We start from the raw sequence: 121,446 nt of genomic DNA on the forward strand, positions 1-121,446 counted from the left end.
TCAACGTACTAATCCTTTTCTAGCAATAGGATAATCTGCTGTACTGAAACTATTTTATAAACTTGAAATACTCCAATTCCAAATAACATTTCGTATTGTTAGTGTATGTGAAGGTAGCTATTAACAATGGCACAATGAGTCATAGTTCAAACCAACTAAATGTATATTCTGGTAACTATGACTGTGGCATCCCAGGTATTTGAGTTGGTGGTTGCTTCCAGACACAATTCTCTGAAATCCTATATGATGGAATCTAGGTATCTGTCTGTTTTTTTTGTGTCTTACCTCCTCCCCCCCCCCCCTCTTCCCTCTCCCTTTTAAATTGAAATAAGTACAGTTCTGTTGTGAACATATGACAGAAATTTCCTGTTCATGGAACTAGTTGGAAATCACATTCTGAGCTTGTCTAAAGATTGGGGTAAAAATGTAAGTCCATTTATCTTGATAGATACTTCCTAACAATGTCCTGAAAAAATTATTCATTTAGCACATAATTAATGGTATCATGTTACACTGTCATAATTATTTAATGATTATTCTGTTCAAGAGGTAGTTGCATTCTGTTCTGTGTGCTCATTTGCCTTTATTTATTGAAATGCTTATATTCAATTGAGTTCATTGTTGTAGTCCTGCTATGTGTAATTGATTTGTTCAGCCTTATACAAAATTTTGTGTCTACTATTATTCAGATATGCTGTAATAAGTAAAAAGTAAACGTGTTTGTGTGTGTTTGTGTGTGTGTGTGTGTGTGTGTGTGTGTGAGTAAAGATGATAGAGAAAACATTGAATTAATATTTAAAGAATGCAGTGGTGAGTGTTTTATGAGCAGCAGTGAAAATGTATCACAAGATGGACAAGTTCTCCATGCCAATATTGCCTACACCCTTGCGAAAAAATTTTTGCCACCTTATTTTAGAAATTTAATGGGATTCAGCTTAGATCTTACTGTATTCCTTTGCCATAAATATAGTTTATAGTGTAGACAGGCAGCATACAGCCTTTTCTTTGCTGTTTCCACCAGCAGCTAGCATTAAGGATTTTGTGCGTAGTTGAATGTGGTTAGGGTGATCATGCAGTTGTCTCCGTATATAAAAGTGAAATGTGGTAAGATTATAGTTAATGTCACTGGTATTCCAGTAACAAACACAGTTGTTGGAAAACTAAGAATACATGTTGAAACATTTACCTGTGTCATTTAATTTTAAAGACATTCACTTCCAGTGGAAAGTTTGAATGTTGGTGCAATACATTGTTTTTCAAAATATTCATTCACCAGGGTCTAGCAATAAATTTGAAGGCTTTGCAAAATACAGTTATGCAAGTAGTCTATTCACAGATGACTAATAATATTTAGAGTATTATTAATCACTTTGCTTTGAAAAATCGTGACGATCAAATGCAGTCACTGTTGCACATATGCCCCTGAGGCTCTGTTCTGAAGTTTCGTGTCTGATGGTACCCCATTAGTTGTGTCTTGCTCCACGTCAGTCACTTGTTTGTTTCGCATAAGATACACATGAAGAACATATGACTTTTAGTATGTTCAGTGCATAAAATTTTATTTGCTTACACAACAGGAGAGAGTTACCAGCTCCTTTAGAGCACCAAAATCCATTATTTCCTCATATAGTCACTGTAAAATCTGTGTGTTCAGTAAACAATTTATAGGAGTGAAAATTTAAGTTTTGATGCAAAATTCACTTTAAACATGCTAATCAGATGGAAACAGGGCTCTATCATGATGGGCTGTCTAATGTAACAATCTGTCTGTGTGGCATATCAGTTTCTCTGTAGTGTGGCGTAAAAGTGGTTCCTCCTGATTCACACACATTTTAATACAGGTAGGGCCATGCAAAAATTGTTACCCATATCTGGAAAAGTACCAGTCATGTCAAACAATGTACTGCTACTGCCTACAAATAACGTCCACTCTTTTTCAAGTACACAGACATGCCAAGTTCCATAATGCTATAAAAGTGACTTCACTAAGACATGCTTATGACCTTATGTCACTATCATACATATTCCTATGGAAAATTGTAAAAATCATTGCATCTTATTGCTGGGCCCTGACATCTTTCATGATTTCATCTAATCTGTGTTCATCATCTACATCTTGGATATCCTGCAGATCACACTTAAATGCCTGCCAGAGGGTTCACTGAACCACCTTCACAGTAATTCTTTATTGTTCCAATCTCGTGCATTGCTCAGAACAAATGAACACTTATATCTTTCCCTTTGAGCTCTGATTTCGCTTATTTTATTATGATGATTTTTCTCCCTATTTAGGTTGGCGTCAACAAAATACTTTCGCATTTGGAGGAGAAAGTTGGTGACTGAAATTTTGTGCGAAGATTTCGCTGCAGCCAAAAATGTCTTTGTTTTAATGTTGTCGGCCAGAAATCTTGTATCATATCAATGACACTCTCTCCCCTATTTCTCAATAATACAAAATGTGCTGCTCTCCAGAAATAGGGAAGCTTTTTTTTACTTGTGTTCCATTCTTTTCAACTTTTTGATACCAGTGTGCAACCTTCCATTGTGGTACAGTTAAACATACTTCATTTTGAAACTCACTGTGATACTCTCAGGTAAAAAAATATTGTACAGTTAATAATCAGGTGTTAGATGCAAAAATGTTGAAGCAAACCCAACATTATGACTATTGAGTCCCTAGACTTTGTGATACACATATAAAATTCTTGTTTCTCTCCGTAAAGATGAACATTACAGAGAATACAGGAGGGATTAATAAAAACAAAAATTATCTCGCATTTTAATTAAAAACACTTAATTTAAAAGAATTCAGCATGTATACATTTCCACTATGTTAAGATTGTATGAATGTGACACTGATTTGCTCTACTAATTGTCTGAATATCTGCATGTGTAATATGTTTTTAAAATGTATGTTCTTGTGCACTCACGCACAATTGTAAGTTTAGGAAATTGTTGAATAAATTATTTTTTAAAACTTGCCTGTCATTAAATTCACATTTGTCAGAATATGTATTACATTGGAAGTTAACCTGCTATCACAATAATTTAAGCTAGTGGATTTGCCACAGCTGTTACTGGAGTGCTGTGTGAGAAAACTAAAGCTCTCTGAGAAAGGATCAAATTGGAATTAACCATCTACTACTTGTTGATTCCTTGTTCAAGATGGTTCACAAATATAGCAGTTACAAAAAGAACGGTCATTAATGTGAAATTGTCTAATAAATTAATAGAAAATATCTGTGGTTTGGTGGGTGTCAGACAATAAATCGAAAAGTCTAGGGTTTCAACGCCAGTCACTATTTTCTTCCTCCCTACACTTGGTTCTTTCACGTTAGCAATGATTTGCTAATGCAAAAAATTTTTGTTCCATTGTCATTTGGAGTACACATTAAATTGTAGATCATCCTCTAAATGGCCTGGTAAGTCAGTTGAAAGGTCAAAGGAGGACAATGGAATATCAATGTACTAACGTGATAGAACCAACCCAGCATTGTCTTTGCAAAAGCTTTTGCCTGACTTCAGCATGCCGTATTGATACCCCTCTATCAAAATGGAAGTGGTAAAATCATTTCTGTTTACTGCCCCATTTCATTCTTCCCAAAAATCATTGAGAATCTAGCTTGTGTAGAATATTGTAGCACATCTTGGATGTTGCCTCACAATTTAGCTTTCAATAGAAGTCAGAAAAATAGTTTCCAAATAGATTTTGCCTATTTGTAGTTTACAAATAAATTTCGCCTACTTGTCTAAGGTTCAAAGGGGGGACCAATATTGTGGTCGAAGCTTTCAGTGAGCTCGAGACATTGAGAAATCCCTTAAAAACCTGATTTGTTGGATGCTAAGGTTGAAGTTTATAGTAAGCTGGATGAAAAGTAAGAAAAATGATTTCTGTAATTAACAGCGAAGAGATCATATAGCTGTTAGTGTAGCAGTAGGAGATCAGTGGCCCACTGCCACAAAAAAGGCAAATATGTTGTTCTTTAAAAAGTCTCTGACAGAAAAGTGGGGAATTTGCTGCCTCATTCTGCCTTACTCACCAAAATTTTTGGCATGTGAACATATTCACATAGCATTGTAAATCCTTTTACCCATTCTCTCTTTCTCTCTCTCTCTCTCTGCAGCTAAGCTTTCATACTCAGCATCTCACTGCCACTGTTTCTCTCCCACTGATTTACAATATATCCCACTGCCACACTCACTCACACTGTCTCCTTGTCTTTCTTCCCACCACCCCAGTCTGCATCATACCTTGGGAGCTTAAAAATTCTGGGGGTCCAACTTATTTTTGCCCCTTTATCCACGTGTTAAAATTTCAGTCCAAAATGCACCCTCTCATATACGTAAGTGTTAAAAGTTCACTGTTCTGGGAGAGTGCAGACATGCCCACACACCAAGCCGATGTATGGTCTCCCCTCAGTTGTATTTTTCATTTCCACTGTCGCTCCTCTCTTTTGCTCCCACAGCTTATATATAAAGAAAGATGAGACTTACCAAACAAAAGCGCTGGCAGGTCGATAGACACACAAAATTCTAGCTTTCGCAACCAACGGTTGCCTCGTCAGGAAAGAGGGAAAGACGAAAGGATTTGGGTTTTAAGGGAGAGGGTAAGGAGTCATTCCAATCCCGGCCGTCCCATTGTAGCTGGTTATCAAGCCCCCACAGAACGCATCTCTGCCTACGTAGATCAACACCTTCAACCCATTACATGCAGTCTCCCATCCTTCATCAAAGACACCAACCACTTTCTCGAACGCCTGGAATCCCTACCCAGTCTGTTACCCCCGGAAACCATCCTTGTAACCATTGATGCCACTTCCTTATACACAAATATTCCGCATGTCCTGGGCCTCGCTGCGATGGAGCACTTCCTTTCACACCGATCACCTGCCGCCCTACCTAAAACCTCTTTCCTCATTACCTTAGCCAGCTTCATCCTGACCCACAACGTGATTTCCCTAAATCACTCCAGGCAAATGCTGGGATGGTTCCTCTGAAAGGGCACGGCCAACTTCCTTCCCAATCCTTCCCTAATCTGATGAGACCGATGACCACGCTGTCGGGTCTCCTTCCCCAAACCAACCAACCAACCTGACCCACAACTTCTTCACTTTTGAAGGCCAGACATACCAACAATTAAAGGGAACAGCCATGGGTACCAGGATGGCCCCCTCGTACGCCAACCTATTCATGGGTCGCTTAGAGGAAGCCTTCTTGGTTACCCAGGCCTGCCAACCCAAAGTTTGGTACAGATTTATTGATGACATTTTCATGATCTGGACTCACAGTGAAGAAGAACTCCAGAATTTCCTCTCCAACCTCAACTCCTTTGGTTCCATCAGATTCACCTGGTCCTACTCTAAATCCCATGCCACTTTCCTTGACGTTGACCTCCACCTGTCCAATGGCCAGTTTCACACGTCCGTCCACATCAAACCCACCAACAAGCAACAGTACCTCCATTATGACAGCTGCCACCCATTCCACATCAAACGGTCCCTTCCCTACAGCCTAGGTCTTCTTGGCAAACGAATCTGCTCCAGTCCGGAATCCTTGAACCAATACACCAACAACCTGAAAACAGCTTTTGCATCCCGTAACTACCCTCCTGACCTGGTACAGAAGCAAATAACCAGAGCCACTTCCTCATCTCCTCAAACCCGGAACCTTCCACAGAAGAACCCCAAAGTGCCCCACTTGCGACAGGATACTTTCCGGGACTGGATCAGATTCTGAATGTGGCTCTCCAGCAGGGATACGACTTCCTCAAATCCTGCCCTGAAATGAGATCCATCCTTCATGAAATCCTCCCCACTCCACCAAGAGTGTCTTTCCGCCGTCCACCTAACCTTCGTAACCTCTTAGTTCATCCCTATGAAATCCCCAAACCACCTTCCCTACCCTCTGGCTCCTACCCCTGTAACCGCCCCCGGTGTAAAACCTGTCCCATGCACCCTCCCACCACCACCTATTCCAGTCCTGTAACCAGGATGGTGTACACGATCAAAGGCAGAGCCACGTGTGAAAGCACCCACGTGATTTACCAACTGACCTGCCTACACTGTGAAGCGTTCTATGTGGGAATGACCAGCAACAAACTGTCCATTCGCATGAATGGTCACAGGCAGACAGTGTTTGTTGGTAATGAGGATCACCCTGTGGCTAAACATGCCTTGGTGCACGGCCAGCACATCTTGGCACAGTGTTACACCGTCCGGGTTACCTGGATACTTCCCACTAACACCAACCTGTCAGAACTCCGGAGATGGGAACTTGCCCTTCAGCATATCCTCTCTTCTCGGTATCCGCCAGGCCTCAATCTCCGCTAATTTCAATTTGCCGCCACTCATACCTCACCTGTCTTTCATCTTTGCCTCTGTACTTCCGCCCCGACTGACATCTCTGCCCAAACTCTTTGCCTTTACAAATGTCTGCTTGTGTCTGTGTATATGCGGATGGATATGTGTGTGTGTGCGAGTGTATACCTGTCCTTTTTTCCCCCTAAGGTAAGTCTTTCCGCTCCCGGGACTGGAATGACTCCTTACCCTCTCCCTTAAAACCCACATCCTTTCGTCTTTCCCTCTCCTTTCCTCTTTCCTGATGAGGCAACAGTTTGTTGCGAAAGCTTGAATTTTGTGTGTATGTTTGTGTTCGTTTATGTGTCTGTCGACCTGCCAGCACTTTCATTTGGTAAGTCACATCATCTTTGTTTTTAGGTATATAATCTGCTATAGCAAGGTGTGCTGCTTAAATAAAACAAATTCTACAGGCCAGTGAAGTTTTAGCAGTTTATTTATATACTTTAAATTATTTATGTATTTTGACACATATAAACAACAAATAAGTATGCATAATATAAGGGTAACGCAAAATTGTTTGCATTACATTTTTATGTGTACTTTGCTCATCGATTGCAATTCATCGAAGATGCCTGGATTACAATTCGTTTCTTAAGAGTTAAAATATTATTAGAAATATTTTACTGCAGTAAATCCAGTTTTACATAATTTCTGGCAGACATCTTAAGTTCTTTAAGCATGTTAAGCCCAATTTTTTGTCACGGCAGTACCATTTTTGACACATTTGTACAGCCATGAAGTGACCCTTACATACTGACAGCTCGTCAAAGTTTTAATGGTGATAAATGCTGACTAAAAACATTTTGGTGACATTAGAACCCTTGCCATATGTTGCATGATGTCAGTTAAAACTACATTTATGCCTCTGACGATATTATGTGCATAAATATGATAACTTTGAACCTCAGTAACAGATAATGATACCCAAAAAAGTTTCTAAGTGCCCACAGATCATTATCTTAAAAACATTTGGTAATAATTGTGACAATCTGCCATAAACATAAGTTAAAGATGTGGACATCCCCACATTTGGTACTTTCATAAAAATCATGGTTTTTCAGGATTTTCTCAGGAACTGCCCAGGAACAAACAGTGCTTTTATAAATCGCCTAAGGTCCTTCCTAAACCACACTAATGCAAAAGAACCAACCAATTTGCTGCGGCTAGGGTATGTTTGTAATGTTTAAATTTTGACGTTGTGCTGTAGGATAGCTGCAGTATGCCTGTTCTTCTGATAGGTATACAAATATTCACTAGGCCAAGGGTTATCTAGAAAAACTTGGCCCCTTATCTCTGTGATCAATACAACCATAGATATGAACTGCTGAAATATCACATTTTCATGTGCATCTTTTTGGAGTGTATTGGTACCAAGCACTGTTGTGCACAGAACGATAAATAACAATAGATTAACTAAAGTAATAGCACTGTTCTTGCCAATTTTACTGCAGTAAACTTAGTAAATGATAGTCATAACATAATCATTGTGGGAAAAAAAAAAATTACGTAGTAGTGTGCTTTTCCAGATACATCTGCAGTCCTGGCACACATTGAAATCTCTGCACCACAGCATGATGATGCTACAAGAGTCAAAACAAAATGGTACAGCTCATTGATGAAGTGGCGTATTTTGCAGTATTTTATTTTCTGCATCTGAAGGAGAACAATACCAGAACAATATGTGGTAACTTAGCAGAAATGTATGGTGTCAATGCACCATCATATGACAGTGTTGGAGTAAGAGGCAGAAGGCATAAAATGGAAATGAATATGGTACAAATCCAAGAACATTGGTCTAGTTTTGATCAGTGGAAATGAATACATACCAGAGAATTGAGGAGTGAGAATGGAGGTCAGTTCTTAAGAACAAAAACTCCTTGGAACTGGTGCTGTTTGTGTCACATTTGTACTGTCTATCCATATTAGTGAGTGGAAGTGGGGGATAGTAGTTCTATTTTTTCAGTTTTGTATAGGAGTTAATTTTTATTGTTTCTGTTAATCTTACTTTCTTGAACATAACAACAAAAAAAAGGCACTTCAGTTTCACAGAACCGTTTCAGTCTCCACAGACTTCCAAGGTTCCATGGGCACAGATGAAGAAATGGTGCCTTAGACTATTGCTTCCTGCCCATAAAACAGAAAGCACCAAAGAAATAAAAAAAAAAATATTTATTCTACAGAAAGAGACCTCAGGATTCCTACATGTATTTGCCAAGACATTTACTCCACAAAACTGAGAGTAAATTTAGTATGAACTGCGAAATTAACATTCATAATATTTGAAGTAAAAATAATTTTCATACAGACTGTGCTTTCCTATTCAAGATTCAGAAGAGAGTTTTATGCTGTGATCCAAAAGCCTTTCACATCGCCAGCAGAAACTGGAAATTTTTCACATATTCTAAAGTAAAGTAAGGGAAAAGAAAGGATTAGCTTATTAACAGCTCATATAATTTACCACAAAACTTTGACTCAAGCTCGCAAAATTCCAGTTAACTGGCTACAACTTAAGAACTATATACACTTCATAGTGTTCTATTTACAGTTACCTAAAATACTTAGTTTGGAGCATTAGATACGAAAACAACTGCTGAGTAGTGTAAGAGGAAAAGCAGTGCCTCCCTCCCTCAAGTGGTTTCTTTTCTCCTAAAATATAAATCTACAGATAAAATATTTGTTTCTCCCCCCCCCCTTCTCCTACATAAGTTCACAGATAAAATAGTCACCCCCCCCCCCCCCAAATCCCTATTAACACACTGGTCAATTTTCGGTGCTGTAAATGGTGTAGAACCGTACCAGGCAGCCATGTGACACTCCAGCACTGATCTACATCTACGGGACTACTCTGCTGTTCACAATAGAGTGCCTGGCAGGGGGTTCAATGAACCACCCTCAAGCTGTCTCTCTACCATTGCACTCTCGGGCGCGTGGGAAAAACGAGCACTTAAATTATTCTGTGCGAGCCATGATTTCTCTTATGATATCATGATGATCATTCCTCCCTATGTACGTGGATGCCAACAGAATGTTTTTGCAATCGTAGGAGAAAATTGGTGATTGAAATTTCATGAAAAGATCCCATTGCAACGAAAAATGCCTTTGTTTTAATGATAGCCACTCCAATTCATGTATCATGTCTGTGGCACTATTTCCCCTACTTCACGATAATACAAAGCGAGCTGACCTCCTTTGTACTACTTCGATTTCATCCATCAGTCCCATCTGATGCAGATCCCACACCACACTGCAATACTCCAGAATAGGGCGGACAAGTGTGGTGTAAGCAGTCTCTTTAGCAGACCTGTTGTACCTTCTAAGTGTTCTGCCAATAAATCGCAATCTTTGGTTGGCTCTACCCACAACATTATATATGTAATCATTCCAATTTAGGATATTTGTAATTGTAATCCTTAAGTATTTAGTTCAGATTTGTGCGACTTACCGCGTAATCGAAATTTAGCAGATTTCTTTTAGTACTCACGGGAATAACTTCACACTTTCCTTTATTCAGAGTCAATTCTACATCTACGTGATTACTCTGCTTTTCACAGTAAAGTGCCTGTCAGAGGGTTCAATGAACCACTTTTCGCACCATACAGATATCTTATCTAAATCATTTTGCAATTCATTTTGGTCATCTGATGACTACAAAATGGTAAATCACAGCATCATCTGCAAACAAGCTAAGATGACTACTGAGATTGTCTCCTATGTCGTTAATATAGATCAGAGACAATAGAGGACCTGTAAAACTTCCTTGCGGAAAGCCAGATATTATTTCTGCTTTACTCAATGACTTTTCATCTATTACTACGAACTGTGACCTTTCTGACAGGAAATCATGAATCCAGTCGCACAACTGAGACGGTATTCCATAGGCACACAGTTTGGTTAGAAGACGCTTGTAAAGGAACAGTGTTGAAAGCCTTCTGGAAATATAAAAATATGGAATCAATTTGACGTCCCCCATCAATATCACTCATTACTTCATGAGTGTAAAGGGCTAGTTGTGTTTCGCAAGAACAATATTTTCTGAATATGTGCTGACTATGTGTCAATAAATCGTTCTTTTCGAGGTGCTTCATAATGCTAGAATACAATATATGTTCCAAAACCCTTCTGCAAATCGACGTTAGTGATATGGGCCTGTAATTCAACGGATTACTCCTACTTCCCTTTTTGGGTATTGGTGTGACTTGAGCAATTTTCCAGTCTTTAGGTACGGATCTTTCTGAGTGAGCAGTCGTATATAACTGCTAAATATGGAGATATTGTATCAGCATACTCTGAGAGGAACCTGACTGGTATACAATCTGGACCGGAAGCCCTGCTTTTATTAAGTGATTTTATTAAGCTGCTTTGTGGCACCGAGGATATCTATTTCTATGTTTCTCACCTTCACAGTTGTTCTTGATTGGAATTCAGGAATATTTATTTAGTCTTCTTTGGTGAAGGAGTTTCAGAAAATCGTGTTCAATAACTCTGCTTTAGTGGCACTGTCATCAGTGTAGTCATAACAGTCAAGAGGTGTGTGGGTGCAAGTCGTTTGTACGGAATCGGCGCAATCACATGGGCTGGCATGGCAGAATGGAGCTACTGTATTTTGACATGCTCACAGCAAAACTGTGCTTGTGGCTGTTCAGCTTGGTGTATTAACACGACTTGTCAAACATGTCCACAGGGAATGGTTTATCACTTGGGTCCACATAACAATGTGAAAGAACAGAAGTCATACAAAGATCATATCTGACAGGAACTGTACACTAGTGCCATGCCTTCAGTGACAACTGGTTTCAAACCCAACAAGTAATTGATGCTGTCACTAAAAGCAGGTCCATCTCAACCAGTTAAAAAAAAAATTTAAAAAAGCTATTTCTCTCAGCTGCACAAAGTTGCAAATCTTCAATGGGTCAAACATGTTGATTCAAAATTCTATTAAAAGTCTACTAATGAAAAAATTTATTATTAATCGAGGCATAACAGCATGCTATCAGCTCGCTAGGTGCCCAGTAGACAAACATACACTGACCTCACTGACTGTTTCATGAACTTCTATTCTACTGGGTTCTTCCACAATATCCTTAGTACTGTTGATCACAAAGTAACATTACAAAAACACACATATTATAGTGTTAACACTGCTTTTGTGAGATGTAAAGTCTTCTTTGCATAACAGTGAGAATTACTGCAACAGGTTTTACTACTGCAACAAAACTGTTCACAGAATGGAAGATCATGAAATATTGTGTTCCACCGGAGTACTACTTGAAACTTCTGTTTCATTCTTGCTGAAGAATACATACAATCTCAGGTCAATTAGACCTAGACAAAGGTTGTAATGAAATTCATTTGCAGTTGTCTTAGGGGACAATTGTTTGAGTGCAATGCAACTACAGTTAATAAAGAGTCGCAGACAGGCACAACAAAAATACTTCTGCACATATGAGCTTTTGGCCAAAAGACTTTCCTCTGAAATGAAAAACACAAAAACATTCCTGCAAGCACAATTACACACACGACCACCGTCTCTGGCTACTGAGACCAGACTGCAAGCAGGTGCGCCTGATGGGAGGCAATCGGTGGGTGGTGGGGCTGAGGAGGAGGCTGGGGCAAGGAGAGGGAGGACAGCAGAGTAGGGGTTGGGGAGGGTGTGGTGCTGCTTGTGGAAGCATGCAGTGATGTGGTGGGGACAGGGTAGGGCTGCTAGGTGCAGTCGGGAGGATTGGGTGTGTGGGGAGCAGAAAAAGATAATTAAAATACTAGTGGGTGCATTGGTGAAATAGAAGGCTGTGTAGTGCTGGAATGGGAGCAGGGAAGGAGAGGAACCATGGAAGGCTGAAGCCAGAAGGGTTACAGGAAAGATACATTGTAGGGAGATTTCCCACCCATGTAACTCAGAAAAGCTGGTGTTGGTAAGAGGGATCCAGATTGCACAGGCTGTCAAGCAGTCACTGACATAAATCACATTGTGTTAAGCAGCTTGTTTAGCAGCTAGGTGATCCAACTGGCTCTTTGCCACAATTTGTTGGGCGCCATTCACGGCAACAGATAACTTGTTGGTTGCAGCTTAATTTAAGATCACACAACCGCTTTTACAGATAGTAATCCTGATCTTGATGGGATAGGAGATGCAAGGCCTGCCCCTCTCCCCAATAGGAGAAGGTGATGGTGGGAGAATTTATGGGACAGGTCTTGCATCCAGGTTAATTGCAGGGATATGAGTCACCAGGAAAGCAGTTGTGCCCTGAAATGAGGAATCGTTTTCATTATCCTCCCCACTCCTTCCACAGTGGTACTCTGTTGCCCCCAAATATATGCTATATCCTTGTTCATCCCCACCCCCAACCTTTGCCTCATGTCGCCTATCTTGCAACAGACCTACATGCAAGACCTTTCTCATACATCCTCCCATCACCACCTACTTCTTTATGGTCACAGGCATCACCTATACCATCAGACACTGGGCTACCTGGTAAAGCAGTCATGTGATCTATAAACTAAACTGCAAACACTGTGCTGCTTCCTATGAGGACAAACAACCAACAAGCTGTCTGTTGGCATAAATGAGAACAGAAAAACTGAGGCCAAGAGACATGTGAACCACCTTGTTTCTGAAAATGCTGCCCTACATGCCTTTCGCTTCATTGACTGCCAGTACCATCTGGATCCTAACTACCAAAATCAGCTTTTACAAGATGTGCAGCTGGGAACTCTCTCAGCAATATATCATATGTTCCCACAACTCCACTGGCCTCAAACTTTGCTAGTCCCTGACCTTCAACTGCATGTTCTCTTCCCTTCTCCCATTCCAGCCTTACACAGCCTTCTATTCCACCAATGCACCGACAAGTCTCCCCCCCCCCTCTTCTACTTCTCTCATTTCTGTTCCCTCTCCCCCTTCCAACTGCACCTAGCAGCCCTATCCTGCTCCCACCATGTTGCTGCAGGCTTCCTCAAACAGCACTACACCCCCCCCCCCCCCCCCCGCCTCCTCCTCGTCAACATGTCAACATCTGCACAGGCTGCTTCTCCAGTCAGGTGCAGTTGCCTCAGCAGCCAGAGACAGTGGTAGTGTACTTGGGTGAATGTGTGTGTCTGTGTGATTTAGAAGAAAGTCTTTTGGCCGAAAGTCAAACGTATAGCAGTCTTTTTGTTGTGTCCGCCTCTGACTCAATGTCTTCTCTACATGGCAAAGAGGCAACCTATCCTTTCATAATGTTATCATCATTCCATTCTGACTTTTCCATTGTCTGAACATGACAAAGTACTTATTCTACAATAAGAAGCTGTCAATGCACTATTCTCTTCCCAACTTGTCAGTTCTGTATTTACATTTCCACACATTGACTTCTTGCCATTTGTGACTAATAATGAATTTTGCACATATTTCTACACTTTAATGTTGCAATACACATGACTGATCATCACAGTAGCTTTGTCTACATCTACATCTACATTTATACTCCGCAAGCCACCCAACGGTGTGTGGCGGAGGGCACTTTACGTGCCATTGTCATTACCTCCCTTTCCTGTTCCAGTCGCGTACGGTTCGCGGGAAGAACGACTGTCTGAAAGCCTCTGTGCGCGCTCTAATCTCTCTAATTTTACATTCGTGATCTCCTCGGGAGGTATAAGTAGGGGGAAGCAATATATTCGATACCTCATCCAGAAACGCACCCTCTCGAAACCTGGCGAGCAAGCTACACCGCGATGCAGAGCGCCTCTCTTGCAGAGTCCGCCACTTGAGTTTGTTAAACATCTCCGTAACGCTATCACGGTTACCAAATAACCCTGTGACAAAACGCGCCGCTCTTCTTTGAATCTTCTCTATCTCCTCCGTCAACCCGATCTGGTACGGATCCCACACTGATGAGCAATACTCAAGTATAGGTCGAACGAGTGTTTTGTAAGCCACCTCCTTTGTTGATGGACTACATTTTCTAAGGACTCTCCCAATGAATCTCAACCTGGTACCCGCCTTACCAACAATTAATTTTATATGATCATTCCACTTCAAATCGTTCCGCACGCATACTCCCAGATATTTTACAGAAGTAACTGCTACCAGTGTTTGTTCCGCTATCATATAATCATACAATAAAGGATCCTTCTTTCTATGTATTCGCAATACATTACATTTGTCTATGTTAAGGGTCAGTTGCCACTCCCTGCACCAAGTGCCTATCCACTGCAGATCTTCCTGCATTTTGCTACAATTTTCTAACGCTGCAACTTCTCTGTATACTACAGCATCATCCGCGAAAAGCCGCATGGAACTTCCGACACTATCTACTAGGTCATTTATATATATTGTGAAAAGCAATGGTCCCATAACACTCCCCTGTGGCACACCAGAGGTTACTTTAACGTCTGTAGACGTCTCTCCGTTGATAACAACATGCTGTGTTCTGTTTGCTAAAAACTCTTCAATCCAGCCACACAGCTGGTCTGATATTCCGTAGGCTCTTACTTTGTTTATCAGGCGACAGTGCGGAACTGTATCGAACGCCTTCCGGAAGTCAAGAAAAATAGCATCTACCTGGGAGCCTGTATCTAATATTTTCTGGGTCTCATGAACAAATAAAGCGAGTTGGGTCTCACACGATCGCTGTTTCCGGAATCCATGTTGATTCCTACATAGTAGATTCTGAGTTTCCAAAAACGACATGATATTCGAGCAAAAAACATGTTCTAAAATTCTACAACAGATCGACGTCAGAGATATAGGTCTATAGTTTTGCGCATCTGCTCGACGACCCTTCTTGAAGACTGGGACTACCTGTGCTCTTTTCCAATCATTTGGAACCTTCCGTTCCTCTAGAGACTTGCGGTACTTGTATTCCAGTCCAAATCTTAGAAAGAAATCCACCTGACTGGTACAAAAGTAACAGGTCTCATTATCTGAGACACAAAATGACCGAAAATGTATCCTATGAGCCAATATTCACACAAATTTGGTTTCTGAGACATGGAGTTGCACGTAGATCAGTGGCCTCAAAACAGTGCACAAAATAGATCGAAACAATAAAATTCTTTTGGGTGTGCAGCCACATCATGATATGATAAGCCTAATGATGTGTTGGCTACTACTGCTGGCAGCCTTCGTCAGAGTGACTGCACAGTACCCGAAATGGCAACAGTTTAATCATGTAAACAACAAGAATTTTACTGCAATGGCCTCTGGCCACAAAAGCCTATATCTGAAGTTGAACCTCCTTACAACTTGTTGAATTTCACTTCACAAGCAATCATATACGCTGAATTACCACAGCTGGTAAATAGTAACTGGCAGACTATTGATTTTTGAAAAGCAAGGAAGGCATTTATGTCCACAGAATGCAATATTCATTGACCATTATTTACAAGCATAAACATACAAAGTAGGCATTAAGATTCTTGTGACACAATCGACATTAACATAAAAATGCATACTGGTAGTTAATGCAGCACATTAGTGGCTTGTTCCAAATTGTTGAATGTTTTCCTGCTGAAGCTGAAGGAAGACAAGTAGGTCTGTTTTAAATTTTTATGATTACAAATGTAGGTGACTCGAAGGCTAAAACAGCCAAGTCTTATTTGAGCAATGCAACATTTATTCAAGTATACACTTTATTTACACATTATTGCCACAGAGCAATAAGATAAGATTTAGTAATAACGAACCACTCAAACAATAAAAAGATAAAATCTGATTCAGGTACTTAACAGGCCATTACATGCAGGCCAAACACACTGAATGGACATTATTAAATTAATGAACAAAAAGGAGTTCAAAGAAATAGTGTTTTTAAACAAACAATGTGTTTAACAACTAAACAGATTCTGGAGTTGACCTTATCTGGTAAGTCATGATAGAGGTTTATCACATTTTTAATACTGCTTTCAATTCCATTACTGAGCCTTTTACAAAATGAAACTGGCAAAGACAAAAGTACACACAAACACTAATTTCTTAAAATTAATAAAAGGAAAAGTGAATCACACTGAAAATGGAATTTTATTGATTTAAACAGAAAATGCCTTGCCTAGAATGTCCCTCAGAATCTATTTCCAATTCAGTATTGTGAGCTGTAAACATGACAGGTTGATGCTTACTATGTGTCAATGATATTTTACAAGATGGAAATCATGTATAGTAACAGAAGAGCATATTTTTTACATAATAATGATAAGACGGAAAAGACAAAAAATGACTCCGAAGCATAAATAATAAAAAATAGGAAGTAACTGCGAAGCAAATAACAGCACAAACTTATACAACTATTAGTACAACATGTATGCACTTACGAGTACTCAGTGTTACAGAAAGTCTAAGGAACAAAAGAACACATGAGAAGTAGACAGTTTAAACTGACAGGCACTGAACTGCTTGGACTGGAAGTTAAAATGATCTGTATGAACACGTGGTTTATTCTTTTTTCAGAAGCATTGTCTTTAAAAATTCTCTGTTTAGAATATTTCAGTCTTTAAAAGAGGAATTTTTTATACGTATCGATTATAAAATCAGCAGCGTTCAAATATGCTATAAAGACCTGTCAAACATGTTAAGTTATTTATAACATTTTTTGAACATAGCTCTTCTGGTGGATAAAAATCTTCTCGCATATTTCGATAAAGAACATGCTGTATTGTCCACTTTAGTTGAGCACTTTTGGAATCATCCTGCAAAACAAGATAATGTATCTATTAAATTTGAAACACAATTAACAACACATACATTACTAATGTTACTTACTGTCAAAAAAATTCAAAACATTCATACAATATGGATTTTCGTGGTATCAATGCATGGAACAGTACATTAATGTTTTTAGTAAAACACAGTTTGCTCTTTGTTCAGGATAAGTTGTAGTAGTCATGACCATTACCCTTATAGTTTCCCACAAAGTAATTTCTGCTTGGAAAACATACTTCTCCATCTGCTCTGGCTTTCCCACCCTTCTCTGTCACTACTCTCCATGCCTTTTAGCCACTTGTCCCTTGGTCTCCTGCCCCTCATCTTCATTTTGTGCATCTTTCTATGCATCATTATCTAATCCATTTTCTTCAAATGACCATATCATATTTTTCCCCCCTTAATCTTCTCCTGTAGCAGTTCCTCATGTTTTACCTCCTCATCACTTTCATTTCTCATTTTTTCAATTTTTGTTACACCTATTCGGCTTCTCAAAAACATTTCTCTGGCTCACACCTTACTCTTTCCCCATTCCTTTCTGCAGCACACAACAGAAACAGCACACAGATGGTGTACATGATAGCTGTTTACAACGTATCACAGAGGTACACCTCTGTGATATGTTGTAAACAACTGTATTGTAGAGAAGTTGAGATGAACAAGCTGGTAGAGTAAACTTGTGGTCTGTTATGCCATGAAACAACTTAAAATTGAATCCTCACCTGCGCAGAGGTTCAGCATAAGTTCTGCCTTACATGCTGCTAACTCCATTACAAATAGCAAGGCAAACAGAGAATTCCCAGTAATCACACAAACAGCAAGTTATCATCTCTTGTGGTGAACAAGCTACTACACATCTCTGTTATGTTCTGGTAGCTCTAGTCATGTAGTGTTCATTTAGAGTTCACCTTAGCAGTTACAGACTGTGTGTAAAAAGACAGCAGCATCAAAATGAATTGGTCCAAATTCAATGAATTAGCAAACACACATTTGTGCTTCAGTCTTGCACATGCAGCCAGGTGGCATTATGCCAGGTGGTTTTCTCGGTGAGTTTTAGCTAGTCATGTTTTCTTTTATACTGTTGGTCATATACTTTGAGAAATAGGTTCTCTGCAAGTAAACAAACACCTGAGGTGTTGGTTCAAAACACTGCTTTTGACATTTAAGATGAAAATACCTTTAATGATATTATTTTAGGTTCATCAAGATGGTGCGGTGCACTGTCAAGTTCGAAATGAGGACATGATCTCTTCTCTCCCCCCCCCCCCCCCCCCCCCCCCCCCCCCCCCCCGAGTTGAAGAAAACAGTAATGCTAGTACCAGAAAAGTCACCAGTCAGCTTAGTATCTCACACACAACAGTGTGGAAAGTTTGAAATGAAAATCGATACAACAAAATTTCAAAAACTTGACTCATGTGATTACCCAGTACATTTTGTGTTTAGCCACTGTTTTGCCTCATTACTATTACAGGCTGATGAAGTGACATTTAATAATATGGCAGTTTTAATTCCAAAAACAATATCTTCTGGGCTTTTGAAAACACTTAAGCTTCATATAAATGCGGATGACGAGAAAAATTTAAAGTCAAATATGGCAGACATTGCCAGGTAGAACTTGATAGGGCCATTACCAGAACTGTGTGATGAAGCTCATTTCAAGTGTACCAAAACATTTTGCTACAGCAAGACAGTGCTGCATCAGATGGTGTCATCTCACAATAAATTATCTAAATGAAGCTCAGATGAAATATTGAATAGGGAATTTGCTCCATTTTACTGGTCTGCAAGATCACTGGACCTAAATCCGCTTGACTTCTTTTCTTCTGGGTTTCCATGAAGATAAACAAGATCTACTTACTACTGCTGAATTAGTTATTCAATTTTAAAAAGGTGTTTTTGCCTGCATGCTTGAGGTGATGACACTACGATGCAATGCATATATTCAAACAGATGGACCTAACTTTGAACAGCTTTGTAAAACTGTACTTGTTATTCTAAACACTGACATATTTGTCATTGTTTTTCTTTTTTGTAATCCACAAGAAAAAAATATGTTTAACTGTTTTATGTATTGGTGTTTGTGTGCAAAATGTGTGTTTTTATTTTCTTAATTAGATGTGTAGTTGATGAGATGAACAGATGTCAGACTTTACAAAATTCCAGTTTTGTGAACTTTAGCAAATTTAATCCTTCCCCTGAGGGTAATGAAAAAAAAATCCTTTCATAAATGATACGCAAAAATTACTTACATTTACAATTTGATCTAAGCTTAATCCTTACAAGCACAATAATTTCATAGTAAAAAGGCCAAAGAAATCAAAGTATTTACCTGTTAATTTTACAATATTAAAATTCACAAATTCTGGGTAAACTTTAAACAAGTGTGTATATTACAATTTGTAAGTGCAAGAACAAAGTGTCTTTATTATTCAAGGGCAATTTAAGTGAGAAAAAGAAATGAGCTTCGAACTGTTAAGTCTGACTGATCTGGCAGGATAAGAGGGCAAGAGGAATTCAACATCTCATGGCATGCATGCACTGCAGCTTAGGTGGTTTTTGCAGGCCAAGTTGACTTCCACTTTGATAGACAAGAAGGTCTTCTATCAAACTGTCTATTTCCCCTAACCACGTGTGGTACATTATAAACAGTTATCATTTACACCCTGTAAAATACATGTTATATTGCCTTCTTACTTTTCAAGGGGGACTTTTTGTTCCATATCATTCCTCTCACAACACTCAAAGCTGTCAGTTTGCCTCACACATTCTCTTAGCTCTGTCATTCCTTCCATGTTCCTGTATTATGCTCCGGAAACTTGGAGCTTCCCTCCATTTTCTGCTGCTGTTTTCGAAAGATCTATCCTTTTCCCCTTGTTGTGACCACCAGCTCCCACTTCTTTGCATTAAATTTTAAGCCATACTCTTTCACAACTTCTTCTCAAACACACAATTGCTTCCGTGTTTCCTCTTTGTTGTACCAATACACCCTAAAATCATTAGCAAATTGTCATCATCCTGTCTCCTGTTGCTCTTACCATTTGTGTCTTTATATCGTCTTTCACCACTGCAAAAAGTAACAAAGATAGCGCATTTCCTTGTTTCACACCATTTCTCTGAGTCACAGTACTCATAAAGTTGTTCTTTCATCCAATTGTGACACAATTTACATTTCCCTGGTACAATTCTTTTATCCTTGGTACAGTCTGTTTCTCTAACTCTTTCTTTTTTAGTGTCTCTTGAATTCTATGGCTCTTTCATACTCGTGTAGCTGTCTCACTACATATTTGAAATCTACTGTGGACATTCCTGGCCTGAAGCCATACAGTTCTCTCAGCTGCTTTTCCACTGTTCACCACATTTGTCTCTCCAGAAACTTCTTATAAATTTTTGCACAGTGCACAGTTGGACACAAGGGTAAAGCTGCTATATCTTTACCATTTCCCCTCTTGAAAGACAACTACAATTATTCCTTTCTTCCAGCCTTCAGGAGTTCTCTTTTCCTTCCATGCAGCTCTCTTAACTACACGACCACTGTGATCCCAATTCTTCTGCTGTTCTGATCATTTCCACACCAGTTCATGTAACCCTAGTGCCTTTCTTCCTTTCATTTTCTTCAGTGCCTCCTGCACTTCTACAAGCATTATATCTTTTTTTCATTTTCACTTCACCTCCTTCCACCTATATAACTATCTTCCTCCACTGCTCTGTTTGTCTCCTGCAAATCCTAAAATATGTCCTCCACAGCTCTTTAAGGTCCTCGTCCCCCCTATACCTCATTCCCATATTTAACAATCATTTTTACCTTCTCTGCCACTCCTCTTCCCCTATTTCTATGATTCCTTTCCATCATCGTGGTCCAGTTTTATATCCAGAAAAAGTATAGTTCTTTTCGCAAAACAGAGAAAAATAGCGTATACTGAGCATTCTACCTTAACGGGAACACAATTACTGTGTTGTAAACAATATTCTTTTTTTATATTTTTCCAGGTGAATATCACACAAATGCTATCACAAACGGCTTTGATTTTCAAGAAAATCATTATCAGTTTATCTGTTAGAAGGGAGGGAAAGCAGGGAATACTAAAATGCAACAAAACTAAATTACAAACACACACCAACTTTTAAAAAAGCTGTCATTAATATTATGCAGTAAAAACTTATGAGAAATACATACCACAGTAGGGTTTATGTTAAACTACTCCCACCTACATAGAAAGTAAGGTCAATATTATAGGAAGGTGGATTCATAAGTCAGGTAAATTCCAGCAACATATCAGGAAATTTTGTTACATGGCACAGCTACAGGTTGGCATATCAACAATGTTAGGAAAAGGATAGAGTGCCACTCCCCATAAAGATGACACATTGAGCTGCTGACAGGCACAATGAAAAGACTACTTTTAGCTTCAGCCAAACACAAAAACAAACGCGCACACACACACACACACACACACACACACACACACACACACAAAGCAAGCACACATTACACACACACATGATCACCATCTCTGGCAGCTTGGACTTAGGTCATGCAGTATCCACCAGACAGATCGCGGGAGCCGCACATCGGCACGGCGTGTCACGGACGGTAGTTCGTCACGGGCGGTAGTTGCCGCAAGTAGAGTCCCGTCCACCAGAGGGCACGCGAGAATTCGGACGCGACCTCTGCCGGCGTAACAACAATAACAACTCAGGCAGCACGGGCCGTGCCCAGTCAGTTAACATCGGGCCTACCTAGGACGCAGTCCCGGTCTATGCTAAGTGAAGTGCTACGTAAACGTGAACAGTGTTACTACACAATTGGTGACGAGTAGGGTCGTTCTTTCGCGTGTTGCGTCGTTGTTCCAGTTTCGCAGCTTCTCCACGGCATGGAGGATTTAGTGTGGGTTTTGGTTGAGCAGCAGACGGAGCTCATGGCCACCATGAAGCAAGTGTTTCCGGCGTTGCTCTCCACGCAGTCTGCTCCAACGCCGTTCCCTCCTCCCTTTCCCCCGTATGACGAGACGGCGGAGAATTGGGACGCATATGAACATCGCCTTCGGCAGCATTTCCAGGCATTTCATGTTGCCGATGCGGAGGTATGTCGTGCTCTCTTCTTGTCTTGGATATCTCCCTCGCTGTATCACGTTTTGCGGCAGCTAGCTCCGTTGCAGGAACCCTCGTCCTTGTCTTTTGACGCATTGTGTTCATTGTTGTCTTCATATTATCGCCGCCGTGCGCATGTTGTGGCAGCTAGGGTCGAGTTCTATCAATACAAGAAACAGCCCCATCAGCCTTACCGGTTGTGGGCCGCTACCCTGCACGGTCTTAGTCGCAAGTGTCATTTTGTCACGGAGCAGTCGCGAGAGTCATATGCCCACATTATGGTACGCGACGTCATTGTTCATTCTGCCCCTGATAGGGAGGTCCGGCAATGGGCCCTGCAGTTAGAAGACCCTTCCCTTGAGGAAGTCCTGTCCATTGCTCAATTGTATGAAGTCTCTCACGCCGCAGGTCAACAGCTGGAAGCGTGGTGCGACGTCGCGGCGGTTCAGGCTGGCGCGTCCGCGTCCACTGTGTCTGGGGCGAACGACGTGGAGCGGTACAATCCGGCCATTACGGCCGCTCCCGCACGGCGCGTAAACAGAATTCCGGCCGCCGGCCCCTGTTGCCGTCCTGTGCGTCGTGCTATATACATCACGATCGGCCAGAGTGCCCCTAGCGTTGGGCTGTTTGTCGCAAATGTAATAAAAAAGGTCACATTGCTAAAGTTTGCCGCTCAGCCTCCAAAGAATCGAAGAAAGCAGGTACAGAGGACATGGACGTTGACATTCAGGAAGTTTCATCGGGCCAGGCTCCTGACGCATTGGCACGCATACCCTTTATTGAGGTGTCGGTTCGGTCGCGCCGGTTACAACTGCAAGTAGATACAGGCGCGGCAGTTTCGTTGTTGAATGCACAAACTTATTCCGACCTTGGATCGCCCCCGTTGGCGCCAGTTTACCGGCGTCTACGTGGTTATGGTAAACAGTTCATTCCCCTACTGGTTCAATTCATTACCGACGTGACTTACAAATCAATCACTCGGCCTCTTACTTTTATTGTTGTCAGTGATGCGAGCTCTGCTAACCTTTTTGGCCTGGATGCCTTTCAAGCTTTCAGTTTTTCTATCGCTGACACCATACAGTTGGTCTCCGAAGACGTTCCCTATCACTCATTGGAATCTTTGATCTCAGACTTTCCAGATATCTTCGAGGAGGGCCTGGGGCGTGTTTCAGATTTTGAAGCTCACTTAACGTTGAAGGCGTCGGCTCGTCCGCGTTATCTACGCGCGAGGCAGATCCCCTTGGCTCTCCGCCCACAGGTAAAGGAAGAGCTAGACCGGCTGACGGCCCTAGGGCTCGTTCTTCCCTTTTCTTCTAGTGAGTGGGCTTCACCCCTCATTATTGTAAGGAAGCCCTCGGGAAAATTACGTCTTTGTGGCGATTTCGAGGCCACCATTAATTCCCAATTGGTGGTGGACACCTATCCTTTGCCTCGTGCTGATGAATTGTTCTCTGCCGTGGCGGGAGGCCAATATTTTTCGAAAATCGATCTTTCGGAGGCTTATCATCAGATACCACTTGATGAGGACTCCAAACGTCTGGCGGTCGTCAACACCCCATTTGGCCTTTACCAATACCAGCAGTTGGCCTTTGGAATATCCAGAGCCCCGGCGATATTCCAGCGTTATCTTGAGCACATCACGTCGACAATCCCTCATTGTATTAATTACCTGGATGACATAATTGTCACAGGCCGCAGCACGAAGGAACACTTGCACAACCTTCGCACCCTCTTTCTCAAATTCAGGTCTGTGGGCTTGCGTTGCAACCTGCATAAGTCAAACTTCTTCCAACCGTCCATTGAGTATGTGGGCTACACCATCTCTCGGCACAGCATCCAGCCACTAGGAAGTTTGGTCCAAGGTATCGTTGACCTTCCTCGGCCCGCTTCACTGAAAGAGTTACAAGCTTTTTTAGGCAACATAGCCTATTACCACCGGTTCATTCCCAGGGCTTCCACCATAGCCCACCCCCTGTACTGCCTTCTGTGCAAGGGTGTTCCTTTTGATTGGTCGCCTGCATGCGAGCGTGCGTTGATCTCGTTGAAGGGCCTCCACACGTCAGCGCCTTGTTTGGCTACTTTTGACACCCATAAGCCGTTGGTCCTGGCTACAGATGCTTCTCAGTATGGGGTGGGGGCGGTCCTGACCCATCGCAACGCAGACAGTTCCGAGCAACCACTGGCGTTTGCATCTAAAACTCTTAGTCCTATGCAAGCCCATTACTCCCAGGTGGAAAAAGAGGCTTTGGCCACTGTCTACGCTGTTACCAAGTTTCACCCTTTCTTGTATGGCATGAAGTTTCAGTTAATCACTGACCATAAGCCGTTAATACCGTTATTTGGCCCCGCCTCTCAGATTCCGGATAGGGCGGCCCACAGACTACAGGGCTGGGCCTTGTTCCTCTCTAAGTACCATTATGACATTCATTTTCGCCCTACCGGACAGCATGCCAACGCCGACGCTCTTTCCCTTCTTCCGGTGGGCCTGGATCCTAAGTTCGATCGAGAGGAGATTATGTGTTTTCATTTGGATCTGGCGTCCCGCCAAGTGGTTGATGGCTTCCCGATCACTAGTTCTCGAGTCGCCAGGGACACGGCAGCTGACCTGGTTCTCCGGCAAGTAGTTCGCCTCATTCAGCAGGGGTGGTCATCCCGCCCTCCAGGCCGGGCTTCGGACCCTCTTCGTAATTATTTTATTCTACGAGACCGCCTCTCAGTCTTGGAAGGAGTTCTCCTTCTGGCTACCAATGATACAGCTCCTCGCATGGTTGTGCCTGCAAGTTTACGAAGGGAGGTCCTCACGTTATTACATGCAGGGCACTGGGGTGTTTCCCGTACTAAAACCTTGGCTCGCAGACATGTGTACTGGCCCGGTATTGACAGAGAAATTGAGCACTTGGTGACCGCCTGTCCCCAGTGTGCGAGCCAACAGGCATCTCCCAGGGCAGCGTTCTCTTCATGGCCGCCGGCAACCCATGCATGGGAACGTGTTCACATCGATTCTGCGGGCCCGTTTCTCAATCGCTTTTGGCTCATTGTCATTGATGCTAATTCCCGATTCCCATATGTGGTTCGGTGCTCGTCAACCACTTCAGAAGTTGCAATCCAGGCACTAGCCAAAATCTTTTCTGTGGAAGGTCTGCCAATCACCCTGGTCTCGGACAATGGACCGCAGTTTATTTCGCAGACCTTCCAGGATTTTTGTAGGCACTTCGGTATTCGGCACGTTTGCTCTCCCCCCTTCCATCCACAATCGAATGGGGAAGCCGAGCGCATGGTGCACACATTTAAGACGCAGATGAAAAAGTATGTGCACGAATTTCCTGCGGAGGAAGCATTGACGTTTTTCCTGTCAGCATACCGGACCACACCAATAGGAGAACGCAGCCCCGCAGAGCTCCTCCATGGGCGCCGACCTAAGACTCTGCTGCATCGCCATCGTTCGAGATGCCCCAGCGAGATGCCCCAGCGAGAGCCGGCCCCCCTCGCAGGCCCGGTTTCTCAGGAGGCTGGTTCACCTGTGGTCGTCCCTTCCCCATCGTCTCTGCCATGGGGTCTTGCCCCTCCCGAGGTGGAACAGGATCTGGAGTTCGACGGTTTGTCGCCCGTTCTGTCCCGGGCTCTGGTGGTGGGATGACGGGGGCCTCTTCATGTGGGTCACTTCCAGCCGTATTCGAAGGTTCTGGCTCGAGGGTTGGCCGATCCCCTCGAGTCCGGCCTTCCAATGGATGTGGAAGTCATCGCTCCTGCCCAACGCTCCACCTTCCGACGCAGTGGATCACAGTGGCTTCACCCCCCGAAGGAGGAGGAGTGCAGAAGCCACCAGACAGATCACGGGAGGCGCACATCGGCACGGCGCATCACGGACGGTAGTTGCCGCAAGTAGAGTCCCGTCCACCAGAGGGCACGCGAGAATTCGGATGCGACCTCTGCCGGCATAACAACAACAACAACAACAACTCAGGCAGCACGGGCCGTGCCCAGTCAGTTAACATCAGGCCTGCCTAGGACGCAGTTCCGGTCTATGCTAAATGAAGTGCTACGTAAACGTGAACAATGTTACTACAGGTCACTGTCACATTCAAGGGGAATCTGGAGTGGTGCAGGGAAGGGGGAGGGATAGCAAGGTATGGATGGGATGGGGGAGACAAGATTGCTCTCTAGCTAAGCTTGTAAGGACCTGCCAGGCAGTGTCAAAAGGCTGTGGGGCAGAAAGAGGGGAGCTGTAGAGGGGTGGTTCTGGGAAGTGGGGAGGGGTGGGCGGTACACGAGGAGCACAGAAGGAGACAAGCAGTGAAGGGGAAAGACATGTGGGTGCATTGGCAAAGGGTGGCACACAGTGAGGGTGAGGGGACATGAATAGCAATGAGATGATAGGACGGAAGAGGCGGAAACTGGTGGGTGGAAGGTGCATGGACCGTAGGTTGAGGTGGGCACAGTTTTGAGAGTGGAGAACGTGTTGTGGGATAACTCCCATCTTCGAAGTTCAGAAAAGCTGATGGAAAATAGGAGGATCCAAATAGCCAGGGTTGTGAAGAAGCCATTGAAATCAAGTATGTTATGTTCAGTTTTAAGCTGTACCACAGGGTGGTCTGTTATGCTCTTGGCCACAGTTTGGCTTTGCCAGACAGTGTTGTTCTCTCTCTCTCTCTCTGACCCCCCCCTCCCCGCCCCCTTGCCTCCCCAATCCTGCTATTCCTCCCCCTTCCCTGCCCCACTCCAGATGCCCTTTCAACGTGACAGTGACCCAAGTCCAAGCTGCCAGAGATGGTGGCCATGAGTGCGTGAGGTGTGTGTGTGTGTGTGTGTGTGTGTGTGTGTGTGTGTGTAGGAGGAGGCTATGGCCAAAAGCTAAATATGTAACAGTGTTTCCATTGCGCCTGTCTGCAACTCAGTGTGTTATATTTATGGTAGGTAGTAAGGTATCCTTTTCTTAATATTCTTGTAACTATTTTGTAGAAGCTTTTACATATATGAAATATGCAGCTGTTTGTCACCAGGTATCTTAACAGATTGATATAAAAATACTAAGATGCACTTAAAATCACCTTTGTCTATTCAAAAAAACGAATACTGCAGAACACAAACAAACAGAGTTGATGGATCTTCATGGAATCTCTGCATTAAAATTGAAGACTGAATGTTACAGATATATGGATTTAAATGCATTCAAATGAGCACTGCAGGTTATAGATTTTCTGGAAGTCAGATTGAGGTTTCTTTTAGAGGAAATAAATGACTAAATTCATGGTATTATGATATGTTACAGTCTTGTTCAAGTTTTTAAAATTGGTGAAAAGGCATCTCATAAGAATGGTTACATAATGTTCTGGATACCATTCTTCGTCTAAGGAAGCTAGGTGCATGATGTCAATGTCTGCTGACATCACACCAAAAGTGCACGAATACGGCCATTTTAAAATCATGCTTAGAAATCCTGATGCGCAAGATGGAGGATTTGTCATTATGGAATTGAAATGTAGATCCACCTTTATATTACTAAGACAAAACTGCAGAGATAATAATGGGCCGAACAGGTTAAAGGTGCACTGAAGAAAGAGAGATGATGATTACCTTTTGAGATTTCAAGGGATGATTTTAATTAGCAATTTTGAAAATTATACAAAATACCTTACTATTATTATGCATTGACATTGTACTGTTCACATAATGTAGTGAAATACAAGTGGTCAAGACTCCTGTGCAAAAGACTCCTCTTGTCCAAGAAGACGTGTGTGCTCGCAAGGAGGTTTTGTGATGAGAAGACTGCATTGCTGAGTTTATTTCTAAGCTTTTGACTGTGCACATTTCTTTGATAATGTGCAATGGTGTACCCTTAGAGAACGAGAAGCAAAGAATAGAAAGGTTAAGGTGTGATTCCCATGCAACTGCTGAGAAGACTCAAGTCTGCCAACCTGAGACATACAATCACAGCTAAATATTTTGAGCCGTGCGGTCAATTTCCAATGATGCAAGTTTCAGTTGCTCTCTGAATGTCACGGCTGTGCATTTCCTCAAAAATGACAAAAAGGCTGTGCAACGGCAGCCTCTGAAACATGAATAAGTAAGCATAAAGAAACAGGGCAATAAAGTGATGATGTAGTGTTGTAATGGACAATGAGTGTGGCTTCTCACTATCATATTTTGAGACTAATTGGCCATAGTCGCAGTTACCAGATTCACAAATTAAGTGAAGTGTTGATGCAGTGTGCCCTTTAATGACATCCTGTCACTGTGAAGAACTTCAGTTACCATATCCACTAACATATCCACTGTTCTCATATATCATTGGGCTACTTTCCACTAATTAATCACTAACCTAATGTCTAACGCAAAAGTGCATGGAGACAAATGTAGGCATCACTCCTAATGTTTTCAATTATGCTGTTGCCTATGGTAAAATATGTATTTAGATGAAGAAATCTACAAATACTGTTCAATGCCAGGCAACACCATCAAACCTTTCAATCAATCAAATTATATAAGTAACTTGTTTGTTTCAGTCAAACAATGGGAGAATCCAGGCTGGAATAATGACAATATTACGAAGAGGATGATTACTACTCATCATATAGTGGAGATGCTGAGTCACAGATAGGCACAATAAAAAGACTGTAGAACAAGTAAATTTTTGGTTCAAAAGGCCTTCATGGGACACTGCCCCCCCCCCCCCCCCCACACACACACACACAGCCCCCCCCCCCCCTGGCTGTTTGTTTTTTGGTTTTCCATCCTACATGCTTTTTATGATATATTGATTACCTTCTTTCTGAAAATATCACAACAATTTTTTTCCTACTTTTACTCTCTGGGCAAGTTTCAGAATAAGTAAACCTTTTGAGATAACCATTTCCTCACATATATGTCCAGCAATTTTTCCACCTTCCTTTAAATTTTCAGGTCTGTTAAATTTACTATCTTTACCCCTTTGTTCTTCATTTGTATTGCCCAATTCTGACATGGAAATACACAAACATTCTGGTGCTTAGTAACCAGAGAAATGTACATATCTTCGTCATTTGCATTTTGTATATCACAAAGCTATGTATTTCCATTGTGAGACAAGTGTTGAAAACATGCAGTAAAATATTTCTCACTATTTTCATGGTGCCTCTTAAAACTCTTACTTGCTACAGCTAATGAATATGAAGAAAAAATGAATATTCCTGGTAGCATTTCAGCAATGGACAGTATATACGTTAAAAGATTTTGTTATAGAAAATGCAGTTCTCAGTTTTTCATCTTAGAACTGTTTTTGTTGTTACTAACTGCAAATTTGTAATGGCAGATATTAGTTTATATGGAAAAGTGCGTGAAAGTGGCACAACATGAAAATCAGATATCAGCAAGTTAGTTAAAAGTAGACAGTTTTATCTCCCCCATGGAATGTGGGAAAAGATATAGCGTAACTGTAGAAGATAAGATTGCAAACAACAGAAAAAGCTCTTCTCAGTTACAGGCTCTCATAAGTACGGAGTGTTTCTGGAAACTCCTTGCACTCCTTAAATCAATTTTTCAAATACTTTCACACTTAAAGCTTTTGGCCAATGGCCTTTGTCAACAACAACACACACACACACACACACACACACACACACACACACACACACACATTGCTGACAAAGGCCACTGGCCGAAAGCTTTAAGTGTGAAAATCTTTTTGTTGTGCCTATCTGCAGCTTCTCCGCTATATGGTGAGTAGCAACTTTCCTTCTCATAATATTGTTACATTCCATCCTGGATTTTCTATTGTTTTATTTTCAAAGATTTTATACATCAAGTGCTGTTAAATGGAAGAAGTGACAGGCTGTTTAAAAATAGTGGGTATTGCCTTCTTAACCTGGTCAGGGATGTTTAAATTAAAGAAAAACGATCATTTTTGCTGTTTTGGACTTTAAAAAAAAAAACATCAAAATAAAATTTGACTCTTAAATGGTTGGACTTTAAAAAAACCATCAAAATAAAATTTGACTCTTAAATGGTTCTGCTGTAATAGAATATTTTGCCGATTATTTTAGTGGTACAACTGGCTAGGAACCATGGCAAGTAAAACAAGTAACCAAAAATGACTAACATGGATTCAAACAAAATATGTTTACTCTTTTGTTGTGTGCTGTAATTACATTACTCCAAAAATATCTATTTAGAGTTGCAAAAGTGCCGAAGAATGAGGCAAAATGTAAATAAAATGTCCTCGAACGCACCCGGCTGTTATGACAGAACTGCTGAACCAGGCAGTCTAGCTGCACTTCTATACCCACCTCCATGAAATCCTGCTGTCCTATATATTCACTACAGACAAAATTTCACCCTTTTTGAGTATAATAAATTAACTCCAAAAATTCAGTACACTGGAGAAGTAATTTGTAAAACAGACACAAAGGATACAAGAACCAGAAAGGTCAGTATACCAACTCTGCAAAGACACTAACAACTACTCAATGACAATAAACAAAAAAGTAGCACAAAAATCCAAGGCACCTATTCAACTGAATGCACAATGATATAGTAGTCAAAAATGAACAAATGGAGAAATAATGTGTGTGTGTGTGTGTGTGTGTGTGTGTGTGTGAGAGAGAGAGAGAGAGAGAGAGAGATGTCAAGAAATAATCAGTAGATTTACAAACTCCTTTTAACATGTTTCAGCCTTGTATCAATGGTGTACATTTAATCAGTCCAAAGAAAAATGTAATTAGTGCTGTGACCACATGTAGCTGGGTATTAGTGCACTTGTCAGGAGAGAAACTGGTGAAGCCACAAGGGGGAAGGACTGTCTGTAAAAGAGAACCCAATACCCAGTGGTAGTCAAGTTAAACGTGGCTGACCAATGGCGGACAAGACACAAACTAAGACAAGCCCAAACAATCTCTGCAACAATGACTTGCAAAGTGAGGCCATCAAAACAACATTAGCAGGAATTGAACAGAGAGAGAGAGAGAGAGAGAGAGAGAGAGAGAGATCCGAAATGGGGCCCAAGAGAAGAACCAAGAGCAAAGGAGATTGTTATCAAATAATTCCATTGTACAGCAATGACAGTAACTGACAATATCAGATGCATGTAAAGAATGAACTGGCCATTTGCTGGGTGGCAGTATTTATCCCAGTTGCAAGGAACACTATTAGCTGGCACATTCAAGTGGCGAGACGAGTGGTGCACTCGCTGTGTGAGTGCAGTGCAGTGGCAATACAGTGCCCTCTAATGGCCATCTAGGTGCATTTCCTCTACCTGACATTCAACTTCTGCAGAGCCTGACACCAGATCCCTCCCCCCAGAAACAGACATGTAAGGGCGGGAACACCCAGGGTAGGAATGATGGTATGGACGAAGATCCGGGCCTTACGAGCGCAGGCTGCAGGAAGGCAGGGTGTCTGACGGCATCCATCGGGATATCACTGGCAATGGGAATGCCACAAAGTTCCCCTGATCCACTTGATACAGAAGGTAATGCTAGTGCAACAGTGGAGAGTCCTAGGAAGCCACCAGAGACGCCAGCCACAGTGCTACACTGTCATCAGGAAGAAGTGGAGGAGATTGTGGAAGATGCAATGCTTGCATTCAAGGTCAGGGCAGATTGTGGTGGCAGCATCAAGCCCTTCTGTGTTTGGATCAAAGTAAAACACCACCTGTGGGTCTCCTATACTATTTCTGGCATCCAAACCACAGTACTCCCATAGGAGCGGGATCATGCAGCCGTGGCAGACAGGTAATTCTGGGAGGGACAGGAGTGGGGCTCTGAAGAGGGTGGTGTCTGAAGATGAAGCAGGGTCCAACAGTTGCCAGGTGTGAGGGAGCTTGGCAGGTCTATGACTGTTAATTGGTGTGATTCGATAAGTGCTCAAAAACAGGGCAGAATGACGTAGTGGCATAGGATTAAACAGCTTTTTGTATAAGCTGCTCAAAAGTTTGAATGAGATGTTCCGCTTCACCACCTGAGGAAGGATGAAACTGAGGGCTGCTAATATGTTTAGTAGGTCATTGGCCTCACAGAATTCTTTGAAAGAGGATTCTCTGAATTGTGGTCCATTGTTGGAGAGCAGCATGCAAGTCAACCCATCAGTGTCTGAACCTGGGCATCATTGTGGTGGACAGAATACGGATAACATATGCGTACTTTCAGTAAGCATCCACGATGAACAACCACATTGATCTCAAAAACAGGCTTGAAAAATCAAGAATGGTGCAATCCCAGGGTGGATAGGGGGTAGGCAAGAAGAGGGGGGGGTGAGAGATTGTGGGGTGCTGCCTGGTGTCAGGCACATGCTGTGCAGCCTCAGACCATCCTTTTGATGTCACCACTGATCCCCAGTCAGTACACATGTCAGTGAGCTAACTCTTCATGCAAGACGCCCCCTCCCCCCCAATGTTCCCAGTGCAGCAAGCTCAACACCTGCTGGCTCAATCTCTGGAATGACTGCCCAATGTGTGTCAATCTCACAGCCCAAAAGAATGGCACCATCTACAACTGAGAGCCTACGAGAAATATTCTTCTGGCAGGCGAGGTAAGTTGGCCAGCCATGGGTCACTTAGCAGAAGGCTTGCTGCAAGGTGGAAGCAACACAAATGACTGTAATTGGGAAACCACCGAACATATGTTGACACTTCATATCAATGTGGAAGCAGAAGATATGTCGGTAGTCAAAATCAGAGACCAGGCCAGCGGGTAGATGCGAACACTTCAGCATTGGAATGCTGTGCAGTGGGCTTATACGGAATGGTATAATTGTATGCACTCAGGAATAATGCCCAGCACTGGAGGCACTGGGCTGTCTGCTCCTGGAGGCTCGAACGTGGCATGAATAATGCCACCAACTGTTTGTCATCCGTAATTAAGAGAGAATGTAACAGTATTATGAAAAGGAAAGTTGCTACTCACCATGTAGCGGAGATGCTGAGTCGCAGATAGGTACAACAAAAAGACTGTCACAAATAAGCTTTCAGCCAACTAGGCCTTCGTCATAAATACATAAAAAAACATGCACGCACGCACGCACGACTGCAGTCTCTGGCAACTGAAGCCACACTGCGAGCAGCAGCACCAGGGTGTGATGGGAGTAAGGACGAGGCTGGGGTTGGGACGGGTAGGGATAGTAGTGTAGGGGTGAAGGACAGTAAAGTGCAGCTGGGGAACATTCAAGGATGAGGTGGAGAGAGGGTAGAGTAGCTATGTGCAGTTGGGAGGTTAGATGGAGGGCATGGGAGAGGTGGGGGGGGGGGGGGGGGGAGTTAGTGGAAAAAGAGAGAAGTAGAGAAACTGGATGTGATGTTAGAATGAGGGCTGTGTAGTGCTGGATTGGGAACAGGGAAGGGGCTGGAAGGGTGAGGACAATGACTAGAAAAGGTTGAGATCAGAAGGGTTACAGGAATGTAGGATATATAGCAGGGAAAGTTCCTGCCTGTGCAATTCAGAAAAGCTGGTGTCGGTGGGAAGGATCTAAATGGCACAGGCTGTGAAGCAGTCATTGAAATGAAGGATGTCGTGGTGGACAGCACGCTCCGCAACAGTGTGGTCCACTTGTTTCTTGGCAACAGTTTGTCAGTGGCCATTCATGTAGACAGACAGAATGCAGCAAAGTGGTTGCAGCTTAGCTTGCAGATCACATGACTTATTTCACAGGTAGCCCAGTCTCTGATTGAATTGGTGATGTTTGTGACCAGACTGGCAGAGGTGGTGGTGGGAAGATGTATGGGACAGGTCTTGCATCTAGGTATATTAAAGGGCTATGAGCCATGAGGTAAGGGTTGGAAGCAGGGGTTGTGTAGGCATGGAGGAATATGTTGTGTAGGTTTGGTGGATGAGGGAAGACCCCTGTGGCAGAGGTGGGAAGGATAGTGGGTAGGAAATTTCCCATTTCAGGGCATGACAAGAGGTAGTAATTCAGTTGCCACAGTCCTGTGTGGTACTGAGTTATGAGGGGAATGCTCCTCTGTGGCCGAATGGTGAGACTTTGGTAGATGGTGGGAGACTGGAAAGATACACCACAGGAGACCTTTTTTGTTCAAGATTGGGAAGATAATTACCGTCTGTGAGGACTTCAGTGAGTCCCTCAGTATGTTTCAAGAGCGACCGCTCATCACTACAGATGTAACAATCATGGGTGGCTAGGCTGTATGGAAGGGACTTCTTGGTATTGAAAGGGCGGCAGCTGTCGAAGTGGAGGTATTGCTGGTGGTTAGTAGGTTTGATATGGACAGAGGTACTGATGTATCCATCTTCTGGAGGAATGTGGATAGGGGGTCCTCATCCTCGATCCAGATCACAAAGATATCATCAGTGAATCTGAACCATATGAGGGATTTAGGATTATGAGTGTCTAGGAAGGATTCCTGTAGATGGCCCATTAATAGGTTGGCATAGGATGGTGCCATGTGGGTGCCAATAGCCATACCCCAGATTTGTTTGTAGGTTATTCCTTCAAAGGAGAGGTAATTGTGGGTGAAGGTATAGTTGGTAATGGTGAGTACGAAGGAGGTTGTTGGTTTGGAATCTGTTGGGTCTTGGAAATGAGGGATGTTAGCTTAAAGGGAGGTGGCATCATTAGTGATGAGCAAGGAACCATGTGGTAAAGGGTCAGGAACTGTGGAGAGTTGTTGGAGGAAATAGTTGGTATTTTCTATATAGGTAGGTAGGTAGGTAGGTAGGTTCCAGGTAATAGGCTGAAGGTATTGGTCTATGAGAGCAGAGATTCTCTCAGTGGAGGCACGGTAACCAGCCACAACGGGGTGTCCTGGGTGGTTGGGTTTATGGACTTTAGGAAGCATGTAGAAGGTATGAGTGTGGGGAGTGGTAGGGGTAAGCAGAGAGATGGATTCTGGGGAGAGGTTCTGGGATGGGCCTAAGGATTTGAGGAGTGACTGGATATACTGCTGATTTCTGGAATGGGGTCATTGTGGCAAGGTTCATAGGTGGATGTATCTGACAGCTGGTGGTGTCCTTCTGCCAGGTAATCTGTGAGGTTCACAACAACAGTGGTAGAACCTTTGTCTGTAGGTAGGATTATAAGGTTGGAATCAGTTTTTAGGTGGTGGACTGAAGTTCTTTCTGTGGATGTAAGGTTAGTTTGCATGTTAGGGGATTTGAGGAGTGATGGTGAGGCAAGGTTCGGGGTTAAGAAATACTGGAAAGTTAACAGGGGGTGATTTGGGGGCAGTGGGGGTGGATCATGGTTGGATGGAGGAGTGAACTGAGTTAGGCAGGGTTCAACATTGGTCTTTGATTGAGTCTGGTTGGCAGGGTTGGTGGTGGAAAAGTGTTCCCACTGTAGGTGCTGGGAGAAGGAGAGCAGGTCTTTAACAAGTCTTGCATAATTGAATTTGTGAGTGGTGCAAAACGTGAGGCATTTGGAAAGGACTGATATTTCTGTGGGGCTAAGGCTTCTGGAGGAAAGGTTCATGACTGTGTTTCGGGTCTGTTTAGGTCCTGGATTCCATGTGTTGGTGGGAGGGAGTTTTGGAGGGTTGGGTACATGTACTAGGTCAGTGAGACAGGGTTTGTCAACTATGAGGGGACGTGGGGGAGATTTAGAGGTTGTTGTAAGGGTGGTACACAGGCAGAAGTAGGAAGTGAGCAAGGTGGAAAGTTTTTTTGAGATGGCCACCCACAATTACATTGCCTTTTGAAGGCATTACCTACAAACAAATCTGGGGTATGGCTATGGGTACCTGCGTGGTACCATCCTATGGCATCGTACTCATGGGCTATCTAGAGGAATCCTTCCTAAACACCCATAATCCTAAACCCCTCATCTGGTTCAAATTCACTGATGACATCTTTGCAATCTGCACAGAGGGTGAGAACATCCTATCCACATTCCTCCAGAACCTCAACAGCTTCTCCCCCAATGCCTCTCCTGGTCCTACTCAACCCAACAAGCCACCTTTCTAGATGTTGACCTGCACCTCAAAGATGGATACATCAGTGTCTCTATCCATATCAGACTAACTAACCACCAGCAATACGTCCACTTCGACAGCTACCAACCGTTCCATATCAAGAAGTACCTTCCATACAGCCCAGCCATCTGTGATTGTCGCATCTGCAGTGACGAGCAGTCCCTCTCAAAGTATACCAAGGGTCTCTCTGAAGCCTTCACAGACCGTAATTATCTTTCCAATCTTGTACAAAAACACATTTTCTGTGCCTTATCTTTCCAGTCTCCCGTCAACTGAATTACATTCTCCGCCAGGGTTTTGACTACCTCTAGTCATGCCCTGAAACAAAAAATGTCCTGCCCACTATCCTTCCCACCTCTCCCACAGTGGTATTCCACTGTCCACCGAACCTACACAATATACTCGTCCATCCCTGCAGAACCCCTGCTCCCAACCCTTATCTCATGGCTCACATCCCTGTAATAGACCTAGATGTAAGACTTGTCCCCCATATCCTTCCAGCACAACACATGCTACTCCAGTCACAAACTTCGCCCATCACATCAAAGGTTGGGCTACCTGTGAATCAGTCATGTGACAACTAACAAGCTGTCAGTTCCCATGAATGGCCACTGAGAAACTGAGGCCAAGAAACAAGTGGTTCACTCTGTGGGTGAGCATGCTGCCCATCATGACATCCTTAATTTCAATGACTGCTTCACAGCCTGTGCCATATGGACCCTTTCCACCAACACCAGCTTTTCTGAATTGCACAGATGGGAACTTTCCCTACAGTATATGCTACATTTCTGTAACCCTCCTGGCCTCAACCTTCGTTAGACTTTGCCCTCACCCATCCAGCCCCTTCCCTGTTCCCATTCCAGCACTACACAGACCTCACTCCACCATCACATCCAGTCATTTTACTTCCATATTCTCTCCTTTTCTTCTACATCCCCCCCCCCCCTCCACCACCACTCCCCTGGCCTCCGTCTAACCTCCAGACTGCAAGTAGCTACCCTATCCTCTCTTCACCTCATCTCTGCATGCTCCTCAGCAGCACTTCACTGTCCCCCACCCCTACACTACTATCCCTCCCTCTTCCCACCCCCAGCCTCCTCCTTACACCCACCCAGTCGTCACTCCCATCATACCCTGGTGCTGCTGCTCGCAGTGTGGCCAGACTGCAGTCAAGTGTGCACCAGTTGCATGCGTGTGTGTGTGTGTGTGGGGGGGTCTATTTTCAATGAAGGCCTTGCTGGTTGAAAGCTTATTTGTGACAGCTTTTTGTTGTTCCTATTGCAACTCGGCATCTCTGCTATATGGTAAGTAGCAACTTTCCTTTTTATAAGATTGTTACATTCCATCCTCGATTTTCCATTGTTTGATTTTTGTAATTATGAGAGAACTTCATCTCAAAAAGGTAGACATGAAATGTTTTAACAGCAATCACTTTCACCAATGCCTCCTTTTCAATATGAAAATTGTTTTGCTATGCAGAGGCCAATGTCTTTGATGCATATGCATGTCCTGATGCCACAGGTGAATGTGTCGGCTGCCACAACCAACTGCCAACCAGGAGAGAATGGCATGAAGCAAGGAGAGGATTTCAGCATGGTCTTCAATTCTGAAAAGCCTGGTCACTGGCAAGAGCCCAGTTGTAAGGCAAATACTTTGTATGCAGCTGATTGAGGGATCATGCAGCGTGGGCCCTGGAGGATAGTAATTTAGAATAATAATTGATTTTACTCAAAAACATCCGTAATTCAGGTAAGTTCATTGGGTGGGGAAAGGAATCTATTGTAGCAACATTCCGATCAGTGGGCATGATTCCCTCTTTAGTGAGCCCCAAATACTCCACTTCTGGCTGAAAAATCCATTATTCTACAAACATCAGTGCAAGCCAGCTTCCCACTGGGTCATAAAAAGGATGCTGAGGTTTTACAAATGCTCCTGGCAGGAGGGTCCTGTAACAATTGGATGCAAGCCGAAATATACTGCATCTTCAGAAAACTGCAGGGACAGAGGTGAGGCAAATGGGAGCCACATGTACTTATACAATCCAAAAGGTGTATTATTAATGATGATGATGACGATCTGGAATTCCTCATTAAGGGTAACTGATGTCAGCACTGGTGACACTGATCTTTGAGTAGTAGTTCTTCAAACAATTTTGTGATGAGGTCTTCTGGACAGGGAACAGGATAAGTTTCCATCTGCAATTTGGCATTTATTGTAGTCCTGAAATCGTCACACAATCAGACAGAACCGTTGGACTTCCTGATGATGACTGGTGGAGTGGCATATGTGCTAGATTTCACTAACTATAAAATCAGCAGCCTGGAGATGATCTGGCGTCTGCTTTACAGCAGCACATACGGTAACAAAAATTGGTCTGGCACAGTAAAAACAAAAGGTGGTGTCTGGCCAAAGGGTGACGTGCACCTGAAAGTCTGAGGCACACCCAAATCCAGCTGAAATATAGATGAAGATCCTGTGTATAGATCATCCACTTCCTGGAAAGGGATTATGGTTGATTAGACCTTGACTTCATCAGAAATAGAAAACCCAAACAATGTAAGGCATCAAGGACAAAAATGTTTGTAGCAGACAGGTGGTTGGCAACAAATGATGTAATGAGCCACGTAACGCATTTGCGTGCTGCAGAGATCAAGAACTGCTCATGTAGATAAATACAACTGTCCCCTTAGGCCACCAAATGTCATAAGGGTGGTATTAATGTGAGCCCAGCTGTGAATTCAGTGCCTGATTTATCACAGAAATGGCGGTGCCAGTGTCCACCTGGAAACAGACATCCTGGTGATAAAAGTGGAATGTGAGAAATAATTTCTGGCATGAAAGGATCACCCAGAGGGACTACCAACTGCAGTGTATGTACAGTGTACTGGTGAACTCGTGGTGTGGGATGGAGGTGAGTTGCAGTGCTTCAACACACTGATAGGAGATGCCCCTCTTTGCTTCAGTGTGTTCAGGACCCCCAGTGATCTGGGCAGTTTGTTTGGGAGTGAGAGGTAAAACACTGCAGGCATGAAGGGGTAGCTCACATGACTATTGACAAGGGGCAACAGCAGACTTGCACACCATAGAGACTTCACAAATGCTGAATCACAACAGTGCTATAACATGGGGGTCGTCCAACACACGCAGTGCGAGGGTGGAATGTGTGGTGGTGCATTAACTGCTGCATCTTTTGGCCTCACCATGAATTGTTCATTACCAGCCTGCACAATTTTGAACAAGTGTGCAATGAGCAAGATGTCTTCAAATAATGGGTAATCCAGTTTCAATGCAACTGTGAGGACCCCCAAGTCAGGTGCCACCAGACCACTTTACAAATCAAGAAATCGGTGTACAAAGCCTTCCAGCCTTTACTGGCACAAGTGGTATCGCATTTGCAGCTGAGACCTTGCTAGACAGTGATCCAGGAGTAGTACGATTAAACAGGCTGTTTACAGTACTGGCGAAACTCTATCCTGGAAGCAACCTCATATTATCTCTAGCAACAATAATTAGTCAACAGAATACGTATATCCTGAAAGAAGAAAGCGATGGAGTCAGGCAGAGGTGCCAATTTTTGGACAGAAGAAAAGTCTGAGATGCTGTCCATGACAGAAATAACAATCACTACAATGAATCATCCGTGACTTGAAACATTGTGAAATGTTGTTTAAGCCACGCCCCGTAGCATCACTGAAAGGTGGAAATGAGATACGGGGGTTCTAAGGCCTGGAGCAAAGTGGTGTCATGAGGCTGGAGTTAGTCCACCTGAAACTGAAGTGACTTTTGTAACAAATCTATCTGCAGTTGCTGCTGCTGTTGCTCCAGTAGGCAAACCAGTTTAGTGTCCATGCAAACAAACACTTTCCTTTTTCCTTGTCAACAACGCTGTATATGCGTTTAGACAGATATCAATGTACACAATGGAACCCAGGAGAGAAACAGGTGAAGCCGCAAAGTGAAATGGCCACATGCAGAAGAGAACACAATACCGAGCAGTAGTCAAGCTAAACACAACTGACCGTGACAACAGACAAGATAGAGACTAACACAAGCTAAAACAACCTATGCCACAATGTGGTACAAAGAGAGACCTTCGCCCCAACAATGTCAACAGGCCAAGAACAAAGAGAGACCCAATCCAAAGGTGACCGGAAAGGAGAACCAAGTCCCAAGCAAGGTTGTTATTGAACAGTCAGCAGCACAGCGATTATAGTACCTGGCAATATCAGAAGCTAGTACAGAACAGACTGATTGTGTGGCTGTACTTATATCAGCTGCAAGGAACGCTATTTATTGACATGTTAAAGTAGTGAGACGGATGGCATGCACTCAATGTGATCAAAGTGCTGCAGTGATACTATACCCTCCAACAGCCATCTACGTCCACTTCCTGTGGTGGGCATTTAACTTTCACAGAGCTAAATACCAGAATTAGCAGTTAAATAGTAATGCAGTTATTATACTTACTCGAAATGGATGGAACTGGTTCCCTGTTGCTAAATAAAAGTCAGATGCATAGAAGTCAGCCAGCTCTCGGGCTATGGTGTGGAGACACGACTTCTCTTCTGTCCAAACAACAGCAGTGGCAAGTTGGACAAAAAACTTTGGTATGTACCCAATGTTAGGCTTTAGCTCTCCTGAAAAAAATTAAGTTTTTGATAGCTCTAATACAGCTGATTTTTTAAAAATAGGGTTTGTGGCATTTATAATGAGAATCTTCTCACACATGAGTCACTTAGCCTACAAGAAAATTTTTGATTAAGGATACTTCGAATAAGAAACAATATTTGTGAAGAAACAATATAAAGGAAGGGAAAAATTTAGGATATTTTACATAAGTTTGGAGGTAGGAAAGGTAGAGGCACAAAGAGGCAGTTCTTGCACTGTGCTTAATAACAAAAGCAAATCCTCAGAAAAATCGCAACACCATATGATCTGATGACCTAAAACAAGTGTTTGACGATGTCAAATGGTGCAAAATGTTCAAAATTGTCATAAAATCAAATGTAACATACAGGGAAAGATGGATAATACACAATATGTACAAGAGCAAAGTGGGAGCAATAAGAATGGAACACCACAAATTATGTTTTTGGATTAAAAAGGATGTACATCAAAGATGTAGTATTCCTCCCATACCGTTCAACCTGTACATCTAAGTAGCAATGCTGAAAATAAAAGAAAGGTTCAGGAGTAGAATTAAAATTGAAGGCAAAAGGATGTCAGTAATATGATACACTAATGACACTGCTATCCTCAGTGAAAGTGAGAAAGAATTACAGGAGTTGTTGAGTGGAATGGAACGGAAAGGAAAGTATAGTGAACCCAGAATATGGACAGATTAAATAAACAAGGATCAGCACATTTTGTAATGGGATTGTTTGGTCAGCAGAAAAGCATTACGGAGGTGTTCCAACAAACTCTAGTGGCAGATGCTGCATTTGAGATGATGTTCATCACAGAGAGTTTAGTGTTGAAATTTCAAGAGCTTACATTCCAAGAACAGTCAACAACATACTTCTTCCTCTCACATACATCTTGCAAAATGATTAAGATTAGAAAATTAGAGAAATTTGTCATCAGAGCTTCAGCATCAATCATTTCTCACATGCACCAATTGTGAATGGGAAAGGAATTGGGGGGGCAGGGGGGGGGGGGCTAATTGTACCAAAAATACCCTCTGCCAGACACTGCAAGGTGGACTGTGAAGCATAGATGCAGATTTACTGTAAATGAAGAGCAGACCAACACAGGCAGAGAGGATATTCTCACTAAAAGAAGTCTTCTAGTAACAAACACGGGCCCTGAAGAAATTTCTGGGAATGTACAGTATGGAAAATATTCACGGAGTGTGGGGAAACCACAAAGAAAGAGAGTCGAATTGTTTGAGGTGTGCTGATAGAGCTAAGCTGGAGATTAAGTGCACTGATACATAAGAAATCAGGAGCTCCTTCACAGAAACAGCAAGGAACAAAATATGCAGAAAACACTGACCAGTAAGTAAAATGAATATGATGATAGGACATGTGTTAAATAACTAGAGAATAGCTTCTACCATATGAAAAGAAGCCATAACGGGGAAAAAACTTTAAGGGAAGACAGAGATTCCAATACATCCAACAAATAATTGACGAAATTGGATGTAAGTGCTACTCTGAGAAGAATGATACAAACAAATAAACAAGTGAAACAGAAAATGGTAAGCAACACCAGGAAGAGAAGCAAACTCTATCCATGTGAGTGTCTATAAGTGTTTTTTTAGGCAGGTGGACAGAGGTACGGAGGGGAAACAGGGTGGGAAGATGGGGGAGACCCATTTCAGTTCAAGTAGGTATTCAGAGATATTTCACAGGAACTCAGAGCTCAACTCTTATCACATACTTCCCACAACTATGTTAATTCAGTCATTACTTTATTTCAAAATGAAAATCATTACCCTACATATTTTACTTGCATCTTTTCCATTTATTTGATTCTTTATATTTGTGTTTCTGTTTTTTAGTGAAGCATCACTTTAGTTGCCTCCTGCACAACAGTAGGAATATTTTCTTCACTGTAGTGTCTGTCTTTCCTTCTATACTAGCGATAGGCACACCATGGATGGTACTATATTACAGTATGGTAATATAAACTGTTCATAACAAGCTTTGCACTGTCTGTATATTTGCCAACACCTGTGGACTTTGATTCAATGGAAGCAAGATATGAAACAATAAGCCTCATGAAACCAAAAACAATTTTATTCTGAAATAAACCCAAAAGAATAACCAAAATAAAATTTGTCTGTTCGAAACTAGATGTCTGCAAAATCGAAATCTGCTGCTGGGTAACATTCAATACTAGATTGCTTCAAACTATGCATTGTAATGTACGTGGATGTTCCTTGGCATGCTGCTCACAAGATGACTGAGACGTTGCTGTCCAAGCTTGACCAAGTTTACGACAGTAAGCCTCCTGAGATCATTCAGTAAGTGAAGAGATTCCTGAGATAACACACTTTAATAATTTCAACTGGTCTCAAGCCTACTGAACCAGGTTTATGTCAGAAGATACTGCACACATTCCATTTGAGTGCCTCCTGGAGGAAGGTGTTCACAAAGCGGGCTCTGGGTGCTCATGAATTATTGTCTCTAAATTGTGAATCCTTCACCTGTATTCTTTGGTACTGGGATTAACACTTCTCCTTGAATTATCTTACTTGTCTTACACTTTACATACCCAATGGAGCAATTTCATCATGCACAGTTCTCCCAAGGATACCAATAATTCTGAGAGACTGTCATCACTCCATGTGTATTCTCATACATTCTGAAAAGTCTCTTAATACCTTAATTATATTAGCCATTTTTTTCATGAATGAAATATAGCTTATCTGTACCAAGAGCAAAGAATTCTACTTGTTTTACCTAACAAGGAAAAAATCTCTCAACAACTTTCTTTGGTTAATTATGAATCAAATGTGATTTTCGAAGTGTGCCAATTTCAGACATCTTAATGAGTTTTTCTTCTCAGAGCAAAACAGTATCATTTAATAATTATTATTCTCAGATACTTCAAACATTTCACCTGCTGATAGCATCACATATGAGAATTTGAGAAGTAATGAGTACATTTCACCCCTTTACTAGCATAATACACTCACAGAAAAAAATATCAACACTGAGGAGACACTGGTAGGCATGTCTCTACACATGAAAAACAATGTCAATTCAAATTTCACACCAGTTGCGTCAGAATGACACTAGTAGCCCCACTATGAGGACACAAATCGGGCTTGCTTTAAATAATGCTGGAACTGTTGTGAGTGTTAGTTAACTTTGAGATTGGATGTGGTGAGTTGATATTAGTCAAGAAATAGGGTAACAAAGATGTCATTATCAATACCTCACTCAGGTCATATAATAGGGTTACGAGAAGCTGGATGTTCCTTCTGTGATATGGCAGAAAGCCTTGGTAGGAATATAGCCACTGTACGTGATTGCTGGCAGAGGTGGTCACGAGAATGTATGGTCACAAGAAGGATGACTGTCCTGTTCACCATGGGGCTCTGGTGCATAGCACTGCATCTGCAGCAGCAATTTAAGCAGCAGTTGGCAGCACAGTGACAACGAACTGTTACAAAATGGTCACTTCAAGGACAAAAAAATGGTTCAAATGGCTCTGAGCACTATGGGACTCAACTGCTGTGGTCATAAGTCCCCTAGAACTTAGAACTACTTAAACCTAACTAACCTAAGGACATCACACACATCCATGCCCAAGGCAGGATTCGAACCTGCGACCGTAGCGGTCGTGCGGTTCCAGACTGGAGCGCCTTTAACCGCGCGGTCACTCCGGCCGGCTCACTTCAAGGACAGCTCAGAGTCAGATGCCTGTAGAAGTGATAGCTCACTGGAGGACAGAGTGGACATCTGTTGGTGTTTTCTGATGAAAGATGGTTTTGCCTCAGTGCCAGTGATGGCCTTGCGTTGGTTAGGAGGAGGCCAGTTGAAGGCTTGCAACCAACCTGTCTGCGTGCTAGATACACTGTATCTACACTTGAAGTTACGCTGTATGGTGTGATTTTTTCACATTTGCAATGACTTTTCTCGCACTTACATTAACCCGTCATCTTGCCATGTTAATCACTTAAATAAGTTAAGTAGACAAATGTACTTCCGAAGTTTCATGAGTCTACATTAATTATTTTTAGGTGTTGTAATTTTTTTTTCCATCAGTGTATTTACAATTACTGATCTTATATCACAGGTTGTTGCATATCATACATTAATATGGGATTAGCCCATAAATGAGTTGAATATCAACTAAAACATTACAAAAGTTGATTACCTAAAACTCTTGGTAACCTCAAAATGAAACCATCATCAATTTTAATTGAATAATAATCATAGAGCAGAGGTGCTTTCACATTTAATAGATTCTTCAGTTCAATGGCTTTCTGTTCTTGGATTTCTCCAGCATGAGTATTTTCATTATTCAAGCCAAGCTTTAGGACATCCAGCAGTGGAAGTGGATTCTCCTGCAAATTTTTAACAATATAATTAATTTAGTTTTTTTGATTTCACTGAAGGAGTAACCCATTTCATTGTGTTTGTGTTCAATATTTTGATGACAGTAATATCACTTAAACTGAGCAAGTGCACAGTTATGGCAAAATCAAGAAAAATAACTGGAAGTAAGTTTCCAATTAAAGCAGTTGTTGAAACATTGAACAAAAATGTTATCAATAACCTGACAAGAAACATAGATCTTTTTTTTTCTATAACTAGTCATATTGGCACACACATTGAAGGAGGCGACTGTGGCTTTCCACAAAAGAATTAATGCATCACTTGTCTGCACGGATGAAAGAGATTCTAAAAAATATATATACCAAGTTAGATGAGCTGGGAATCAAACTGATTGCACATTAATAACAAGTCAAGTTCAGAAAGGCTGTAGTACCTTTCATATACAGCTAAGGAACATAAGAACTGTACTTACTGACAGATCCCAACATGCCATGTTTCCAAACTCTTGTAAGATCTTTTGGTACAACAGTTCTCTACTGAAAGAAAATCAAACAGTCAAATCAAATTTATTACATGGAGATTGTATATTCATAAAAAAAAAAAAGAGAAGAAAAGCTTACGTTAATAAATATGTGTCACAAAGCATCAGAGAGAGTTCATGTTGTATTAATGCATAACGTTCATTGATGCAACCAACAAATGTAGCCTGATTCAAAACTGTCTTGTACTCTTCATTCACACTGTCTCTTACTGTTTTACATAATTGCAATAAACTTGTGAGACGGAATATGCGCCTGAAATAAACAATACAAATCAATGCGTCTTTTTAATTATTTTTAGTTTTAAGAAATACTTCAGTGAACTTTGAGCAGTGTTTATAGCAATAATTTACACAGTAAACTGCAAGAAACACCTCTTTTCTTATTGTACTTTTTTATTTATTTAATTTACACACTGCAGTAGGAGAAAACAGAATATAGTATTTTCTGCAGTTTAGCTATTAACTGTTCTATCAGTTGACCATTCATTATGGAAATAAAGGCTCAGATTTTATGGTTGCCTCAGGTCAGCACTATCTAAAAATAGTAGTCATTATTAGCGGAGGGGCACAAAATAATTCTATGTCCTGTAACACTTACTTGTAATATAATACTTGATCACTCATTATGTGTTAGCTACAAAGAAAAACCTTTTGTGCAACTGTCTCCAGCAGACTCAGAATGTCAGTGGCACAATGTTGTAGCCTGAACCGAACCCAAATTGAGTATGGAGCATCATCAATTCAAAAGCTAGATATGAAGTGAGATGGTCATTTTCTCTAAGAACTTCCCTGCATAGCCTGTAAGGACACAGTGTGGCACATGCAGTCCTTCCTAAAGTATTACAATGGGATCTTTCATGTGTCAAAACTCTTCTGTCTTAACAGTAGGGTGGAAAAGTTCAACAAAAGAATCTTTTGCATTCCCTACCAGTGCTGCAAAATGTTTCTTAATGAAGTAAGTGAAACATCCTAGCTGAACACAATATCGAAAACAGCTCCCAAGAGCAGCGGAGGGGAGGGGGGGGGGGGGGGGTGTACTTGGACAGGAACTAAATGCTGACAGGATGTGGCAGTTGCTTCAGCATAATGTTCTGCTACTCTCAGGGCTAACCTATCATGGTGTTCCACAACAGTGCATACAAAACATGGACCTTGCCGTGGGTGCCTCAGCGATACAGATAGCCGTACCGTATGTGCAACCACAACAGAGGGGTATCTGTTGAGAGGCCAGACAAACGTGTGCTTCCTGAAGAGGGGCAGCAGCCTTTTCAGTAGTTGCAGGGACAACAGTCCGGATGATTGATTGATCTGGCCTTACAACACTAACCAAAACGGCCTTGCTGTGCTGGTACTGCGAACGGCTTGAAAGCAAGGGGAAACTACAGCTGTAATTTTTCCAGAGGGCATGCAGCTTTAAAGTATGGTTAAATGATGATGGCATCCTCTTGGGTAAAATATTCCAGAGGTAAAATAGTCCCCCATTCGGCCATTCGGATCGCCGAGCGGGGACTACTCAAGAGGATGTCGTTATCAGGGGAAAGAAAACTGGCGTTCTACGGATCGGAGCATGGAATGTAAGATCCCTTAATTGGGCAGGTAGGTTAGAAAATTTAAAAAGGGAAATGGATAGGTTAAAGTTGGATATAGTGGAAATTAGTGAAGTTCGGTGGCAGGAGGAACAAGACTTTTGGTCAGGTGAATACAGGGTTATAAATACAAAATCAAACAGGGATAATGCAGGAGTAGGTTTAATAATGAAAAAAAAATAGGAGTGCAGGTAAGATACTACAAACAGCATAGTGAACGCATTGTTGTGGCCAAGATAGACACGAAGCCCGCACCTACTACAGTAGTACAAGTTTATATGCCAACTAGCTCTGCAGATGACAAAGAAATTGATGAAATGTATGATGAGATAAAAGAAATTATTCAGATAGTGAAGGGAGACGACAATTTAATAGTCATGGGTGACTGGAATTCAATAGTAGGGAAAGGAAGAGAAGGAAACATAGTAGGTGAATATGGATTGGGGGTATAAAATGAAAGAGGAAGCCGCCTGGTAGAATTTTGCACAGAACATAACTTAATCATAGCTAACACTTGGTTCAAGAATCATGAAAGACGGCTGTATACATGGAAGAAGCCTGGAGATACTAGAAGGTATCAGATAGATTACATAATGGTAAGACAGAGATTTAGGACCCAGGTCTTAAATTGTAAGACATTTTCAGTGGCAGATGTGGACTCTGACCACAATCTATTGGTTATGAACTGCAGATTAAAACTGAAGAAACTGCAAAACGGTGGGAATTTAAGGAGATGGGACCTGGATAAACTGACTAAACCAGAGGTTGTACAGAGTTTCACGGTGAGCATGAGGGAACAATTGTCACGAATGGGGGAAAGAAATACAGTAGAAGAAGAATGGGTAGCTTTGGGGGATGAAATAGTGAAGGCAGCAGAGGATGAAGTAGGTAAAAAGACAAGGGCTAGTAGAAATCCTTGGATAACAGAAGAAATATTGAATTTATTTGATGAAAGGAGAAAATATAAAAATGCAGTAAATGAAGCAGGCAAAAAGGAATACAAACGTCTCAAAAATGAGATCGACATGAAGTGCAAAATGGCTAAGCAGGGATGGCTAGAGGACAAATGTAAGGATGTAGAGACTTGAATGGAAAAACTGGTACAAGCCGACCTAGGGGAAGATCAGTTTGGATTCCGTAGAAATATTGGAACACGTGAGGCAATACTGACCCTATGACTTATCTTACATTAAGGAAAGTCAAACCTATGTTTCTAGCATTTGTAGACTTAGAGAAAGCTTTTGACAGTGTTGGCTGGAATACTCTCTTTCAAATTCTGAAGATGGCAGGGTTAAAATACAGAGAGTGAAAGGCTATTTACAATATGTACAGAAATCAGATGGCAGTTATAAAAGTCGAGGGACATGAAAGGGAAGCAGTGGTTGGGAAGGGAGTGTGACAGGGTTGGAGCCTCTCCCCGATGTTATTCAATCTGTGTATTGAGCAAGCAGTAAAGGAAACAAATGAAAAATTTGGAGTAGGTATTAAAATCCATGGAGAAGAAATAAAAAGTTTGAGGTTCACCAAGGACATTGTAATTCCGTGTAGCCATGCATGGAAGTGAAACATGGACGATAAATAGTTTGGACAAGAGAATAGAAGCTTTCGAAATGTGGTGCTACAGAAAAATGCTGAAGATTAGATGGGTAGATTACATAACTAATGAGGAAGTATTGAATAGGATTGGGGAGAAGAGATGTTTGTGGCACAACTTGACCAGAAGAAGGGATTGGTTGGTAGGACATGTTCTGAGGCATCAAGGGATCACCAATTTAGTATTGGAGGGCAGCGTGGAGTGTAAAAATCGTAGACGGAGACCAAGAGATGAATACACTAAGCAGATCCAGAAGGACGTAGGTTGCAGTAGGTACTGGGAGATGAAGAAGCTTGCACAGGATAGAGTAGCATGGAGAGCTGCGTGAAACCAGTCTCAGGACTGACGACCACCACAACAACAACAACTTCTATGCATTACTCATCATACTGTTATTTGCAATAAATGTCAATGTTGAGATGAATTAGTTAGTTTGTAGGTGTTCTGTGGGAATTTTAATTAAGTGTGTGTGTGTGTGTGTGTGTGTGTGTGTGTGTGTGTGTGAGAGAGAGAGAGAGAGAGAGAGAGAGAGAGAGAGAGAGAGACTGCTGTAAGCTAGAAAACGGGAGACTTGATGAGGTTCTTCCATGGACAGCAGAGAAATCACTAACAAGGAGGCTAAAATTTATGCCATTCAGGTATAACTTGAGACTAAAAATTGGAGATAGGACAATCATAAAGGAAATAGAAAATGAGATGTAGGAAAAGGTAATAGGTAATTGGCAAAGAAAGGATACTCTTTACAGCTTCTATGTGTAAAACGAAAGGAGATAAAGGGTGTTGTAATAGTTCCACTTCAGGTATTGTTTTAACATTTTTACTTTATTTAATTTTGAACTATCGGCCAACTGTGCAAATAAAATAAAATAAATACGTGTAAACAACAGCTGAGATGGAACCATTACAATGCCCCTCACAAACATATAGCCACATGGAAAAAATTATTTAGAGATAATACCTGTTACCTGAAGAATGAGCCTCATCCAGCTGTACAAGAAAGTATAGTGCAGCAGACTATTAGGAAGAATATTTCACTCAGAATGGTAATGAAGCCAAAGAGGGAAGAGGAGTCTTGCTGCTGGGCAACAGATATGGGAGGAGAAAAGGAAGGATGGAAGGGCAAATTCCTTTGTTGCATGTGTGAAGGAGCACCTTTTTTGGGTTAACCTTTTCATTCATCAGCAGTACTGAAACAGTTTAAGGTAACTTAAGTTACAAATAATATGGGGCAACATTCACTAATACACAACAGGATAGAAAAAAAAGGTAATAATGATGAAGTTCAACATTGTAACAACAAAGAAAAATCAAACCAGATGCTTGATATTTTAGTATTCATATCACTCTTTGAATGCATGAGCTGTATTATCTTTTCTATAACCAGTTACAAATCAGTAATGATGATCTTCACAACAGGTTAGTGTATTCAAAAAGAATATAAATATTAGTGGAAGTAGTGCTCTATGCTTAGAAATCATTAGCAATAACATTTACGTACAATGCAGATATTTCTGCTTTATTGTTGGCGCCGGCCGGTGTGGCCGAGCGGTTCTAGGCGCTTCAGTCTGGAACTGCGCAATCACTATGGTCGCAGGTTTGAATCCTGCCTCAGGCATGGATGTGTGTGATGTCCTTAGGTGAGTTAGGTTTAAGTAGTTCTAAGTTCTAGGGGACTGATGACCTCAGATGTTAAATCCCATACTGCTCAGAGCCATTTGAACCATTTTTTTAATTGTTGGCATACACACTGGCTTGAAAAAATATGAGACTAGAAGGAATATTTTGTATTACAGAACACTTTTTTATCATATTCCAGCCATCCTATACCCTTTTTTGTGGCTAACCAGCACTTATTAACCGCTATTTACATATGACAGTGGTGAGTATGTGTGGAATCTTGTATGAGTAAATGTTAATAAGTCAAAACATTTTAAATTATTTGATTTCAATACAGTCTTTGGCCGTAGATAAATTGTGAATAAGTAGTAATAAACTCTATGACGCTAAAATTCACTCTACTTGAATCATGTAAAAATTTCATCATTTCAATATTCATTTTCCAAGGCTCTGCAGTCAACTGTCTGCAAACAACTTGCCAAAAAGCAACAGTTGATGCATTGTTCCCAAATTTATGATTTCAACCTGATAACTGAAGGAAGTCATCATACTGCTTTAAATTACTGCAAATCTTCAAAGCAGCATAAACTCTGGCAAAGGGGAAAACCACGTCATTTCAGCAATCTTCACTACTTTCTTCTGAAAAATTTACATAGGAAAGTTTGCAATATGTGAGCAGCAGTCATCTGAATCTGCACAGTCACATACCATATAAAGTGAATTACAAATGGTACACTGTGGTTTTTTTTTTAAATTGAAACCTCTATTAGTTACACACACACACAAGGTAAAATTAAGAAACTTCGAAGTGGCAATCCAATGGGATGTTCTCAGCTGAGAGACAACCTTAAATCTTAACATACAAAATTTCCTTGGAAGAAAAATTGCAGAAGGCAAATGAAACTAGAAGCAAAATTTTCAAATCAGTCAGTACAAGAATTGAGCCATCAATAGCAATTTATGTCTTTGAGGACAACTTCCACTCAGGAAGTACAACATAATATGTAAAATGTCTTACTTGTGTTTGGTTCTGCATTAAATAAATTAATTTAGAAGCCAGCTTTAAATCTGCTTACAATATCCCATATTGTAAAATTTAAATAGCGGCTGTACAAAAACTTTTACACCATCAACATATATTACCAAGTTATTAACACAGCAGAAGCAGACGGGTCCAGTACCTTTTCACTGTCTTTCCTGATGCTTTAGTAATTTTATTCTGTTGTACTGATAATGCATCTCCATTCTGCAGAGGTGCATTGTTGTCAGATGTATCACTGTCCTTTTCTTTCACACTTGAGAACCCATCACACTTCTCTGGAAGTTTTGTTTTTGAGATCTCTTTGTCACTGGTATTTAAGTTTGTCTCAGTCGGACCAAAGAATTTTTCCAATTTCTGCTCCTTGCTATCTGTTCGAACTTTCTTATGGTCATATATCTTACTGTCTGCATCAGCCACTTTTTTGACAACTGGGGATAGTACTTGCTGAACCTGCATAAAAATAGATTTAGAATGTTGTATATGACCACTTATATGTAGAAAGTAGAGAGAGACAACTTATACAGAGAAAGAAATAAGGAAGACTACATGTCATACTCACCACATAACTGCGAGTGTCCTTGCACTGAAGCAGTTCTTTCTCTGCATGGATACGCAATGCTTTGATGATGACGTCTTCGTAAAGAAAGCACACTAAATTCTTGGAAGGATGAACATTGACATCCACAAATGATGGATCAATGTCTAATCGTAAATAAACAAATGGGCCACCATCTGTCAAAAATTTGTTATACATATCTTCAATTTCCTTTTTTATGCCTGTAAACATATATAGTAGTTTATGTTAGTGAATTTGGTAATATCTGTTGTGAGTAAGCATAATTATTGCCTCAAAAATTATGGATGAGAAAACTGAGCTACTAAAAGAGAAAATTAAAAATCCTAATACACTCTGCAAGTGTAAAATAAATTATCATCTAATGTTGGATGACACATATCATCTTTCTATAACTAACTGTCACTGCACGGGTACAGATCATTTTCTATTTTCTAAACAATTTTCTTCAAGCTTTTATAAAGTTCTCCTTAGCTAAAGGAGAGAATCTGTGAATACAAAGTTATTTTTCAAAAACAATATTTAAGAAAGCTAAACAGCCTCTGAATTGACGTCTTCCCATTTTAATAGTGAATTACAAAGAAATTTTCAGTAAGATTCACAGTGTCATTGAGATTTAACAACATTAAGTTATTCTGTGCCTTCTTAATTTATTTGGCCAGAACAGCGTCATTTGTATCATGTTGTAGATGAGAGAACTAGAGTTCTTTTTGCATATAGCTGCAAAATGTGGTACACAATATACCTTTCACTAGATTCTTTTTTTTAGTAAATAAATGCTGCAAATGATGACCTTTACAGGTAATATGAGAACATGATGTTGCAAGGACAGCCTGGCATGTTGTAACATCTCTTGTGTAAGGCAATCAAGATTTGTTGGTTTCTGTAACTATACTATTTGTTTCAAAGAATGCATAAGAAAAACTGTCCTGGCTTAAGATGATATGGGAGCCCAGGGCCTGGCCCCAGTATCACTCCTTTCCATTGGTGTACCAGGACACCAATGCAAACAACTGCCACTGAATGCAGTTGAGTCCCACTATGTTAACACCACATTCTGCAACAGTCTAGCAGTTGAATGTGTTCCAGCAACTGTGAGATTACATCTAAGAGAAACTGCAAGTAGTATGAGCCAGCCAGATAGCATCAGAAGTTGCCATTTTGAGATGTGCCACATTTTTACAACACAACTTTGGCATGTAAACATGGCAGTCTCTGAAGAAGAAAGGACTATTCAATGTGATACATGATAGTTAAAAATAGTGGCATTACCTATGTCAGACACATTTGCCAAATGGAATACCACAAATCATAGCAACTGACAGATTCCAATTGGGAGCTTTGTAAATGGTATAGAACTGCTACAGGGCAGTCACATAACACTTCAATACTGACATAAGATGTGACAGTATAGTGGTGTGTTAGTGCCAGTCGGCTGTATGCAATAAGATGGGCCAATATGGAGATGTCACAATATGTGTTTGGAATTGTCTGTGACAACACTGTGAATGAAGTTGCCTGATATTTTGGTGCATCAACACTGAGCTCCAATGTGTCTACAAGGAATGGTGTACTACTCACAGCCATTTAACACAGCATAAGAACAATAGTCACAAAAAGATCCAACGCAACAAGGACAAGAGATGAGTGTCTTGTCTTTTCAAGGACAGTAAGTTTCAAGTCCATCAGAAATTGCTGCTGTCAATGACGACAGGTCCACCCCTCAACCGGTTTCCATGCAACATTACAATGGAAAAATGGAGTCTGGTACTTCATAGTAGGCCACTGCTCAAAGTGGCACATCAAGCTCCACAGCAAGCTGCACATCTCCAAATCGCTAATTCACCTAGATATTGGAGGATAGCTGACTGCAGGTTTGTAGTGTGCTCTAACAAGCTACAATTTTGCATCTTTTCAAATGATGCAAGGTGTCAAGCGCACCAATGGCCCAATGAAGCATTTAACTCCCAGTTTCATAATGAGTTTGCTGTGGAGACCCAAGGTCATGTTCACAGGGCTACTCACATGTTACTGGTTTGATGAACCCTCATGTCAACTTATTGCACCATAACAAGCCTGCTAAATCAATCAGTCTGTCAATCTTAATTCCACTGAAAATTTCAGACACTAATTGTAATGACGAGTGAAATGTAGCAATCAATAGCACCACAATTTGGTAGCTGTGTGGGTCTAATCATCGCTATATAGCTTCGTCTGGAAACGGGGTGTCTGAAGAAATTTGTGGTCATTCTTCTTCACCGAACTGTTACATGGTATTAAAGTCACATATCCTCAGATTGACTAATTTTTTGTTTTGTGTGCTTATATGATAATCTTATTTGCATTTGTTTTATGGGTTCTGTCTGTTTCAATTACTGAATTAAGAATGGTACTGATGGTTTCTGCTGTCATCTGTCACCTAAACTGAGAAGACCAGACCTCTTTGAGGACGTCCACATCAAAACTGGTATCTGTGATCAAGATAAAGTTGTGGCAACAATGATTACCAAAGTACAATGGACAACTAAAACAAATAGAAAGATAACCATGTTAAGTAAACTAGATAAAAAAACAGTAGTCATGTGTCAATGAGGAACCTAAATCATTCAGGACAGGATGAGAGCAAGAGGAGGAACATTGGTTTAAGTTTAAAAAAACTGGCTGACCACACACTGGATAAATATGTACCCAGTAAACAGTTCATAATAAGATGGGCCCTCCATGGTACTGTAAAGAAACTTTTAAAGAAACAGAGACTACTGCATAATAGGTGTAGAACATAGCACAGATCTACAGATGGAAAGATGGTAGATGAAACATTTTTGGCTGTCAAGAGAGCAATGCGTGAAGTCTTCATTGACTACTGCAACTGTCAAACGATCTTTCACACAACCCAAAGAAATTCTGGTAGTATGTAAAGGCTGTTAGTGGCACCAAAAGGAATTGCCACTGGTTAATCCTCGTACCACTGAAAAGATGAGTGAAACAAGTGTTCGTGTCAGTGGTGTTGAGAAACAGCTGAAATTGTTAAAATTGAACAAAGCTGTGGACCCGGTGGAATCCCTGTCAGATTCTATACTGAATTTGTGCCGAGTTAGCTCCTCTTCTCCCTATAATCTATTCCCAATCCATCAAACAAAAGACAGTGCCCAGTAGTTGGAAGAAAGCACAGGTCAAACCCATACACAAGAGATGTAGTAGAAGTGATCCACAAAATTACCATGCAATATCCTTTACAGCAATTTGTTGTAGAATCTTAAAACATAATTTTAATTGCCAACAGCCTCAGTTGCACCGTTTACCTAGAATTTACCTAGGTTTCAGTCGGGATAACCCAACCTTCTTCAGAATAAAAGTAACTGCCGTTTGTCCATAGTGGACATCGTCAAGCTAAAACTACCAATCCATATATTATCGCCAGACTGTAAAAACTTATCTGAAACTGCCTTGGCCCCACTTCGCGTCTGCGATACGGTACTCGTGGCTGTTGCATCGCGGTCGCGAAGTGGGACCGAGGCAGTTTCAGATAAGTTTTTACAGTCTGACGATAATTTATGGATTTGTAGTTTTAGCTCGATGATGTCCACTATGGACAAACGGTAGTTACTTTTACTCTGAAGAAGGTTGGGTTATCCTGACTGAAACCTAGGTAATTTCTAGGTAAATGGTGCAACTGAGGTTGTTGGTTGTTACAATTAAAATTAATATTTGTACAGTTGCTGACAGGGCCGCAAAATGTTGAAAATATCTTAAAACATACTCTGAGCTCAAACATAGTGAGGTGTCTCCTCCTTGCCAACCAGGATTCTGAAACACTGATCGTCCAAAACTGACCCAAATCACACTTTTCTCAAAAAACATACTGAAAGCTTCGGATCAAAGCTACATTACCCATAATCACTTCTTCATCATAGGATACAGAAACAACCAGCCACAAATGTATCTCTGCTCACTGTCACATCACAAAGGATAGATTAACAGGGGTGTAGAAACACCACCATTATACACTCAGCACAGAAAGAGGTTGCCATGACTGATAAGTTACAGGAAACATCAGTAAGCAACAATGACCAAGTACAGGTCTGTAGAAATTCCTCATGAGGTGATGCAACCCATTTGCCAACAGATCACCAATCAGGTGTTTGGTGGAGGCATTACTGTATGGTAGATGTTTGCACGGAATCCCTTATAAATCTGTTATCTCGTATGTGCAAATGGGTTTCTAGTTCAATCAGTACTACAACACCCCAATTTTCTGAATGATCCAAATACCATGTATAAAACACATCTCAGTGTTTGTGAAGTCACATCTCCTGAACTATGTGTTGTATAATTATATAATTTTGTATTGACATTCAGTGGTGTATGTGGATACTGTATACAAAATGCATTGCAATAGAGCTAGCAGTAAGAAAATAATAAATTTACGTCATGCCACATGGCGAAGTTTTATTACACCAACAGTGAAAATGCAACAAATGATAAACTTTATTTTTTTTCATTATTTGTGGAGTAGGTGTCAGTGAGAATAAGTTTCAAAAAGCTTTGAAAAAGTGCTCTCCTTCTCATATACTGGACGAACATACTCAGGGAATTTTCTTGTTGTGAGTTATGCTGCTCCAAGACATACACATACAAGGTGTGTTAAGAAACTAAAGTATGTTTCATCACTGTTTTTCACATGAAAGATTCATTGCCAAAAACAAATACACCATGGCATCACAAACTATACAACTTGCACTATTTTTCAACATAGTTATCATTGACATTGAGACATTTGTCACGCCATTCAACCAATTTGAAAAAATTGTGTCCTGTGATGCAAGGAGTTATTGCAAGGTCTGCTCCACCTCAGCATTGGTTGGAAGTGACATCCTGAGAGTGTGGCTTTCAATGCAGGGCACACGTGAAAGTCCATTGGGACAAGATTGGGATCCTGGCCAGGTTATCCAATCTCTCCCATCCGAAGTGACAAATCTGATCCTGTTTGAGTCTTCCTGTGTGTGTTTTGCGATGTCAGGCAAGAGTAAATCACCTTCACTTGTGAGTCCTGGACTCTTTTGCTGAATGGCAACCTCAGTTTGATGAAGGTATTGCAGTAGTGTGCCACATTGATGGTCCCTTGCTGGAGGAAGTCAAGGAGAATAAAACCTTTTGCGTTGCAGAACCCTGTGATCATAACCTTTCCTGCAGAGAGAAAAAATGGTTCAAATGGCTCTGAGCACTATAAGACTTAACATCTATGGTCATCAGTCCCCTAGAACTTAGAACTACTTAAACCTAACTAACCTAACGACATCACACAACACCCAGTCATCACGAGCGGAGAGGAAAACTTTGAATATTTTCCTCACTGGTGAACTGGGATGCTTCCATGTCACTGAGGTGGCCTTGGATTCTTGGGTAAAGTAGAACAACCCATCTCATCGCCTATGAGTATTCTGAATAGGAACTCATTTTCCTCTCATGCATACGGCATCAAGTGAGCAAGGCTGCTTCCCATTCTTGTGATACAGGATCATGGATGACTCACATACTAGTCCCATGTCCCCATTCATACGCGATAACAGCACACACTTCCATTGGCAACCTCGTTGTCAGGACACGTCTGTCTGCCATTCTAATAACCTCAGGCATGCCAGCTTGCTGCTATGTTCTCTTCTTCAGTGCTCTGTGCACACATCATTACTCCTCCGCTGAATGAGCAGATGTCAGCATTTTAAATTAGGTCAATAACATATGAAATAACAAAAATTAAATTTTTACTGGATCTGGAAGCCAATGGATGGGCGACTATAACTGGGACTACACCTGCCTGTGTCCGTTTAGTAACACAAACTGCTCGCTACGATACACCACAATGATTTTGTACTATATTGCTCACTGGAAGGAGGTACAATTTTTCCAACCTTACAATATGCCTCTTCAATGCTGCATATTTAATGACTTGTTCTCAGTTCCAATGTTAGTCATTATTTTGAAGGCTGTTGCATCGAAAGGCATACCCACATACTAAGATACAAAGTTTTTACTTAGTTAATTGGCTTGATGTTGGTTCCTTTAGAGGTATGATAACATCAGCAGGCTAGGTTTTTTTTTTTTTTTTTGTGGTTTTAGGGCGCACAACTTCAATGGTCATTAGCGCCCTGACGACATTAAGAATGCATCGCGAGGCACAAGTTTAAAACAACAACTAAAAGGGAAAACACGATAAAAGACAGACTGACAAGCATAGGATTAAAAAAAAGCATCATCAAATGACCTTAGTGAGGTTTGTCAAATTGATAAAACGTAGAACACGAGCAGCTGCTCGTGGGTCATCCGCTAAAACGGCATCTAAAGTACATGGCAGGTTAAGATCGAGACGCAGTGCGTTAAAATCCGGACACAACATTAAAATGTGGCGGACCGTCAGCAATTGCCCACATGGACAGAACGGCGCCGGCGCAGCCGTCAGCAGATGGCGATGGCTGAACCGGCAGTGTCCAATTCTTAACCGGGCCAAAACTACCTCCTCCCGCCGAGAAGGGCGTGAGGAGGACGTCCAAGCCACGGCAAGAGGTTTCAAGGCCCGAAGCTTGTTGGCTGTAAGGGCAGCCCAATCGGCATGCCACAGCGATAAAATGCGCCGACAAATAACCCTGCTAAAATCTGACGAAGGGACACAACAAGAAGCTGTCCGAGGCTGGAGGACCGCAGCCTTGGCCGCGGCATCTGCAGCTTCGTTCCCAGGGATACCGACATGGCCAGGGACCCACATAAAGCTAACAGGAGAACCGACGTCCACCAGCTGCCGAAGAGAGCGTTGGATCCGGTGCACGAAAGGGTGAACCGGATACGGATCACTGAGGCTCTGGATGGCGCTCAGGGAATCGGAGCAGATGACATAAGCAGAATGTCGGTGGCGGCAGATGTAAAGAACAGCCTGGTAGAGGGCAAAGAGCTCAGCTGTGACGACCGAACAAAGGCCATGGAGCCGGTATTTGAAACTTTGTGCCCCGACAATAAAAGAACACCCTACCCCGTCATTGGTCTTAGAGCCATCTGTATAAATGAAAGTCATATTGATGAACTTCGAACGAAGTTCCAAAAAACGGGAGTGGTAGACCGAACCGGGATTAACCTCTTTCGGGAGCGAGCTGAGGTCAAGGTGAACGCGGACCTGAGCCTGGAGCCAAGGTGGCGTGTGGCTCTCGCCCACTCGAAAGGTTGCAGGGAGTGAAAAATTAAGGTGTTGAAGGAGGCGACGAAAGCGAACTCCAGGGGGTAGCAGGGCAGAGACATACAACCCGTATTGACGGTCGAGAGAGTCGTCAAAAAAGGAACGATAAGACGGATGGTCGGGCATTGACAGTAGCCGACAGGCATACCGACAATGCAGTATATCGCGCCGGTAGGTGAGTGGCAATTCGCCAGCGTCAGCATGAAGACTCTCTACGGGACTAGTATAAAATGCTCTGATCGCAAGTCGTAAACCCCGATGTTGTATGGAGTTGAGGCGGCGTAAGATGGATGGCCGTGCAGAGGAGTAGACGAAGCTCCCATAATCCAGCTTGGAGCGGACGATCGACCGATATAGATGAAGTAGGATGGTTCGATTCGCTCCCCACGATATACCACTGAGAACACGGAGGACATTTAAAGAACGGGTACAACGGGCGGCCAAATATGACACATGTGGAGACCAGCTAAGTTTCCTGTCAAATGTAAGGCCTAAAAATTTGGTTGTCTCCACGATTGGGACAGCAACGGGACCGAGTCGTAAGGACGGTGGGAGAAACTCTTTGTAGCGCCAGAAGTTAATACAGACCGTCTTCTCGGCAGAAAAACGGAAGCCATTGGCGACACTCCAGGAGTAAAGACGGTCAAGAGAACGCTGAAGACAGCGCTCCAGGACACGTGTACACTGCGCACTGCAATAGATGGTAAAATCGTCCACGAAAAGGGAGCCTGATACATCAGCTGGGAGGCAATCCATTATTGGATTGATCGCGATGGCGAAGAGAGCGACGCTGAAAACTGAGCCCTGTGGCACCCCATTCTCCTGGCGAAAGGTGTCGGACAGGACAGAACCCACACGTACCCTGAACTGTCGATCCATTAAAAAGGAACGAATAAAAGAAGGGAGGCGACCGCGAAGGCCTCATGTATGCATGGTGGGGAGAATGCCCGCCCTCCAACAGGTGTCGTAAGCCTTCTCCAAATCAAAGAACACAGCCGCGGTCGGGCGCTTCCGCATGAAGTTATTCATAATGAAGGTCGACAAGGTAACCAGATGGTCAACAGCAGAGCGGCGTCTACGAAATCCACATTGTACATTGGTAAGTAGGCGTCGAGACTTGAGCAGCCAAACCAATCGAGAGTTAACCACTCGCTCCATCACTTTACAGACACAGCTGGTAAGCGAGATAGGTCGATAACTGGAAGGCAAGTGCTTGTCCTTCCCCGGCTTAGGAATCGGGACAACAATAGACTCGCGCCAGCATGCGGGAACATGTCCCTCAATCCAGATGCGATTGTATGTTCGAAGAAGAAAACCTTTACCCGCAGGAGAAAGGTTCTTCAGCATCTGAATATGAATAGAATCAGGCCCTGGAGCGGAGGACCGTGATCGGCCAAGTGCGTTTTCGAGTTCCCGCATGGTTAATGGGGCATTATAACTTTCACAATTCGAGGAGCGGAAGTTAGGTAGCCTAGCCTCCTCTGCCTGTTTGCGGGGGAGGAAGGCAGGGTGGTAATGAGCAGAGCTCGAAACCTCTGCGAAAAAGCGGCCGAAGGCATTGAAGACAGCCTCAGGGGCCACAAGGACATCATTCGCGACCTTCAAGACAGAAACTGGTGAGTGGACCTTAGTGCCAGATAGCCGGCGCAGGCTACCCCAGACAACAGAAGAAGGAGTAAAACTGTTGAAGGTGCTTGTGAAAGCAGCCCAGCTGGCTTTCTTGCTTTCTTTAATAATACGACGACACTGAGCACGTAATCATTTATAATTGATACAATTCGCCACTGTAGGGTGGCATTTAAAGGTGCGTAAAGCACGTCGACGAGCACGTAAAGCGTCTCTACATGCTGCGGACCACCAGGGGACCGGTACGCGACGTGAAGAAGTAGGGTGAGGGATGGAATATTCAGCAGCAGCGATAATGACTTCCGTGAGGTGTGCGACCTGACGATCGCAGCTTGTGAAGGTTTGATCCTGAAAGGTCGCCCTGGAAGAGAAGAGCCCCCAGTCTGCCTTGGAGATGGTTCAACTAGAGGAGCACGGAGAGGGGGTATGCTGCAGGAGATGGATAACACACGGAAAGTGGTCGCTCGAATATGTATCAGAAAGTGCATACCACTCAAACCGGCGTGCAAGTTGGAGAGTACATATAGAGAGGTCTAAATGGGAATAGGTGTGAGATGTGTCCGAAAGAAAAGTAGGGGCGCCAGTATTGAGGCAGACAAGATTGAGCTGGTTGAAAAGGTCTGCTAACAAAGAGCCCCTCGGGCAGGATGCTGGAGAGCCCCAAAGAGGATGGTGGGCATTGAAGTCTCCAGTTAACAAAAATGGTGCAGGTAGCTGAGCAATAAGTTGCATCATGTCTGCCCTGGTAACGGCAGATGACGATGGAGTGTAAACGGTACAAATGGAAAATGTAAAAGTGGGGAGAGTAATGCGGATGGCAACTGACTGCAGGCCGGTGTGCAACGTGATGGGATCGTAGTAAATATCATCCCGGACCAGCAACATAACCCCTCCATGAGCTGGGATACCTACCACAGGGGGTAGGTCCAAACGCACAGAGGTGTAGTGTGCCAAGGCAATTTGATCGCATGGGCGTAGCTTCGTTTCCTGGAGGGCTACGACGAGCGGACGGTGCAAGCGGAGCAGCAACTTCAAGTCCTCTCGGTTGGAGCGAATGCTGCAAATATGCCAGTGAATAAGTGCCATCGTAAGAAAAGGAAGATGAAAGAAGGGGTCACCTCGAAGGCCGCTGAGGGCCTGGCTTCGAGCGAGCACTGCCGCCGCTATCAGTAGGCGGACAGTCATCGTCCATTGGGTCTATAGGTTCATCGGCCATCTTGGGAGGATGGCCGGGAGGGGGAGCTTCCTCCGCCGGTGAATGGCCAGATGTTCGGCTACCAGCGGTGCGGCCAGGCGAAACGGATGACGGCCTGGGGCAGCAACCGCTGGGTGGCGCAGGAGAAGAAATGCGCCGTGGCGGAGAAGGAGAACTGTGCTTCCTATGAGCCTTCTTGGAAGGACGTTTGGTGGAAGTACCGGTCGAAGGCTGGGAGGTCGAGGTAGGTAGGAAGTCTGCACGGGATGGTTCCTTCTTGAAGGCCCGTGCATCTGACTTCGGGGTCTTCGTCTTAGCAGAAGTTGATGAAGGGGCTGGTGTCTGTGGGGTGATGGGAGGAAGAGGAGACGTCGACCGCGCGATCTTAGCACTGGCCGAACGGACGACCGTGGTGCTGAAGGTCAGATCGCATGTCTGGGTTGCCACCTCCCTGGTAGTCCGAGGAGAGGCGAGGACAGTACTGTATTTCCCCGCTGGGAGCAGCGCGGGCTTCCTACTAGCCAATAGCTTGCGAGCAGCCGAGGTGGACACTTTCTCTTTGACCCGAATTTCTTGGATACAGCGTTCTTCCTTATAGACAGGACAGTCGCGGGAGGATGCGGCATGGTCACCCTGACAGTTCACACAACGAGGAGACGGAGGTGGACAGTCACCCTCACGGGCATCCCTGCCACAAGTGACACATTTAGCCGCATTGGAACAAGACTGTCGAGTGTGATTGAAACGCTGACACTGGTAGCAGCGCGTAGGTGTCGGGACATAGGGGCGAACAGAAATAACCTCGTAGCCCGCCTTGATGCGCGATGGCAGCTTAACACTATCGAAGGTCAAGAAAAGTGTCCGGGTCGGTACAAGGTCATTGGTGACCTTTTTCATGACCCTATGGACAGCCGTCACGCCCTGCTCAGCGAGGAAAGATTGAATCTCCTCGTCAGTCAATCCGTCGAGGGAGCTAGTATAGACTACACCACGAGACGAATTCAAAGTTCGGTGGGCCTCCACCCGGACAGGGAACGTGTACAGGAGTGTGGCCCGAAGCAGTTTTTGTGCCTGAAAGGCACTCTCAGTTTCTAGTAATAAGGTACCGTTACGCAACCTGGTACAAGATTTGACAGATCCGGCTATGGCATCTACGCCCTTCTGGATAACGAAAGGGTTGACAGAGGAAAAATCCTTTCCGTCCTCAGATCGAGAAACGACGAGGAACTGTGGGGCAGGCGGTAGTACTTTTGTCACTGGTGGCTGGTCACGTTTCCGTTTTTGGGCAGAAGTAGAAGTCGAGAGAGATGGAGTGGAATCCATTGCGGAGGAATCCCCCATGATTGCCAGCGTCTCCGATGGCGCGCTCCTTCCTTGTGGGGACCCTCTCAGAGGGCACTCCCGCCTTAGGTGAATGTTTACACCTCAGGTCACACCTCCCGAGAAACAGACGGAGGGACCAATCGGCATGGTCAGAAGGTATCAGCTCAGGCAATCACCCCTCCCCGGGCCTGGCCTTTACCAGGGGGTACGAGCGTGCCTTACATGTCTACCCAGGGCGGGGAATTACGCGTTACCCCGTCACCGGCTACGCGTGCGAACGCGTGGGTCGGCCTACAGGCATGCACAGGGAGGAAGGAAGAAGAGGAAAAAGAAGAGAGAGAGGGAGAAAGAGGACAGACTGTCTCAAACGCCGAGGCGGAGACCAGAGAAGGCAAGGAGAAGAAGGCAATGAGAAGGCAAGGAGAAGAAGGCAATGAGAAGGCAAGGAGAAGAAGGCAATGAGAAGGCAAGGAGAAGAAGGCAAGGAGAAGTCAAGGGAAAGAGTAAGGGAGACAGTGAGGTGGAGAAGAGCAAAGAAAGGAACCAACCAAAGGAAGGAAGAAACGAGAAGTGAAAAACCAAAAAGACCACAATCATAGGTCGTGGAACCATCCGTCTCCGGACGCAGGCGCTAACTACCCCCGTGAGGGGGATGGACTCCTTTTAGTCGCCTCTTACGACAGGCAGGAATACCTCGGGCCTATTCTAATCCCCGGACCCGCAGGGGGGATCAGCAGGCTAGGATAGTACGTAGAATATTAACTGAGGAAAGGTCTGTCAAAATATTGTAATTCTCAAATTATGAAATGAAGTACAGCATCTGAACTTTTAAACATTAGGAGTTTGAAACTTTTCCCACATTTTAGTGACACAATTAGAACATGACATCTGATTTCTGCAGCCTCGCACAAAGAATTTACCACCATTTGACACAACAATCCACCAAGCTGATGAAGAAAAACATGCATCAAAACAAAGCTTCTATGTTTTGAAATTGGCTGAAAAAAAAAAAAAAAAAAGCAGTGATTGGGGAGCTTTTGGGTAGAATGGTTGCTTTTGCAGAAACTTCAACAGTTTTTTTCTTTTTTTTCCCAAAACAGTCTAGGCTCTATTTAGTTTTCAACAGGCGATTGCTTCTGTTGAGAAGCAGCAGTATATTTCTCCTGGTGAGCAGAGTGCTTCTCTGACTTAAGGTGTTTGACATTTTTCTTTACCCACCCAATACGATGGTTACAAAATCTGCAAAATATTGATTTCAACTTGTGTGTGCATTAATAACCATGTGACCCATACTTGATAACACAACAGACAGAACTGTCAAGGTACTCAGCATAGAAGTTCGTACATTAGGTGAAAACTTTCTGCATAGTCGAAATATGTTGACAGGTTTTGTTTTCTGGTCACTTTAGCACAGAGTGTGAAAGCTACAAGCTAGCATCGGCTGTGAGTATAAACAAACTAGAATTATCAAAATAAGAAAACAATGAGCAATGCACAACACAAACCACAATTGCTTGCTGATATTGGCATTGTCTTAAATGAGGAAGTAGTTCAGGGCCGATATTTGACGCAACCACAATTCAGAACATCTGCCGCCTAAAACTGCCACACTAAGCCAATTTTTCAAAGTTAGCTACCAAACAAAAGTATATGTTTCTTTGTTCTAAGCTGCTAGGTCCCACAGCTGACCAAGCAAGATGACATAGTGGTTAGCACACTTGTGTCCGGCCATCCTGATTTAGGTTTTCCATGATTGCTTCAGGCACAGGCTGAGATAGTTCCTTTGAAAGGACATGGCCAATTTCCTTCCCCATCCTTCCCTAATCCGAACTTGTGCTCCACCTCTAATGACCCTGTCTGCAACGGGAAGTTAAACATTAATCTCCTCCTCCTCCCACAGCTGAATCCTATGACGCTTATGCGGTGTATATCTTACACAAACCATTCAACTGACCACAACTGATGTGGCACTAGAGCATCAAGCATGACGATACGTCACTGCATTCATGAATTTTTTGTTTTTCAAACACGCTCTTACATACATTATCCTTCCAAACTGGGCTTTGCCACATGATGTGCAATATTAGTAACTGGAGTTATATTTTTTGATATTTATATGCAGAGAATAAAGCCATTTCAAAGTATCACTGATAACATAACTTACCTGGATGCAATTCACTATGAATAGTACTCAGGTAAACTGTTAATCACAATGCAGAGGAGATATTGAGTCGCAGACAGACAATGAAAACACTGCTAAACCTCTGGGTGCAGACAGCAACTGACGTGAGAGCAATCTTGTGTCGGTGGTGGGGTAAGGAGAAGCCTGGTGCAGGGAAGGGGATGGATAGCACAGTAGGATGGATAAAGATGTAATGCTACCTGTAGGTGCATGCAGTGAGATTGTGGGGACAGAGTATAGCTGCTAGGTGCTGTCAAGAGATTTGAGAGGGGGAGGAGGGAGGGGGAAGAGGGAGGAAGAGAAGGAGACTGGAAAAGGAGAGAAGCAGATAGGCAAAACAAGACTAGTGGCTGTGTTGGTGCAATAGAAGACTGTTTCTGCAGGAATGGAAGCAGGGAAGGGAACAGGTATGTGGAGGACAGGGACAAGTGAAAGTTGAGGGCATGGAGACTACAACATGGGATATATTGCAGGGGGAGTTCCCACCTGAGCAGTCCAGAAAATCTGGTGTTGGTCGGAAGGACTGAGACGGTACAGGCTGTGAAGCAGTCATTAAAGTGAAGCACAGTGTGTTGGGCACCATGTTCAGCAACAGGGTGGTCCAGTGGCCATTCATGTGGACAGATGGCTTGTTAGCTGTCATGCCCACTTAGAGAGAAGCACAGTGTTTGCAGCTTAGTTTCTAATCACACGGTTGCTTTCATATAGCCCTGTCTGTAATGGGATAGCAGATGCCTGTGACCAGACTGGTGTAGGAGATGGTGGTAGGATGCGTGGCACATGCCTTGCATCCAGGAGTATTGCAGGGGTATGAGCCATGAGGAAAGGGGTTGGGAGCAAGGATGGAGTAGGGATGGAGAAGGAGACTGAGCAGGTTTGGTGGCAACAGAGTACCTATATGGAAGAAGTGGGAAGAATAGTGGGTAACATATTCCTCATTTCAGGGCACAACAACGAGAGGCAGTCGAAACACTGGCAGAAAGTGACACGTACACAGAGAGAGAGAGAGAGAGAGAGAGAGAGAGAGAGAGAGAGAGAGAGATTACAATTATGCAAAACACTGTCAGTGAAGCTACAACCTTCACAAATGCAGCAGCTGGGGAGGTCTTTCCCGTACCCCACATACCAATAATACCAGCTGATTTATCCATTCATTTTAAGCAGCTTCAGGTCCTGGTCTGGGTTTCATTTGCAATAACAATAAAAAAGGATCAAGGTCAGAGAGTATGGTAACAGGATGGGGGGGAGGGAGAGGGAGCATGAAATGGACATAGATAGGGGAGGTGGAGATGGACAAAGTGAGAGGGCAGAAGTGATGCACAGAGATGGGGGAGGAGGAGATTGGCAGAGAGGTGTGGCGATGGAGTTTTGGATGTATATTACATTCCCATAATATTTAGCAATTGCGAAGCATTGATTGTTTTGCTAATTAATAATAAACACAAACTCAATTAAACTAAGCTCATAAGTGTACTGCACTACAAAATATTTTTATATTTTTGTGACCTTGACCTAGGATTTTTAATCCACGCAATTTTATAAAATAATTGTTCTCAAATAACTTAACTGAAATGAGTGCAAGATTATTTGACGCAAGGATATATACAATCATGCACAATGAAATAATTAAAAATTAAATGATATTACCTTCATGTTCTACAAGACGGTTATTAACAAAGAACATAAAAGTCATTTTATTGCTTGAATATCCTGGATCTGTCATATAGCCTTTCATTTTGTACTTGTGCAGGTCACTTTTGAACTCCACTTCACGGATGTGGCTGCAAATGTAAAATGCAATTTGTATTTTATGCTGTGCTTAAACTCAGGTTTTGTACATAAAAAATGTCAAAGCTGTTCCATGATCTCTATGGCGACAACACTATGATAATATTGTGCAAAACTTACAGAGAACGACAGTTACCTCCTGACTGCTCACATATTTAGTGCATTTTTGCATAAATTAATTCTTACATCCCATTATAATCACAGGTGCAGTGATACTATGAAACTATGAGGTCCAAGCCTGTTATGGTTTATGGATCTGCAAAAGCCTTGTGGAAAACCAACTGTCTCACAAAACAAAGAAAAGCTTCCAAAAATGTATACACACAGCAGATATTAATGACACTAAAATGAATGTTGTTTCAAGACAGTCACTAGTACCATTTGAGTCCTGAATTAGCAAGAGGGGAGAAAATACGCCATATGACTGATCACCTTCTGAAAGAATGCCTGGGAATGAGATCTTAATCATAATGAAGATCTGTTTTGACAGGCCTTTTGAATATTTTTAACTGATTTGGCAAAACTCTGTTTTGCTTAAAATTATCCATTTAGTTTTACAAATGAAGAACTTAGACACTAAGGTGTGTAATACCATTTAATAAAATAAATGCAATTCCAACTTTTAATATTCAACATTTGCACTCCACCTCCATACATTTCTAAATACCTTAGTTTCTAAAATGGTAATTATGCAAGACATAGAATAATGAAGCATTATTCAGATAGCACACTAATCCTACTCATCTGACAGTTCAGACTTTCTCCCTTTTAGAAACAGAAGGTATTCACACTACAACATTACTGACAATATTAGATAACCTAGGGGATCTGACAGTCGCTGTCCTGATGACACCACATACCCAGATACTATTAAATTATATCAAATAATGGAAAATCTGGGATGGAATGTAAAAATATCATGAAAAGGATAGTTGCTACTTACCATACAGCGGAGATGCCGAGTTTCAGATGATCACAACAAAAAGACTGTCACAAAATGAGACTTTGGCCAACAGGGCCTTTGTCAAAAATAGACAACAGGAACTACACACACACACACACACACACACACACACACACACACACACACAGAGAGAGAGAGAGAGAGAGAGAGAGAGAGAGAGAGAGAGAGAGACTGCAGTCTCTGGCAGCTGAAGCTAGACTCTGGCCAGAGGCAGACAGAGAGAGAGAGAGAGAGAGTGAGTGAGTGAGTGAGTGAGTGAGTGTGTGTGTGTGTGTGTGTTTTCCCATTGTCTATTTCTGATAAAGGTCAAGTTGGCTGAAGGTGTTTTTTTTTTTCTTCTTTTTTCTTTTTTGTTGCCCATCTGCAACTCAGAATCTCCGCTGTGTGGTGAGTAGCAACAATCCTTTTCATAATATTATTAAATTACATTAATCACATTAATCCACTACATGTTTGTGTCAACGAAGGGAAGTTTAGATGAAGTTTGGCAAGTAGGAGAGAGCTACTGGCAGCAGTAACAATGTTAGAGCAGGTCAAACGAATAGTGCCTGGATTGATCAGCCATTAACAATCCTGCCCTCAATAGGCATGGTTCAGGATTTGAATCCCAGACCAGTGCACGGTTTTAATCTGCCAGAAAGCTTTAAAAGAGTGCACATTTGGCTGTAGATTGAAATATTCATTGATGATACATTTATATTGTCCATAACCATGATATTCACAAAGTACTACATTTCAAGACTAGGTAAAAGTAGAGAAGTGGTTCCGAGAAACTTCACTAACTCTGGAAGTACCCCTCTTATTACAGTTTAAGAACACAAGTAAATGTGGCCTGTCTTCTTTATTCTGTTCATCATGAAAGCCTTTAAAGCTAATTTTCACTGACCTATACTTAGCCCACACTGGGGTCTCTCCTTGATCTAATCTAGCCCATTCAACACCCTTCCTCATCTCTCTGAACCGTTTGTCAGAAATTTCTGATGTCGTAAAAAAAAAAAAAATCCATTTTTTGGCTACACAGACACCCAAATGCATCAATCCACAGCAACAAACACTGTTCATGATTAGCTGTTCAGACTGACAATGAGAGGGAGGGGGCACAACACGTTGGAAAAACTGGGAAGGGGTAATGTTGATGGAACAAGGAGGCAGCGAGGAGGTAAGGTAAGGCAAGAGGGGGAAGAGGACAGGTAATGGCAATGGGACTAACACATGTCTCTGTCCAATCCTGATGTCTTTCATGATGATGATGATGAATATTTATTGAATTCACGGAGGAATTAATTTATTGATTTATCCTATAAATCTTTCCAGGTTGTGGGATACAGAGCAGTAATTATTTCAGCAGACGCATGAACTTTAGCTTTATCCATACATTATGAATATTACTATCCAATTCTTTATCAGAAATGATGACTAAAAATGTGTTGGTGTACTGCATCACACACCATAGTGTCGTAAGTTCTTCATTTGAAAAACTAGACGGATAATTTTGAATCAGTCATGTAAGCAGTAAATGAATGTCAGTTTTGTCTGTGATGCATTGTAATAAATGTATTTAAAATTATTTTTCTGTATTTTGACTGTGTTATGTTTTGTGAACAAATCGAAAAAAGTTCCTGTCAATGTAGAACAATTGAGCCCAGTAAACATTTTAAATGGAGGAATTATATTTGACCTGAGTTTACCACCAACAATTCTTCGACAATCAGCAATTCAAGTAATAGTAATGTAGCCACAAAACGTGGTTACTTTTTAGTGAGCAGGCAAAGTGTGGAAGGATGTACAACAACATAAAGTCTGAAACATCATTTACAGGACTATTTGATACTGGGTGACAGCTGCTGAACTGTTTAGTGACTAGTTCATAGTGGTGGTGGGTTTGTGGATGTTAAAGGTCACAACATAGGACATATGTTTCTGAACTCACTGGATGTGAATGTCTGTCAGTGAGGGCTCTGACAAGTTTACCACTATATTTGCGTAACTCATGAATAGGGGTGTCAAAGTTGTAAGGGACAGACTTTGTAACAGAGAACTGATGACTGTGCTCACTGCATGGGAGTACAGTTGATTACTGGCATCTGGGAGTCCACCCCCAGAGATGGAGATCAAAATCTAAGAAAGTAGCACGCTGAACCCAACAGGATCAGGTGAAGGAGTGGGTTTGGGAGATGTCCAGATTAAAAAAAGATGTCACCGATTTTAAACAGAACAAGGATGATAATGTATGGAATCCTATTATACAAAAACTACATGCCCTGTGCAATCAATGTTGTTCTGCAATATTATCATGTGAAGACAATTGATGTAATATCCATCTGTGAATGCTCCCAACAATGCACAAACTTGCAGAAGATGTGATATGCTCTAGTAGCATACATGCAGTGAAAACCAGTACAAAACATATGCACCAGCATGTATCCAACAGGAGAGCTCAACACACTTTTTCCAGTCTACACCTAAAGATGGCCAGAAGGCATTGTATCGAGATACTGTAGCAGCAAGTTATTACATAGGCCCTACAGCAGATCACGTAACATTTTATGGAACAGACTGTTTCGAAGTTTGTGTTTGCAGCAAGTATGACAAATGTCTAAGTGGCGCACATTGCTAAAAAATATTGACATATTTATGTAATCCAAACTGAAACTGCCTTATAAGTGGACATGTTCAATAATAATACCTGAGTAATCGAAGTTATTGCTACAAATTACACGTAAGGGAGAAGAAAAATGGCATCAAGCAATAGATACTACAACGCTATTGTGTGCAGTATAGTTAAAGGAAAAAGTTGGCAGAGATCTGACACAAAAATGTTACTGGCCCTTATTCTTCCCACTCCCATATTTGAAACTAGGGAGGTCAAACGCCAAAATAAATGGTGAGCATATATTTCATTTATTCAAGCAGTCAAAACACCTTACTCTGAATTCGTGTAAAAACTGAGGGTACAGACCTATCGAGAATATATCTTTACCTGGCAATTGAAAGTCCAAACAGAGCTTTTATGTTATCCTTAATATCAGTTCCTGGAGCTGTTTTCACAGCAACATCGCCATCATCCAATCTTTTCAGTGTGATTCCTATTCCTGAGTAATGTACAGCGTAACGAGTGACCACTCTGACAATCTTCTGATATTCAGCTGAATGAGTACCAGCAAACATTTTAAGTCTGTTTCGATCATTGTAAAACAAGTCATCAATAGTAACTTGAGTTCCATTAGGCATACCAAGTGGTAATGGTGGCGATTTTAGCACACCATTTTCATACACTGCTCTGAAACACATCACGAATCAGGAAGTGTATTAACTATGTCAGTGACATAAGCAAAGAAACAGTGATTAGATATGTGCAAAATGCTTTTCTCATTGCTAACTTTACTAACATACTTACAAGATGTAGAAAGACCCAATAAATTCTTGGCACTTAATATATTATTAGTCACACATCTAAATGACAGAATGAAGACAGAAAATTAAATTAAATAAAAATAGCTAACAATATTTCTTACTTGTGCCCATAAGGTAAATCCTTTGTTTTGGATATTATAGATACACGAGCAACTTGGCTCATACTAGCTAAAGCTTCTCCTCTGAACCCATGCGTAGCAATACTCTGAAGATCATCGAATTTTTTCAGTTTGCTTGTAGCAAATCGTTTGCATACCAAGTCTAAATCATTCTTCTGTATTCCACAACCATCATCAATAACAAGAATTCGCTTCAAACCACCTTCTCTCACATGTATTTTTATTGTTTGTGCTCCAGCATCGACACTACAAAAAGAAAACATTCATAAATTGACAGTAAAAATAACAGCTTTATAATTAGGAAACATTCAATTTTAGGAAGGTGGTGCATTAATTTTGTGGCAGTTACATTACGTTACCATCTGCTCTGTAGATCGAGAATATGACATATTCTAATGATGTGGAAAGTGTCAGTTTAACATAAGTTTTCATATACAATATATTTTTTTTTATTATTTCATACCTAAAAATTCATCTACTGAAAACAAGGAGCTGTCATTTAGAAATTCTTTTAATTTGTTTTTAAATGTTGTTCGGCTATCTGCTAGACTTTTAATGCTATTTGACAAATGACCAAAGATTTTTGTGGCAGCATAATTCATCCCTTTCTGTGTCAAAGTAAGATTTAACCCAGAATAGTGAAGATCATCCTTCCTTCTAGTGTTGTAGCTACACATTTCGCTATTATTTTTGAGATGGGATGGGTCATTAATAACAAATTTCATAAGTGAATACATGTATTGCAGAGGTATTGTGAATGTCCCGAGTTCCTTAAATGAGTGTCTGCAAGGTGCTCTTGGATGGGTTCCAGCTATTATTCTGATTACAAACGTACAATGAATACTTATTCTCTTATTGATTAATTATCCCAAAATATGGTGCAATATCAAAGCAGTGAATGAAAATAGGTACAGTAGGCTAATTTACTAAAATATTTATCACCAAAATTTGCAATAATCCTAATAGCAAAAGTAGCTGAAGCTAACCGTTTCAGAAGATCATCAATATGTTTCTTCCAATTCAATTTCTCACCAATTTTGAATATTCTGATTTAGCAACAAACTTCTATTCAAAGTCTATATTTATCAATGGTGTTATGCTATTTACTGTACAGAATTGTGTATACTGCGTTTTCTCAGAATTTCCATTTGCAGAGAACCACTTAATAATTTTCTGAAAGACACTGTTTACAATTTCCTTAGCTAATTCTTGTTCGATGAGTGTGATAACTGCACTTGTATCATTATCAAAAAGAACTAGCTTTGCACCTTCATAAATACAGAGTGGCAAGTCATTAATATACACTGAAGAGCGAAAGAAACTGGTACATCTGCCTAACATTGTGTAGGGCCCCCGTGAGCAAACAGAAGTACCGCAACACAACCTGGCATGGACTCGACTAATATCCGAAGTAGTACTAGCGTGAACTGACACCATGAATCCTGAAGGGCAGTCCATAAACCTGTAAGAGTACAAGGGGGTGGAGATCTCTTCTGAACAGCACGTTGCAAGGCATCCCAGATATGCTCAATAATGTTCATGTCTGGGAAGTTTGGTGGCCAGCGGAAGTGTTTAAACTTAGAAGAGTGTTCCTGGGGCCACTCTGTACCAATTCTGGATGTCTGGGGTGTCACATTGTCCTGCTGGAATTGCCCCAGTCCATCAGAATGCATAATGGGCATGAATGGATGCAGGTGATCAGACTGGATGCTTATGTACATGTCAACTGTCAGTGTCGTACTTAGACGTATCAGGGGGGCCATATCACTCCAACTGCACACACCTCATGTCATTACAGAGGCTCCACCAGCTTGAACAGTCCACTGCTGACATGCAGGGTTCATGGATTCATGAGGCTGTCTCCATACCTATATTCATCCATCCACTCGATAGAATCTGAAACACGACACGTCCAACCAGACAATATGTTTCCAGTCATCAACAGTTCAATGTCGATGTTGACAGGCTGAGGCGAGGTGTAAAGCTTTCTGTCGTGCAGTCATCAAGGGTACACGAGTGGGTCTTCGGCTCCAAAAGCCCATATCGATGATGTTTCGTTGAATGATCTGGACACTGACAGTTGTTGATGGCCCAGCACTGAAACCTGCAGCAATTTGCAGAAGGGTTGCACTTCTGTCATGTTGAACAATTCTCTTCAATCGTCGTTGGTACCGCTCTTGCAGGATCTTTCTCAGGCTGCAGTTATGTCGGAGATCTGATGTTCTGCCAGATTCCTGATATACACGGTACAGTCACGAAATGGCCGTACGGGAAAATCCCCACTTCATCACTAGCTCTGTGCTGTGTCCCATCGCTCGTGCACTGAGTATAACATCACGTTCAAACTCACTTAAATTTTGATAACCTGCCATTGTAGCAGTAGTAACTGATCTAACAACAGCACCAAACACTTGCTGTCTTATATAGGCATTGCTGACCGCAGCACCATATTCTGCCTGTTTACATATCTCTGTATTTGAATAAGCATGCCTATACCCATTTCTCTGGCACTTCAGTGTATATTAAGAACAATAAGAGGTCCAAGACTGAACCCTCTGAGACAACATTCTTCATATCTCCCCAGTAGGAGGAATCTGCTGATTTTTTCACACTATCTGTACTGTTAATTTCAACCTGACGAATTCTTCTAGTTAAATATGAATTGTACCATTTGTGCACTGCCCCACTCATACCACAATAGTTAAGCTTATCTAGAAGAATTTCATGATTCACACAGTCAAAAGCCTTTCAGAGACCACACAATATCTCAATCGGTGATGTTCGGTTATTCAGAGGATTTAATATTTGATCAGTGAATTCATATATAGCATTTCCTCTTCTTCTGTTAGTACTTCATTTTTGGAAATATCTGAAGCTCCTCTTGAGTACGTTGCTTTTTCAAGAACTTTGGATAAACCTGTATCAGAAATGAGATTGACCAGTAGTTGTTAGCAACAGACCTATCCCCTTCTTTAGGCAGTGGTTTAACAATAATATATTTCAGTCTATCTACAAAAATGCTCCGCTTCAGTAAGCTGCGACATATATGGCTGAAATCTTATTTATCTGTTGGGAACATGCTTTTCGTACTTGTTGAAAATGCCATCAATTCCATGTAAGCTTTTACTTTTGAGTGAATTTATTACATCCCTAATTTCAATAGTAGAGGAGGGTTGAATTTCAGTTTTATCAAATTGCTTAGATATTGCCTCATCCACATACAACCTTGCATTTTCTAATGAACAGTGGGATCCTATTTTCTCTAGCACACTTAAAAAATGATTATTCAAAATATTTTCTACTCCTGACTTTTGGTTAACAAACTTTTCATGAGTTTGATAGAAAAACAGTTTTCCTGTGCTCTCAGTTGCCCTGTTTCCCTTTTAACAATATCCAAATTGTTTTAACTTTATCATCAGAAGTGCTATCGCAGACATGATGCACATACTTCTGGACTTTTTAATAGCTCTTCTTGATACAGTGCAGTAGTTTTTATAATGTCTGATCATTTCTCGATCATTACTCCTTCTAGCTAAATGATACATACACCTTTTCTGTGTACAAAATATTTTTATCCCTTTCATAAGTCACAGCTTTTTAGATGGCTTCTTACAATTATGTTTCACTGTTTTCTCAGGGAAACGGTTTTAGAATATACTCACAAACGTATAATGAACTAGGTTAAATTTTAAAATAACATCAGGTTCCCTGTACAGCTCATCCCAGTTAACTGTTGTAAGCTTTCCCTAAAACCTGCACTTGTTAAATCATGAACTGAACGCACTAATTTAGAGGACTGTTCTGCATTACTGTATGGAGCCATGTCACATACCGTAACTAGATGTGCATCATGATCAGACAGGTCATTTTAACAGGAAAAGTTGTTAGCTGATTAAATTTATCTTGGTCTATAAAAACATTATGTATCAGTGTGCTGCTTCTCTCTACCACACAAGTAGGAAAATCAAGAACTGACATCAAATTGAAAGAATCTAGTAATATTTTGAGGTCAATTTTTCTATTGGGCTCTTTCAGAAAATCTACACTGAAATCCCCAAAAACAATAATTTTCTTCCCTCTATCTAACAGATAGCACAACAAGGAATCCAATTATTTCAAACATAGCTTGATATTTTCCAATGGGGTGGTCTATACACACCTACAACTGTAGAAGTATAATCATTTAGTTTAAGCTCACACGAACATGCTTCTATACATTCCTCTACAGGAAATTTTTTGGTTTCTAAATTTTTCATACTATGATAGATTTAAACATACAATGTCAATTCCTCCTCTCTCCATAGAGTTTACTGTTTCCATATTGTGACTATATTATGTTCAGACAGGCATAGTATGTCTATTCCATCCTCAGTTTCAAAATCTTCTAAACAGACTATTTAAACATAAATCCACACATATAGACAGATTTTTTTCAATGAAGTGACACTGTGTAATAACTATACATGTCGAGTAAATGAGAAAAACCACTAAAACGTAAACAGTGTGTTTAATTTTGTGTGCTATCCACGAATTAAAACATTTCAATGACATCATTGTATCAGTTGCGCTATTTTCCATTAATGACAGACACAACTACAAACTTTCCGTAATGTCAACATTTATTGCTGTCGCTGAAAAATGCAATTAATAACGACACAGAAACTAACTGATTAGACAGTGTTCATCTTAATTCACGAATTCTTTATTTTATCAATACCTGTTTTCCAACAATTCCTTGACAGCTGAAACAGGTCGTTGTACCACTTCACCTGCGGCAATTTTAAGCACAACTTCTGGATCAAGACATTTTATATTTCTATCCTGATCCATTACAGCGCATGCAAGCTCTTTCCGCGCTTATTTTGAATAAGTCAAAACATTAGCATCGTTTGTTGTCACAGTTCGCACCTTATATCTTTCTTTTTGTACTCCCTGCACAACGTGCACTTGCACAGTGAAGTCAGAAGCACTGGTCAGAAGTGGTGCGCGCTTGTGACTTTTCATACCTGATAAACATTTCAAGTCAAGAGATTCATCGAAACGAATGCAAGGAGATATTCGTACCGTTGAAAGCGAGTAATGTACGTTCTACTGCGTACAAAACCGGTGATAAGGTGAATAAGTGTCATACTGTATTGTTCTATATTTATTGGTCCAGTTTTAGCATACAGCACGGGTTGTACAAATGTTACTAGACAGGTCAAAATAACATAGAATACAGTATAATCATAAAATAAAGGTACGTAAACTCTTTTATACTTTAAGTTCAGGTGTTTGATATACATTTGAAGAAAATTACTGCTTATACGTCTTTAGGAATTCTTGTGCAGAATAGCATCAATACTTTATTAGGAAAACCTTTAGTTTGATCTTAAATACTAACTGTAGAGTAATTTTTAATTTTTCTGGGGTGTTACAGAATTATGTGAATCCACAATTCATTACACTTTCCTGATAGGACGATGTTATGGAAAACATTTGCTGTTTCTGGTACAATAGATGTGAATATCCTAATTTTAGATTATTTTAGCAGCGTTCATGACAAAGTTCCCAATGAATAAGTCTTTTTCAAGGATAAACAATCATGGTGTACTTCTAGCACCAAACTCAGTAACATACGGTGTACAAGACTCCACTATCAAGTACGGGAAAAATGCAAAAACTGTAGCACATCTATATCAAAATATGGCAGCCAATCTCAGTTTGGATTCCAAAAGAAACTATCTACAGAACATGTTATTATTCAATTCACAAATCACATTATACAGAACTTAAATAACAAAATATTGCCAGCTAGTATTCTCAGTGACTTGCCAAAAGCATTTGATTGAGCAATTCACAGACTTCTCCTAGAGGTGCTAAAATATTATGGTATCAGCCATCTTCCTATGTAAGGAAAACAACAAAATATCGCATTAAGATTGTTTGATTTTTAAGTACACTACTGACCATTAAAATTGCTATACCACGAAGATGATGTGCTACAGCGGCGAAATTTAGCCTACAGGAAGAAGATGCTGTGATATGCAAATGATTAGCTTTTCAGAGCATTCACACAAGGTTGCCGCCGTTGGCGACACCTACAACGTGCTGACATGAGGAAAATTTCCAACCGATTTCTCACACACAAACAGCAGTTGACCAGCGTTGCCTGGTGAAACGTTGTTGTGATGCCTCGTGTAAGGAGGAGAAATGCGTACCATCACGTTTCCAACTTTGATAAAGGTCGGATTGTAGCCTATTGCGATTGCGGTTTATCGTAACGCGACATTGCTACTCGCGTTGGTCGAGATTCAATGGCTGTAGACAGAATATGGAATCGGTGATTTCAGGATGGTAATACGGAACGCAGTCGAGATGACAGGCATCTTATCCGCATGGCTGTAACGGACCGTGCAGCCACGTCTCGATCCCTGAGTCAACAGATGGGGACGTTTGCAAGACAACAACTATTTGCACGTACAGTTCGACGCCGTTTGCAGCAGCATGGACTATCAGCTCGGAGACCATGGCTGCGGTTACCCTCGATTCTGCAACGCAGACAGGAGCGCCTACAATGGTGTACTCAACGACGAACCTCGGTGCATGAATGGCAAAACGTCATTTTTTCGGATGAATCCAGGTTCTGTTTACAGGATCATGATGGTCGCATCCGTGTTTGGTGACATCGCAGTGAACGCACATTGGAAGTGTGTATTCGTCATCGCCATACTGACGTATCACCCAGCGTGGTGGAATGGGGTGCCATTGGTTACACGTCTCGGTCACCTCTTGTTCGCAATGACGGCACTTTGAACAGTGGACATTACATTTCAGATGTGTTACGACCTGTGACTCTACGTTTCATTCGATCCCTGCAAAACCCTACATTTCAGCAGGATAATACACGACCGCATGTTGCAGGTCCAGTACGGGCCTTTTTGGATACAGAAAATGTTCGACTGCTGCCCTGGCCAGCACATTCTCCAAATGTCTCAACAACTGAAAACGTCTGGTCAATGGTGGCGGAGCAACTGGTTTCTCACAATACTCCAGTCACTACTCTTGATCAACTGTTGTATCATGTTGAAGCTGCATGGGCTGCTGTACCTGTACACGCCATCCAAACTCTGTTTGACTCAATGCCCAGGCGTATCAAGGCCGTTATTACAGCCAGAGGTGGTTGTTCTGGGTACTGATTTCTCAGGATCTATGCACCCAAATTGCGTGAAAATGGATTAATGTCAGTTCTAGTATAATATGTTTGCCCAATGAATACCCGTTTATCATCTGCATTTCTTCTTGGTGTAGCAATTTTAATGGCTAGTAGTGTATTTTTCGGTTCATACTTTTAATGTGTCTATAAAATCTTAACCTGCATCTTATTGGGTCACTATGCACATTTTTTAGTCCGTGACTGCTTCTAATTCAATATGTTAAACTACAAATTTCGTACCTAGAATTTATATTATAATTTTGCATTCCTTTTTCTTGATGCTTTCAGGGCTGATTGAATAAAGCGTTTAACCATGGATTAAGACAGAAAATGACCTCAAGTCAAGCTTATCCTGGAAATCTACGTTGTATAAACGTTAATTCCATAATGACTCATATTTCACTGTCGAAAATTCGTGGTTCAAAGTCAGGTTCAGCTCTAACCCTCAGTTTATAATGTTGTGGCATATGATTCATCGCTTTTGTTTCTTGTAGATACCAATTGATATAATAAAAATAGTTGTTACGAACACAAAAAGTGGTAAGTAAATATGTGACTAAGCCACTCCTATCGCATTGATACACAAAACACTTTTTTTTTTCGATGTGGAAGGTTAGGTTAAGGAAATTACCAACTATCATGTATACCTAATTATCAGTCTCATTGCAGCTCATGGGAGATGACTTGTAATTTATGTAATAAGTTCAAACGCATTTTATAGACACTTAGCATCAGGGAATCGAAGAAAGATTGGAAATGTTAGCAGTGAGCAGAAATGTGGGAATTTTGGCAGCAGCTAATAACTATTTAACATTTCTTATACATGTTCTCTCCAGGCTCGAGTAGTAGGAACTAGCAATTCATACTAAATTTTTAAGTACCAAACGCGTCCTTAACCTGCTATGACATGTACATATGTTGATAAACAGAACATAAGCAATTGTCTTGATATACCTAACCTCTTGACAGTGGTTGAATTGAGTCGGTGGCTCAGTTGCCTAAGTGACTATTGTGCAATAGATAATGTGTTTGAACCTACATAAAATCTCTAAAAAAATTTTCCAGTCTGTTACTACTTTCATAAGGATAATTATAACATTACCACGCCATTTCATTCCCTACCATTGAAATCACATCATACTCTCTGTTTTCCGAGTGCTCTGGGCCACTATTGGGCAAAATTCTGTGTGAAACAACCCTATGCGAGGTGAATTACATTGTTTCCTTTCGTGTACTTTACTGGTATCTGAGTATTCAGATATGTCCACTGAGGACAATGACAATGTGATCCAACGAGCTCCCCACACGTTCCATGAAAGGGTGAACCCACTCTTGGAATTAAGTAGCAAGTCATTTAAGCTGAGGTTTCATTTGGAAAAAAGTCTGTAAAGCAATTGCAACTGATGTGTAGAAACTATCTGATGAAATCAACCAAAAGAAACCAGCCACTGACTCCAATTTGTATGTTGCGGTTAATGTTAAGATTTTACACCACAAGAACCTATTGGTTAGTGTTCGGTGATCTGTTTAAAGTAGATGTAGCAACAGGCAGAACTGTCCATAAGGTATCATTGCATTGCATTGCATTGATTCATCGAAAAATGAATTTATATAAATGCCAATGGATCAAAATGACGTTAGAAACATCCAACGTGATTTTTATCAAAAAGCGCATTTTCCTGACGTTTAAGTGCTATTGACTGTACTCATATCCCCATCAAATTGCTTTGTGGCGACAATTCTGAGATATTTAGAAATCATCGCAGGTGGATTTCTTTAAATATACAAGCAATCTCAGGATGTTCAATTATCGTAGCTACATGGCCAGGAACTGCCCATGACAGCAATATTTTCGGAAATTCACGTGTACATGCTCAGTTGGGAACAGGAGAAATTCCAGAAGGCATACTTCAGGGAGACAGTGGCAGTCAGTGTTGCAGGTATTTGTTGATGGTAGTATTTCTGCAGCTGAGAGGATCTACAATCATGCCCACAAGAAAACTACATCAGCAGTTCAGAGAATGTTTAGGGTAGTCAAAAGGCGATTTCCCTGTTTGAGCTTAGGACCAATAGGGAAAGTAAATCATGCAGCAGTTATAATAGTTCGAGTATTTGTCTTGGACAATATGGCTGTCAATGCATCAGAAAAGGAGTCTGAAATTGATGGCAATCTATTTGCTGGGAGAAGAGTGTGTGCAGAAATTCCAGTGCCTGCAGAACGTGAAATCAACTGGGGTCATAATGCATCGAGAGCGGTATTAATTAACAATGTATTAGGATCACTTCTGTTTCTGTTTACTTGCTTCCATAATTATAGTACGACACCGTCGATGACAAATACTGTGTATCTATGATGTGCGATAAATATCTGCAGTCTAAGTGTAATAATTTTGTCGATAGCTGATTTCAGCCATGTTGCTAAGTATGATACATGTTACGTTAGATCAAATCTCTTCCAAGTTTAGTGTTATACAACAGAGATGAGTCCTGAAAGTAGCTCAGTTTCTGATCTAATGTCAAATTTGATCTCCAGTAAGAAATGTTATACAGTCGGTCCTCAATGTCTATTTTTGTGTTCAAAATTAGCATTTCTGATCCATAAACGTATTCTGGTTTAATTACAATATTGTAATGTTTTAGTTTTGTGTGCCTGGAGATATGTTTCTTGTTGTAGATATTTTATGAAGTTGGTACACATTCCCATCTTTTGGCATCTAATTTCGTTTGATTTTGTTTCGATTACATTTTCTTGAATGATTTCATTGAGATATTTAAATTGTGGAACTCCTTTTGTCTCCAGGTGCTTGTTTATCACATGTTATGTAATCTGTCTTTTCAAGAGATGTCTGGAGACAGATTTTTTCTGCGGTTTCTTTCGTAAGTTCAGTCTAATATTAGGCTGATGAAATGTCACATGTCATTATTACTGTATCGTCAGCAAGTGTTAGGCCATCTACAGATAATTTGCCTCTGCCTTGGTTGTTCAATTTTGAGGACTGATTTCTGTTTGCGCCATTCTTCTATCACTTTCGGAAGGACACTGTTGAAAAGTAATGGAAGCAGCCTATATCCTTGTCTTACTCCTATTTTGATTTTGAAAGGGTTTAAGAGTTCCTCCATAATTTTAACCTTGGACTTTGTATCTATCAGTGTACATTCTATGACTGTAAATATTTTCAGATCTGGAACTTGTTCTTTGAATATTTGCAAGAGTCGTTCAGAGTTAACTGAGTCAGTGGCTTTTTTTTAGATTAGATTAGATTTACTTTCATTCCAATTGATCCGTAGTGAGGAGGTCCTCCAGGATGTGGAACATGTCAGAAAAACAACAATACATGACAAATATTTACAACTAAAACAAATAAGCTAATGTACCATTCCACAGGTCCCAAGTGGAATGATCGTCATATTTTAATGAACACTAAGAGTCATTTTACAAATACTAATGCACTGAATTTAAAATAAAAAAGTTTTTTATTTATTTTTAAGGTAATAAACATGTAATACAACTACTGAAATACTTATTTACAATGAACACATTACTGCACTGAAATGGTGCAGAAGTTAGATTATCCTTACACACAACCACACACACACACAGACACACAAATTTTCAGTGAACACATTACTGCACTGAAATTGTGCAGAAGTTATGTTGTACTTTTATACAAATCAGTTGGTTTTACTAAGAAATTCATCAATGGAGTAGAAGGAGTTGGCCACCAATAAATCCTTTAGGCTTCTCTTAAACTGAATTTCATTGGTTGTTAAGCTTTTTATGGCTGCTGGCAAGTTATTGAAAATGTGTGTTCCTGAATAATGCACACCTTTTTGTACAAGACTAAGTGACTTTAAATCCTTGTGAAGATTATTCTTATTTCTAGTATTGATTCCATGAATTGAGCTGTTGGTTTGAAAAAGTGATATATTTTTAATGACAAATTTCATTAAGGAATAAATATATTGGGAAGCTGTAGTTAGTATCCCTAGTTCCCTAAACAGGCTTCTGCAGGATGTTCTTGAGTTCACACCACATATAATTCTTACTGCACGTTTTTGTGCCCGGAAAACTTTAGCTTGGCTTGATGAATTACCCCAAAAAATAATCCCATATGACATTATGGAATGAAAGTAAGCATAGTATGCCAGCTTTTTCATTTTTATATCCCCTATGTCTGACAAAATTCGAATTGCAAACAGAGATTTGTTAAGACGCTTCAGCAGTTCTGTGGTGTGCTCCTCCCAGTTGAATTTATTATCAAGCTGTAATCCCAAGAATTTAACACTGTCCACTTCTTCTATCTTCTTGTCATCATATGTTAGACATATACTCTTGGGACACCCCTTACAAGTTCTGAACTGCATGTAGTGTGTTTTTTCAAAGTTTAGTGACAAAGAATTGGCTAGGAACCAGTGATTAATGTCCACAAATATTTTATTGGCTGATCTTTCTAAGACTACACTTGATTTGCTATTTATTGCAATGTCTGTATTATCGGCAAACAAAACAAACTTGGCATCTGGTAATGTTACTGATGAAAGGTCATTGATATACACAAGGAAAAGTAAGGGCCCCAAAATGGAACCTTGTGGGACCCCACATGTAATTAGCTCCCAGTTGGATGATGCCTGATAGCTTGATACATGTCTCTTTCCTAATAACACCCTTTGTTTCCTGCCAGAGATATAAGATTTGAACCATTTTGCAGCATTTCTTGTTACACTATAATATTCTAGTTTACTTAAAAGGATATTGTGATTTACACAGTCAAATGCCTTTGACAGATCACAAAATATACCAGTTGCCTGCAATTTTTTGTCTAATGAATTAAGTACATTTTCACTGTAAGTGTAGATAGCTTTCTCAATATCAGAACCTTTTAGAAATCCAAACTGTGACTTTGACAGTATGTTATTTGAGATAAGATGGTTATAAAGACGACTGTACATTACTTTTTCGAAAATTTTTGAGAATGCTGGCAACAATGAAATTGGACGGAAATTTGATGCTATTTCTTTATCTCCCTTCTTAAACAGTGGCTTAACTTCAGCATATTTCAGCCATTCAGGAAATATTCCACTGATAAACGACTGGTTACACAGATAGCTTAATATGTTACTTAGCTCAGAATCACATTCTTTTGAACTCAACAAATGTAGAGACTAAATTGCAAATGCTCTGATGTCTCATGACTAGCTTCAAGTTCAAGATTTCTTTTTTTATGAATAGCCTGGTCTGAGTCCTGTTTGATATTCCCGAAATTTTTGTGCAGGTTGTTTCTGCACTTCATCAAGAAGGCATTGAGATAGAATTTGTATGCACCAGACGTTAGTGAGGTTCCTCTGTGATTACTTATATTTGTTCTGTGCCCTTTCTTTAGTGATGGATGATTCATCCATTCACGTTTTTCCATGCTTCTGGACTTTGTTCTGTTTGCCAAATGTCTTACATGATTTTGGCAATTTCTTTTATTTTGTTTGAGCCTGATGATCTGAAGATTTGTGACATGGTTCCGTCTTCCTCTGATGTTTTACTGTTTTTGAGTAGTTTGATCTCTCATTTTCTTCTTTACCTGGCGGAATGAATTTGGGTTAGTGTCCTCATTTTCTTGTGGTGGGAATCTCTGTGTGGTTTCTGGACAGCTAAGTAGTTCTTTGAAATACTGGCAACTTCCTTGCAGTTTTCTTGATTGTTGAGAGCCAGTTGGCCATTTTATTTCCTGAAGCAGAGAGTTTGTGGTTGATACATAAATTTTGTATGTTGTTTCTTTTAAAGACTATTTTGATTTCAACTAATTGACTCTTCCTGCATTTCTCTTTGCTCTTTCTGATTCATTTGAAAGTCTATTTCCTCACTGTCATGAATGTTCTGTAGTCGTCTTGTGTCTTACTGCTGTTCTAGTCGTTGTAACTATCTTGCCGAGATTGAATTACATATCAACATTCCTCTTTCCACCAAAGGTGCTGTGTCCTTTTCTTCAGAGGAATTAGTGTTCATTCTGTTTACATCAATTTGCTTTTGAGTTATTACCAATTGCTTGTCCACTTTTTCTCTATTTATTCCATGACAGGTTTTTGGATCTGCTAGTTTCAAATGTCTTCTTTTTGTGAACCTCTGTCGTTTTAACAGTAGTTTTACTCTTATCAGGTAACGGTTGGTTGGTTGGTTGGTTTGGGGAAGGAGACCAGACAGCGTGGTCATCGGTCTCATCGGATTAGGGAAGGATGGGAAAGGAAGTCGGCTGTGCCCTTTCAGAGGAACCATCCCGGCATTTGCCTGGAGTGATTTAGGGAAATCACGGAAAACCTAAATGAGGATGGCCGGACGCAGGATCGAACTGTCGTCCTTCCGAATGTGAGTCCAGTGTATAACCACTGCGCCACCTCGCTTGGTCCAGGTAATGGTCTGCTTCTATGTTTTCACCCTTTTCTGACTTGGACTTTCATTATTTCTCTGTGGTTTGAATAAGAGATTTCAACATAGTCAATTTGAATTCACCAATGAGTGAGTTTTGTGATCCCCATGTCATCCAATTTGATGATTTATTTTTGAATTGTAAACAGTTCAATTAATCTTCATCCATTTTGTTTGGTCCATTTATCTACTGGGAATTTTCTAGCAGTTTTCCTGCACTTTCTTCCTTGGCTTAGCTGTGCATTGAAATCACCCAGCAGATTTTGACATCTTCTGTGGAATAGTAGATACTGTTTCTTCTAGTGTTTCCTGTGATTTGTCTGTCTTTTCCTCTTTGGTTACATTTTCTTAACTGATTGACTTCTGTACACTGATTAGTGGATGTTTCATTTGCACACTTCAAGGTGATTGTCATTAATTTATTCATTAAAGGCTTTACATTTGTTATGGAGGGATGTATGTCTCCCTTCAGTGCTAATTGTGGTATTTTTCCAGTATTCCTTTGTCTGTTTTACTTATGAAAAGTCCATAGTGCCCAAAAGACCTGCCTTAATAGCTAGTCATGTTAACATGACCACTTCTGGGATGGGTAGGTGTGGTGCTCCCATACTGAATTCGCCCAGCAGATTGATGACAAGGGGTCATCCAGCATGACTGTGATTTTTAGACAGTTTCCCACATCTGCTGGATCAATACCAAGCTGTTTCCCATATTCTGCCTCAGATAAACGCTACAGAAACGTTAGAACTCTTTCTCACACTTGCACCCAGTATTTACTCTGTAAGGAGGATTACGTTCACTCCTTCTTTCCTGGGGGTGATTAGAAGACTGATGACCTTCACCTTTTGGTCTCCATAAGCAGTTACACAACACCAGCAGTTCCAAAATCCATTGTATTTTCGTCATTCAGTACTGTTTCTTGGAGCGATTGTTGGTCTGTTTGAATTATTTGTTCATTTAGGATTTGCTCCAGTTCATTTGACTTCTCTTCTCATAAGAGACTATTTATATTTAATGTGAGAAAACAGGCTTTGGTGTTCGGGCAAAGTTGGCAATAGGTTCAGACACCCTCTGGTTATGTTTCAATCCAGATGCCATAGAATTAAATTCTCTTGTTGTGCTCTTATATTATGTATTTATATTAATAAAAACTTGAACTGGAAGTCACATGTTACTGATTTTATTATACATGTAAGCTCTGTAACATTTGTGTTAAGAATAATATCAGATTTTGAAGATGATAATTTTTAAAAGTTGACTTACTTTTATTATTGTTATTCACTAAATTCCAGAGAAGGAAAAGTTAATTTCTGAAAGCAACTATTTTACTATTGAAGCTACTGCCCAGGAAAAGTGATGCACAAGAGAACATTCCCAAGTGCAAACAAATAATCTTAATACAAGTAGGCATGTGTGTGGAGAGGAAAAAATAACGCACTATTTATATTTTTTTAGTGACCAGTTTCATTTTTAAGGGATAAAAAACAAGCTGAAAGGTAATTTGGCATATAAGGTTTAGAGTAATACCTTCCAAATGATGATATGAAAAAATGTTTTTCATATAAAAGTTGATGTGTAATTAATGTTCTCAAAAAATGTATAATCAATTTTGTAATACTTTGAAATTTTGCAAAATACCCCAACACCATTACCTAATTTTGAAAAAAAGAAACCTTTTCTTACACCAGAATTAAAGAAGCTGTTCTAGCATGAGTAATGAAGCTGGTTTCTGAAACACAATACCAGTTTTGGAGAACAAAATGTACACAATGTGATGTTAGAGTATTTTCAACATAATTTATTAAAATATCCAAACATTCATTATTATTCTAATTATTTATTTTACTGATATATTTTCTATGTTTCAAATAGTTATTTTACATTTTATGTACATTCTTTTTGGTGTTTTCATGTAATATTTCACATATACTGGTATGTATTTTGTTATCTGAAAATAATAAGTAACTTATTATTATGATCAAAACCATTACAATAATGACAAACTGTAAAGAAATGTGTAAAACGTAACTTTCACACCATTCATATAAAATGAACGAAATTTCTTCACATTGAAACGTCCCCTTAGAAAAATTAATGAATTACTGTGCTGATAACCCTCTTACATTATTTGATTTTCAAACAGCTGAGCAGAACTGAACGTACTCAGACATTTCGCTCTTTACCTATTCTGACCAACACTAAACTGACACACAATATTTTTAGCGCAACAGAATCTGACTTTCAATAATCCCTACAAAAGAATGGCCCTGACTAAATTAACCTTTACGTTTCACAAATCACTTACCTCACAAAAATCTTCGTTACTCGAACTACTGCAATACAGTGAGCGCCACTACTGCCAGCTAAATAAAAGATTCAAACTACTGAAGGCACTAACTACAGATAGGCATAGTTAGCAAATGAAAGATTTTGATAGAGAACAAACAATGTATTTACCTTAATAGTGTTCAAAAGTCATAATGTATATAGCAGTTCATGACATCCAGTCTTAAAAATGTACTGTCGCTGATGGACACACGTCCAGATCATCGGCTCTCAAATTTCCGCCATCTCTCTCCCCACATCCAGCACTGCTGGCGGCTCACCTCCAACTGCGCAACACTACACGCTGTTAACAGCCAACTGCCCAACACTACAATGGCAGACAACAATGCAAACTAGCCACAGACTGCACACAGCACAGCCAGTGATTTTCATACAGAGCGCTTCGTGGCGTTACCAATATAAAAACCTAAACAGCCTGCTTACAACATAATATACACAATGGAGAACACAATAGAAAACAAAATTCAGCATGGTTTCAAACTGTCACAGGTGATCCTCTAAATATCCTGATTTGTATGAGGCATATTTCACTGCATTGGTAAGGCTTGGTGAAGAGAACTGATTATGTACTAGTGGCTGCAACGTGATGATATTGGTTCTTAGCTGGAGATTGAGATGACAATCATTCAGCAGAACTCAATATGGAAGCGAGCAATGAATGGTTCTTTGCTGTTTTGAGATCTATCGTACTGTGGGCTGGCTTAATGCCATGCCTATACACTAAGTCCAAGTTGTAGGCATGGGTGACGGTAATCAAATACACATCGTTATGCACAACACATTTATCCACAGCAATCGCCTATACAGAAAAGTTATAATAATTAAACTGGAAATGTCCATGTGTGCGATCATGCAAATGCAGTGAACGGCTCAACCACTGATCTCAGAGGGTAAATGCTGCTCAGTGATCAAGTGGAGTGCAGACTTGTGACCATGGAAGACAATGGATGGGTGTCCAACTCAGTGTGCGAATGTTCACTCATCTCGCTGATGCTGTTTAATTTGCAGACGTGGGAAATGTAGCAAACAAGTGATGGCTGTCCAATTTGCATACGTAAGAACTGAGAGCGCGTGTTGTGCTAGACCCATGTGAGCACAACTGGCGAGATAGCAGAACAATGCAGACGTCCATTAAGCAACAGTGGCAAGCTCGCACTGGCGTCTCTTTTTGTGTCCAGCACGCTCATTGCGGCAGCATCGTTGCTGTGCTTTGCCCTAACGGTACTTTCCATGGGGCCGCATACAGACAAATGTCGACCTGTTGGCTGTGTCGTCTGCAATTGATGCACTGTCTGAGGTTGCCACACAGATCCCCCATTTGGGAGCGGAGCTTGGTAGGCACGAGAGGAGAAAATGTTCCACCTGTGGCCAACATATGTTTGTGCTTTGGGCACTTGTGGTGACGTCAGCAACAGTGCTGTAGTGGCAGTGCGTGACGTCAGCGCGAGCGCGAAGGCCGTGGTGTGTGACATCATGAGCAGCTAGTGAGATGCACGGGAGTGTGTTCCCATGCAGCCTGCTAGAACAGCAGTGCCTGGCGATGCTATGCGGGAACTGTCTGTAGCAATGAGTGGCTGCACATTTAGTGTCAGCTCAGACAACACTGACACATGAATTAAGTCTGGTTAGCTGCTACGAAGAATAAGAAATGAAGCATTGCTGAAACAGTGTGTTTGTAACGCTGTGTTCATATGCAGATAAACAAAGTCTCGTTAACCACGGGAAAAAATTACACATAAAGTTCATAGAGACACATTGTTCACAAAACACATTTTTGTTTTTTGTTTGGCAAACCCAGCATGAAAGCATGACACAGCATTCGAGCCAGTCCCAGAACTTGGGCAGTGCAGGCTACTGAGAGTTCAGCTCACATAAAAGCAGTGTTGTTGGAGCTTCAATGCGGCTTTCAGAGTTGTGGCTGACATACCTGACAGTGCAGGAGGCGGTGTCCAGAGCTCAATGGGAACATGACATGGGAATCGGTGCAGATGTCCATTTGGCCTCTAAGCGCTTGCAGGCTGCTGAGTGTGACATGACGCCATTATGATGCAGCATGGGCGTTTGAAGCGAACGTGACAGCTGGCGCTGGCTGCTGTGGTGGAGCTGACTGGTGCGCCTGTGTGGAGTGTGATCTGGGTAGCTGTCTGGGTGGGGTGGGGATAGGTTGGGTTGCACGTGGCTGCTCAGTGATAGCTGGTGGCGCGTGTGAGTCACCAGCAACTGCTGGTTGCATGTGGAGTGCCTGTTCCGAGTCCAAAAAGTGCTTGGCAGTGGGCTCTGTCAAGAAGTACACCGGATTGACCCTGTTCATTGAGTCTAGCCAGCCTGCCATTATGTTTGATCTCCATCTTTCCATTGCAGGTTATCGTACCATGTGGTCCTGAGTAGTGCAGGCGGAGAGATGGGCCAACCATGTGACTGCGCAGGGGTTCTGCTAGTGGCAGGGCTGAGGTGTTGTGCAGTGGCGGTACTTCCTCCATTAATTCTCTGGTGATGGCGAGGACTGACCATAGACGAGGTCTGCAGGTGAGATGATCTCTTCTTTCGGTGTCATTCACAGGCTGAATAGTGCTAGCGGTAGTGCTTCCATCCAGGCAGTGTAGTGGCACATTAGGGATGCCTTTAGTGTCCAATGAAGCTGCCCAACAGTGCTGTTAGACGCCAGGTGGTAGCATGTTGTGAGATTTAGCCATGTGCCACACAATCGGGTGACGTGTTTGAACAGTCCAAGTCCACAGTTATGTGGCAGGGGCAGCCAAAGCGCGCCACCCCAGTGTCCACCAAGGCAGTAGCAACCATCTCGGTGGTGATTTCAACTATGGGCGTTGTCTCCTGCCAGCATGTGAAGCTGTCCACCATTGTAAGGAGGTAGCACTTGTCTTGAGACAGAGGAATAGGGCCTACAGTGTCTGTATGACATGTGCAGAGTGAGATATCGTGATGGGGAAGGCACTGATGGGTGCATGCGAGTGCCTCCTGACTTTGACATGCTGGCAGGCCTTGCAGGCAAGTGCCTACTGACGACAGTCTTTCTGGAGTCTGGGCCAGAGAAGCATGCTGCTGCCACGAGTGACACCGTGGTGTTTGCACTGGAATGTGATAACCCATGGACAGAGTCAAACCGGCTGCACTGGAATCTTTTCAAAAGAAGCGGGCGAGATGTGCCTGCCATAACGTTGCTACAAATCTTCTGGGAGGAACCAGGGATGGGCATCTGTTCTAGACTTAAGCCACTGGAGAATCGTGTCGGAAACTGACCGGTTCTCCGCGCCCTCTTGTTTTTGTGTGACGTCTTCGGAGTTCACCAGAGAGAAGACGACTGCATAACCGCGGGACAAGCAGTCAGTGACGACGTTGTCCATCCCAGAAATGTGTCAGATGTTTCTTGTGAACTGGGACACGTACTCTAACTGCTGTAGTTGGCGCTGTTGACAGCTTTTGGTCCAGAAAGTGTGTGTCATAGGTTAATAGTCGGTGAAAATAATGAAGAGGTGGGCTTCTACTGATGAATGGAAGTGTTTCACCACCTGACACTTGGCGAGCAGGTCACTGTTGTACAAGCTTCAAGAGTGCTGTGCTGCTGACAGTTTCCGTAAGAAGAAGATGAGTCGCAGCCAGCTGCCTTCAAAGTGTTGTTCAAGTGCTGTGATGATAGCGATCTGGCTGGCGTCCACAACGATGGCTAACACTGCATCATGTATCGGATGTTCGAGCAGTGCCACTCCAGCGAGGCACCGTTTACAGACAGTAAAATTTTGCTCCATCTCGTGAGCCTAAGTAGTGGGAGCTCTTTATTTCACCTATGGGGCCACTTTTCATTGCAGTCAGGGGCTTAAACACTGCAGCAGCGTTACTCAGATAGCGCCAGTAGAAGCTGACCGCCCCGAGATAACAACATAGGCATTTGTGAGTTTCTGGGCTTGGCATGTACAGTATTCCTGCACTGGCAGGGGTATGGACCCTGTAGGGCTGATTAGGTAACCGAGAAACTCAATCTCGCTGAACCTGAACACACATTTCAGTGGATTGATCTCTATGCCAGCCTGAGGTGCTAGAAAACGGTTATTATGTGGCTGCAGTGGAGTTCAGGCATTTTCAAAAACATGCAGATGTCTCCCAGGTATGCGAAGTAGCATGGTAACTCCTGCAAGACGCCATCCCAGAAATGCTACTAAGTCTGGGCAGCATTCCTAAGACCGAACAACATGAACATGCTCTCAAAGAGCTCAAAGGGAGTGGTAATCGTGGTGTTTTTTGTGTGTCCTCAGGTGCCATGGTGATTGTGTGTATACCTTCGTGCAGTCGTTTTTACTAAATACAGTCACACCTGTCAAGGCTAGGCTAAAGTCTAATAGATGTGGTACCAAATATTTGTCTGGCACAGTCCTTGAATTTAGCGTGTGGTAGTCCCCACATGGGCGTCATGAATTGTACTTTTTGTGGACCAAATGTAAGGTGGAAGACCTTGGGCTGCTCGATGGTCGGACGACACCTTGTCGCAACATTGCCTCGAACTCGGCCTTTGCGGCCGACAGCATGTTGGGCGCAAGGCGAAGTCGGCGGCACGAGATGGAGGAGCAGGGGTGATGATGATGTGATGGACCAAAGGTCTGAGCACATTAACCGGTCAACCTATGTGCTGAGTGCTGCCACTTGGGTGTCCAAGTTCTGTATGAGGTGCTGAAGGTCAGTGTCTGTTGCTGGGGTTGTGGGAGGCATGTGCCACCACAGAGTGAAGGTGATTGGTGGGGGTAAGGACTCATAGGTGGCTGCGGATGCCATGCTCGGTGCCATTGCCAGCGCATCATGCACTGTGTCTACCAGCTCAGCTAAGGTGTCTAGCTGCATGTTGGTCTGCATAGCTATCACTGTTTGCACCTAGGAAGGATGCCTGCACAGCGATATAGTGCGCAGCACAGAATCCAGAACTATGTCAGACTGTGAGTCTCCACAGGTGGCGCAGGAACTGTGAAGGCCTCCACTCACAGCATTCTTGTTGATGCAGAAATTGCTGCACTCACTGCTCCTCACACAGAATCTGGTATATCAACTCGTCCTTAAGCCACTTGCACGGACTGCATCGGTGGGGCAGTTATCATGTCCCACATGTCGGCCATGCAGTACTACTCCAGTTGGCCCACTGCATGTCCAAATTTTTCAAGGTTGTATGTGTTATTGTTATTTAGAGAAACAGCCTCCATCTGGCTAAACCACATGAATGGGCAATGGAGGCTCAAAAGGGGAGCAACCTAACCAACACACTTCTGGTGGGTTAACTTAAATATTTAGAAGTTAAATAGTCTATGTTGGACAAATATTAAACTATAACATTATAATTAAAATAATTGATTATATTAATATAATAATATTATACTGAATAAAATAATTATATATCTATTATATCCTATTATAATAATATAAATCTTTAATTATATATATAATTAGATATTTTATTGTATAAAACCTATTCTAATCCAGAAACATAAGTAGCTATAATCCTAGGTCACCACTCCAGTGTGGCAGAGGGTGGTGGTGTGGTGCTGTTTTGAGCCCACGAATTTTCATGGGCTGGCTCTGGGTGGGCAGAGTCTGAGTTCATGGCCTGTGCCTATAGCTCACTTTCTAGCAACCGATTACTTGCCAACAGCTCTTCTAGTTGTCTTTAGAGATACTCCATAGACGCTATTGTACTATTGCACTAAGTTCTAAGGCAAAAGGGACCAACTAAAAGTACCAAGACACATGCAAAGAAAACACACCCACAAAAAATAATCGTTCAGTGTCCAAATATTGTCCGTTCAAGACTACGGGCGAACACAGAGATGGTCAAAAGTGAATCGCTCGTGATTCCTGGCCACTCAAGCTGATCGAATCCATCACCACGTGTTTTTGCCTTCAATCATGTTGGGATCACCACTGAATCGAGCAAGCGTGGTTCTTTGCCGCTTTTAAACCTGTCGTACTGTGGGCTGGCTTAATGCCATGCCCACAGACTAAGTCGAAGCTGCAGGCACAGGTGGCCATAATTAAATACATGGTTACACACACATTTATTCAAAGCAATACATATATACCAGAAAGTTAAAATAGTTATACCGAAAATGTACACGTGTGCAAATGTGTGACCACAATGAATGGTTCGACCACTGATCCCAGAGGGTATAGACTTCTCAGTGGTTGAGCACACAGTACAGACTCGTGGAGGCGGAATACAATGGAGGCATGTCTGGCTGAGCGTGCAAATGTTCACTAGTCTCACAGATGCCGCTCACTTTGCGGCCGCGAGAAACGTAGCGAACGAATGCTGACTGTCCAATTTACGTATCCGATGGTGTGGAGCGCGACTTGTGCTCGATCCACGTGGACCACGCTGGCGAGATAGCAGAACGATGCAAATGTCTGTTGAGTATCATCAGCTAGCTCGCACTGATGTCACTCTTTATGTCTTGCACATCGATGCATCGATGCGTCGGCGTCGCATCGATGCAATACTTTGGCCTGATGTTGCTTTTGCATGGGGCGCACGTGGACGAATGTCAGCCCATTGATTGTGATGTATGCAATTGCTGTGCTGCTGTCCGAGGCTGCCACAATCTGAAGATCTTTTCACAAAGTTCTTCCAATATCGAAAGCCATAGACATCCGATGGCTGAACCTGTACTGTCAAGCCTTTTGGGATCACCAGATGAACAAGTTGCTTGTCCTCTGGTACAATGCTCTTAACAATCCTTTACATTGACCAAATCAAGAATCTAACAATTATACAGATTTTTCTCCATCACTGGGAAAGAAAACATCTTTCAAACATGTTTGAACGTGGTCATACGTTTGTTTACAGGTTTTTGATGCTGTCACAAGGACGATTAGGGCTTCAAAACGAGATTCTCGAATTATCACTGCAAACTCACTATTAGTTTCTTTTGAAACTATGATAAGGCCAGTAGTCAGAGTGAAAAACCCGTTTTGAGAGTTGCAGGGCAGGAAACGTATACATCTGGTGATCCCAAAGGGCTCAATGACAGAATTACAGTTGTGGGATGTATACAGCTTTCAATTGTGGGAGAACTTTGTGAGGAAATTTTCAGATCCAGTTCTGAAGAGGGATTATGACATCAATATCTTCTAGAGAAACAATATGATCAAACAACAGCCATGAGTATGTAATCAATCTCTTCACCAAGGCTTACCGCTGTACTGAAGTACTGTACTAAAGTATATCTGATACAAATCAGGATATTTAGAGGTTCATCCAAGGCAACTTGAAATCCTGGTGATTTTTTCCCCTATTGTGTTTGCCAGAGCGTATGTTATGTGAAGAAATATTGTTCATTTTATGTAAATGGCGTAGAAAAGTTATGTTTCAGGAATTTATTTATAGGCTATCAGTACTGTTATGACTTTCTTTCATAATAACAAGTTACTCATTATTTTCAATTCACAGAATACATATTTGAAAAAACAGCTAAAACACAAAAAAACATGAATCTAAAATACTGTTTAAAACATAAAACAAATATCAGTAAAATAAGTAATTAGAATAAAAATGAAAGTTTAGATATTTTAATTAAGTACATTAAAAACACACCAACAACACACTGTGTACAGCCTATTTTCCAAAAAGTGGTATTTCAGAGACAAGCTTTATGCACATGAACATATATGGCTTGAAAACTTCTTTAATTTATGTTGTAACAAAAGTTTACATTTTTCAAAAATATATATATATATATATATATATATATATATATATATATATATATATATATATATATAGTGTTATTTTGCTTCTTCTAAAATGTTCCCTTATTTGTTACAGTTATAGTTACTATATGGCAAAAGTAACTGTATCAGTTAAAGATATATTTACATTTACTTTTAAAAATTATGTTTGTAAGTCATATGTACATAAATAATGAACCTATAGGGTACATATAGAAAAGAAACAATTATTAATGTCAATCAGTAATTAAATATATTGTGTGCAGTCTCTTCTTCCCTGTGTAGCTAAGTTTAGCTGCTTGATCATTTTCAACAAAAGTTATTTATCAAATATTTCATCTCCCAGTTCGCCTCTCATTGCACTCAGTGTAATATCCCTATACTGAAAACTCTCTCTGCAGAAGTATTAGTTGGTATGCCTATATTATAGTTAATGAAGAGAGTCATGATGTTTGGAACACAATGAACATCTGTATATCTGTTGAAGAATTAGGTAAAAACTGTTCTTGATACTATGGAGTACATGCGGTGAGTGAATTTTCTCCCTCAAAGCAGAAAAAATCTTCCTCCTCATCCTTGAATACGTCTGCATTTCCCTAGCAGTGTCTTTTACAGCTGACGTTTGCAGCACAGCTTCCACCATATGGCCACTGGTTACACAGGCATGTGGTTGATCTATCCAGGTGATTTCAAATTTTGGATGAAAACATGGAAACATGATTACATTTTTATTTTCAAATGCATGTTCAAACATCTTCTACATGCAACTGTCAGTTTTTTCATTGTCATTATCTACCAATTTGCATATCTGTTGGACAGGCTCATACACTGAGTTTCAGTAGCAAGCAGACACCACAAGTATCACTGATGTGGTCTGCATCTAGTGTTGACTGATGCTGTATGTTCCAAATTTTGGAGAGCTTTCCCAAGGGGTTCCTTGAAACTTTTTTGAATTTTTTATTTTTCTTGTGCATTTTCAGAATCTTTCATAGCAATCAAATTTAATGTATGACTTGCACAACAGTGGGGAGGGGTTAATAGTCTCTCTTCTTTAGCACTTTCTGTTCTACTTACTGATTCCGATATATTAAAGGCCTTTTAAATTCTAAATCATCGTAATCATAATCAATTCACTATTGTCTTCTTGTTCATAAGTAACATTTTGCCTCTGGAACAATCTAAAAGCCTTGTAAAAGTTTGTGCCATTGTCTGTTGTGGAGCTACATACTTATTTTTTATGTGATATACTATGTTTCACTTGTTTTCTTGTTCAGAGCATTATATACGTGCCTTCCTACATATGTCTACATTCTACACTGCCATAATTCTTATCAAGTAAGTGGATCAATCCAGCAACCAGATATTCCAATGAAGATACTAAAGCACACTAACATAATCCAGTTGAAAAATCAATGAATAGACCTTGGAAAGCCTAGAAAAGCTACTAAGAGTATCAATCAATGATTAGATCTTGAAAACACTAGGAAAGCTACTGAGTGTCTCAGTCTCTATTATTCTAAGAGTATCTGACTAATGAAACTGTTATTTTTGAACTTTTGAGCAAAGTAATGTCAGTAATTCCAACCCTGGAATTTGAAGCAAAAGTAGTAATTGCTACAAAGATACCCTGGCTGGTAAAAAGTTACCCTGATTCACTATATTAGCTTTTCTCGTGTTTACCATTATCGAATTATGAATATTCTGTGTTTAAATAAAACCATGTTATCAATCATAGTTTAATTTAAATACATAGTATTGTGTATGGTTTTTTTAAAGTTCACTGTGAAACTCAGCCTTCTTTGTATTCTTTAGTTACCGATGCACAATTTGCAACAAAAGAATCACTTTTTCTATCCAACACAAAAAATTCAAACACTTCTACATAAGCTGGCCAAGGCATGTGAGTCTCTGCTTCCTTCTCCATGTCCAAGAGATGTAAAATGCATTAACATGGGAAACTACATGTTACTCACATGTGGCATGCCTTATGACTGCAATATACCTATTGTTGCAAATGTGGTGGCTCCACCATCAACAGCCATAGTAGGGCAGAAGGAGACTCTTTGGTCTGTGGTCAGATCACAGGTACGAGACTGTTTTTGGTTGAGTCAGTTCACTTTGAACAATAGTTATGTGCGCAAGGGCTTTTCTCTGTATCGTAGTGCCAATAATAAAGTGCATGTTATCTACGCTAGCTGCCTTAGTTACTTCACTATGAGTATTCCTACTCAGATCTTCCACATGTATATAATTTTCAAATAAAAATGTTCAAGTGAATGAAGAAGAATTAAGTACAATATTGGCGCTAAAATTATAAATCAGACATCATATGTTTCCTATTTAGGCCAGTAACATTAGCTCCAAGAGAAGGGGGTTGCCTCACGAAAATTAATGGAATTATAGTAACTGTTTTAACCTCTAAAGTAGGCCTCTGATATAAATAATCTGAGTATGTCCCCATTTCTGAGTGGAGCTTCAACTGTGATGAAGAGAAAACCACTGAAGTTTTAGTCTTTTTTAAATTCCTCAAAAACTAAGCATTTCATCAAAACAAAAATGCATAACATTAAAATCTGCGTCAACTGAATATAAAAACATTGCTGTTTTATTCAATTTTCCTACAGAAAAGCTACATCTGAAAACGGTTATTTTTCACAATTTTCGAAAACCACTCATTTCGTAACTGCTATAAAACGTGCAACAGCCGAGAATTGACATATTTATCGCAAACTCTAATAGGAAAATAGTTTTAGAGCATCAACGTGTGCTTTGGAATGTCAGAGAAAGTGACAAAAACATAGCTGGTAAGTAAGTATCGTTATTTGTTCATTAATAGGTAAATCACGTGGTTAATGGCCAATTTCAACTTTCTAATTTCAGTTGAACTGTTTCATTCAATGTTCGTTCTTGTTCGCTTACTTTTCAGTATACTCACGTTCTCTGTCTACTTAGATATCTAGAAATCAGAAAGAGCAGTTTTAAAAGTTTTTTGGTGTCTTTAAAGATTTTTTTTGAAAAGGTAGAGGTTATCCTAGATATAGAACTTCTGTTGCATCAGGAAACAAAAGAACTATTTTCTTCCATAATTATAATTTTTATATGGCACAAAGGTCACGACTGTGTTTAATGAATATACTGATGTGACATCTGACAGGAGCACAAAATCAGCTGAACAGCTGCTTAGAGTCACCAAAATAACTGCACCAACTGTCACATTTAGTGAGGCAACGTCAGTAACTATGGCAAAAGGTTTGTTTCTATTGAACAAACAAAATAAACTAAACCTCATTTCTTTATGATTGCACAACTTCAGGGTGAGCACTTCAGTATTAAGCAAGGCGCTGAAGACGCCAATACTGTAATTATAGCTATTACAGTGTGTTAACTGTAAGACGGCAGAGTTGCGAGGGGAGTGCGGGGAGAGGAGGAAGCAAGCATTGGCTGGCAAGGATGAGAAGCCGTTGGGAGGGGGGGGGGGGAAAACCACGCCTACCAGTTGCAGTGCTGGCACTACAACTTGCGCGTCATGCTTACACGAAAGCAGACGAAAGGCTTGGAAATAAAACTTGCTTTAAATGTTGTTCGTAAGCGAAACTGAAATCGTCATATATATATATATATATATATATATATATATATATATATATATATATATATATATATATATATATGTTTGTCTACTATGCTCTCACAATCCATTCAGCCGATTGCAATGAAACTTTGGTGAAACTAACCGTAGGCCTACTGGTAGGGATTGTTGGTGACTCTCGAGATGGGCCAGCAACTGCCTCTTCACTCATTTTGATAATGTTTAGCACAACTGCACAATAAAAACACGCAGAACAGTACAGCGCAAAACAATAACGAAGCAGACGACAATGGCTACCTTGTACAGCACAGTCAGCTACGTAATGTTGGCAGCAGTCGAAACTGCGTGCCTACCGAAGCCTCGGGACGTTTACCGACTTCTACCGATTCAGGACTATGGAGAGGTCTGCCATCTAAAAGTTTACACACTGTACTGGGACTTTGTTTGGCACTTTACGCTGTTATCGCTGTGGAGGACACTGATCTTTTGTAATTCTGACCACTTCAGCCCCATTATCTCCCAACATTTTTCTACTGAGGCCAGGCAAAGGCAGACAAGGTGACATAGTCTAAAGACCCCTAAATTTCAAGTTGTCTCAAGCATCAAGAGACAGCATTCTGCACATGCATGATTTCAGTAGCTGCAATAAGACTTCGTCGTTATTTTGGCAAAAGAAAGCAAGCTCCTCAAGACACTGAAGACGAAATACGAGGATTGAATGAAAAGTAATGCCTTCGCCTTCGTTAATTGGGTTTGGATGGTAATATTTTAATAAATCAAATGCAGAAATAATCCTTAAATTGTGATTTTCAATTACCAATATTCACTGTTCCACATAATCACCAGCCAATTTTATACATTTCTGCCAATGATGAACAAGTTTTCTGAAGCCGTCACGGGACAAGTCGACACTCTGTTTCTGCAACCACAGTCAAGTTCTCTCAACGTCTTCATCAGAAGCATAATGATGTCCCCGCAGATCCTCTTTTATTATCAGGAACAGAACGAAGTCAGATGGTGCTAAATCTGGACTGTATGGTGGACGCCATACGTTAGCGATATTCAGTCTCTGAAGTTCTGCTGTGGTGGCACGTGAAGTGTATGGTTTGGCATTGTCTTGCTACAGGAAAACATTTCGCTTTTCCTTTCAGACCCTTGTTAGTCGTCGTTTCAGAGTTCGCAGCGTCGTGATGTAACGCTCTGAATTTATTGTTGTTCCACAATCAAGGAAATCAACATGGGTAACACCATCTGCATCACAGAACACTGTGGGCATGATTTTTCCAGCTGAGGGCTGCGTCTTGAATTTCTTTTCCTGGGGCCAGTCTTTGTGTCGATATTCCACAGACTAACATTTCGTCTCCGGGTCGTTATTGATGAACCCACGTTTCGTCTCCTGTCACAATTTAACGGAGAAAGACGTCACCTTCATTCTCGTAAGGTGAGAGGAGTTCCTGGCAAATTTGAAGTCAGCATCTATGGTACCCATCGTGCACAGATATTCCGATAGCCAAGCAAAGCAGTAATATGACTCACACATTTTTGTGAAATGCCGATTGTGATTGGAATTTCTTTCTAAGTGATACGACGATCGTCCTGAATCAATCTGTCAACATTTTGATTAAGAAACTCGGTGGTTGCCGTCGCACGACGTCCAACTCTTTGTTTGTCATGCAGGTCATATGTTCCTGCCTCAACATCTTCAAACTTACTCGCCCAACGACGCACAGTACTCACATCAACACAATCACCATAAACTACTTTCATTCACTGATGAATCTCCTATGGGGTGACACCTTCTGCAATCAAGAATTCAATGACTGCACGTTGCTTAAATCGCATTGACCGACCGTCTGCGGAGAGTTCCATACTTTACACTGTAACAATACAACGCTTCAATTAGTGGTGGGCAGGAAATCGCGTATCTGTTTGAAATCACAGTGATTGAAAAGTCACAGATATCACAATAACAACTTTACAAAATCTAACTGCGATTTCAGTCACAGTTAGCAGTCGCAAGTAGCATTTCACATTCAACGCCGTGAGCCATCTGTTGACCGAATTCCATACTGCTTTCTGCGATTTCAGTGACAAATCACGGCTAGAAGTCGCAAGTAGCAACTAAAAAGCGCAGTTAACAGTGCCATCTGTTGGCCAAAGTTCGTACTACGTTCATCTCTGCGACACGCTATCGAGTCTAACTGCGATTTCCGTGACAAGTCGCAAGTAGCAACTAAAAAGCGCAGTTAACAGTGCCATCTGTTGGCCAAAGTTCGTACTACGCTCATCTCTGCGACACGCTATCGAGTCTAACTGCGATTTCCGTGACAAGTCGCAACTAAGAGTCGCAAGTAGCAACTAAAAAGCGCAGTTAGCAGTGCCATCTGTTGAGCAAAGTTCGTACTACGCTCATCTCTGCGACATGCTACCGAGTCTAACTGCGATTTCCGTGACAAGTCGCAAGTAGCAAGTAAAAAGCGCAGTTAGCAGTGCCATCTGTTGAGCAAAGTTCATACTATGCTATTCGCTACCGAGTCAAACTGCGATTTCTGTGACAAATCGCAACTAAAAGTCGCAAGTAGCAACTAAAAAGCGCAGTTAACATTCTTTTCCTAGTGCCATCTGTTGACCGACGTACGTACTTCGTTACGAGAGCCTTGTGCCTCACGAGATCGACGTGCTGTGTGTGACTGTGTGCATAATACTGAATATGAAGGGCTTATTTCAATAGTGGTACAAGTCCACTTTTGTTCGTTTTGAGATACAGAGTCGTAAAGTTAAATGAGTGCTGAAAAATCTGCAGTTGAGATACCAGAAATATTCAAGCATATGGCTTCTTGCTAGAGATGAACCTTTATTTATGTTTGTTTGGATCATTAATTTCAGAAGCATTATAGACAGAAAAGTGGAGGTAATGGACTTGTACCACTATTGAAATAAGCCCTTCATATTATATGACGACATGCACATTCAGCATCAGTTATGGTTGGTCAAACACAGCTGTGACTCTGAATGTATTATATTAATAAGAAGCAACATTGCCTTTTTCTCCTGAAAATATCAAGTAACGTAACAAATGTGTTTGATTCTGCTTCCAATATGACAGTTTTGGTTAATACTCCACATGCCTACAGGACTTTGCAATGTTAACACAGCAGAACTCAGACACCTGTATAAGTGTAGTGAAATAAAAACAGTATTATTGTGTCATATGAATGCCTCACTTTTGTTCCGACACAGTTCAAGACTCAGGAGAAAAGTTTTACACCTGGTGTTCTACATGGCAACTTCACACACAAGAACTTCTTGCCGACACTACTACCATCTACATAAGTAAGCTTTTCCTATGTTACTTTCAAGTAATTCACTTAAGCCATTCCTGATTTAACTGTAAGATCTGTACTTCCCACTTTCATATCAACAGCCTCAAAATGCATATTGTAGACTTCGGGATATGTTACAGGTCAGTGTCACACCAAGATTGTGGCGAAAGAGGGGGGGGGGGGGGGCGGCATGTCACTCTCCAACAAGTGTTCACCAATAAATATGTGGCGGAAAATTACGGGTATAGGACGGCTTAACATGTGGAAAATGAGATTCATTATTCGCTCACTGTATTTAACATTTATTATTCCTTTAAAATCGCACAACAACTTCAATAAAACACAGTTTAATCACTCATCTGCACACTTATTTCGCAATAATGTCACTTTTAAACTGCAAATCCTCTAAGAGCTCTCTTGAATCTTCACGAGTCTCTCCCAACAGCCAACAGCCTTGATGTGGATAGATACGTACAGCAACCAAAACTGTGTCTGCAAAATCACAAAGATTATTAAACAATATTTGCTGTCACTAATTACAAGCAATATAACTGACAGAGTAGATTGCTAATATTTGCTGTAATGAAAGCCACTCAATGGGGTATATTTCACATTTGCAAGAACGATCTCACTTAAGTAATTAAGTCCATTGAAATACTTAGAAACTAACCTCTCGTCTGACGAAAACGGTCTAAAGACGCAGTGGCAATTTCTCCAGATCTGCTGACAATGATACTTTGAGTTATCACTTTACTGAGTGACTGAAATGTAGTTCGGGTACCTGAGAACATAACAATATGTTAGAATTCATTTTCTAAACACGAACTATTACGGTACTGTATGGCTACTTACATATTAATTACACTATTAATATTTTCACAGTTGTTTCTTTAATACAAGATTAAAGCCAACGGAAGAACAAACGTAAAACATACTTACCAATGACAGGTTTGTTGAGATGCAATTTTCTGTGTGGACAGATGTAGCTTTTTCATACGGTAGTAAGTCACAGAAATCGCAGAAGTAGCAGAAGTCACAGAAATCGCAGAAGTAGCAGAAGTCACAGAAATCGCAGAAGTAGCAAAAGTCACAGAAGTCGCAGAAATCGCGTAAGTAGCAGAAATCGCAGAAATAGCAGTGGCGGAGGGATACGCGACTTAGGTTCCTTAACTGCGACTATTAACTGCGACAAATGACAGTTAAGAATAACAGATACTGAAAAGTAGCATTCACAGAAATCACTGATCGGAAAATCGCAGTTTAGCCCATCACTAGCTTCAATGCTAAAGTTTCCCGACAACCGGAGCTGTGGAGAAGGGGCTATGGAACAATCCAGTACCTCCCACATACCAATGCTGCCAACTGTTGAAGACTTACGAAGGTGTGGAGGTATTACTTTTCAGTCAACCCTCATACAACCACATAAAGCTGCAGAGACATCCAGCGATTCCAGTGCTACTGCTGATGAGACTGATGAGGCTGGAGAGAAGTTCATAGCAGCCCTGTACTGTGAATATGTAGCAAAGCCGTTAACTGTACTTTGTTAGTAAATCTTTGAAAAATTGTTATCAAATATATCATTCAAACTCACCTCTTAGACCCCTACAGAAGAAACTGCTCGATAACATTCCCTGAGAACGTATTTGCAGGTGAAGGCCTGGAAAAACAACCTGTTAGATCCACTGCAATTGGTCTGGCAGGCTTCAAAATTCGACCTGTTGCTAGTTCCTACTACCAAGGAAGCAACACCTGTAGAATTGTGCAAAACCATTTACTGCACATGTGACAATGTACCATGAAGATTGTTCCTGCAGAAAAAACAGAATTTAGTTCCAAGTTGCTACTCCAGGCGGGTGTAAAATGAACGTGTGCAACGGAAAATACTGAACTCTAAAAGTCAAGATTTGGCCCTGTCTGAATACCCCCTAAAGCAGATCGTAGGATCATCTCTTAATCGTGATTTTATTTCCTCCTTCTTGCTCTTTAACATATAAATTACAACCTAAACATAAATGAATGATTAAGGGAACTAGTAACTACTATATGATAAATGTTGTTTGTGCTTATACATTTATTGTAGATTAAAAACCCCTTTATATTACAAATATCTATACCTCGTATTTCCTAACTAATATTACTGATCAGTTGCTCAAATCTGCCCCTTTTTATGCCCACACGATCTACTATAGATAACGCGAATGACTGACATCATCTACATACCAAACACTAGAAGACACTACTTTGAAAGATGATCTACAGTGGTGTGAAACCGCAACGTAAATAAAACTTACGTGATCACAGTTATTTAGCCCTATAGCCCTAATAAGCTGAAGCAATTATTAATATCACCGCATGTACTGCTTCCAGTGCTTCGGACTGATGGTTCTCGTACACGTCTGCGACGATGGAAGAACTCCAGTCATAAAAAAAAAGGTTCAAATGGCTCTAAGCACTATGGGACTTAACATCTGAAGTTATCAGTCCTCTAGACTTAAAACTACATAAACCTAACTAACCTAAGGACATCACACACATCCAGGCCCGAGGCAGGATTCGAACCTGCGACCGTAGCGGTCGCCCGGTTCCAGACTGTAGCGCCTAGAACCGCACGGCCACTCCGGCCGGCGAAGCGCCCAGAACCGCTCGTCCACCGCGGCCGGCCAGCCACAAAATAAACTCTTTCTTCTCCTTACTGTGTTCTTCAGACAAGAAACGCGAACTCCGAGCCACAAGGATGGAATTCAGATAACGTCTCTACGTGAGTATAGACAGAGGAAGTGCTCTCAATCACTGACTGCTGCTTACTCAACGATGACTCCCCGCCCGGAGGCAAAGTTCAGAATCATATAAGTTCGCAAAAGTACAGTACCTAACCGTCCTAACTATAAAACCTCCTGAGACAGCAGATCCGTCTATACCAACAAAAGCTGATACTCAGCGACCGTAAAACACGGGCGCTCAAAACGGAAGACATTACTCTCTCCACCGCCGGCTTTCCAGCAAAGCTGGGCTCCCCTCCCTTGTAACTGCAGAAGGCGAATCATATTCTCGAAACCACGAATTCTCCCTCTGTACAGATTCTTCCAAAGGCCGAACAACCATATTTCAGTGTTTTATCGTCCAGCGCGGAAAGTTTGCGAGGAAATACCTATCCCCGTTAATTAGGAATTCATACAATGGTACGCTTCTCAGAGTAAAAATCTTCGGAAATAACCCAGCCTGCGTGATTTCTGAAGTAACGATTCCTTGTTCCTCTCTGCTGCGTCCAAGATTTTCAGAGTTTTCGGTTATCCTTGCGGCCAGCCGCCACTTTATTGTATTTCAATGTTCAGGCTAGAGACACTTCCTCTGTTACGCAGGACCAACACACCTGTGTAGGCTTTTCCACCCAGGGCATGAGTTACGCCTGCCGTTTCATTTCCACTGGCGTTCCGACCTCTACTAGTGTAGACAATCTTTCATTACGCCATTTTGATAATAAAGACACTCCATCACCTTTCGTGCAATAAGTGTTAACAACAATTTACAAAGTGTATGTAACAACGTCAGCCTTCTTTAAATATTCATATGTACGATGTACAACCTATTAAATGTTACCTAATTCTGGTTGTAAATCATCGTAAAGTATGTAGATGAGTGCTTGTAAGGTGTGAAATTATAGCCCCCTTACAAAGTGCACCAGTGTTTCCGAATTATGCAAAGGCCGAATCCCAACCAGTGTTTCAGCTGACATCCCTGTTATTAACATTGATGTCTGTGACATAGATAATGGCATTTTGGAAAAAGAAAGAAGATCCCCCCAACTATATGAATGTGGAAAAAATGTCAGAATTAGTTAGTTTTACTTTGATCCTCGACCTTTAAGTGTGTAAAGAAGTAATGATGTAAAATTGAGAAAAAAGAGTGAACATAGCTAAACATTAATATCTCAAATGTAACTCAATTTATTGTTAAATGAATTAAGTTTCTTTATTCCTAATAATATAGTGATGAACTTCACATATTTATTTTGAGTAGTATCCGAGTAAACAAATTTTTGACCTATATATAACACAACATATTAATACTGCTCTGCTAATTCCGTAGTTTTCAAAATTATTATCTCAATAATGTGTAAATTACGGATTATATATCAGAAACAAAAATAAAAAAGTGAACTCTGGAAAAATTCTTGGAATGAGAAGTAAGAAATTATGTTGGTCATTAACCATATGATTTATTTATAATTGAATAATGGCAATATTTACTTACCAGCTAGGCTTTTTGTCATTTTCTTTGAGTTTCTGAAAACATAATTTGATGCTCTACAACTTTTCTCCTATAAAATTTTGCATCAAATCCGCCAGTCCTCAGACGCTGAAGTGACGAAATGTGTGTTTTGAGAAATGCCATGTTCTGACATTGCTTTTCTATACGAAAATTTAATCAAATAGCAGTTATTGGTAACTATTTGATGCAGAATTTAATGCTCTACAGCTTTGGTAAACTTGACTTTTTCGATAAAATGCTTAGTTTTGGAGGAATCTGAAAAAAAAAGAAACATAAAAAGTCCGAAATTTCGCTTGTTTTCCTTTCATGTTCCACTCAGAAACGGGGTCAGACTCAGATTATTTATATCAGAGGCCTACTTGAGCGATTAAAACAGTTTCCAGAATTCCACTAATTTTTGGAAAGCAGAACTCTAATTTTCTTGGCGTAATGTACAATTTAGCATGTTATGTACAAGTGATGATACTTAAGAAATATATTATTAACCAAATGTTGTCAGGAGGAAAAAGAGGAAATGCATGCAGACACAAAATGCCAATAAGGCTGGGCTGCAGGAAGGAAACTTGTCACAGGTGGACGCAACTAACTCGAAGGTTTTCAGCAAGGATAATGCGCTCATTGTTGAAAAGATTTTATTTGAAACAAATATTGTCCTCTATTTCAAAGTAAAGGTTAGTATTATGCTGTCTTGAGACTGTCACAACAACAATGTTACATACGAGAGGTTAAAAATACCGCTACAGTTGTAAGTTCTTTTATTATCACACGACCGATTTGTGGGCTCTTATAAGCCCATAAAGTTCTTTTACTATTACACGATTGGTTTTGGTCTCTTATACGCCCATGGGCTCAGTTGCAGATATTCCTCCAACAGGATTGTTTGTAATGTTACATATTATTAAAAAAGTAACGACATTATCGTTAAACTGTTACTGATAAAAACGATTTAGTTACAGTTAAAGTTACTTTATGTAAATAATAATACCGTTACCACTTGTGTCCAGGGACAGCAAATCTTGGCGCCGATTAGGTGTGCTCAGGTCTGCAGCCCGTAGAAATTAGTGCTGACAGACAGTATAAGTCGCCTTTAAGGTAGTCCTAGTACTCACGAGCGAGACAATGTTTGTCAACAGCCCTACGAAATCGACCCAGCGTGCATCTCGCGATACGCAAATCCCACATACGACTGTCTGGCGTTTGTTGAGAAACCATTTGTATTTGAAACCGTACAGAGTGACGATCGTACAAGCCATAAAAGACGCTGATAAAATTGCTTGCAAGAACTTTTGTGCGGATGTGTTAAATTGATTACATGAGGATGTAAATTTCTTGGACAAAATCATCTTTTCTGACAAGTCTACTTTTCACTTAAGTGACAAGGTTAACATACATAACTGTAGGATTTGGGGCAGTTAAAAATCCACATAAAAATTGCAACATGTTCATGATAGCCCTAAACTGAACTTTTTTGCGCGTTCGTGAGAGAACCATCAACAAGATAGTGTACCTGGATATGTTACAACAATTTTTGATACCACAGATCGATGAGGATGAACAAGAACGAAATGTTTACTTCATCCAAGATGGTACACCACCCCACAACCTGGCTGACGTCTGAGATTTTCTCAGTGACTGCTTTCCAAATCAATGTATTGACTGTGATGCGCCAATTGCATGGCCATCACGTTCCCCAGACCTGACATCACTCGATTTTCTTTTTTTAATGGGGATTCATCAACGATATTGTGTTTGTTCCCCCTGTGCTGGCTTCTCTACCTGAACTAAAGGGCAAGAATTTATGCCACCACTGAGAAAGTTACACCTGCAATACTACAGCGAGTTTGGGAAGAAATTGACTTCCGATGGGATGTGTGCAGGATAACCAACGGAAGCCACATACATCTTTAGTTTAAGGTAAAAAAAAAAAACTTGATGTGTTCACCTACAAAACAACACTAAACCCAGCTGTATATTTTCTTTCCGTAAATTTATATGAATTTTTAAAGTTGTACAGTCGTTTTTTGAAACACCCTATACGTAGAAGTGAATCTCACACCTTTGACAATATTGTCTCTTGGTAGCTCGATTTTACAAGTTTAAGATCTCTAACATCCAAAACAAACCATATGCTGCAATTATATTGCTATACTGGTAAACAACGATAATAACAAAAAAGAGGATGTGGTTATAAAAAGGGGTAACCTGTCTGGTGTTAATCTACCGACTAATATCATAGCGACAGATCCAAAAGATTTCATAAATTGCTTTCAGATGAGTCCTGAATCTTACAACAAATTTTTAATGTTGATGCGACATGAAATATGGAAGCAAAATACATCGATGAGGCAGTCAATCAAAGTCGATGAGAGATTAGGTGTAACTTTGAGATTGCTGGTGACAGGGATGTCATTCAAAGTCTTTAAGTTTAGTGCTGTAATATCAGCAAACACAATTAGCAAACATGTTACTCAAACTTGTGAAGTAATTATAAGTGCCCCAGAATGATGTATTCAGGTACCCAGTAACTGAAGTAATTTTTCTTCTTTTTTGTGAAATAATTAATTAACCTGGTATATTTAATGAAATGTGAATAAGTTGTTATGAATTCATTATCAAGAACAATGTGGTCACTGTCAACCAACGATTTCAGCCAGAGAGAGGCTGAGTGGCAAGTCGCCGACCCTGGTTCAGCAATTAAAGTCGAGAATGTGGCTTCAGAGCCTGACTCTGGGAAAAAAATTAATAAAGCTAACAATAATGAATTACTTTTTTATTACAACATTTTGCACTCAATCAGATTATTAAGTTTCAGAAGTAGAGAGACCACCTGGATTTCACAGCATGCAAATGTCGTTTCAGAGGCTATTCTTATACCATTGGGGAACAATTAACTGTGATTAACCCTACAATACACTGGAATCTCTGGTGCAATTGTTAAATACAAACAATCATCATAGTCATAACAACTTAAGAATGAAATTGAATGGTTTCGACTTCACGAATGATACTCTTAACAACAAGTGTTTTGCAGTGACACTGCTCAGCTGCATTCGTTTACTGTCCAATTTCTATAACTGCTTCATGTCATAGCATGTTGATGTGAGTACATACAAAAATGGGAAGTGATAGTGAATTTTAAGAAATCCTAAGCATCTCACGTTCGCAAACACTGAACGAAAAATGTCTAAAAAGAGGCAGAATCTCTTATTGTTGTGTTGGCTACTGTGGAAGTCAGCACTGACACAAACAACGAAGGAGTGAGTTTGTGATGGCCGGTGGCAGGAATCCAAAGAGATCTTTAGATAACACTTTCAAATTAATAGAACAATTTATTTCTAAAAAGTAAAGAAAGATAACTTAACTTCTCGTTATGAGATGACTTGATGTGTTTCCTGTGCCTCGTACATGCAATCACATTTCCTTCTATTACTACTCGCAGAACTCAGGCCAAGTATCCTATTACTCAGTACTGATGCTCTCGAAGTTTGCGACTGAACTGGGACAGACCAGTGATGGGAGGCTGGTTAAGTCATCGTTGACAGGGGGTGCTGAACTCTGTCTTCCTGGAAGTGTGTCGCTGCCCGCTCTTTTCACTAGCGCGAGGGTCAGGGGCTTTGTGATGTTGCTTTGCAGTGCTATGCTGGTCGGTGTGCAGTCGATGCTTTAGGACTGCACACATATAGTGTCGGACACGACATCTGTTTCACGCTAGTGCAGTGAAGTGAAGTGCTGGCCTACGTATACATGCAGTGTGGGCTGGTGTCACAGCTAAATCGTGACTGTGAAGGTAGTTCGACGCCAGCCGCCAAAGGCGCTGTGTTTCGCACGTAATTAATAAATCATGGCTATCAAAGAGCTCTGGGCCTGGCCACCAAGGGCGTTGGTTTTTAATTCTTTCCTGTGTGATTGTGCTTTTTCAATGTGCAGTGTTTTTCCTATGTTTCATGTTGCATGTTTTTTGATGTTTCATATTCTTTATTGTTGCTCTGGGTTACCATTCAGTTAGCTTCCTGCTGAATAAAGAGTTCCTATTAAGCTTAATCCTTTGGTGTTGGATTAATCAGTATCATTAAGGCGATCGCTTCCAGTTGCACTGATCCTGACAAGTGATGACCCCTATGTGGTCCTCAGGCTGAAGGAACTGTTTTTCTATTGAGTTCAGAAGATGTCTGAAGGATGCACCATATCGAGATTAGCGGTCTGTTTGTGGCCATTTTGACCTGATAACCCTGTCCTGTGATTCACACAGGTGGAAGCAAGTTTTAGTTGTGCTGGAATTACGGCTGGTGCCACGAAGTTCACACTCGTTGTTAGCCAGCTGGACCACCATTTCGCGCCTGAGCTGCAGGACATTACCATTGCATCCCTAGCGGCAGATTCGAACGAGAAACTCAAAGCAGAACTAATGTGAATAGTAGCTGCTTCGCAGAAAGATCGAGTTCGCCAAGTTTTTACGCAAGAAGATATCGGCCGTCACAATAGCTGAGGCATTTGCGCAGCAAAGTAGACACCATCACCACTCCAGACGACTTACTGCGCACACAGTGGAGCAGTAGGTTAGCGTTGCAAATTAAGTCAATAATGGCATCACAAACTAACATGGTATTGGACGCCGTGACAGACTTGGTAGATAACATACAGGAAGCTATCACATCTGCCCAGATTAGCGCAGTTGTGGCACAAAGTAAGAGTACAACAGTCTCAGCTGCGGTCGCACGCGCCGATTACGACTCGCTCGCAACAAAAGTAGACATGTTATGCGCGCAAGTCAGTGCATTGTTGCCACAAGGTGGCGCCGGAAATAACAGAGGGCGTTACCACAGACGTGCGAGGAGTTGGTCTTCGAGCAACGGTACATCTTTGCAAGAGGAGCAGACTGTGTGTTGGTACCATCTACCACCACGGATATGGAGAGAATTCGCGAAAATGTGCGTCACCATGCTTCCACCTAAATGCCGGCCATGGTCGATCGTAGGTGCAACCGACTGCCTATCACCTTCCAGGCGCATGTTCATCAATGACAGAGCTTCTGACCTGAAATTTCTAATAGACATTGGCTCGGACCTCAATAGCCCACGACAGTCTTCGTCGGATCGTCGTAGGGCACCAACTGCCTTCCATCTAACAGCTGCCAATAATTCGAATACTGAGAAGTATGGAACTGAACTTAGGTCTACATCGTCCATTCATATGGAATTTCACCGTTGCAGACGTCACAGAAGCGATCATTGATGCAGATCTCGTGGCACATTACAACTTCTTGGAAGACATGGCAAACGCCTGATTAGTGGACAGTGTTACTGGTTTAACTGTCACCAGGTTTCAATGCACTGCAACCGTCCACAGTGCAAAGCTCAGTCAAACACCTGAGGGTGAATACTCTTCGCTGATAAAGTAGTTTCTGAATCTTATCAGGCCACCCACTGCACCTAAACTGATTCCGCACAGTGCAGTGCATCACATGAAGATGACAGATGGGTCATCAGTGTCTTGCTGACCTAGACATTTAGCTCCTGACCATTTGCAGTCGCAAAAGCTGAATTCGACACCAAGTTGCGAGAGGGCACCATTAGACTATCAAACAGTCTGTAGTCCTCTGCCTTACATCTGGTGCTTGTCACCTGTGCTTGCCACCTGTGGAGAGATTGTCATGCGCGAGAACATTGCCGGAACGACATCCTGTGCCAATATTCAGGGTCTTAGACTGCGTGGAAGCCTATACTCGGATACGTTTGGGTAAAGAGGACATTCCGAAGACCACAGTTGTAACACCGCCCGGTCTGTTTGAGAGTACGTATATGAAGTTCAGATTACGAAAAGCAGTGCAGATTTGGCAAAGATTCATTCTGTTCTTCAAGGCTTCTCTTTCTTTTTGCGTACCTGGGTGAAATGCTCGTGTTCTTGGATACATACAAACAACACCGACAACATCTACAGGAGGTGTTCAAGCGTCTGGAGCATCATGGAGTCATGTTGAACGTCGCCAAGCGTGTTTCTGGACAATCTGAAGTGGACTTCTTGGGACGTAGAATCTCTGCTGTTGGCCTCCTACCGATTAAGCACATATCAGGAATCGATAACGTTGTGGCCGATTGTGTTGCACGCGTCAGCAGCACGACATGTGCTATCGACTTTTCCGCACTGGCGGAAGCACAACGAACGGACGAGGAACTCTGAAGGTTCGTCGACAATGCCGCATCATCATTACAATTGCAGGGCACCGACGGTCTGGTAAAGATGCCAAGCTCTACTGCGGCGTTTTTCGCAGACGATCTCGCCCTTTTCTCTCACTAGCATTCAGAAGACAAGCTTTTGACACCATCCATAACTCTTCCATCCAGGAGTACGTCCTACTTTTCGACTGTTCTCTCATCGTTTAGCGTGGCCAGGTATGGAAAAGGACTGTCAAGAATGGTGAAGGACATGTTTGCAGCGTCAAAGGTGTAAAGTATCTGGCTATGTACATGCTCCGATCGACGACTTTCCAGATACAACTGTATGAATCGCCAATGTCTATCTAGATGTTTGGGATTGCTTTCTTCATCGAACAGTCTATGTACGCTACCTTTTCACAATGATCGATCGTTCTACGCCCTGGCCAGAGGCAGTGTCATTTGATAATATTACCATCAAAACGTTAGCCTCTACCTTTGCGTCAGCGTGGCTAGTGAGGTTTGTGCGCCTGCAGCTTAGTACGACCAGCAATGGACGGCAGTTGGAGTCGGACCTGTTCTCGCGACTTGCAAGGTTTTGCAGGTGTGCTCACCACAAGCCACCAGTTTAGAGTTGGGTCGAACTCGTTCATTCCCGTGAACTACTTCATTCATTTCACTCTTTGCCGTGAAGCGTTCAAATGAAGTAGTTCATTCATGAAGTAGGGAAGCCTGGCGAAGTTGCCGAGTTCGCCGCTCAGCTGCGGCTACGCTCGCTTCGCCTCGCTCGTACAATAAAGCTTCGTAATACTTCATAATTTTACCAACAGATGGCCGAACTATGCAGTAACGTGCACGCAACGTTTTGCGCTCTTGTAGCGTTTGAGTTAAATAGAGCATGGTCGAAGGGGACAAAGGAAAGATAAACAGAGAAGCCTGTCACATATAAAGAAAGTATTACATTTAATTTTGCTCGACATTTTCTCAGGAAGCGCCCAAGAAAGTCTTTATCTGCCAATTGAAACATTATTTGTTGTATTCATGTACTGAAAACTAGGACTACCAACGAAATGCAGTCCAATTTTATGTTCCTTTTAAAATTTAATCCAAAATAGAATGAGTATGTTTACCACTGTCATAAAGTCTATATACCTACGTTAAGTAATTATTCAGAAGTTTTCCTTTAGATTTTATTTTTGTTGAGAATAATAACCCTCCAGATTCAAAACGTAAACTGTCACCTGTAGTCATTGGACACGATTTCAGGTAAAATCCCTCTTTCAGTGTTATTAACAAACAGCCAGCCTCTTCGTTTGTATCTTTAATATTAATTTGTCTGCAAGCGCTGCCAACGGTAGGCTACCCGTAGACGCGCCGATGTAATGGGGAGAGGGGAAGAGAGTGAGTGAACTGGAAAAAAGTGTGGAGTGTGCTATCTGTGAAGAGTTTGAAGTACCAGTTCATTGAAAATGAGTGGTTAGTTCACACTTCACTGCAATGAAGCGTTCATTTGAACGAGTCATTCACGAGCTCCCCATCACTACACCAGTTACCATCCCGCTAGCAATGGCATGGTCAATGCTGGCATTGTTCCTTGAAGACGGCGCTAATGTGCCATGAAAACACATGGACTTCGGTTTTTCCAATGGTTCTACAGGGTGAGACAAATACAAGTGACCCAGATGAGTGGATACCATTTGTGGTAGAATTAATGGAGGAGGAAAAGACCTACAGTTACTTCCAACAGGGTGAAGCAGCTGCTCGTACAGCCAGCTGAATCTTGGAGCACATTTACACAATCTCCACAGCTGACAGAGTTGTTAGCAGAGGTCAGTTTTGTCGCGGACCTAACTGGCCACTCACGTCTTCTGATCTGTCAGCATGCAATTACTTGGTGTAAGGAGTCGTTAAGTCTAAGGCATATCGCATCACTCCTCGTAGTCTTCAAGGACTGCAACAGGATATTTCACATGAGACTGCTGCAATAAAAGCAGTCCAGCTTCGTTCCGCCCTTGGCAACTTGCTGAGTAGGGCTGAAAAATGCCAAGAAATGACTGGTGGTCACTTTCAAACTCTGCTATAGTCAGGTTAGTTCTATATTTTCTTTCCTCTGCTGCGTTTCGTTGCACCCTGGAATTCTGTTTGGCCGGCTGGAGTGGCCGAGGGGTTCTAGGCGCTTCAATCTGGAACCGCACGAACGCTACGGTCGCAGGTTCGAATCCTGCCTCGGGCATGGATGTGTGTGATGTCTTTAGGTTAGTTAGGTTTAAGTAGTTCTAAGTTCTAGGGGACTGATGACCTCAGCTGTTAAGTCCCATAGTGCACAGAACCATTTGGACCATTTTGAATTCTGTTCTCCACACCACCTTTATTTGCCCCATCCTGTATTTGGCTTATGAACAACTTATACACCTGACATCGACTCTCTGTCTGCAGTGTCGGTCAACGCAGAGTCACTGTGTCTGCTCAGCGAATTCGTCAACGCAAATACACTGCAAACACTTCGCAAGACCATCCTGATTTCTTATGTTACCTGAGGAACCATGTCGGACACATTTGTCCTCCAAAAGATTTATGTCGTAGCACATCACTTCGATACGTGCATCAAAATCTACATCACTTCTCACATGTCATGCTACACACCAAGAGCATAAAACCACCCTTATAACTGCCATACACTGACCCTATCGCGTGCTATGGAGAAGTATGCACACGATGGATGTGCTGGTGGATGACAAGTCAATGACCATTTATCTGAACAGACTCAAGCCTGCATACATTTTTCAAGAGGCATCATCGTCCACCACCCAATGGAGACATCAGAACCCTCCTGAACAAGACGTCCAGCCACAACCACCACCACCACTGCAGTGGCCCACAAAACATCCACTGACATGGATGATCCACTCCAGATGCTGTGTCCACCTCCCTCAATACCGACACCCACCTGCAGGGGCGCTGATATAGCGTAATATAGTGTGCAGAAAAGTGAAATGTTGGCCTAGTATGTGTATGTGCACAGTCACGTGGTGTAACAGCTGACTTGTGACTGTCGAAATGGTTCCATGCTGGCCGCCAGAGGGGCTGTGTTTCATGTGTAATAAGTGAATCGCGGTTGTCAAAGAATTTTGGCCCAGCCACCAGGGGGCTCATTTTTTACTTGTTCGCGCGGCTTGTGCTTTCTCCATGCGCGATGTTTATTCCAGTGTTTTTATGAGGGTCACTCCAAAAGAAACTTTTTGTAAAAATTTTTGTAAAAATACAGTTGTCATTCTGCATGTGTGAAAGTTTTACAAGGTGTAGATACATCCTTCCCACTTGTTTTCAAACTTAGTTCAACCTGTTCCCATGAGTGACGCCGTCACAGCATGTCTTCAAGGTGGCTGCTACACTTGACGTTCGTCAGAAGCAACATGCTGTCATAGAATTCCTGTGCTGTGAAAACGAGACACTGGGAAACATCCACAAGAGATTGGAAAAGGTGTACGGAGATGCTGCTGTCGATCACAGTACCGTTAGTCGGTGGGCAAGCAGGTTACCCAATGAAAGTGGGCACGGCAGTATTGAGGATTGTCAACGCAGCGGCAGGCCTCGTACTGCACCCACTCCAGACAATGTGCAGAGAGTTAACGAATTGGTGACTGCTGACAGACACATCACAGTGAACGAATTGTCACGCTACGTTGGGATAGGAGAAGGAAGTGTTTGCAGAATACTGAAAGTGTTGGCGTTAAAAAAGGTTTGTGCCAGGTGGGTTCTCAAGATGTTGACAGTGGCTCACGAAGAAACATGAAAAACGGTATGCAGCGAACTTTTGGAACAGTACGAGAATGGTGGAGATGAATTTCTTGGAAGAATTGTGACAGCTGATGAAACGTGGCTCCATCATTTTTCACCAGAGACGAAGAGGCAATCAATCGAGTGGCATCATGCAAATTCACCCAAGAAAAAAAATTCAAAACCACACCTTCTGCTGGAAAAGTTATGGCTAAGGTGTTTTTCGATTCCGAAGGACTCTTGCTTGTGGACATCATGCCAAGTGGAACCATAATCAATTCTGATGCATATGTGACGACACTGAAGAAACTTCAAGCTCAACTGAGTCATATTAGACCACATCGGCAAAAGCAGGATGTTTTGCTGTTGCACGACTACACACGGCCACATGTCAGTAAAAAAACCGTGTAAGCGAACACAAAACTCGGATGGACAACACTGAAACACCCGCCTTACAGTCCTGACCTGGCTCCATGTGACTATCATGTCTTTGGGAAACTGAAAGACTCTCTTCGTGGAACAAGGTTTGAAGATGATGACTGCCTTGTGCACGCTGCCAAATAGTGGCTCCAACAGGATGGTCCAGAATTTTACTATGTGGGTATACAGGCGTTGGTTCCAAGATGGCATAAGGCAGTTGAGAGGGATAGAAATTATGTGGAGACATGAAAATATTGTTCCTAAAGGATGTATCTACACCCTTTAAGACTTTCAAAGATGTAGAAAAAAAGATGGATTTTTAAAAAAATAGTGTGCATTTCTTTTGGGGTGACCCTCGTACGTTCCATGTGTTTTGATGTTTTATGTTCTGTACTGTTGCTCCAAATTACAATTTAATTAGGTTCCTGCTTTCATTGAATAAAGAGTTTCCTCTCAAGCTTAATTCTTTGGCGCTGGATTAATCAATATTATTAAGTCGATCGGTCCTAAACACACTGATCCCGACTCTCTAAAACCGAACGTCCTGTGCATAGATTGCAAAAATTTCGAGAAATATGGAAAAATATGAGTTCCATAATTGACTGGTGTGCAATAGTGATCTGTACAGGATGCAATGCAGATGCTGTGACACAACTTTGGTTTGTGAAGTTCAAAACTTTAAAAGCCATTCAGAAAGTAAGAAGCATGTTAACATGGCGCGGTCTGTTACTGTACCACAACCTTCAGCTTATCAATCGGTTTAAAATGCGCAACCAGTCAAGAGGAAGGTTGCTAATACTGAAATTAACTATCAGCATTATTTGTAGAACATAATGTGACATTTTAGGAGTTGACCGGTTATCTGATCTGTTGAAAGAAATATTTCCAGACTTGGATACTGCACAGGCCATAACTCACACAGCACAAAGCACAGGACATATATTCTGGTGTGACTGACGTGTCACACAGAAGCGATGACAAAAAAAACTACATCATCCCAAACATATCATAATGACAGACAATTCCACTGATCCGGAATGAAATTTTCATCTACAGCAGAGTATGCACTGATGTAAAAATTCCTGGCAGGTTAAACCGATGAGAGGGACCGAGACTCGAACTCGGGACCTTTGCCTTTCGCGGGCAAGTGCTCTACCATCTTTCTTTTTTTTTCTCTCTGTCTCTACCACCTTTTTCTTATCTCAGGAAAAAAACAAAAATTTTGTACAAGGTCCATATTGGGAATTTCTTTTAGAGGCTGTCTCTGCCTTATTGGAATGAGAGTGAAAATGAGTAGCTGAATTTTTTTTGTTTTTTTTATTTACTTTTTTTTGAGATAGTGGACCGGTGGGGGCTTGGGGGGCAAGTCGGGCAGGGGTCGAAAGCCGAGGCCTGGTCACAGTGTCCCCCTCACCACCACTGACCCTGTTGTGCTTAGGGAACTGGGAGACACAGGAATCAATAGAAATGGAAGGCATTGTTATTATTTATTTATTTGCATTGTGTTTTTGTAATATTCACTATTACCATGAATTGATGTGGAACACATCAGCGACAGAGAAAAAAATATATATAAATTTGGGGTAAAGAAAAAGAAAAGAAAAAGGAAAAGCAAAAAGAAATAAAATCTGCACAATCTGCAGCATGCTCTCCCATCTGCGGAGGTCAGAAGTAGAATCGATTGTAGGCGGCTTAGACTCTGCTGGGGGTGGAGGGGTAGGTGCCCTCTGAACCAGGCACCCCACAATTTAGTGGAGGTCTAACAAAGACCCCTCGAAGATAGTTAGCAAATAATATTCGGTAACGTCGCGTGTTTTCAAGAGCTGCATGGGCTGTTCGTAAATAGGTCCAGAAGTCGAGGTGGGATTTAGGTCACTCATGAAAGAGATAAGCGACCGCCCACCCTTTGACCCACATAATAGCATGACATTTGGCATTGGGAAAATGTTTGTCCTCTGGGTATAGAAACATTCGAGGTTTGATTGTGTCTGGTGGCACCCAGAGATAGCAGGCAATGATTTGCTGCACGAAGTGCCATACATTTTGCAAAGAGGCGCATGTCAGATGGTGTTCATCAGTGTCCAGTTGTTGGCAAAGGAGACAAAGAGGGGAGTCTGACAAGCCAATGTTGTGCAGTTGCTGCTTCATGGCAAATTTCCTGTTGACTGTGTGATACCACAGTGCCCGGACTTTCCTAGGGAGGAAGGGCTGGTGGACGGTAGTCCACACTATGGGCTATTGGATGGAGGGATGTTTGGTCTCCATCACATTCTGGGGAACACAGCACAGCAGCAGGCTGTAAAAATCCTTAGTCCTGGGTGGGCGCGTATCTGGGAGACTGGTATGTATGTAACTGTAGTCGACAAAATAGGTCGAAATATGACACAAATGAGGCACGATATGGCCGATAGACACCGGTGGTGAGGTGGAAGCAGGCAGGAGGACCTCAAGCAAGCTGCGTGTTAGAGATGTGCCCCATCCAGTCCACTGTTTTCTCATGGTACTCATATACAAGGCTGTAGCTCTTGTACGGACATCGACGAGCCCGACGCCACCATACCGTGGGGGAAGGGTAAGTGTCTCATAATGGTCTGTAAACATGGAACCAGCCATGAGATAATAGCCAAAAGCTGCCTGAATGTTGCACCCAATTGCAGTTGGCAGAGGGAGACCAATTTTAATGCCACATAAAGATTAAGAAACTCAACCCGCTGAAGTGTGTCCTTGCGGCGAAAGAGGTTCTGGCGGACGTCGTTGCGGATGACGTGTAACAGGCGACAGAAATTCGTTGCCGCTGTGCGTGTGACCGTGGGGGTAAAGGTAATACCCAGGTACCAAAAAGTCTGCACAAGCGGCAGGGGTGCCACTCCACCCTCCTGGGGCCTCGTCCAGTGTGCATTGCAGAAGATTTGGCGACATTCTTGGCACTGCCAGCAGCAGCCCCATAACAGGTAATCAATTCGAGGACTGCTCGAATCTCAGAGCTGGAGCGAATGAGGAGGAGGAGGTTATCAGCATATGCCCGACAGCGGAAAGTGTGTTGGTGTAGGGTGAGGCCAGAGAGCTTGGTTGTCAAGCCCCCAATGAGGGGCTCAAGGGCAATGGCATACAGGAGGGTAGAGAGGTGGCACCCTTGCCGTATGGAAGGGCAGATAGGCACCAGCCCTGCTAAACGTCCATTGACTTGGACACGTGAACTGGCACTGTGGTAAAGACGCCGGATGACGTTGAGAAACAGTGGGGGGATGCCCATTCAGGCCACCACCGCAAACAGGAAACGATGGCGCACTTTATCGAAGGCACTGTCGAAGTCTATAGCGACGATCACTGCACGGAGTCTGCAGGCCGCCGCCATCGCAATTAAGTCACGGCATTCCCCTGTGGCAGTCTGTATGTTAACCTGTCCCCCCAGGTGTTCTTTGCTCTGGCGAGATGATTTGAGGGAGTACTGTTCAGAGCCGCATTTTAAAAAAGGTAGTAATCTCATCTGTTGCCTTCATTGTGTATTATTTTAATTTAATATGAAGACACGTAATAGCTATACTGTTGTGACTCGCCGATCTTTCGAAGTGCCGCCGCGCAGTTACTCGCGTCCTCTACATGCGGCGCTGTCTGCCAGCCATGCAGCAGCAGCGCCACCTAAGTGGCCAGCCAGCCAGCGGCCGGTATACTTGGACTCAGTTATGATTCGACTTTTAAAGTGTACACACATCTTACTCTGTTTACTTGATCTGTGCCTTTCATGTATTGTGTCTTCCTTGAAATATATTTGTTGAACTTGAAATTATAACATATACATTATATTAACTGTGATTCATGAAGTTCTTCACAATCAAGTTCATGCTTGCATATGTGCTTTGATAAAAAAAATTGGCTTCTTCACCAAAGAAATAACACACACAATTAGTAAGTCTGTTATAAAAATTCTTTGAGTTCAATGTAAATATTACCAGAGCAAAATGAGAAACATTAATTTTAATTTATTTTCATTTTCTTCACTATTAATTCATCTAAATTTCACTTTTCCCTATATTCCTGTAACTAATCTTGTATTTTTGGTCATTTATTGTCTGAAAAGACTATATTTCTGTTAAAACAGTGTGAACAGACAATGATAACATCAGCATATAGTGGCTGAACTTGTCCAGCTAAGATTAAATATCTACATCTGTATTCTGCAAACCACCATGAGGTGCATGCCAGAGGGTATGTCTCATTGTACCAGTTATTAGGATTTATTCCCATTCCATTCTTGTATGGAGCATGGGACGAGTGATTGTCTGGATGCCCCTGTGGGTGTTGTGATTATTCTAATCTTGTCTTCATGATCCATATGTGAGCAATACTTAGGGGGATGTAGTACATCCTAGAGTCATCATATAAAGCCGGTTCTTAAAACATTTTTAGCAGACTTTCTCAGGAAAGTTTAC

The 121,446-nt window shown here is 41.6% G+C and overlaps 1 protein-coding gene across 3 annotated transcripts; it reads right to left on the reverse strand.

The window, feature by feature from the left end:
* Positions 1-15,931: 15,931 nt before the first annotated feature.
* Positions 15,932-76,713, reverse strand: LOC126092375 (DNA mismatch repair protein Mlh1). 3 transcript variants are annotated; one of them, XM_049907931.1, is made up of 11 exons: positions 76,529-76,713; positions 71,794-72,057; positions 71,259-71,558; positions 67,174-67,307; positions 51,964-52,181; positions 51,544-51,854; positions 45,645-45,818; positions 45,497-45,557; positions 44,843-45,032; positions 40,481-40,650; positions 15,932-17,021 (listed from the first exon to the last, which is right to left on the reverse strand). In XM_049907931.1, exons 1-11 carry the CDS (start codon positions 76,639-76,641, stop codon positions 16,863-16,865), a joined length of 2,094 nt encoding a protein of 697 aa, XP_049763888.1. In that variant the 5' UTR covers positions 76,642-76,713; the 3' UTR covers positions 15,932-16,862. The 3 variants fall into 3 exon arrangements, with proteins under 3 accessions (XP_049763888.1, XP_049763887.1, XP_049763890.1); XM_049907930.1 differs by having other exon boundaries at positions 45,497-45,560; XM_049907933.1 differs by lacking the exon at positions 71,259-71,558 and having other exon boundaries at positions 45,497-45,560.
* Between the last annotated feature and the right edge of the window lie 44,733 nt (positions 76,714-121,446).

The sequence above is a fragment of the Schistocerca cancellata genome, chromosome 7 (genome assembly GCF_023864275.1).
Source record: "Schistocerca cancellata isolate TAMUIC-IGC-003103 chromosome 7, iqSchCanc2.1, whole genome shotgun sequence".
In the NCBI taxonomy this organism is placed as follows: domain Eukaryota; kingdom Metazoa; phylum Arthropoda; class Insecta; order Orthoptera; family Acrididae; genus Schistocerca; species Schistocerca cancellata.

Coding starts and splice junctions, on each gene's coding strand:
- LOC126092375 (XM_049907930.1), bottom strand. CDS start 76,641: ATGGATCAGGATAGAAATATAAAATGTCTTGATCCAGAAGTTGTGCTT. Junction 72,058..76,528: donor AAGGAATTGTTGGAAAACAG/GTATTGATAAAA, acceptor TTCTTTTTGTAG/TGTCGATGCTGGAGCACAAA. Junction 52,182..67,173: donor CCGTCTTGTAGAACATGAAG/GTAATATCATTT, acceptor ATATGTTTACAG/GCATAAAAAAGGAAATTGAA.